At 50.2% G+C, this 126,110-nt stretch overlaps 1 protein-coding gene, 1 long non-coding RNA gene and 1 pseudogene across 9 annotated transcripts, besides 21 other annotated features; all 3 read left to right on the top strand.

The window, feature by feature from the left end:
• Positions 1–15,138: 15,138 nt before the first annotated feature.
• Positions 15,139–16,208, top strand: LOC729080 (glycine cleavage system protein H (aminomethyl carrier) pseudogene; annotated as a pseudogene). Its single transcript, NR_033244.1, has one exon. The product of NR_033244.1 is annotated as a glycine cleavage system protein H (aminomethyl carrier) pseudogene (transcript).
• Positions 28,514–29,396: an enhancer, noted in NCBI's record as "H3K27ac-H3K4me1 hESC enhancer chr5:141262003-141262885 (GRCh37/hg19 assembly coordinates)". NCBI's record gives its function as "activates a minimal SCP1, AML or CMV promoter by ChIP-STARR-seq in naive H9 embryonic stem cells {active_cell/tissue: H9 hESC(naive)}" and the evidence as "EXISTENCE:reporter gene assay evidence [ECO:0000049][PMID:30033119]".
• Positions 33,424–58,744, top strand: PCDH1 (protocadherin 1). 7 transcript variants are annotated; one of them, XM_005268454.6, is made up of 6 exons: positions 42,207–42,317; positions 42,403–43,265; positions 46,407–48,602; positions 54,363–54,582; positions 55,572–55,610; positions 57,398–58,744. In XM_005268454.6, the coding sequence occupies exons 1-5, from the start codon at positions 42,230–42,232 to the stop codon at positions 55,595–55,597; spliced, it is 3,393 nt and encodes a 1,130-aa protein (XP_005268511.2). In that variant the 5' UTR covers positions 42,207–42,229; the 3' UTR covers positions 55,598–55,610; positions 57,398–58,744. The 7 variants fall into 7 exon arrangements, with proteins under 7 accessions (NP_115796.2, NP_002578.2, XP_005268511.2 ...); NM_032420.5 differs by lacking the exons at positions 42,207–42,317; positions 55,572–55,610 and adding an exon at positions 33,424–33,611; XM_005268452.4 differs by lacking the exon at positions 55,572–55,610.
• Positions 33,426–34,175: an enhancer, noted in NCBI's record as "H3K27ac hESC enhancer chr5:141257224-141257973 (GRCh37/hg19 assembly coordinates)". NCBI's record gives its function as "activates a minimal SCP1, AML or CMV promoter by ChIP-STARR-seq in primed H9 embryonic stem cells {active_cell/tissue: H9 hESC(primed)}" and the evidence as "EXISTENCE:reporter gene assay evidence [ECO:0000049][PMID:30033119]".
• Positions 34,442–35,126: an enhancer, noted in NCBI's record as "H3K27ac hESC enhancer chr5:141256273-141256957 (GRCh37/hg19 assembly coordinates)". NCBI's record gives its function as "activates a minimal SCP1, AML or CMV promoter by ChIP-STARR-seq in primed H9 embryonic stem cells {active_cell/tissue: H9 hESC(primed)}" and the evidence as "EXISTENCE:reporter gene assay evidence [ECO:0000049][PMID:30033119]".
• Positions 38,229–38,951: an enhancer, noted in NCBI's record as "OCT4-NANOG-H3K27ac-H3K4me1 hESC enhancer chr5:141252448-141253170 (GRCh37/hg19 assembly coordinates)". NCBI's record gives its function as "activates a minimal SCP1, AML or CMV promoter by ChIP-STARR-seq in naive H9 embryonic stem cells {active_cell/tissue: H9 hESC(naive)}" and the evidence as "EXISTENCE:reporter gene assay evidence [ECO:0000049][PMID:30033119]".
• Positions 46,981–47,160: a silencer, noted in NCBI's record as "fragment chr5:141244239-141244418 (GRCh37/hg19 assembly coordinates)". NCBI's record gives its function as "represses an EF-1alpha promoter that drives an FKBP-Casp9 reporter gene in an ReSE screen in K562 erythroleukemia cells {active_cell/tissue: K562}" and the evidence as "EXISTENCE:reporter gene assay evidence [ECO:0000049][PMID:32094911]".
• Positions 47,612–48,112: an enhancer, noted in NCBI's record as "H3K4me1 hESC enhancer chr5:141243287-141243787 (GRCh37/hg19 assembly coordinates)". NCBI's record gives its function as "activates a minimal SCP1, AML or CMV promoter by ChIP-STARR-seq in naive H9 embryonic stem cells {active_cell/tissue: H9 hESC(naive)}" and the evidence as "EXISTENCE:reporter gene assay evidence [ECO:0000049][PMID:30033119]".
• Positions 61,809–62,365: an enhancer, noted in NCBI's record as "NANOG-H3K27ac-H3K4me1 hESC enhancer chr5:141229034-141229590 (GRCh37/hg19 assembly coordinates)". NCBI's record gives its function as "activates a minimal SCP1, AML or CMV promoter by ChIP-STARR-seq in primed H9 embryonic stem cells {active_cell/tissue: H9 hESC(primed)}" and the evidence as "EXISTENCE:reporter gene assay evidence [ECO:0000049][PMID:30033119]".
• Positions 61,909–62,158: a silencer, noted in NCBI's record as "silent region_16462". NCBI's record gives its function as "represses an Ori minimal core promoter by ATAC-STARR-seq in GM12878 lymphoblastoid cells {active_cell/tissue: GM12878}" and the evidence as "EXISTENCE:reporter gene assay evidence [ECO:0000049][PMID:35858748]".
• Positions 62,719–62,808: an enhancer, noted in NCBI's record as "active region_23313". NCBI's record gives its function as "activates an Ori minimal core promoter by ATAC-STARR-seq in GM12878 lymphoblastoid cells {active_cell/tissue: GM12878}" and the evidence as "EXISTENCE:reporter gene assay evidence [ECO:0000049][PMID:35858748]".
• Positions 62,924–63,480: an enhancer, noted in NCBI's record as "H3K27ac-H3K4me1 hESC enhancer chr5:141227919-141228475 (GRCh37/hg19 assembly coordinates)". NCBI's record gives its function as "activates a minimal SCP1, AML or CMV promoter by ChIP-STARR-seq in naive H9 embryonic stem cells {active_cell/tissue: H9 hESC(naive)}" and the evidence as "EXISTENCE:reporter gene assay evidence [ECO:0000049][PMID:30033119]".
• Positions 64,237–65,058: an enhancer, noted in NCBI's record as "H3K4me1 hESC enhancer chr5:141226341-141227162 (GRCh37/hg19 assembly coordinates)". NCBI's record gives its function as "activates a minimal SCP1, AML or CMV promoter by ChIP-STARR-seq in primed H9 embryonic stem cells {active_cell/tissue: H9 hESC(primed)}" and the evidence as "EXISTENCE:reporter gene assay evidence [ECO:0000049][PMID:30033119]".
• Positions 65,436–65,730: a silencer, noted in NCBI's record as "tiled region #8612; HepG2 Repressive non-DNase unmatched - State 22:ReprW, and K562 Repressive non-DNase unmatched - State 7:EnhWF". NCBI's record gives its function as "represses a minimal TATA promoter and a strong SV40 promoter by Sharpr-MPRA in HepG2 and K562 cells {active_cell/tissue: HepG2 | K562}" and the evidence as "EXISTENCE:reporter gene assay evidence [ECO:0000049][PMID:27701403]".
• Positions 72,358–73,096: an enhancer, noted in NCBI's record as "OCT4-NANOG-H3K27ac-H3K4me1 hESC enhancer chr5:141218303-141219041 (GRCh37/hg19 assembly coordinates)". NCBI's record gives its function as "activates a minimal SCP1, AML or CMV promoter by ChIP-STARR-seq in naive and primed H9 embryonic stem cells {active_cell/tissue: H9 hESC(naive and primed)}" and the evidence as "EXISTENCE:reporter gene assay evidence [ECO:0000049][PMID:30033119]".
• Positions 81,753–104,036, top strand: LOC107986454 (uncharacterized). The gene is made up of 3 exons (XR_001742906.2): positions 81,753–90,345; positions 101,762–102,302; positions 102,654–104,036. It is a non-coding gene; the product is annotated as an uncharacterized LOC107986454 (long non-coding RNA).
• Positions 85,803–86,491: an enhancer, noted in NCBI's record as "H3K27ac-H3K4me1 hESC enhancer chr5:141204908-141205596 (GRCh37/hg19 assembly coordinates)". NCBI's record gives its function as "activates a minimal SCP1, AML or CMV promoter by ChIP-STARR-seq in naive and primed H9 embryonic stem cells {active_cell/tissue: H9 hESC(naive and primed)}" and the evidence as "EXISTENCE:reporter gene assay evidence [ECO:0000049][PMID:30033119]".
• Positions 88,295–88,795: an enhancer, noted in NCBI's record as "H3K27ac hESC enhancer chr5:141202604-141203104 (GRCh37/hg19 assembly coordinates)". NCBI's record gives its function as "activates a minimal SCP1, AML or CMV promoter by ChIP-STARR-seq in naive H9 embryonic stem cells {active_cell/tissue: H9 hESC(naive)}" and the evidence as "EXISTENCE:reporter gene assay evidence [ECO:0000049][PMID:30033119]".
• Positions 94,202–95,192: an enhancer, noted in NCBI's record as "OCT4-NANOG-H3K27ac hESC enhancer chr5:141196207-141197197 (GRCh37/hg19 assembly coordinates)". NCBI's record gives its function as "activates a minimal SCP1, AML or CMV promoter by ChIP-STARR-seq in naive and primed H9 embryonic stem cells {active_cell/tissue: H9 hESC(naive and primed)}" and the evidence as "EXISTENCE:reporter gene assay evidence [ECO:0000049][PMID:30033119]".
• Positions 95,193–96,184: an enhancer, noted in NCBI's record as "OCT4-NANOG-H3K27ac-H3K4me1 hESC enhancer chr5:141195215-141196206 (GRCh37/hg19 assembly coordinates)". NCBI's record gives its function as "activates a minimal SCP1, AML or CMV promoter by ChIP-STARR-seq in naive H9 embryonic stem cells {active_cell/tissue: H9 hESC(naive)}" and the evidence as "EXISTENCE:reporter gene assay evidence [ECO:0000049][PMID:30033119]".
• Positions 99,236–99,884: an enhancer, noted in NCBI's record as "H3K27ac-H3K4me1 hESC enhancer chr5:141191515-141192163 (GRCh37/hg19 assembly coordinates)". NCBI's record gives its function as "activates a minimal SCP1, AML or CMV promoter by ChIP-STARR-seq in naive H9 embryonic stem cells {active_cell/tissue: H9 hESC(naive)}" and the evidence as "EXISTENCE:reporter gene assay evidence [ECO:0000049][PMID:30033119]".
• Positions 116,197–116,698: an enhancer, noted in NCBI's record as "H3K4me1 hESC enhancer chr5:141174703-141175204 (GRCh37/hg19 assembly coordinates)". NCBI's record gives its function as "activates a minimal SCP1, AML or CMV promoter by ChIP-STARR-seq in naive and primed H9 embryonic stem cells {active_cell/tissue: H9 hESC(naive and primed)}" and the evidence as "EXISTENCE:reporter gene assay evidence [ECO:0000049][PMID:30033119]".
• Positions 124,332–124,832: an enhancer, noted in NCBI's record as "H3K4me1 hESC enhancer chr5:141166569-141167069 (GRCh37/hg19 assembly coordinates)". NCBI's record gives its function as "activates a minimal SCP1, AML or CMV promoter by ChIP-STARR-seq in primed H9 embryonic stem cells {active_cell/tissue: H9 hESC(primed)}" and the evidence as "EXISTENCE:reporter gene assay evidence [ECO:0000049][PMID:30033119]".
• Positions 124,833–125,333: an enhancer, noted in NCBI's record as "H3K4me1 hESC enhancer chr5:141166068-141166568 (GRCh37/hg19 assembly coordinates)". NCBI's record gives its function as "activates a minimal SCP1, AML or CMV promoter by ChIP-STARR-seq in primed H9 embryonic stem cells {active_cell/tissue: H9 hESC(primed)}" and the evidence as "EXISTENCE:reporter gene assay evidence [ECO:0000049][PMID:30033119]".

Raw genomic sequence — 126,110 nt, 5'->3', positions numbered from 1 at the left:
ATAGCTTGAACCCGGGAGGCGGAGGTTGCAGTGAGCCAAGATCCACCGTTGCACTCCCTGCTGGGCGACAAAAGTGAAACTCTGTCTCAAAAAAAAAGAAAAGAAAAAAGAAAATGTTACTTACCTTATAGGGTTGTGTGGGAACTGAATGAGGTGATGCATTTTTGAGGCTCTAAGCTTAACTGCCTGGTGCATTGTAGGTACTCAATGGAAACAACTTTTTTCATTTATTATTTTTTATTTTTTGAATTATTTAATTATTTTACAGATGGAGGTCTCAGTTAGTTGCCCAGGCTGGAGTGCAGTGGCATGATGATAGCTTACTGCAGACTCGAACTCCAGGGCGCAAGAGATTCTCCCTCCTCAGCCTTTGCAGTAGCTGGGACTATAGGCACATGCCTCTGCCCCTGGCTGGCAGTAACTGTTCATGTTGAGGGAAGGATTTGAGGCCTTGAAGAAGGCCACATAATTAGCCAATGATAAGATTTTAAAAAGGTCCTACTTTTTTCTATGAAAGACATTGACTTCAAATATATATATACATATATATATACACACATATATATACATATATACACATACACACACACACACACACACACACACACACACACACACACACATATATATGGTTTTTTTGAGGAGTCTTGCTCTTTCGCCCAGGCTGGAGTGCAGTGGTGTGATCTCGGCTCACTGCAACCTCTGCCTCCCGGGTTCAAACGATTATCCTCCCTCAGCTTCCTGAGCAGCTGGGATTACAGGCATGTGCCACCACACCCAGCTAATTTTTTTTTTTCACTTTTAGTGGAGACGGATTTCACCATGTTGGCCAGGCTGGTCTCGAACTCCTGACCTCAGATGATCCACTCGCCTCAGCCTTCCAAAGTGCTGGGATTTTAGGCGTGAGCCACTGTGCCTGGCTGACTTCCTATATTTGTGTATATAAGTGTGTGTGTATAGGGGTGGTGATTATTGATTGATTTAGGGTTAATTGATGGTCACAAACTTAGTGAAGACTTGAAGAATTTCACCCTTCCCTTCAGAGAAGACACAGAGGAGAAAAGGAAAATTGCTTGACTAGAGGAAGCCTGCCCCTGGATGAGAAGAGGTAAGAGCAGTGAGGATACAATTATATTTGTGCTGGCTCCATATGAGAGGCCCAGGCAGGAGGCTCCATCCCCTGGATGTCCCACCTACATCCTCTTGGGTGCATCATGCTTCCTGCAGTGTTGATGAGGCCTCAGAAGTCAGCACAGGCGACAGTGGGATGGCCCAGACCCAGCTCAGGGATGCTGAGGGAAGCTATTCTGCTGACTGTGTGCCCTAAGGCACCGTGAAAGCAGCCAAGAGTGAGAGCAGTCACCAAGCCAAAAGGCACTGGGATCAGCCAGGGAGACCAGGAAAACCTGGCCAGAGTCTTCCAGCCAGGCCAGGCCAACAGAGCTGTGCACCTCTGGATGCCATGCCCCAGGGTCTCAAGCTTGCTCAGTCTTGGCCATGAGCTCCTAGAGGTGCCTCCCCAAGGGGAGCCCAGTCAGGCCTCCTTTCCCTACCATAGTTTCCTGGTTTCCACACTGTGGGCTGATACATTTTGTTGTGCAATGGAAGCCATGGGGATAAGGGGGGTTAAACGCTGGTCCCACTACTTACACTGTGGATTCTTGGGCTAGAGGCTCCTTAAGATTTTTCCCTTCTACTCTGATCCCTTCTAGTTAATCCAGTTCGGTCATTCAGTTCACTGTATATCAGGCCGGGCGTGGTGGCTCATGCCTGTAATCCCAGCACTTTGGGAGGCCGAGGCTGGTGCATCACCTAAGGTCAGGAGTTCAAGACCAGCCTGGCCAACATGGTGAAATCCCACCTCTACCAAAAAATATAAGAAATTAGCCAGGCGTGGTGAAGCGCGCCTGTAATCCCAGCTGCTCTGGAGGCTGAGTTAGGAGAATCGCTTAAACCTGGAGGTGAGGTTGTAGTGAGCCGAGATCACACCACTGCACTCCAGCCTGGGTGACAGAGCGAGATTCTGTCTCAAAAAAAAAAAAAAAAAAATTCACCCTGTATCTACTGGGCATGTGTAATGTCAAGGTGCTTTTTCTTTTCTTTTCTTTATTTTATTTTTTTTTTTGAGACAGAGTCTCGCTCTCATCCAGGCTGGAGTGCAGTGGCACAATCCCAGCTCACTGCAGCCTCAACCTCCCAGACTCAATCTATCCTCCTGCATCAGCCTCCCAGGTAGCGGAGACTACAGGCACATGCGCCACCACACCCAGCTAATTTTTTATTTTTTTGTAGAGATGGGTTTTTGACATGTTGCCCAGACCTCAGCCTCCCAAAGTGCTGAGATTACAGGCATGAGCCACCATGCCCAGCCTCAAGGCGCTTTTTCCAAATGCTAGCATCATGATGATGAAGAAGGAAGATATGGGCCCTGCCCTCATGGAGTTTACAGTCTATGGGAAAAGAGGTGCAGGATAAGCCATACAATTATGATGTATGTTACAAAAAGTAAAGGAGAATGGAAGAGAATCAATTCGAAGCTTAACATTGTTTAGCAATGTTTCTCAAAATATGGTCCCTGGACCACTTGCATCAGGGGTATCTGAGGTACTTGTTGAAAATTCAGGTCCTGGGCATCATGCCAGATATGCTGAATCCAAAGCTCTGAATGTGGAGCCTAAGGAACTTGCTTTTTAAAAAAATGTAGGTAAAATCTACGTAACAAAAAATTAGCCATTGAAAGTATACACTTCAGTGGCATTTAGTACATTCACAATGTTGTACAATCATCATCTCTATCTAGTTCCAAAACATTTGATCATCTCCCAAAGAAACTCCTGACTCATTAAGCAGTCACTCCCATTCTCCCTTCACCCCATCCCCTGGTAACCACTAGCCTTCTTTCTATCTGTATGAATTGACCTTTTCTAGATATTTCATAGAAATGAAATCATACACTACATGATCTTTTGCGTCTAGCTTCCTTCACTTAACAATGTTTTCAAGGTTCATCCATGTTGTAGCATACATCAGTACTTCATTTATTTTTATTGCTAAATAATATTCTATTGTGTGGGTATACCACATTTTGTTTATCCATTCATCCATTGATGGATATTTGGGTTGTTTCCATCTTTTGGCTATTGTGAATATTGCTACTGTGAATATTTATATACAAGTATTTGAGTACCTACTTTCAAGTCTCTTGGGTATACCCCTACGAATGAAACTGCTGGGTCATACGGCAATTCTATGTTTAACATTTTAAGGAACCACCAACTGTTTTCCACAGTGGCTGTACCATTTTATGTTCCCATCAGGAAGGCCCAAGGGTTTCAGTGTCCCCACATTCTTGCCAATACTTGTTCTTTTCCTTAATTATAGCCATCACAGTGGGTATAAAGTGGTATCTCATTGTAGTTTTGATTTGCATTTCCGTAATGACTAATGATGTTGAGCATCTTTTCATGTACTTTTTGGCCATTTATATGTCTTCTTTAGAGAAATGTCTATTCAAGTCCTTTGCTCATTTAAAAAATTGAGTTATCTAGGCCAGGCAGGGTGCTCACACCTGCAATCCCAGCACTTTGGGAGGCCAAAGAGTGTGGATCACTTGAGCCCAAGAGTTTGAGACCAGCTGGGGCAACATGGCAAAACCCCATCTCTACGAAAAAATACAAAAAATTAGCCTGGCATGGTGGCACCTGTAGTCCCAGCTACTCAGGAGGCTCAGGTGGGAGGATCACTTGAGCCCCAGGAAGGTTGAGGCTGCAATGAACTGTGATCTTTCCACTGTACTCTAGCCTGGGTGACAGAGTGAGACCTTGTCTCAGAAAAAAAGGATTGTCTTTTTGTTATCAAATTATGAGTCCTTTATATATTCTGGATACTAGAAGTTTATTGGATATGTGATTTGCAAATTGACAAATGAAATGAAAAGTGTCTTTTCACTTTCTTGAAGATGTTCTCTGATGCATGAAAGTTTTTAATTTTGCTGAAGTCCAGTGTATCCATACTTACTTTTTGTTGCATGTGGTTTTGATATCATGTTTAAGAAACCATTGCCAGGCCGAGCGTGGTGTCTCATGCCTGTAATCCCAGCACTTTGGGAGGCTGAGGCGGGCAGATCACCTAAGGTCAGGAGTTCGAGACCAGCCTGGCCAACATGGTGGAACCCTGTCTCTACTAAAAAATATAAAAATTAGCCGGGCGTGATGGCCGGCACTTTGCTCCCAGCTACTTGGGAGGCAGAGGCAGGAGAATCGTTTGAACCCGGGAGGCGGATGTTGCAGTGAGCCGAGATTGAGCCATTGCACTCAAGCCTGGGGGATGAAAGCAAGACCGCTCTCAAAAAAAAAAAAAAAAAAAAAAGAAACCATTGCCAAATCCAAAGTCATGAATATTTACCCTTATGTTTTCTCCTAAAGGTTTTACACTTTTTGCTCTTACATTTAGGTATTTGATACATAATGAGTTCAAAATTTTTGTTTGTTTTTTGTTTTTGTTTTAGGCCACTAAGTTTGTGGTAATTTGTTACATAGCAATAGAAAGCTAATACAGGACCAGAGCAAGAAAAGTTTCTGAAGCTATTGCAGGTATGATATAAGCTGCTTTCCTGCTTGGGCCTTATGACCCAGCAGATTCAACAGTGCTCCAAATGTCTATTGCAGATAGGAATGCTGGTGAACCATCTGGGAATCCCTGATAGAGGAATCATGACGTAGACTCCTAGAGTTTTGTATTGCAGCTATGTCTTTTTACACAAATAACTCATTCACACTTTGAAAAAATAAAATATACAGCTCCTGGGCTTGTTCCTGGGCTCTGGTGGAGACCAAATGCCTGACCTAGGATGCCAAGTGAACATGTAGCATTTACCCATTTATCATAAGGGGTATTTTAAAGATGAACAGCCAGATGGAGAGATGGATAGGTCAAGCCATGTGGGAAGGGGCATAGAGCTTTCATACATCTCTAGGCATGCCACCTTCCCTCCAAGTATCTTCATGTGTTCAGCTATCCAGAAGCTCCTTAGTGAGTTAATATTTGTATATGGTACGAGGTAAGGGGTCCAACTTTCTTCTTTGTTCTTCTTTCTTTCTCCTTCTTCTTCCTTCTTCTTCCTCCTTCTTTCTCTTCCTCCTCCTCCTCTTCCTTCCTCTTCTTCTTCTCCTCCTTCTCCTTCTTCTTCCTTTTTTGTATGTGGATATCCAGTTGTCCCAGCACTATTTGTTGAAGACACTATTTTTTGCCCATTGAATGCTCTTGGCACCCTTGTCAAAAATCAATTGACCCCATAGCTGTATTAGTATATTTTTGGACTCTCAATTCTATTTCGTTGATATATATCTCTCTATCCTTTATGCTACTATCACACTATTTTGATTACTGTAGCTTTGTAATACGTTTTGAAATCAGGAAGTGTAAGTCTTCCAGCTTTGTTCTTCTTTTTCAAGATTGCTTTGGCTATTTGGGGTCCGCTGCAATTCCATTTGAATTTAAGGATTGGCTTTTCCATTTCTGCATTGAGTCAAAAGCTCTGAAGGTAAAGCCAAGGAATCTGCTTTTTTTAAAAAAAATAAGTTTTGATTGTGAGTAAAATACACACAACATAAATTTTACCACTTTAACCATTTCTAAATGTACAGTTAAGTACATTCACATTTTTATGCAGTCAATACCCAGAACTTTTTCATCTTGCAAAACTGAAACTATACCCATTAAACAACCCCCCTTTTCCTCCTACCCCTGGAACCTGATAACCACCATTCTACTTTCTGTCTCTATGAGTTGGACTACTCTAGGTACTTCATATAAGTGGAATCATATAGTAGTTGTCTTTTTGCGACTGGCTTATTTCACTAATGTCCTCAAGTTTCATCCATGTTGTAGCATGTGTTTGAATTTCCTTTCTTTTTAGGGTTGAATAATATTCCATTGTAAGGATATACCACATTTTCTTTACGTATTCAGCTATCAGTGAACATTGGAGTTGCTTCCACTTTGGCTATTGTTGAATAATGCTGTTATAAACATGGGCATACAAATATCTCCTCAAGGCCCTGCTTTCAATTATTTTGAATTTATATCCAGAGGTAAAATTACTGGATCATATGGTAATTCAATTTTTAGCTTTTTGAGGAACCACCGTACTATTTTCCATAGCAGCTGTACCATTTTATCCTCCCACAAAAGCTTCCGTTTTTCACATCCTCACTTTTTTTTTTTTTTGAGATGGAGTCTCACTCAGCCACCCAGGCTGGAGTACAGTGGCGCAATCTCGGCTCACTACAACCACGGTCTCCCGGGTTCAAGTGATTCTCCCGTCTCAGCCTCCCGAGTAGCTGGGATTACAGGCACCCGCCATCATGCCTGGCTAATTTTTGTATTTTGGTAGAGACGGGGTTTCACCATGTTGGCCAGGCTGGTCTTGAACTCCTGACCTCAAGTGATCCACCTGCCTTGGCCTCCCAAAGTGCTAGGATTACAGGTGTGAGCCACAGTGCCCAGCTTCTTTCTTTCTCATTTTTAGGGGGGGATAGTGTGTGGTGATATTGCATTGTGGTTTTGATTTTCGCATAGGAATTTGCCTTTTTAAATGAACTTTTTATTTTGGAATGATTTTAGATTTACAGAAAAGTTACAAAGATAGTACAGAGGGTTCCTGCACATCTTTCATTTGGTTTCCATTTCCCCTAATGTTATCATCTTACATTACAATGGCACTTTGACAAAACTTGGAATCTGCTTTGTACTAAGCACGTGCGTGTGCACACACATGTGCACATCACTTATACTCATTATTTATTTATTTATTTGAGACAGGCTCTTATTCTGTCACCCAGGCTGGAGTGCAGGGTGTGATCTCAGCTCACTGCAACCCCCGCCTGCCAGGCTTAAGTGATCCTCCTGCCTCAGCCTCCTGAGTAGTTGGGACTACATGCACATGCTACCACATCCAGCTAGTTTTTTGTATTTTTCTGTAGAGACAGAGTTTTGCCATGTTGCCCAGGCTGGTCTCGAACTCCCGGGCTCTAGGGATCCACCCACCTTGGCCTCCCAAAGTGATGGGATTACCGGCATGAGCCACTGCGCCTGGCCGTGATTCTTACTTGCACTACAGTTTGAGAGCCACTAATCTAGGGGTCAGGAAAGTCCTTCCAGGGAAATACCTTTCAGCTGTTACTTGAAAGATGTGCATGAGTGAGTAAAAGGAACAGTGTGTGATCCAGGCAAAGGAAACAAACTGTGCCAAAGCCTGGGGGTAATAAAGAACTTGGAACATTTAAGGATAATCATAATAGCGGTAATAGTAATTTATTGACACTTACCATATGCCAAGCACTGGTAAGCACTTTAGAACATTATTTTACTTAATTTTCCACAACAATCCTATAAAGTGGAAAATATGATCATTTCTATCTTATAGAAGAGGTAACAGAATTGAAAGAAGTAACTTGCCCAAGGCTACACAACTGTAATGTGGCAAAAGCAAATTTGAACTTAGGTCTTTCTTTCCTGATTCCTTTTCTCCCACTAGGCCCCAGTAAATTTTATTCACCTGCTTGCAGCAAGAAGCAAAACCTTAAATATGTGGCTTTTCCTCCTTCTGGTCTACTCTTCCCACTCTCTTTTCCAGACTTCTCATCCTTCAGGGTTCAGAGAGTTCTTCCCATTCCAAAGCTATTCCTTAATGTTATTCTCTCTCATTGCATTGAAGGCTAAATTAATGAATAAATATAAATAAACAGTCTTAGCAACAATTTGCCTATCTTTCCTGCTGTACTGTCAACTTCATGAAGGCAAGGATCCAATCCGTCTGGTTCACCTAGTACCAGGAAGTGCTTACTAAATATGTGGGGTTTTTTTTGTTTTTTGTTTTTTGTTTGTGAGATGGAGTCTCGCTCTGTCACCCAGGCTGGAGTGCAGTGGCACCATCTCGGCTTACTGCAACTTCTGCCTCCTGGGTTCAAGCGATTCTCCTTGCTTCAGCCTCCCGAGCAGCTGAGATTACAGGCACCCACCACCATGCCTAGCTAATTTTTGTATTTTTTAGTGGAGATGGGGTTTCACCATGTTGGGCAGGCTGGTCTTGAACTCCTGACCTCAAGTTATCCGCCCACCTCCGCCTCCCAAAGTGCTGGGATTACAGGCATGAGCCACCGTGCCTGGCCTAAGTATTTGTTGAATAAATGAAGAAAGATAGGAACTCAAACATGTTTTGGATGTTGAATGAGTGACTTTTATTTTTGAGAAAGAAAAAAATCAAATGGGTTGCTGAATATCATTTAAGATATGAACCACAGGTTCCCTTTTTCTCTAGCAAAAACCTCAACATTGCTGTGCATGGTGGCTTATGCCTGTAATCCCAGCACTTTGGGAGGCCAAGGCAGGCGATTGGTTGAGCTCAGGAGTCTGAGACAGCCTGGGCAATGTGGCGAAACTCCTTCTTTAGAAAAACAAAACAAAACAGAAACAATTAGCGGGGTGTGATGGCACAGGCCTGTAGTCTCAGCTACTTTGGAGGCTGAGGTGGCAGGATCGCTTGAGCCAGGGAGGTGGAGGCTGCAGTCAGACGAGATCATGCCACTGCACTCCAGCCTGGGTGACACAGGGAGACCTTGTCTCAAAACAAACAAAAACCCTCAACCTTGATTTGATTCCCTGGAGAGACTGACCTGAGTCTGACTGACCTGAGAAACATCTCTTTGTTGAGAAGTTCAGATCTGAAGACAGGGGTGGGAAGTCTCTATTCCTGATGCAAAAGATCAAGAGTATCATCAAGAAGAAAATACCATCCTAACAACTTCAGAAAGTCAACTGGCTACAAGGAGGGAAGGGGGCAACTGACCTCCCCAGGTCTGGGGTTCTGCTTTGGGGTTCTGTTTGGGTTCTGTTTGGGGTTTGCTTCTACTCTGGGGTTCTGCTTTCCAGCATAGCACCAGAGTGCTAGCAGAGTGACCATGCTGTAAGCGAAGGCTAACTGCTCCCTACTTCCCCTGGCTCCCCCAGTGTTAAATTAGCTTTATGTCAATACCACACCAGCAGCTGGGATGAATTATTGAAGCTCATTCATCGCAGTGAGCCCAGGTTCCACTTGCTTTATGAAATGGAGGTGAATGTGACCATATTATTTCTATTTGTCTCGTTGCAGTCAGTACATCTTCAGTCTGTTGTTAATATGAAGGGACTCAGCCCTAGGCAGATAATCCCAGCCTCTGCTTCTGATGAGAGCTACAGAGATAAGCATAGTGGGAGTGTCAGAGCACATAAAGTGGGAGGGGAGGAGTGCAGGAACACATCTGCTGGCTCCAAACTCGCAGGGGCTCTTAGTTATCACAATTTACATGGTAGTCCCCAACACCTATTCATATACACATAAGCACAGTCAACACACACATACACACATATATGCACATATACATTCAGAGTCTTAAAGGCACACTCACCAGGGGCCCAGGAACAAAAATGTGGAGCGTGCCAACATTTTAAAGAATTATTTTCTCAAAGATTGTGCACATTTTAAAGGCTTCTCCTCCCCCAATCTTCAGCACCAGTCCTTCTCTAGAAGTGCTGGCTAGCTTGCCCCTGACTCTTGGCAGAGATGGCTGACCTGGAATGTCTAAGGCATGAACAGGGAACCCACTTGTAGGAGGCTCCTGTGTGCATGTGGGAGAGCAGTCTTTCTTCTCTGCTCCCTTCCAACTCCCTCCTGAACTGATGTATGCCTGACTTTCAAGATATATTTCTGTTGCTTGACCCAGATGCCAAAATTATCTGTTATAGCTCTGCATCTATCCATATACACCCGCATTGACATTCACAGTCACAAACATGCAGTCACACTCCTACACACTCATGCTCACACACACACACTACATACCCAGAGCCAGGCCTCCTAGCCATATGGCTTGGTTTGAAGGCTAATGAGAAAGCCTCCTGATCCTATCTGCTGGTCACAAGCCTCTCAAAGATTCCACCATTAAATATTTATCATTTTGGGAGTACTCAGCTAAGAATTAAGACCTCCAGTCAAGGCAACACACCATAAAGTTTTCATCCAACATTTTGGCAGAAGCCCACCTCTACCCAGAAACTTCTTTCTCCTTGACTAGCTGACTCTTACTCATTCTTCAGGTCTGACCCAACCTCCCCTGTTCAGCCCCGACCCCTTACTGTTGAGGGATGGTAAGTTCCCCCATTATCCATGCTCATTACTCTCTGTCATTTTCCTTCCTTGCACTGATTAAACCTGTAATTAAATGATTATTTATGTGATCACATTTATATGGTTTGTGGCCCCATTAGAAAGAGAACTCCAGTTGGTTAGGAGTTGCCTTTCTCTCTGTTCTTCACTATACACCAAGTGCTAGCACAATGCCTGGCACAGAATTGATGTTCAATAAAACTTAAATGGCTGGGCGTAGTGGCTCACGCCTGTAATCCCAGTACTTTGGGAGGCTGAGGCGGGTGGATCACCTGAGGTCAGGAGTTCAAGACCAGCCTGACAAACATGGAGAAACCCTGTCTCTACTAAAAATACAAAATTAGCCGGGCATGGTGGCACATGCCTGTAATCCCAGCTACTAGGGAGGCTGAGGCAGGAGAATCGCTTGAACCTGGGAGGCCTAGGTTGCGGTGAGCCGAGATCACACCATTGCACTCCAGCCTGGGCAACAAGAGCGAAACTCCATCTCAAAAAAAAAAAATTAATTAATTTAAAAAAAATGAAGTTGAATGCTTTGGGGAAAGGACATTAGAGAAGAAGGAAAACAGACAGAAAATGTCAGAACAGATAATTCCAAATCCTTCTGATCTTGGGCCTCTGACTATCACCAGTATGTTCCTTTCTCACCTGCCAGGGTGACACCATGTAACTCTCCTGGGGCATGTTAAGATGCCCAGCAGAGGCCGGGTGCAGTGGCTCAAGCCTGTAATCCCAGGACTTTGGAAGGCTGAGGCAGGTGGATCATTTGAGATCAGGAGTTCGAGACCAGCCTGGTCAACATGGCAAAACCGCCTCTACTAAAAATACAAAAATTAGCCAGGCATGGTGGCATGCACCTGTTGTCCCAGCTACTTGGGAGGCTGAGGCACAAGAATCGCTTGAACCCAGGAGGTGGAGGTTCCAGTGAGCCAACATCATGCCACTGCACTCCAGCCTGGGCAATACAATGAGATTCCATCTCAAAAAAAAAAAAACAAGATGCCCAGTAGAACTACACAGGGACAGCACTAGGATTGAAGCAGACAGAAACTTCTCAGCTGGAGGAAACAGGCCTGAGGGGCATCCTGGCCTGGTCTGGCTCTGCACTTATCCAGAATGTGACTAAGAGTTCATAGTTCTAGACCAAGCTTTGTGTGAGGAACCTTCTATTCCAGATGTTTTCTGGTAATTAAGATGGGAGATGTTTGTTGCCGAGAACATATGGTATTGATAATAATAACAAAAATACTATCAGCTACCATTTATAGAAAGCTTACTATATGCCAGGCACTGGGCTAAGTACTTTATATATAGTTACACATAATTAATTAATCCTCACAACCATCTTGAGAGAAAAATGTACCACTATTTCCATTTTGAGAATAAGTAATTTGCCCAACATCACACAACTGGGAAGCAACTGAGCCAGGACAGGACTCTGAGGCCAAGCTTTGAACCAGCAGGATAGGCTGCCTTCTATTTAAGCCCCGAGGAGATACCAGACCACCTCATACTCACTCAACAGATACAAAGTAGTGCCCTTTAATGGACTTGGGATTTATTTGCAATCTTAGAAGCTGCCACTATTCCCTTGTCTTAGAACCACCAGGATCTGGCTCCTGATTCCTGGAGTCACAGAAGAGAGGTGCCAAAACATCTGGAATTGCAGAAGGAAGCAAATACAGGCAGCTGGGAGGCACCTGATCCTTGGCCTTCTACAGCAAAATACTCCTGAGTCCCTGGCCCTCCTGCTTGGAAGATGGGACCACTTTGAATCTTTTCCCTCTGTATTTCTCTTCTCCCAGTGGTGATCCTGCGGGCTCATTTCTGAATGATGATGGTCTCGAGGCAGGTGACAAGTAAGCCACAAAGGGCCACATAAACCATAACCAGCCAGTGTGAGAGAGAAGCTGCCACTGAAGGTGGGCCCTATTTACTTGGGGCTGCACTCGCGGCCTTGTGTACAGCCACTTGCAGGAAGTGAGAGCTCCAAGCTTTTGACATCAGGTCATGGTGTCTTCTGTTCCCCTCTCTTCCCTGTGGCACTGACTTCAGCTTTGTCCCTTTAATGATTCTGAGTCTGACCTCCATGGCTTCAAATTAAGTCTGGAATCATTTTAAGACTACTATGGGGTGGATACGGTGGCTCATGCCTGTAATCCCAGTACTTTGGGAGGCCGAGGCTGGCAGATCACCTGAGGTTGGAAGTTCGAGACCAGGCTGACCAACATGGAGAAACCCCGTCTCTACTAAAAATACAAAATTGGCTGGTGTGGTGGCGCGTGCCTGTAATCCCAGCTACTCGGGAGGCAGAGGCAGGAGAATCACTTGAACCTGGGAGGCAGAGGTTGCAGTGAGCCGAAATCACGCCATTGCACTCCAGCCTGAGCAACGAGAGCAAAACTCCACCTCAAAAAGAAAAAAAAAAAATGGTCCCTGACTCGTGCCACTTAAACTCGGTCTGAAACAGATACTTCCTGGCTCATCCTTTCAACCTGCATTTATTGTGGTGTTATCTCTCTAATCTGTGGACTCCTAAAGGGCAGGTTTGTATTGAATATGGTCATTTGGCATGCATCCTCTATTCTTATTTTCTTCTAATGTGTTACAGGGACCGGGAAGCTAGAATACATTTCTATGACTCCCTTACAATTAGGCACACTTGTATGACTGTAAGACAGAAAGGAGGAAGATGACTTCTTTCTGCTATTTTGGGCTTTCTGTTGGCAAGCAGGATCCTGGAGACATGGGGTTCTCCTGCAACAGCCATTCAGCTTCCTGATCTCTGCTTTCTAGTTCCTGGATGGCAGATCTCTGACAATGTGTTCTTTAACTCAACAGTTACAGTGGTGGCCTTTTGATTCCCCATCTTACTAATCATGGCAAACATATTCGCTCTCCTGTTGCAGTTTTGGGAAGTCCATTCCACAACTCCTTTCAATGATTGTGTAAACACTAATTCTCTACACTAAGTTCTCCTCAGTTCAAAATACCTAGAGTAGTTTCTGTTTTCCTGCACTGAACTAGGCCCTCAAATAGTTGTGAAATGACTGACTCCTTGGAGAAACAAAGAAAAAAAAAGTCAGTGTTGTGTTGGAGAGAAAAGATTTATTTTCTCATCCACTTCTAGGTTCATGGCCAAGATTCCAATAATAAAAAACAGATTAAGAAGAGAAAAGTATGCAAATGTATTTAATATAAGGTTTACATGACACAGGAGCCTTCATAAGGAAATGAAGACCCCCCCAAAACAGGAAAACTTGTGTATTTATTTAGGCTTAGGTTTGAGGAAGAGTAGAAGTGGTCACTCATGCAGAAGTATGATAGGACAAAAGGGGTGTGATCTAATGGTAATAAACTGGTGGTAGGGGACTTAGCAAGTCCTGTTCAGATTCTTCTGCCTTCAAGAACAAGGAAGTCCCTTTTCTTCAGTATAGGGAGGGTATCTCTGGAATGAGGATTTCATGACCTACTTCAGGAAAGAAAGGAGGGAGAAGGTCAGAGAGTAACCTTCCCAGGTTTTTTTCTTTTCTTTTTTTTGAGATGGAGTTGCACTCTGTCGCCCAGGCTGGAGTGCAGTGGCGTGATCTCGGCTCACTGCAACCTCTGCCTCCTGGGTTCAAGTGATTCTCCTGCCTCAGCCTCCCAAGTAGCTGGGATTACGGGTGCCCACCACCATGCCCGGCTACTTTTTTTTTTTTTGTATTTTTAGTAGAGACGGGGTTTCACCATGTTGGCCAAGCTGGTCTTGAACTCCCGACCTCAGGTGATCCACCAGCTTCAGCCTCCCAAAGCGCTGGGATTACAGGCATGAGCCACTGCGCCCGGCCAACCTTCCCAGGTTTTATGGCCTGCTTCCGGGAAGAAGGGAGAGGGAAAGGTGAGAGTGGTTCTCCTCTGCTGTTTTTTCAAATGCCAAGTTGCCATATTTTGGAGTACGGTATCCTGAACCCCATCATTCTCCTGTCTGAAACTTTCCCAAGAGGCCTCACAGCCCAAAAACTGAGTTGGAAGATTATTGCATAACCCATTGAACCATCTCTCAGTTCCAGGAATAACTCAGTCCAGTTAAATAGTTAACAGTTGTATCTTATTCCAGTTGTTAGGGGGTATTGCAGTCAGGCTTCTACCAAAGTTAGGCCTCTATGTAGTGTAATCAATCAGGCATTTAATAAGAGGCATTTCCAGACAAACAATAGAAAAACAAACATTAACAATTAGAGCAATCCATAAACTCAGTTTTTGAGTCCGGAAGACAGCCAGTCAAAAAAATTTCTAGATTCGAGCTCAAAGCATCTTGAGATGGTAGAATGAGGACAAGTAGTGACAAGCTGATAGATTTTCCTGGTTTGCAGTTTGCATGAGGTGTTCTGGGGAACTTTCTGAGTAGCACATAGAGCAACACGTACAAAAATTGTTCATATATGGCTGTTGTGATTTCTCTAAAGTCTATATGAAGTTGTCCAGCTTTAGCTTGCAGGGCTTTGGAAAAAGGGCAGTTTTAATTTTTAGTGATTCTCAGTCATAAGGTGGGAGAAAAATTGGAAATTGTTTGGAGAGTGATAACCAGATATTGGAGGAAACTAGAAGAATTTAAGATCCAGTCCAGATTATAGGTAGATAACAAAACCTCAGGGCCGGGTGAGGTAGCTCACGCCTGTAATCCCAGCACTTTGGGAGGCCGAGGCGGCTGGATCACGAGGTCAGGAGATCAAGACCATCCTGGCTAACACGGTGAAACCCCGTCTCTACTAAAAAATACAAAAAATTAGCCAGGCATGGTGGCGGGCACCTGTAGTCCCAGCTACTCGGGAGGCTGAGGCAGAAGAATGGCGTAAACCCAGGAGGTGGAGCTTGCAGTGAGCTGAGATCGTGCCACTGCACTCCAGCCTGGGCGACAGAGCAAGACTCCGTCTCAAAAAACAACAACAGCAGCGAACATGGCGCTGTGAGTGGTGCGGAGCGTGCGGGCCCTGCTCTGCACCCTGCACGCCGTCCCGTCACCCGCCGCGCCCTGCCCGCCAAGGCCCTGGCAGCTGGGTGTGGACGCCGTCCGTACGCTGCGCACTGGACCCGCTCTGCTCTGGGTGCGTAAATTCACAGAGAAACATGAATGCGTAACAACAGAAAATGGCATTGGAACAGTGGGAATCAGCAATTTGGCACAGGAAGCTTTGGGAGATGTTGTTTACTATAGTCTGCCTGAAGTTGGGACAAAATTGAACAAACAAGATGAGTTTGGTGCTTTGGAAAGTGTGAAAGCTGCTAGTGAACTCTGTTCTCCTTTATCAGGAGAAGTAACTGAAATTAATGAAGCTCTTGCAGAAAATCCAGGACTTGTAAACAAATCTTGTTATGAAGATGGTTGGCAGATCAAGATGACACTGAGTAACCCTTCAGAACTAGATGAACTTATGAGTGAAGAAGCTTATGAGAAATACATAAAATCTATTGAGGAGTGAAAATGGAACTCCTAAATAAACTAGTATGAAATAACGCAACCCAGCAGAGTTGTCTTAAATTAGTGGTGGATAGACTTACAATAGCAACTTTTAGCATTACCGATGGGGAAGAAAAAACTACTGTTAACACTGCTAATGAAAGAAAATGCCCTTTAACTTTCTAATGATTATAGATAAATAGAATATGCGTCTTTTTCACAATATCCTATGATTTTTAGACTAGGCTCTAGTGTTCAGAATTCATGAAATTATCCATGGTAAAAACTAGTTATAAACATTACAAAATTCAAAGATAACATTGTTATTCTTAAGCTTTAATAATATTGTAACTTGCATGTATCCATACCTGGATTTGGGATGAAATACTTAATGATCTTTCCATTGGAAATAACTGGAAGTGAAGAGGTTTTTGTTGCTTGTACAGTGTCAGATGAGGAACACCACTATCTTAATTTTACAATACACTGAATTTTTTGGTGGTGCTATTTTTATACAGTGAAGCAACAGCTTTGCAGCAAAATAATAAAATACTTCTTCATTAAAACAACAACAACAACAAAACAAAACAAAACAAAACCTCAAAAACATGAACAGGACTAGAATTCAATAATAGATAAACTTTAGTTTTCTTCTGAAATGTAATTTTTAAACCTACAGTCACCTCTGTTTCTACCAAAGATGATCAAAATAAGATGAATTTGTTTGCAAAATAGGCCCAATCTCATTAAACTTAACCTGATTATTTGCATAAGTGCAGCAAAATAGTGATTGCCCTAAAGGCTCATTTAAGTTTGCTTTGCTGGAATTTTTCATAAGGAATCTCAAATTGGACTTTTAAAACCTGACTCAAGTCTAGGAAGCCAAACCAAGGATTTCTCATCATACTTTGCCTATAATACCTATAGATTTGGGTGAATTCCTCTCTTTTTTTTTTTTGAGAGGGAGTGTCGCTCTTGTTGCCCAGGCTGAAGTGCAACGGCTCACTGCAACCTCTGCCTCCCGGGTTCAAGCAATTCTCCTGCCTCAGCCTCCCCAGTAGCTGGGATTACAGGCACCCGCCACCATGCCTGGCTAATTTTTGTATTTTTAGTAGAGACGGGGTTTCACCATGTTTGCCAGGCTGGTCTCGAACTCCTGACCTCAGGTGATCTGCCCCCCTCGGCCTCCCAAAGTGCTAGGATTACAGGTGTGTGCGCCTGGCCGAATTCCTCTCTTCTTGAAGTCCCCAAATACCCTGAGTTTCCTGGGCCTGTCGAAAAGTGGCATTACTTACTTACCTGTAAGGCAACCACATAGGGGAACCATGTAAGGGAACCATGTATGCAGACTACCAAGCCAGTTTTTCCTAAGAGGCTTTACTAGATCAATAAAGTCAGCCTTAGTTCTTTAAAGTATTCTGGTTATATCTGAAAATAGGCATTCCAGTCAAAGCCTTGGTAATATAGCCAATAATTCCAATGTGTTCTGCTACAAGGGGAACAGATTCTTTTTGAACGTATGCAGATAACTATATTGCCATAAAAATAAGGATACTCACTAATAGTTTCTGAATTCTGGAGGAATCAGGTAAGGAGAAAAAGTGATGACTTCAATTCTTATTGAAATTGAATAAAGTATACTTATAAAAGTATACTTTACCAAGTGGCTGTAAGCTATAGATAGCTTAAAAGTGAAAAAAAAAAAAGTTTTCTTAAATATGGAAAACAAAACATTAAAGAACCAGCAATGTTTCAGCCAAAAAGTCATCCCCCAAAATCATCCTCATTAGTTTATTCAGTCCCATGTAATCAAATCTTGTTCTGTTTGATCTTGCTTAGCAGTTTCATGAATTTATCAGTTTCTTCATTAGAGTTTTGAAAATTCTTACCCAGTGCAGTGGTATGATTTTTAAGTTATCAGAAACCTGAACCTGCATTCTATTCCAGGGTACTTGTCAAAATCTTTTTCATGAATGTCCTTGAAGAAGAAGCAATTTTGGACAATAGTTGATTGCAAATACTTTCGGACAAGAATAATAGTAAAACAACTGTCTGTGAATAACAACAACAACAAAAAAAACTGGCCATGGTTAAAAATATGAGAGTTCATTGTAATAATAACAAAATTGATGAAGAAAATTTTTTTTTTTTTGAGACAGAGTCTTGCTCTGTCGCCCAGGCTGGAGTGCAGTGGTGCGATCTCCGCTCACTGCAAGCTCTGCCTTCCGGGTTCACACCATTTTCCTGCCTCAGCCTCCTGAGTAGCTGGGACTACAGGAGCCCGCCACCGCAAGTGGCTAATTTTTTGTATTTTTAGTAGAGACAGGGTTTCACCGTGTTAGCCAGGATGGTCTCGATCTCCTGACCTCGTGATCCACCCGCCACGGCCTCCCAAAGTGCTGGGATTACAGGCATGAGCCACCACGCCTGGCCTGATGAAGAAATTTGATTATTCCTGTGGGATAAAACATTTTAACATAACTAAAATTATGACCGAAAACATTATATGAGAACATATCAGATTTTTAAGAATTTTATACAGTTTTTGGAACACACATTAATAATATACCCATACAGATATAATTCAAAGAACGTTAAACATCATTTCTTAGTTGACAATGTTTCCCGTGTAAATTTAACATGTCAAATAAGCCAAATTATGGCTCACGCCTGTAATCCCAACACTTTGGGAGGCCGAGGTGGGCGGATCATGAGGTCAGGAGATCGAGACCATCCTGGCAAACAAGGTGAAACCCCATCTCTACTAAAAATACAAAAAATTAGCTGGGCGAGGTGGCGGGCGCCTGTAGTCCCAGCTACTCGGGAGGCTGAGGCAGGAGAATGGCGTGAACCCGGGAAGTGGAGCTTGCAGTGAGCCCAGATCGCGCCACTGCACTCCGGCCTGGGCGACAGAGTGAGACTCCATCTCAAAAAAACAAAAACAAACAAACAAAAAAACACAAATAAGCCAAATTAGTTTAATATCTCTCTTTCTATAAGGAGAGAAAATAAATTATTTTGAGATATTCCAGAGGCCCTCTAAAAGCTCCCAAATTTAGATTGAGGTCAAAAAGATTTAATTTAGAATTTGATTTGGGGAAGTTTGTCAACAATATCAAAAGGTGTAAAACTCTTGATTAAATCAGGTTATTTGTTATCTATTTAATCAAAGTGGCAACAAAATATTTTAAAGGCAAGTACAGAAGGTTACATAGTTTTAAAAACAAACCTTTAGTTCTTTTAATAGAGAGAACTCCATTTTCTTAAGTAATCAAAGACCTAGTGGAGACCATGTGAAGCACCAAAAATTATTTTGATAGCTCACAAAACCTTTGTTTTCTATGCCAATTACTTAAAAGGTAATGAAAAAACTTTTCATAATCTCTTATCAAAAGCAAACCAATATACCCCCCATCAAAAAAACTTTGTTTTTCTTTTCTTTTTTTTTTTTTTTAATGGAGATTTATTCTTGCTGCCCAGGCTGGAGTGCAACGGCGTGATCTCAGTTCGCCGCATCCTCCGCTTCCCAGGTTCAAGCGATTCTCCTGCCTCAGCCTCCCGAGTAGCTGGGATTACAGGCATGTGTCACCACACCCGGCTAATTTTTGTGTTTTTAGTAGAGATGGGGTTTCACTGTGTTGCAGGCTGATCTCGAACTCCTGACCTCAGGTAATCCGCCCGCCTCGGCCTCCCAAAGTGCTGGGATTACAGGCGTGAGCCACTGCACCCAGCCAAAACTTTGTCTTTGACAGAGGAGACCAAATTCTAGTTTTGCATCAGTGTACTATTAATGCTAAGGCTAATTTTAAAAATGTCTTCTGAATAAATCTATCCCGTCTCAGATAGCTTTGATCATACCAGATAAGACTCCTTTCCTAAGATTTCCTTCCTCAAACCCATTACAACCATTTAAAAATATCCATCAAGCCGGCCGTGGTGGCTCATGCCTGTAATCCCAGCACTTTGGGAGGCTGAGGCGGGTAGATCACAAGGTCAGGCGTTTGAGACCAACCTGGCCAACATGGTGAAACCCCATCTCTACTAAAAAAATACAAAATGAGCCGGGTGTGGTGGCACACACCTGTAGTCCCAGCTACTTGGGAGGCTGAGGCAGAAGAATCGCTTGTACCCGGGAGGCGGAGGTTGCAGTGAGCTGAGATCATGCCACTGCACTACAGCCTGGATGACGGAGTGAGACTCCATCTCAAAAACAAACAAAAAATATATATATATATCCATCAACATTTCTTTCCCTACATTTTTCTCTTTCTCATTCTGGGAAGATCAGTCATTCTACTTTATGGCAGAATTAATTACTCGTTTTTCCCCTAACAGAAAAACACATCCTCATGCCTTATAATTTTCCTTACCAACAATGTATCTTATTTTCCTTGCATTATTTGCATACAGAGTTGTTACACTTATAATTTCTAATAGTTTTAATTCCATATATTAATTTGAATTTTAAATTTTAGTATCCTTAATTTCTAGTGAAAACTAAGAAGTAAGCAATTGTGAACTGTCACATACCAACATTCTGTAGATTAACACCATTTCATAATTTCTAGAAATACATGCATCTCCATAATACAATTTTTCAATGTGGCACAGAACATTTTTACTGAGACCCAAATATATTTCGTTCTTCTGAAATAAGAAGCAAAAGTAGATAAACTCATGTTCAGTGATTAATGTTTCAGCATTATATCTTACATAGAAATGACCCATTTGATAAATGTTTGTTACTCATTTTAATTTAGTATAACTTTAAGCTTGAAGTTGCCAAAAAAATTTTGGAATTATTTTTAACTGGAAATGTTTTATAAAACGTAATTGTTGTTGGAAAAGATTATTTATAAGCTTTTATCCCACTTATATCTCATTTAATTCACTTGTTCTTAACAATTATGCTTGAATTAAATTACTCATGAAAATTTCATGAGACATTAAACAAAGCTAGCCACCATCTTAAGTTATTTTTCTTGTTGACAAATTAGGCAAGTATCAAAAATACCACAGAAGCAAAGAAACTAAAAGTTAAATATATAAGTGGAGATAATATAAGCTTGTTTGACTAGTAAACCCAAGTGGAAAAAAATGTATGCCTGCATTATATTTAATGCTAACAATTCTGAAGACGTTTCTGATTTTCTTTTACGAACAATTTAAAAACTAATCTTATTTCTTGAAAATTTACCCAAGTTGGCGAGGCGTGGTGGCTCACGCCTGTAATCCCAGCACTTTGGGAGGCTGAAGCGGGCAGATCGCGAGGTCAAGAGTTCAAGACCAGCCTGGCCAACATAGTGAAACCATGTCTCTACTACAAATACAAAAAATTAGCTGGGCTTGGTAGCAGGCACCTATAATTCCAGCTACTTGGGAGGCTGAGGCAGGAGAGTCGCTTGAACCCGGGAGGCAGAGGTTGCAGTGAGCTGAGATAGTGCCATTGCACTCCAGCCTAGGCAGCAAGAGTGAAACTCTGTCAAAAAAAAAAAAAAAGAAAGAAAGGAAAAAAGAAAGAAAGAAAGAAAGAGAAAGAGAGAGAGGAAGGAAGGAAGGAAGGAAGGAAGGAAGGAAGGAAGGAAGGAAGGAAGGAAGAAAATTTACCCAAGTCATCTAAACTCAAAAAAGCTTGGGGTTAGTTTCTGTTTCTTTCTTTTTTTTCAGAGACAGAGAGAGAGATGAGGCCACTATGTTGCCCAGGCTGGTCTTGAACTACTGGACTCAAGGAATTCTCCAAGAGATTCTCCTGCCTCAGCTTCTGAAGTAGTTGAGACTGCAGGATCATGCCACTACACCTGGCTTAGACTCTACATTTCTGAGAGTTTTAGGAATACTTTATACAAGCACTCATTTATTTCCAGACCAATTTGAGTAGAATTCCTTTAAGGAATTTTATAAATAAATGTGATAATACTATCCAGAGGTAGGAAAAATACCAGCTATGCATAACATACAAATACATATACATATGTAAACATATGGACAGATGGCAAAGATCTTACAGGTTTTTTTTTTTTTTTGAGACGAAGTCTCGCTCTGTCACAAGGCTGGAGTGCAGTGGCACAATCTCGGCTCACTGCAACCTCTACCTCCCTGGTTCAAGCGATTCTCCTGCCTCAGCCTCCCGAGTAGCTGGGACTACAGGCGCATGCCACCACACCCAGCTAATTTTTGTATTTTTAGTAGAGACAGGGTTTCACCATGTTGGCCAGGATGGTCTCGATCTCTTGACCTCGTGATCCGCCCACCTCGGCCTCCCAAAGTGCTGAGATTACAGGTGTGAGCCACTGTGCCCAGCCGATCTTACAGCTTTTAACATGTTAGCCATGTGCCAGGTACAATAATTCAAAACACACTAATTTATAAAATAAACGGCTAGATCTAAATTGTGTTTTTGGCAGGTATAACAAGTTAAGATTACCTTCTCAGTTGTCTAAAGTTTTTTACCAATATTTGTGGGAAAGACTTTTAAGATTTTTTACTTACCTGGTTTCAAATAGCTCTTTTTTTTTTTTTTTTCTGATGACAATTCCCTCCCTGAAGTTTGTATTTCCCAAAGGTAACTATTAGGTTCTAAAGAAGACAGGGTAGAAAATTTACAACTCAATGGCACAGAAAAAGAATGCAAGTTTTGGAGGCATATTTGTCTATTATCAGAGGTTAATCTTATGGAGGCTATGGACTAATTTTAGGTGAGTGACTGAGGAGACATCTAGTGGCTGTCGGCCTCCAAAGCCCATCTAAGTAGACAAACATCCATTTTTTGTTTCCAAATAGTATTTTTCTTTCTCTCTTTTAGCCTCAAGTGGTTACTTTCAGGAGTCTCTGAGTATCTTGAGAGCCGGAGACCTAAAGTTCCAGTAATTGAGGTTCTGGAGAGGGAAGGGAGAAAGGTGGCATATCAAGAATTCAAGGGAACTGAAAGAAGACCAAAGCAAAAGGAGGAAGGAAAAGCAGAAGTAAATGGAAAGAAGAGGTCTTAGAGGAACTAGTCTGGGGGGATCTTCGCTTCCCAAAGAGGCAATGAAGCTGAAGAAAGAGGGAGATGGAGAGAGTTGACAGAAAATATAGTCAGAAGGAGTTTGGGAAGGGGGCAAAGGGTCAGTCAACCGAGAAGTTCCCATGAGAAAAGCAGGGTTCAATAGACAGAACAGAAATGCCTTAAAATACATATATTCTGGGCCAGGCACAGTGGCTCACGCCTGTAATGCCTACACTTTGGGAGGCCGAGGTGGGAAGATCACGAGGTCAGCAGATCGAGACTATCCTGGCTAACACCGTGAAACCCCATCTCTACTAAAAATACAAAAAAAAAATTAGTTGTGCGTGGTGGCAGGCACTTGTAGTCCCAGCTACTCGGGAGGCTGAGGCAGGACACTGGCGTGAACCCGGGAGGTGGAACTTGCAGTGAGCCAAGATTGTGCCACTGCACTCCAGCCTGCGTGACAGAGCAAGACTCCGTCTCAAACAACAACAACAACAACAACAACAACAACAAATATATATATATATATTCTGGGCCAGGCATGGTGGCTCACACCTGTAATCCCAGCATTTTGAGAGGCCAAAGCGAGCAAATCACTTGAGGTCAGGAGTTCAAGACCAGCCTGGCCAACATGGTGAAACCCCGTCTCTATTAAAAATACAAAAATTAGCCAGGCGTGGTGGTGCACCCCTGTAGTCCTACCTACTCAGGAGGCTGAGGTATGAGAATCGCTTGAACCTGGGAAGTGGAGGTTGCAGTGAGCCAAGATCACACCACTGCACTGCAACCTGGGTGACAGATCGAGAACTTGTCTCAAAAAAAAAAAAAATATATATATATATATATATATTCCGAATATCAACTTTCTTTTTTTTTTTTTTTTTTTTGGTGAGACGGAGTCTTGCTCTGTCGCCCAGGCTGGAGTGCAGTGGTGCGATCTCGGCTCACTGCAAGCTCCGCCTCCCGGGTTCACACCATTCTCCCGCCTCAGCCTCCTGAGTAGCTGGGACTACAGGGGCCTGCCACCACCGTGCCCGGTTAATTTTTTTTTTTTTTTTTTTTTTGTATTTTTAGTAGACACGGGGTTTCACAGTGTTAGCCAGGATGGCCTCGATCTCCTGACCTCGTTACGCGCCCACATTAGCCTCCCAAAGTACTGGGATTACAGGTGTGAGCCACCACACCCAGCCTACCAACTTTCAATTAAACCAACTTTCCACCATAGAGCTATTTATTTATTTATTTATTTATTTTTATTTTGAGACGGAATCTCACTCTATCGCCCAGGCTGAAGTGCAGTGGCGTGATCTGGGCTCACTGCAAGCTCCACCTCCCGGGTTCATGCCATTCTCCTGCCTCAGCCTCCCAAGTAGCTGGGACTAGAGGCACCCGCCACCATGCCTGGCTAATTTTTTGTATTTTTAGTAGAGATGGGGTTTTAGGGTGTTAGCCAGGATGGTCTCGATCTCCTTACCTCGTGATCCGCCCGCCTCAGCCTCTCAAAGTGTTGGGATTACAGGTGTGAGCCACTGCGCCCGGCCAAGCTCTTTAAAAAACAAATTAAATCATGCCTGTAATCCCAGCACTTTGGGAGGCTGAGGCAGGCGGATCACGAGGTCAGGAGATGGAGACCATCCTGGCTAACATGGTGAAACCCCGTCTCTACTAAAAATACAAAAAATTAGCCGGGCATGGTGGCAGGCGCCTGTAGTCCCAGCTACTCCAGCCTGGGTGACAGAGCAACACTCCATCTCAAAAAAAAAAAAAAAAATTAAAATTAAAAAATAAACAAATTAAAAACTTTCAAATATCCTTTTTCTTATTTCAATCAAAGACAGCAATCAATTGACTCAGAACCAAAACCAATAAGTCTTTCTTTTTTTTTTTTTTTTTTTTTTTCTGAGACAGAGTCTTGCTCTGTTGCCCAGGCTGGAGTGCAGTGGCACCATCTCGGCTCACGGCAACCTCTGCCTCCTGGGTTCAAGCGATTCTCGTGCTGCAGCCTCCCAAGTAGCTGGTACTACAGATGCACGCTTCCATGCCTGGCTAATTTTTGTATTTTTAGTGGAGATGAGGTTTCACCATGTTGGCCAGGATGGTCTCGATCTCCTGACCGCAAGCAATCCACCTGTCTTGGCCCCGCAAAGTGCTGAGATTACAGGCATGAGCCACCGTGCCTGGCCCAAAACCAATAAATATTTTATGACTTAACCATGGATGAAAGAGATATCCTCAAAAGAGGGTACAAAAAGATTCAGTCCTCCCAAGATCCAGAACCACCCCCAAAGATAGCCTAAAGAAAACAAAGGCCTTCAGAGCCACAGGTGGTAAAGGATGCTGTTTATGAAAATGGTTTCTCCAATTTCCCATGAAATGTAGAAATGTAAGACACTTCCAGTCACATACCCACTAATCTGTGACACCAAACTGGTGCTACTGGGATGGAACTTTCCCAGCAGTAACCAAACAATGAAGATTAAAATGAGGAAAGCTGGGCCAGGTGTGGTGGCTCACACACCTGTAATCCCAGCATTTTGGGAGGCCAAGGCAGGTGGATCACCTGAGGTCAGGAGTTCAAGACCAGCCTGGTCAACATGGTGAAACCCTGCCTCTACCAAAAAAAAATACAAAAAATTAGCTAGGTGTGGGGATGCGCGCCTGTAATCCCAGCTACTTGGGATGTTGAGGCAGGAGAATCGCTTGAATCCAGGAGGTGGAGGTTGCGGTGAGCCAAGATCGTGCCACTGTACTCCAGCCTGGGCGACAGAGCAAGATTCTGTCTCAAAAAAAAAAAAAAAAAAGGAAAAAAATGAGGAAAGCCCCTAATGGATGGACTGGGATTTCTTTTCTTTTTCTTTTTTTTTTTTTTTTTTTTTTTTTTCTGAGACAGAGTCTCGCTCTGTTGCCCAGGCTGGAGTGCAGTGGCATGATCTTGGCTCACTGCAACCTCCGCCTCCCAGCTTCAAGCGATTCTCCTGCCTCAGCCTCCTGAGTAGCTGGGATTTCAGGGTGTGCAACACCACGCCCTGCTAATTTTTGTATTTTTAGTAGAGATGGGGTTTCACCATGTGGGTCAGGCTGGTCTTGAACTCCTGACCTTGTGATCCGCCCACCTCGGCCTCCCAAAGTGCTGGGATTACAGGAGTGAGCCACCAGGCCTGGCCAGACTGGGATTCTTATTAAGAGTGGACAGGCAAGCAGAAGTATGACTGGACAAAGGAGGTATAGTCTAGTGGTAGTGAACTGGAGAAAACTTAGCAAGGTCTCTTTGTTCAAATTCTACTTAGTAACTCTGTGTAACTTGAGGACAAGGATGCTCCTTTCCTCTGGGTATGGGGAGGATACCTCTGGAATTAGGGTTTTATGTTCTACCTCAGGAGAAAAGGAGGAAGACGGTCAGAGGTTTTTGGCCCACTTCCAGGAAGAAGGGAGAGGGACCTTCCTGCTTCTGCTGTTTTCTCAAATGTCAAGTTGCCACATTTTGGTGTAGTGTATCCTGAACCCATCACCAGTATGGTGATAGGTAGGAGGCCAGTTAAGCAAACACAAAAACACATTATCATAAATCAGCTTCTCATACTAACAACCAGTAAGCATTCCCATTTAGAATATAACAAAGACATCCAAATTCATCAAATCATACATATTAAATACATGTAGTTCTTTGTATATCAGTTGTATCTCAATAAAGATGTTTAAAACAACAAATTCCAAAAGAGAGAGAGGCAAGGACAGAGCAGACAGGTAGGCAGGCAAAGAAATAGACTTGTATTTTAAGAGCTTAAATAGAGGGGATAGAGAGGCAAACAAGCACACAGTTCAAACGTAGGAGTTCAGAAGTCAGCTATAGAGTTACTGTTGAATGTGAATTAATGTGTGTGTTCCTCAGACACACACACACACATATACACATACACACAGCATGACAGAATTCTCTTTCCTAGTTTGAAAATTCAGCCCTTTTTTTCACTATGATGGCCCCAAATGGGATGAAGAATAATGTAGAAGGTGAAAAAATGTATGTGTATTAGGAGGATAAGAATCAAAGTGAAGTGATAAGACATCAGTGAAAGAAGGAAAAATGGAGTAGGAACAATGCAGGAAGAACTGGAAGCCGGTGGGAGGGTAAAATGAGAGTAAACTTCAGTTGAAAGGAAGGAAGGAAGGAGGTAAAGGAAGGGGTGTTTGAGGAACAAATAGGTAAGAAAGCCAACTTCCTCACTCCTGGATAACTTACTCTCTATTGTACAGTACCTGGAAAACAGTAGGCATTAGATAAACATTGAACAGAAGAACAAAGTCAGGAAGGCTATGGGAAGCAGGATCAAACAGGGTAAGGTATGTGGGTAGTAATATCTACTAACATTCACTGAGTTTTACCATAAGCTGTACACCCGGCTAACCACTTTACATGATTTATCACTTTAAATCCTCACCAACACTCCATGAGGTAATTCACAGTATCCCCATTTAGTAGATGAAGAAACGGAGGCTCAGACAGTTCAAGTAACTCATCCAAGGTCACCTGAGTAGTAAGTGGCAGAGTCAGGATTTAAATGTTGACTTGTCCGACTTCCAAACCAGTGTTTCTCACCACTATATTAAATGTATTCCTAGCCAGGCACAGTGGCTCATGCCTGTAATCCCAGCACTTTGGGATGCTGAAGCGAGCAGACTATTTGAGGTCAGGAGTTCGAGACCAGCCTGGCCAACATGGTGAAACCTGTCTCTAGTGAAATATAAAAAAATAGCCAGGCGTGGAGGCGCGCAGCTCTAATCCCAGCTACTCGGGAGGCTAAGGCAGGAGAATCACTTGAACCCGGGAGGCAGAGGTTGCAGTGAGCTGAGATGGCGCCACTGCACTCCAATCTGGGCGACAGAGTGAGGCTCGGTCTCAAAAAAAACAAAAAAAAACAAAAACAAAAAAATTCCCCTTTGAGTAAAGGGTAGGTCTATACCCCTCTCGTTTACCACCCCATACACATAAAAGTTTGGCAAGGACCACAAAAGACATGGTACCAAACCTAGCCTATTAGTGAGGAGAGTACTAGGAGTGGAGGAATGGGGGCAGGCTCCCGGGCTGAGGAAGGACCATATTAAAGCCTCATCTTCAACAACACAAAGAAAAACAATTTGAAACTTAATCATCTCCCAGAATTATGATCCCTTCCCGCAGCGGGGAGCACATTAGCAGAGCTGAGAAATGATAATTCAGCAGCCCCCAACCCAGCAGGGAAGGAAAGAGAGGAGGAGGGAGGAGAGCCGGAGGAAAACAGAAACAGAGGCACAGAGAAAGATGGGGAACGCGGGGAGAGGCAAGGCCTGACCTCTCATGGCTCTTCTTCCTGCCCAAGTCTGAGACAGGGTTCCAGGAAAGTGGGCTGGTGGCACTTGGCCCTTCAATTGTGCCCAGATAGGGCAGGGGTCAAGGTGCTCCCTAGGTCAGTTCTCAGCACCGATGGATCCCCACGTTCGGAGCTGCATCCAAGCTCATCCGGGCCAGGCGTGGTTTAGTGGTCTTAGCCTGGTTGGGGGAAAGCTCCCGAGCCACCAGAGCTGGCTCTGAGCACCCGCTTGTCCGATGGCACCTAGGCGAATCAGCGGTCCGTCAGGACCCGAGGCGCTGGACAGCTCCCGGTCCCAGAAATGGTTCTCCGGAGTCCAGCAGTGAGGTGGGGTGAGGCTGCCCCCGCGCCGCGGCAGACCCCACCCTCCGGAGAAGCGCGAAGGTTGCTGGGAGCTCCTGGGGAAAGGGCTCGGGGTCGTGAAAGGGTCCCGATGGAGATCTGGTGGGGACCTTGAGACTGGAGCCCCGGGGGCAACTTCTCCAGACGCATTCCTTCCTTCTGAGTCCAGACCCCTTCACTCCCCACACCACCCCCCGCTGGGGACAATGGCGCCTTCAGCCCCCAGAGATGAATGGGGCCTTTGAGAGCCGCATGCCACGGGGTCAGCGGCGGCCACCGGGTCCCCGGGGGCTGCCCAGCCTCCAGATCAAGGAGACTCTGGTCAGGGAGAGTGGGGAGCTCTTCGGGGAAGAAAGGAATTCCATGGTCCCTTTCTTAGAGACTAGTGGGCCCCGGAGAAGAGATTCATCTGGATCAGGCAGTTCCTGGTAAAGAAGGATTTTAAGGGGGTGGGGAGGGAGGAACCCCCACTACCTGTGGCAGGGAAGGGGAGATTCTGTGCCCCTTCCTCAGGAGGCAGCAAAGCCAGCTACCAAGCTTTTGCTACCTCTTCCCCCCACTCCACGCTCCATCCCGCCTGGTTCCCCAAATCGGGGTCCCACCCTCAGTTTGCATGGGGCAGCTCCCCGTTTCTCTCGGTCCTTTCATCGGGGGCTGTCCCTAAGGCTTGGTCCCTCCTTCCTGCTCCTGTCTCCCCTCCGATTCTTGCACTGCACAGCCTACCCAGTTTCTATGGAAACAGGCTGGGAAGGCACTGCCAGGAGGCCAAGGCCACTACAGCTCTTGGGGGGAGGGGAAGATAGAAATGGAAAGAGAGACGCAGGAGGCGAGTTCTGGCCATTCCCGGAAGCGGGTGGAGATCTGTTGGGAGTGAGCCTTCACTGCCAGAGGGGTGGGGCAGAAGGAGAGGTGTGATTAAGTGATGTGACTGAGACAGAGTTGAGGGGCTCCTCCTCATTCCCCCAATTCCCAGTGCTCCAGACATCTAGACAAGCCTCCTCAGAGGGGAAAGTGGTGGATGAAGAAGGAAAAGAGACAGGTAGTACCAAGAGCTCTGCCCATTTCTAACTTATGTGAGGCTCTATCCTTTTACCCCTCCTGGGGACATGCCCACTTGAGAGGAGGTCTCCAGGGAACTAGAAGGCTCCCAAGAAGTGGGAGGGAAAATTGGAGTGCGGTGTGAGTGGTCAGGGATGTTCAGGAATCTCCCCTAGGAAGGTGAGCTAGAGGTGGGCAGAGGCCTCGGAATGTCAGCTACTTTTATGGTACCCCTCTCTGGCACCTCCACTGAGGAGTTGGTAGGGGGCTGGAGACTGTCAGCTTCCTCCCCTCTGTTCATCCCATCAGAACGTTGGGCTATGAGAAAACAAAAGTGGCCTAGTGGGGGTTGGGTGCACAGAAAGGGAGATAAGCCTAAGGCAAGAAGGGCCAGAAGAGGGGTGGGTGAATGAGTGAGTGCGGATGCTTGTGGCTAGGGCAGGGAGGGAGCTTCTTAGAAGCTTCATCTGCCAGCTCCTGGGAAGTGATCCCCAGCCCTCACCCTCTCCCGATGCTCCCACCTCAGGCAAAGCTGCCCCTTGGACAGGAACTATTGGAAATCTCAGAGTCCTGGGAGATTGTGCTGTGGGGGATTCCTTGGAAAGGGGCCTTCTAGGTTATCAGAACGTTCAGCAAAGCTTCCCTGGGGGAGAGGGGTAGTGAAACAGGTACCCTGGAGCCTAGGGTTTCCTGGATCTGAGCCATCGGCTCTCCCTGACCATAGTCCCCAGAACAGTCGTCTTGGTGTTTGCTTATTTTGGTTATTTTTTGATCAGATATTTTGGCACTGAGCACACTGCCTCCTGTTGCCATGGCAGCCGTGACAGGGGCTGAGGCACCGTGAGAAAAATACCAAAATTAATGAGTGAGCGAAAGTGCAGCCGAGAGAAAAACAAGGTTAAAAAAAGAGTTAAAACAGTAATGAAAACAGGCTTTCCAGCTCCACAGCAGAGCAGCTGCTGAGGCCTCCCCAGAGCAGCAGCCCCCACCCAGCCTAGAGCTCCTGGCATCTCCCAGACCTCAAGGCAGGACTCACTTGGCTTCCCCCACCCAGCTCGTCACTGACCCAGCAACAGCCACTTGGGGACCACCCTATGCACAACAGTAGATCAGCTCCAACAGTACATCAGCTTCCATCTCAGGTAGTATCCTGCCTCCCAGAACAGCTTGTCATCTCCTAAACAATAGAGTCTCAGCCACAGCCCCCACACAACAATGGTCCAGCAAAATTACCAGGAAATGGCCTCCTAGCTACACCCAAGCTTTAAAGTTATAGCTGCAGGCATCCCAGCTAGAGTCCAGCACACAGTAACAGCCCAACCACAATTCTGAGCAACAGCATCTTAGCTATAGCCAATCCCCAGTATGCTGTCATCACAGCTACAGCTCCAGGACCAATAGCAGCTCAGCTACAGTCCTATACACAACAGTAGCTCTGCTCCTATCCCAGGTAACAGCCTGTCTCCCAGGTACAGGCTCCTCGCAACAGCCTCTCATCTCCTAGGACCTAGGCAATGGATCCAGTTACAGTCCCATCTACATCATATTAACAGGGAACAGCTTCTCAGCTACAGCCAGTCTCAGGTGTGCCAGCCTCATATCTATAGCTTCAGGCCCAACAGCTTATCAGTTACAGTTCTCCCTCAACATGCACACACACACCCATATACACACAGCTTGGCGATAGTTTCTCAGGTAATCTTATTGGCTATAGCCTAGGCACACCAGCATCAGAGCACTGCAACAGTGTCCTAAGTACAATCAGAGGCAGCAGCCTTGGTGTTACAGTTCCAGGCCCTACAGCATCCTAGTTCACTTAGCCACAGCCCATCCCAGGTACACGGATATCACAGCAAGCACCCCAACCATTCCCATACCCAGCATCACCCTGGTTCCAATCCCTGGCCACAGTCTCAGCTGGAACTCAGGCACCATCAGTTTCAGGAGCCTCCCCCAGTGCTTCACTTGCCAAGCAGGTCCTCCTCCCACTTTGGTACAGGGCCAGAAGTCTGACTTCTCTCCTCTTCAAATGCCACCTCCCTTGCTCCCCAACCATCCTCCCAGTCCCTGCTTGCTCACCTGCCCTCTTTCCTGGGGAAAAAAGGCCCCAATTCTCATATCTACATTGTCCCTGACTCAGGGGCACAGAGCCCAGCCTGGCAGCTGGGGTAGGAGGGGCTGGGGAGCAGGGAGAAGAGTAGGCACACCCTGGTGCTGCTGCTGTGGCCCAGTTCTGCTCCTACCACTTGGTGCAGAATTTGAGTTTGATGGTGGTGGAGCAGGGAGGATGGAGGCGAACATCTGGGAGATTAGCATTTCCTGCCCAGCTCTGCGGCTGCTGATCCTGCTCAGCCCTGAGCAAGGGAGGAGAACAGAGGAGCCTTTGAATGGCTCCCAGCAAGCAGACTGGGGAGGGTTTGCTGCATTGGGCAGCGGGCACACGCTGGGGGCAGGGAGACCGGGGCAGCTCTTCTGTGGAAGATTTCTTCTCTCTGGGCCACTGATTCCCTCCTCGGAGCTGTGCTCAATGATGTGGAGAGTATGAGCTTTCTAGAGACAGAAAGAAGCTACTTACAGAACAGACCCACCCCCCTCTTTCACCAGATTACCCCATCTCCCATCTAGAGCCCTGCCCCTGGGCTCCTGGGGCTGAGGGATAGAGCAGAGCCCAGGTCAGAAAAGGAGTCCAGTTAAGCAGGGCTGCTCTGGGAGAGATCTTGGACAGACTTTGCTTGCCCTCTTAGCTAACCAGAGATTCCACTTTTACCCTGAAGAGCATCCCACCGAGAGAGGCCAGAGCTGAGAAGAGAAGGAAGTAGAAGAAAGAGGAAAGGCACAGAAGAGTGGTAGGAACAGGAAAATGGGGAAGGACAGAGATGGGGAGTCAGAGGCTATGGCAAAAAGAGGCCCAACAACTGGTCATCCCATAACAAGAGCCTTTCCTCACCCAGCACTAGGCCTGGCTAGGGATAACCTTCCTCATTCTTTTGACCTAGAACACTCTGCCTGGGCCTGCAGGCGAAGAAGGCAGGAGGTCCTGTTGAACTGGGACACTTGGTAGCCTGGGTTACCAAACCGCAAGCGCAGGAGAGGGAGTTCCCAAGCTACTCAGAGACCTCTAGATGGCGCCAGAGAGCCAGAGCTGAATGGGAGAAACCGAGTATTGGAGTGTGTGAGACACTGCGTGTGACACCGTGTGTGATTTGGTGTGAGTGTGATAGGGAGCGTGTGGCACTGCGAGGGCGTGTGACACAGGCCGTGACACTGCGCGGCCTCGCGGGGCAGGGACCCGGTGACTGTATAATGTAAGTCACTGGCAAATACGTGTGGCCGCAGCACTACGCCGTGCAGAGGGCAGGTGATCAGGGGACCCTCGAATAGCCTAAGCTCAGGAGCAGCACTTCGTCTTCACGCTTGTGTATCTTCCCCATCCTCACTCTAGAGCCCCCGGGTCCCATTAGCCTCCTCCTCCCACGGTCCCCTCCATAGCCCCACCCCCACGGCTTGCTGCGGCCACCGAGGCTGACCGCTCTGCGGCTTCGGCCGGAGGGGGAGGGGTGGACTTTCCCCGAGCGCAGCGGGAAGGGAGGGCCACACAGGGCGATCGGGGATCTGGGCGGGAAGAGGGTGGATATGGAGGAGCAGGTGCCCAGGGAAGAAGGCGCTGTGGGAGACACTTCCCTTGCCTCGACTTCCCAGGGGGCAGACAGAGCTGGGGACAGGTGTTTGAGTAGGGTAAGGAGGGGAATCCAGGAGCGGTCCTAGATGGAGGCTTGGGTGGGATAAGTGTAAGGTGAAGCTCAGAGGAGGGCACGGCCTGTGTACTGGGCCTCGGGCAGTGAAGAGATGGCAGAGGGAGGGGTCCAGGCTTTGGGGAGCGGTGCTCGGGGTCCCCTCCCAGCCGGACCGGAGCGGTCCCGAGCTCCACCTCCCGGCCGGAGGGGGGGCGGGGAGGCGGGCGGGCCGGGAGGGAGGGGGGAGGGAGGGGGCGGGCCGGGCTGTGCGCTCCGCTCTCTGCTGGCTCCGCCGCCGCCGCCGCCGCCGCCGCCGCCGCCGCCGCCGCCTCACACACTCGGGGAGCGGGAGCGCGGCGCGGACGCAAAGCCGCCGGGCTGCTGCGCCCAGAGCCAGCCGGAGCCGGAGCCGGAGCCCGAACTGCAGCTCCAGCCCCAGCCGTGCGGAGCCGCAGCCCAGGCCGGGGCCGGCGGCGGCTCATGGACAGCGGGGCGGGCGGCCGGCGCTGCCCGGAGGCGGGTAAGGATCCGGCGGCGGTGGAGGCAGCAGCGGCTTGGGGCCCGAAGCGGTCATGGCCGGCGGGAGCTGAGGGAGGGGCGCTCGGCGGAGCGAGGCCGCGGGGGCCCAACACGAGCTCGGCGCGAGGGGGCTGAGGTGGGGGCTGCTGGGAGCCCATAGCAGGGGATGCGGCTGAGGGATTCCGTCCTCCCAGGTCCGCGGCGAGAAGCCGAGGGAGGGGAGGGGGTGCTGAGCAGAACCCTAGTCCCCGCGTCCCAAACCTGGGCGCGCTCGGAGAGACGGGGATAAGGAGACTCCAGGAGCGCGCGGCGTGGAGGATGGGTTTGGGGAAGCGCGCGGCCCCCAGTTTGGTGGGGGTCTCCCGGAGGACGGAGCAAGCAAGGACCGTTGTCCACAACACATACATACACACTTGTTGGGCAACTACCTCGGCTCACTCAGCCGCTTCCAGCTTCTCGCGGGCACCCAGAGGGCCAGACCGTGGACATATATACACACATACATACATCCCTGCATATGTGCACACAGACATACCTCCCGCACACCAGCGCCCACTGGGGCACCGTCGCCAGCTCAGAATCCGCTTCAGTGTCTGCACGATCAGCAGCACCGACACACAACCCGTGGCTTTACAGAGCAATAACACAACCGGGTGTGACACCCCGCGACGTGGACACACAAACACAATCTCGTGCCCTCATGTACGAGTGTCACAGCCACAGTTCACTAGATGAACCCTCAAAACCTAGCCACCCCCCACATTCCTTTAAGGAACACACCCTAGCATATATCATCTTACCCACTTCTTGGCCAGAACATAGGTACACAGCACAGGTCTCCTTGCACCCCTCTACTGCACCCACACAAACACACAACCCAGTATCTCAGCACACGCTTGATGGCACACACTCTAACACAGGAATTGGCACCTACAGCAGCGCCTCACGGTCACAAACACAGAATCCACTGCTTCACCCATCTTAACACTGGGTGTCACACACACCTTAAACCAACAGTGTCACATTACATTACACCCTGCAGCGCATACACACAAACACACACACTCCGTTCCTCTCTCTCGGAGTCCAGATTCAGGCAGGAGAAGCCGCCGGGGTCGTTCGGCGAGCCCCAAGCGCCCCGCCACGTTAATCGCGACATTATTATTGTAAATATCGGCACAGCGGGAAGGCTGGGCCGGCCTGCCGGCTTCCCAGTCGGCGCCTCCCCAACCCCCACTCCCGGGCCGAACCGGCTGGTGTTCCGGGAACAAGCTGGACCTGGCTGGCCAAGCCATCCCGCCTCCCCGGAGCTCTGGGGCCCCAGGTTCCTTTGTAGAGGGTGCTAGCCTGGGACGGTGATTGCGACCCTCTTCCAGCCATTTAGCTGAGTTTTCTGAGCCACCTGGGTCTCCAGCACACCTGGGTCCCACACACCTTGGTGGGTCCCGCACACCTGGGTTCGTCTCACACCTGAGCGCCCCCTCCGCCTGGTCCCCGCTGTAGGCCAGTGTGTGCGCGGGCAGGCCCTGGAGCCAGAACGGAGATCGCGGCAGGCATAGGAGCAGAATTTGTAGGCGAGGTGGTCTCGCACCCCTTCCCCCCAGCTACCCTCTGTAAGTCAGAATTCTGGCCTCAGTTTCCCCAACAGTGGTCGGCTACTATTTCTTCTGCCAGGAAAGACTGGGGGCGGCACTGAGGCCTTGGAGGATTGAGCGTAGGGCAAAAAACCCCCTCTGCTCGCCACGAGAGGGTCGGTTTTATGAGAATGTCCCCGCCTAGCCGGGTTCGCGGCTTTGTGATTCCGGCGCCGGCTCCCTCCCCGCCCCCTCCTGGCGCCCGCTGCGCCGCTCGCGCCGGCTCCGGCTTGCGGGGGACCCTAGGCCGAGGCCGGAGATGCCGGGGAGGAGGGATTCCCCGCGGTGGCCTGGGTGCGGGGGGCGCAAGGGCTCCCCCCACTAGCCGAAGCGCGTTCTCACCACGCCGCGCCCTAGCCTTGCCTTGGGTTCCTGGAGGCTGGGCGCTGCCGGGGTGGGGGTGGGGCCGCCAGAGCCCAAGAAACTGCCGCCGTCCCCCCCGCCACCCCCTAATCTCCGCAACACACACACACACTCGGCGTCCTCTGGGAGGAGTCGCTCCGCGCGCTGGGTGTGTGCTGGGAGCGCCCGCTGACCAAGGCGGTGCGGACTGGGGCTGCTTGGGTCGCTTCGTGCAGGAAGACGCCGCGAGGCTTCTAGCACCTGCTCTGGGTCAACCCTCGGGAGCTGCCAGGGAAGGGGCCGCCCAGAAAGTTTTTATGACAAGCCGGAGGTCTAGCTGTGTTTGTAGGGGGTGGGGGGCGCGGGAGTAGGTGGGTGTTACTTTATTGACGTTAAGGTCTGGGGGAATTGGAACCTGTAATTACAACTAGACTAGGGCATGGGGTGGAATCGAGGGGAGAGGCAGACTGGCCCCCAGAGGTAGCCAGAGGCAGTGTGATAGGGAGGCAAGTCTGGATTCAGTTCTGGCCGCATTTAGTTTTTACCCCTTCTCCTACCCACCTCCAATTCCCAATTCCAAAAGGGACTTCAGCTGGAAGTGGGTGTCTTGCTGGTCTGCCATCTTCTTAGCAGAGGGGCTGCTGCTGTGGCTACTTCTGCAGGGGAGCTGGGCAAGCGATAGTAAGCTAATTGCTGAGAAGGGGGTTGAAGGGCCAGGAGGGGGCCGCGAGGGTGGGGGAGGAGCTAAGTGGGAATCAGGGTTCGGGGAGGGGTGTAGGGAAAGAAGAAGGTGAGGGCTGCCCCTGCCGTGAGCAAGGATAGTTGGTGCAGAGATTCTGTTCAACAATGTATTGAGCACCTTTTATCTGCCAGGGTCCATGGTGGGTGGTGAGGATGCAGTAGTAAGAGACATACCATCATTGCCTTCATAGGACTTACCAACCAGCGAGGGGATTGGCTTGTTTATTCATCGAACCAAGGAGCACCCACTGTGTGCCCGATGCTGGAAATAAAATGGTCTATTCAGCAATTAGAAGACTTAGAAAAAAAAATGATTTGTCCTTTACATGTAATGTAAATAGACCTTAATGTAATAGACCTTATAGGCATGAGATCTCATTTAATTCTCCCAAATAATTTCAAGAGGCAGGTTTCATTATTTCCATTTCACAGTATGGAAACAGGTTCAGAAAAGTAAATTCACTTGGTTAATGTCACACAGCTAGGAAGTGGTGGAGCGAGGGTTCTAACCCCAACGATCTGACATGCAGGTGCCCAGAAGCCCTGCAGAGGCTAATAGAGGGTTGTGGGAGAGAGGGGAGAGGAGCTGAGGTCTGCACACTTGCTCTCTGTGGGAGGCTTCTGTTCAGCTCCACCCCACGCAACCCCATTTTCTTCCCCTCTCCCCGCGACAGTCCGTTTGTCCCTTGGTGTTTTGTGCCCGCGGCAGTGACCGTTGTGTAACAGTGCTGGGGTGAGGGTGGGGAGTCAGAGCTGACCTGGCTACTGGGACAGTGGTGGCTGCCTCTGTGTGTTTTTTCTCTGGCCACAGCACTCAGCAAAATGGACCTTGGTCCCCGGGGTGGGCTGGAAGTGAAGTTTCCGGGTGAACTCTCACCTCTGTTCTCATCCCTTCCCAGATGTTGACACAGACAGTATTTCCTTCAGCTTTTCTGGGACTCCGTCCCCTCCTTATCCCTTACTCCTACACCCCTGACGGCACTTCTGCTCCTCTATCTGAGGGACATGGGTCCCTGCGCCTGTTCCCCCTCAGGCTCTGGCTTCTCAGGGTCCTGGGTGCCCATGTCACTGGGGGGAGGTAGGGCACCGTTGCCCAGGAAGGCAGCCAGGGCCCGGGGAAGGGCAGATAAGGCGCTGCATGTATCAAAGGCTGCTGTGTGGGATTAATGACTCCCAGTGCCCAACTGCTGGGGACAAAGTTCAGAGATGGTGGGAACACGGGTGAGGGAAGGCCTCCTTATTGCTGCTCCTGCCCTTCCAGGCCACCCTGGCTCTCTTCCTGCATTTCTACGGGCCCCTGGGTGAACAGCAGCAGCCTAGGAAGCCTGGGCTGGTTCATTCCTTGACCCTTAGGCCCACTGTTTCTTATTCCCTCCTTACGGGGCAAGGTTGGCAGTCCAGGAATGGTGGGGAGGCGGGTGTGACATAACAGGAATCAGATTCTAGCCTCAGATATTTCTGTTTCTTTCCCCCAGACTCTGGGATGTGAAGAGGCATTCTTGTTTCTCAAGTCCTGGTTCTTCCACATACTACTTCTGTGACTTAAGACAGTTTATTCTTTCTCAGCCCCCATTTGATCATCTGTAGTATGGGAAGGAGTGTAATAATAAATACTACCCATTTGAGAGGGTTGGGAGGAAAGAGATCATGTGTGTAAAATGCTTAGTACTGATAAAATCTTAGTGTTTGCTGAGATGATGATGATGATGAGTGATTATGATGGCAAAGGTGATGATAAAAGTTTGCAGGGGCTGGGCGCAGTGGCTCACGCCTGTAATCCCAGCACTTTGGGAGGCTGACGCAGGAGGATCACGAGGTCAGGAGATCAAGACCATCCTGGCTAACACGGTGAAACCCCGTCTCTACTAAAAATACAAAAAAAAAAAAAAAAAATTAGCTGGGCATGGTGGCGGGCGCCTGTAGTCCCAGCTACTCGGGAGGCTGAGGCAGGAGAATGGCGTGAACCTGGCAGGCGGAGCTTGCAGTGAGCCGGGATCGCGCCCCTGCACTCCAGCCTGGGCAACAGAGCAAGACTCCGTCTCAAGAAAAAAAAAACGTTTGCAGGACCGGGCCAGGCGCGGTGGCTCACGCCTGTAATCCTAGCACTTTGGGAGGCCGAGGCGGGCAGATCATGAGGTCAGGAGATCGAGACCATTGTGGCCAACACGGTGAAACCCCGTCTCTACTAAAATACAAAAAAAAAAAAAAAAAAATTTAGCCGGGCGTGGTGGCACGTGCCTGTAGTCCCAGCTACTTGGGAGGCTGAGGCAGGGGAATTGCTTGAACCCGAAAGGTGGAGGTTGCAGTGAGGCCAGATCGCACCACTGCACTCCAGCCTGGCAACGGAGTGAGACTCTGTCTCAAAAAAAAAAAAGAGTTTGCAGGACCTCAGGCTCTTTCTTAACTCCCTGGAATTATCTCAAAGTTGTACCCAGATGGTCCGACCATTGCATCACAATTGCTTGGGGGTTTCTCTAGGTCCCACCTCCTGAATAAAGATTCCTAAGGGTGGGGCCAGATAATCCTCATTTTGAAGAAACTCTCCAGATGCTTGAAAGGCCTAAGCCCTCTTCAACTCCTTTCCCCACTGTGAGCAACTCTCCCCCAACCCTGTTTTCCCCACATTCCTCCTACTTTCTGGGACCTTTCCCCAGCCCCGCCATCCCATACCTTCCTTGAGCTGGATATTATCCTGTGGTTCTCCTTCTCTTTCCAATTCAGAGGTTAGATACCACAGTCCTTAATTGGTTCTTTTGCTGGTTGAAGGTAAGACAACTCCTCAGGGTGAGAAAGAGCGTGTGGGGAGCGGAGGTAGTCTCACAAGCATGTGTGCCTGTTCTGCCTAGGAGGTTTGAAAGGTTATAGGGCCTCAGGTTGTGACTGTGAGATGGAGGAAGCCTGAGGCAGGGGCTTAATTCGTAGCTCTTGGAGTGGCCACACATCATTCGCCCTGACTGCCAGATCATGGCCCCCTGAATTAGCGGCTAAAATTTGTGAACAGTCATTTTTCCTGGAAAAATCTGTACCATGGTTTTATAAAATTCTTGAAGGAGGATGTGACCACAGAAGATTAACTATCTTAAGTATCCTCGATCTGGAGAGAACAGAGGCAAACAGTGACTGCCTTATTTATTCTCTTGGTCAGGTTTAGGGTAATTCCCGTGGGCTTCCCACATAACGCCTCACCTGCCAAGACTTTTGTAGAGAATTAGGGTGCACAGTGATACCACATTGTATATGCAGAGGAGGGTGGCAGCAGGATACAGTCCCATAAGAAAATGAGGTTCTCTGGTGATGGTCCTTTGACGATGTGTTTGGGTTGGGGTTGAAGTAGTCAGATGAGCCTTGTGCCAGGTCCATGCAGGTGGAGGGGGGGGGTGGGGGGTGGATCCAAATGGAGTACAGATAAATTCCTGCTTCCTTTAAAGAGATTAACATTCACACCAATCTGATAACGCCGCACACACTTTAGGGAGGGGCCTGTGCTTGGGGAAGGCCATACAGAGGAGGGGATGTGTTTGATTTATCTAAAGACTCTGTGCATTCAGTGAACATTTGCTGAGAGTCTACTATGTGCCCTAAACAGAGAAGACTTACATTTTACCCCAGGAAGTTCTTAGTGGTGTAGGGGAATCGGGTAAGTGAGCAAGTAAAAGAGCAGTGGTCACACAGCAAGTACCAGGAAAGGCTAAGCCTAGAGAGCAAAATAACAACAGTCATTCAAGAGCTGCCAAGTGCCCACTGTGTGCCAGGTCCAGGGCTAAGCCCTGAGGAGGTAGGAGCAAACAAAGTAGAAACTCTCCTGCTTTCTGCTCACCATCTTGGAGCAAAGACAGACAATTAACACATTTTCCAAACAGGTACACAACTACAATTGTGCTAAATGCTTTGAAGGAGTCCTTTGTTGAGTACCCACATTTAGCCCACAGTATCTCAAACACCCTAGGAAATAGGTAGTATTATCCCCATTTTACAGGTAAGGAAACTGAGGCACTAAATCTTTGCTTCAGGTCATGCAGCCAGGAAGTGAGCAGCTGGGTTTGCCTCAGACTGTCTAATGCCACAACCCTCGCTCTTCTCCACCCTGCTGCCTTACATTCGCCAAATGGTATACAGAAGCAACCAAACAAAATGGACAAATAGTCATTGAGTTAGAAGCACTGTCATGGCAGATTGGACCAGTCTTGTTTACTTCTGCATCCCAGTGCCCAGGACAGAGCCTGGCATATTGTAAATGCCCAATAAACATTTGTTGAATGCATGACTGAGTCCCTACAGTGTACCCAGATGTGCAAAGGTGCATTGTTAGGGGGCAGGGGATGAGTGAGTGTACAGAGTACTGTCCCTTCCTTCGTAGTGCTTTGTGTTTGCCTGGAAAGGCAGAGAACTCAGGAATAGGTGCACAATACTGAAGCTGAACAACACAGGCGGGCGGTGTCCCAGTCAGCCCCATGATTCATTGCCTTGGGATTGGAGCAGACAATAAGTGGCTGTGAGTTGGAGGAAGGAGAGGTCACCGTGGGCAGGAGAGGACTGTGAAGGTTTCCTGGAGGGCCAGAGCCTGCCCTCAGTGGGATTGATGTGGGGTGGGTGTTCCAGGTGTGGGGAAGGTATTCCAGGTAAAAGTGAGGAAGTGGGGAAAGGAGACTGAACCAGAAGCCTCCAAAGAAACTGCTGATCCAAAGATTTTGGATTTGAATAAAGGAGGGACTGGCCATGATTTTGTTGGAGAGGAGGGGGCATTCAAGACAGAGACAGTAGCTGGGTCTAGCTGGGATCTGCAAATGCACGACCTCAAAGCCAGGGGAGATGGGCAGAAGAAGGGGGTTATTGTTGTGATGGGGTACAGCTTGTGGTTGACTAGGGCAGAGGTTGGGAGAGGCAAGTGTGAAGTAGGGGCTGGATATACGGAGATGGATGTCAAATAAGAGCCAGATGTTCATCCAGAGACCAGAGGGTGTGGGGTGGGGGAGTGGCCAGGGAAAGGCTGCTGGTGTCATTATCATCGGCAGCTCTGTCCCAGTTAGACCTGCTGGGCTCCCTGTTGCTAAGGACAGGCCAGGGCAGCTCCCAATGCCAATTCCAGGGCTAGTCAGCCCTGACCACAGTTCTGACCCCAATCTTGACCTGTGTTCCCTTGTACGCACCTGCCCATGGCAGCAGGAGGGAGAGGAGAGGAGCCCTAGCAACTGTGCATGTTCCTGTGTGCATGCTCTGGGGCATGTGTGCATGCTCTGGGGCATGTGTGCACGCTCTGTGGCCTGTGTGCACGTTCTGGGGCATATGTGTTGGGGGAAAGTCGGGAAGGCTAACACCTACTCCTCAACCCTAACCATTTTCACAAGCCTTGCCCAATTCAAGCTGGCCTTTTATGGGGGTGGAGAATACTGGGCACCGTGGGTGATTGTCAGAAAAAGAGGATTTGAGATGTCATACCTCATGCATATGCACTGACTTGGCATCTCAGAACAAAGAGAAATGAGACATCATCCCCTCTCCCTCCAGCCAACCTTAATGGAGCCCAGTGTGACAAGTCAAGGTCCCAGGGTCTGGGGTGTGTAAGGACGTACTTGTGTCTCTTTCCTACCATGCATGTGGGGAGGGGTGCTCCAGTTGGGGATGCTCGAGGTCTCACCCTTCCACTGGCTCTCTCTCCCTATCTCAGTATCAAGGTAATTACCATCGGTGACTAAGGCAGGATGCTCGTGAGAAGGAGGTGTTGGGTGAAGCACAGAGCAGAGAGCAAGGAGGAAAAGAAGGAAAGAGGGCGGGCAGCCGGGCTTGGGCCCAGGGAGCGTCAGGTGGGTGAGGGTGTTCCATGGGCGGGAGCTGCTCTAGGCATGCCAGGCCTCTTACTGGCTCCTCCAGCTGGGGCAGACACTGCTGCTACACCCAGCTGTGGATGAGATTCAGGGATCTGAGTTTCTGGAATCGGGGTTCTGTGCTGGGACTGACTGCTCTTGTGGAGAATCGTGTGTCAGTGGGAGAGGGTGAGTATGGGGCCAGCTCTGGGCAGCTCAGGGCCAGGCTTTTCTTCCCAGCTCATGGCCTCTGTTTTGCCTCTTCCCCTTGCAGCCCTCCTGATTCTGGGGCCTCCCAGGATGGAGCACCTGAGGCACAGCCCAGGCCCTGGGGGGCAACGGCTACTGCTGCCCTCCATGCTGCTAGCACTGCTGCTCCTGCTGGCTCCATCCCCAGGCCACGCCACTCGGGTAGTGTACAAGGTGCCGGAGGAACAGCCACCCAACACCCTCATTGGGAGCCTCGCAGCCGACTATGGTTTTCCAGATGTGGGGCACCTGTACAAGCTAGAGGTGGGTGCCCCGTACCTTCGCGTGGATGGCAAGACAGGTGACATTTTCACCACCGAGACCTCCATCGACCGTGAGGGGCTCCGTGAATGCCAGAACCAGCTCCCTGGTGATCCCTGCATCCTGGAGTTTGAGGTATCTATCACAGACCTCGTGCAGAATGGCAGCCCCCGGCTGCTAGAGGGCCAGATAGAAGTACAAGACATCAATGACAACACACCCAACTTCGCCTCACCAGTCATCACTCTGGCCATCCCTGAGAACACCAACATCGGCTCACTCTTCCCCATCCCGCTGGCTTCAGACCGTGATGCTGGTCCCAACGGTGTGGCATCCTATGAGCTGCAGGCTGGGCCTGAGGCCCAGGAGCTATTTGGGCTGCAGGTGGCAGAGGACCAGGAGGAGAAGCAACCACAGCTCATTGTGATGGGCAACCTGGACCGTGAGCGCTGGGACTCCTATGACCTCACCATCAAGGTGCAGGATGGCGGCAGCCCCCCACGCGCCAGCAGTGCCCTGCTGCGTGTCACCGTGCTTGACACCAATGACAACGCCCCCAAGTTTGAGCGGCCCTCCTATGAGGCCGAACTATCTGAGAATAGCCCCATAGGCCACTCGGTCATCCAGGTGAGAGGCCCCCTCCGTATAACTGTCAGGGTGACCCACCACTAGAAATGGGAGCCCACCCAACCAGGTGAGAGTTCCCTTCACTTAGGGGAAAAACTGCCAGAATACTGTAGTGAGACCCCTTCTCCCCAAACTCAGCCAGGGGAGTCTTTCCCACCCCACCCCAGCAGGTGATATTACTTTCCTCTATCAGGCTACTTAGGTGACAGTGAAATAGCATATGAACAGTTTCCCGTGACCCCTAAGGCAGACTCAAGCTGGGGGAACCTCTGAGAAGTAAAACTCCCGCCCTAGTCAAGTAGATCCTTCTCTGCTAGCCAGGTGAGCTGAGTTGGAACAAAGGAATCACCGTTTATCCAGGTAGAATCTCTCCTGAGATGAGAGTATCTTCCCAACCAGGGATAGTTTCTCTTTAGCCAGATGAGGTTTTCCTGAAGCTGGAGGATATAGCCTCATTTTGCCTCTTCCTGACAAAGTCAGATGAGATCATTTTAGCCAGGTGGGACCCTCAGAGTTCTGAAAAAACATACTAGGGTGTCTGTATACATGCCTCCTCCCCTAGGCATGGGGTGCCCATAGATGTGGGGTGCTTGGTACAGTGGGGTTCAGTGGGGGGTCAATTTCCTCTGTTGAAGTTCTCAGCACCCCTCTCCATGGGAACTGCCCCAGGCGCTAGGCAGCTTGGTGGGGCTGGGGACTGGGAGGGAGCAAAGAAAGCGTCTCTGCAGACAGGTGGGTGTATCTCCCGCTGTCATCTCAGCTCTGGCCTCCTGCCAGCCCCAGCTCCTTTCCCCTTCCCCATGGGCTGAAGATGCCTCTCTCTTTGATGTGAGGGAGCTGAGGAGGCTCGGCCTGCCCTGGACACCATTACCCATCCTGGAAAACCCTTAGTCCTGGGTCCTCAAGCCAAAGTGGGAGATGGGTGGGAGTTTCAGCCTTTTTTTTTTTTTTTAGAGCCTGGTGGACTGGGACCTGGAAAAGAGACTGAGAAAGAAAAGGGAGACAGACAGTCGGGGATAGCAAATAATAATAGCCTAGGTGCCAGGCACCGTTCTAAACACATGATGTGTATTATATCATTTAATCCTTACAGTACAAGGTAAGTATTATCCCCATTTTGCAGATGAGAAACCGGGCCCAAACAGATTAGAAAACTCGCCTGATATCCTACAGCTAATGAGTTCAGAGTCCACCTTTGCCGCAGCCAAGAGTCTGGCTTCAGAGCCTAGGTGTGTAAGAGCTTTACCACCTCCCAGTGAGGTGAAGCGGGAGAGTAGGGCAGAGAGTAAGCAGAGAGGTCAGCAGGGCTGAAAAGAGAGGATGGAAGAAAACAGGCTGTGGGAAAGGGGAAGAATCAGAACTGAGCAAGGATAGAAAGGAGACAGAAGCCAAGAGTCACAGAGACAAAGAGAGGTAAGACAAGAGACAGATAAGCTGGAAGACCAATCTAGAGCCAAGGGAGACTGGGGATCCTCATCATAAAGTTGATGACAGGTAGACTGGGGTGAGGGGAGGAGAAACTGTTAGGGTTTGGCACTCAGAGATGTGAGCAGAGACCAGGGTACCTGGGGAACCATTGCCCAGGAGTCTTCACTGTAGGAAAAGCCCAGGCGGGGATAGCTGGAGTTCCCATTCCCAAGGAGGAGAGGACTGGCAGTGGCTTGAGGGCTCACTAGGTGCAGTGCCCACTACTGCATTAGCACTGATTTTTCAGAGGCAGGCGGGTAGGAGGGTAGATGGTTGGACAGACAAAAAGAAATACATGCTCTTTAGGGAGCACTTTCCCTGTGCCGGGCAATGTCAGGCATTTTTACCTGTATTATCCCATTTGATGCTCACCACAGTTCTGTGAAATAGGTTACATTATTATCCCCATTTCACACATTCATAGACTGAGGCTTAGGGAGGTTAAATAATTGGCCCAAGGTCACATAGTTACTTGGGAAGTGGTATAACTGGGATTTGAACCCAGGACTCTTCTGTTTTGTTACCCCAGAGACTCTGCCAAGTTATGCTTATTCTCCCCTCACTCCCCACAGCAGTCACATTCTGTCTGGCTGTGACCTAACTCCAGCCCTCATGTTTCTCCCTGCCCAGTAGTACCCCATGGCCATTCCCACCTGGGTCCTCTTCCCCATTACCAACCATGTTTGTATAGAGTTGAGTCGAGTGCGCGTTGGAGTTGGCGTGGGAGGGTGTGCCCGCTGACTGCAGAGGGACAGACAGTTCATTGTTTGATGCTGGGAGCCCAGCCCACTGCCAGCAGGCTCTGTGGCCTGCATCAACCCCTCCCTCCTGGCTGCAGGCTCAGGCCGGATTCCTCGCATTGGTGCCTCGCCAGCCGGTGCCAGTCGGGAGGAGAAGTTGCTGCTGAAACAGGTTTCCCCGGTTTGACAGAGCGGTGGCTGGGGCCCGGCCTGGAGGGCTTCTCTGACCCACAACCCTACCTGACTTCTTTCAAAAGAAATCCCCCAACCTGGGGCCTTCAGATGGGCATGTGAGTCTTTACTCATGTGTGCAAACACACATATGCACAAACACATATACCTTCTCACACAAAAATCACACATAATCACACATTCTGACACAATCATACACATACAAACACATATACCTTCTCACACAAACATATCACATTTAATCACACATTCTGACACAATCATACACATACATATGTGCATGCGTGCGTGCATGTAGTGCACATTCACACGGGCACACACACCGCCTCTACTACTCGCACCTCTCCATCTCTTCAGGAGGGTTCAGGCAGGGTTCATTGGTGAAATGGCTTCCCTAGTTCTATTGGATCCTCATCCTCTCCTGGTATTTTTGTGGACCCATACAGCAATGACAAGTGAGGTTTAATTCTGCCCTGTCCCATCTCCAATAGTTGCCTGTAGCACTGTTGAGGATTTGCAGGCTGCATCTGGGCTCTTCAGGAAAATAGGTTAGTAATGCCTGCCAGAATGTCCGAATTGGGAAAAGGCAGGACACACATGGCTTCTGGAAAGGGAGCGATGTTGGATTGGCTGTGTCTGCCATGCTTGTTGGAAAGGACATTGGCAGCATGTGTGCCCCTTTATTTGCTATCCCTGATCTAAACCATCTCTGTTCTCCTTGTTTTTCTCTCCTGCCCTATAGGTGAAGGCCAATGACTCAGACCAAGGTGCCAATGCAGAAATCGAATACACATTCCACCAGGCGCCCGAAGTTGTGAGGCGTCTTCTTCGACTGGACAGGAACACTGGACTTATCACTGTTCAGGGCCCGGTGGACCGTGAGGACCTAAGCACCCTGCGCTTCTCAGTGCTTGCTAAGGACCGAGGCACCAACCCCAAGAGTGCCCGTGCCCAGGTGGTTGTGACCGTGAAGGACATGAATGACAATGCCCCCACCATTGAGATCCGGGGCATAGGGCTAGTGACTCATCAAGATGGGATGGCTAACATCTCAGAGGATGTGGCAGAGGAGACAGCTGTGGCCCTGGTGCAGGTGTCTGACCGAGATGAGGGAGAGAATGCAGCTGTCACCTGTGTGGTGGCAGGTGATGTGCCCTTCCAGCTGCGCCAGGCCAGTGAGACAGGCAGTGACAGCAAGAAGAAGTATTTCCTGCAGACTACCACCCCGCTAGACTACGAGAAGGTCAAAGACTACACCATTGAGATTGTGGCTGTGGACTCTGGCAACCCCCCACTCTCCAGCACTAACTCCCTCAAGGTGCAGGTGGTGGACGTCAATGACAACGCACCTGTCTTCACTCAGAGTGTCACTGAGGTCGCCTTCCCGGAAAACAACAAGCCTGGTGAAGTGATTGCTGAGATCACTGCCAGTGATGCTGACTCTGGCTCTAATGCTGAGCTGGTTTACTCTCTGGAGCCTGAGCCGGCTGCTAAGGGCCTCTTCACCATCTCACCCGAGACTGGAGAGATCCAGGTGAAGACATCTCTGGATCGGGAACAGCGGGAGAGCTATGAGTTGAAGGTGGTGGCAGCTGACCGGGGCAGTCCTAGCCTCCAGGGCACAGCCACTGTCCTTGTCAATGTGCTGGACTGCAATGACAATGACCCCAAATTTATGCTGAGTGGCTACAACTTCTCAGTGATGGAGAACATGCCAGCACTGAGTCCAGTGGGCATGGTGACTGTCATTGATGGAGACAAGGGGGAGAATGCCCAGGTGCAGCTCTCAGTGGAGCAGGACAACGGTGACTTTGTTATCCAGAATGGCACAGGCACCATCCTATCCAGCCTGAGCTTTGATCGAGAGCAACAAAGCACCTACACCTTCCAGCTGAAGGCAGTGGATGGTGGCGTCCCACCTCGCTCAGCTTACGTTGGTGTCACCATCAATGTGCTGGACGAGAATGACAACGCACCCTATATCACTGCCCCTTCTAACACCTCTCACAAGCTGCTGACCCCCCAGACACGTCTTGGTGAGACGGTCAGCCAGGTGGCAGCCGAGGACTTTGACTCTGGTGTCAATGCTGAGCTGATCTACAGCATTGCAGGTGGCAACCCTTATGGACTCTTCCAGATTGGGTCACATTCAGGTGCCATCACCCTGGAGAAGGAGATTGAGCGGCGCCACCATGGGCTACACCGCCTGGTGGTGAAGGTCAGTGACCGCGGCAAGCCCCCACGCTATGGCACAGCCTTGGTCCATCTTTATGTCAATGAGACTCTGGCCAACCGCACGCTGCTGGAGACCCTCCTGGGCCACAGCCTGGACACGCCGCTGGATATTGACATTGCTGGGGATCCAGAATATGAGCGCTCCAAGCAGCGTGGCAACATTCTCTTTGGTGTGGTGGCTGGTGTGGTGGCCGTGGCCTTGCTCATCGCCCTGGCGGTTCTTGTGCGCTACTGCAGACAGCGGGAGGCCAAAAGTGGTTACCAGGCTGGTAAGAAGGAGACCAAGGACCTGTATGCCCCCAAGCCCAGTGGCAAGGCCTCCAAGGGAAACAAAAGCAAAGGCAAGAAGAGCAAGTCCCCAAAGCCCGTGAAGCCAGTGGAGGACGAGGATGAGGCCGGGCTGCAGAAGTCCCTCAAGTTCAACCTGATGAGCGATGCCCCTGGGGACAGTCCCCGCATCCACCTGCCCCTCAACTACCCACCAGGCAGCCCTGACCTGGGCCGCCACTATCGCTCTAACTCCCCACTGCCTTCCATCCAGCTGCAGCCCCAGTCACCCTCAGCCTCCAAGAAGCACCAGGTGGTACAGGACCTGCCACCTGCAAACACATTCGTGGGCACCGGGGACACCACGTCCACGGGCTCTGAGCAGTACTCCGACTACAGCTACCGCACCAACCCCCCCAAATACCCCAGCAAGCAGGTAGGCCAGCCCTTTCAGCTCAGCACACCCCAGCCCCTACCCCACCCCTACCACGGAGCCATCTGGACCGAGGTGTGGGAGTGATGGAGCAGGTTTACTGTGCCTGCCCGTGTTGGGGGCCAGCCTGAGCCAGCAGTGGGAGGTGGGGCCTTAGTGCCTCACCGGGCACACGGATTAGGCTGAGTGAAGATTAAGGGAGGGTGTGCTCTGTGGTCTCCTCCCTGCCCTCTCCCCACTGGGGAGAGACCTGTGATTTGCCAAGTCCCTGGACCCTGGACCAGCTACTGGGCCTTATGGGTTGGGGGTGGTAGGCAGGTGAGCGTAAGTGGGGAGGGAAATGGGTAAGAAGTCTACTCCAAACCTAGGTCTCTATGTCAGACCAGACCTAGGTGCTTCTCTAGGAGGGAAACAGGGAGACCTGGGGTCCTGTGGATAACTGAGTGGGGAGTCTGCCAGGGGAGGGCACCTTCCCATTGTGCCTTCTGTGTGTATTGTGCATTAACCTCTTCCTCACCACTAGGCTTCTGGGGCTGGGTCCCACATGCCCTTGACCCTGACAATAAAGTTCTCTATTTTTGGAGTTTTGGTTTCTTATTTTCTGGAACTGAGAGAAGCAGCGAGAGAGACTGGAAGCAGCCCTTTGTCCTCAGGTCCTACCTCAATTTCCCCTTCCCTTCTCTTTGCCTCTTGCCACATCCTAGACCTGCCCATTGTACCCCACACTATCTTAGCCTACCATCTTGCCATCCACCCCCATGTCCCTATCCACGTCTGGGAAAGTGGCCTTCTGACCAGCCTTCAAATGGAGGTGTCTGGCAATGTGTCCCCTTGCCCCATGTCTATAGGGCTTTCTTCCTAAGAATGACCCAGAAAGGGCAGGTGGAGCTATACCCAAGTCCTGCCCCATCTGAGGCTTGATTTTTCCAATCTGCTCAAACAGTTGCCTCTGACAGACCTCAGACTGGAGCACCTGGTAGGGAGTAGCATTCAGCCTTCCTTCCTGCCTTAGGTGAAGGCAGAGAACCTCTTGATTACACCAGCCACCTTCCCCCAGGGCAAGTCCTTCCCTCAAGTCCCTTCCCCAGCCTCTTCATCCCAACAACAGGCAACACCCAGCAATTCGCTGGCCCTCCCCTGTGTCTCCCCACCATGATCACCAGCCTGAGCTGCAGGGAGCGGGGCCCTGGGGGAGACATGGCGAATTCCTAAGTTCTTTGCATTGACCTGCCCTGCACCCCCACTCTTAGGGGGTTCCCTGCTCATGAGCAGAGGCTTCCTAGTTCTGCCTTCCGCCTGTGATGCTACCTCCCTCCCCACTTTCCACTCCTTGCTCTGGCCACCCTGGGTTGCTTGCTTGCACTCTCTCTCTCTCCATCTCTCACTTCTTGCTCTCCTGGGTCTGCCCTGTCTCTGGTTGTGCCTGAGTTGGAGGAAGGCTAAATCGTGGCTGAGGGGCCTCAGGCCCTGGGGGAGTCTCTGAGGCCAGAGGCAACCTATCTCCATGGTGACTAAAGAGGCTTGAGACACTCCCAAGAGGACCAAGGCTCCAGCTCTCTCCTCTGATTCCATCCACAAATTCCCCCAATGCCCTGGGGGGCCCCCAAAGTAAAAACTCCTTGGGTCCTTGGAGGAGTGGGGCCTGGGGAAGTGAGATCTAACCATATCGTGATCTCCAGCAACTCCTGACCTCCCATTCTTTCTCTTCCTTTTCTGTCCTTTCTGGCATTCCTTCCGTCTTTCTCCTATTCCTTTAGCGTCTTCATCTCTTTTTCTTTCCCATGATCTGAGGGATTGTCTCTTACTCAGCTCTAATCCAACCTAACCCATCCATGGAGCCACACTGAATGTCTTCTCCCAACATTCAGATACAACCAAACCACACCACCTGTTGTCATCATCAACACACACAGGCCAAGTTTCCACTGAGTACTCAGCATGGTACTAGACCCTGATGAAAAAATGGCCATACTTGTACAAGACAGACAAGTGAACGATGAGGCAATTGAGTGTCTTGAGTCGAATGAGAAGTGCCCTACTAAAGCTTTTCCCAACTTATTCCATGAAACTACTTCTACTGCTACTGCTCACTTCCTTTTTTTTTTTTTTTTTTTTTTTTGAGATGGAGTTTTGCTCTTGTTGCCCAGGCTGGAGTGCAATGGCACGATCTCAGCTCACTGCAACCTCTGCCTCCCAGGTTCAAGCAATTCTCCTGCCTCAGCCTCCTGAGTAGCTGGGATTACAGGCATGTGCCACCACACCCAGCTAATTTTGTATTTTTAGTAGAGACAGGGTTTCTCCATGTTGGTCAGGCTGGTCTTGAGCTCCTGACCTCAGGCGATCTGCCCGCCGTGGCCTCCCAAAGTGCTGGGATTACAGGCATGAGCCACCATGCCCGGCACTCACTTCCATTTTTTGAGTCCTTACTAGGTGTGAGGTACCATGCTAAGCACTTTGTGTGAATTAGTTCAATCAGTGCTCATAACTCTTTATGATATGGGTCATTTTAATATTAATTTTGCAGAAGTGAAAACTAAATAGTGATGCAGCCAAATTCAAACACAAAGCAGGCGGGTCTCCTATTACCTATTATGCTATAAAAAAGGCGTTCTGTGGTGAAGTTAGTTTTGGTAGTAAGAAATTCATGATCACATTAGCCTATTAAAGGCTCTGCAGAGTCCTCCAAAAAAGGGGGAACCTGTTAGACTTCGTTTAACCTTTTTTTTTTTTTTTTTTGAGACAGGGTCTTGCTCTGTCACCCAGGCTGGAGTGCAGGGGCGCAATCTTGGCTCATTGCAACCTCTGCCACCTGGGCTCAAGCGATCCTCCTGTGTAGCTGGGACTACAGTCGTGCACCACCACACCTGGCTAATTTTTGTAATTTCTGTAGAGACAGGGTTTTGCCATGTTGCCCAGGCTGGTCTCAACTCCTGGGCTCAAGCGATCTGCCCACCTCAGCCTCCCAAAGTGCTTGGATGACAGGTGTGAGCTGCCGTGCCTGGCCCCAATTTTGTTTACCTCTTGAGTTTTCTGAATTTATTTCACCATATTGCCCCTCCCTTCCTTTGACGAGCACAGTATGGGAAAACTTGTACAAGACATGGAAATGGGCTTCTGGAAGGAGAAAGTCAGCTTGTCAATGATGAGCAGGATTAGGGCAGGAGGGTCCCCTGCCTCCTCACAGGGTCACCGTGTAAGCAAACTCCTGCGGCAGAAGTGAACCAAGTTGGAGGCAGGGAAAGGGCAGAAAAAGGAATATTCTGGCAAGAAGAGGGGCATAAGAGAAAGCTGAAAGATGAGACTGGAAGAACTGTAGGTTGTAGAGGACATAGGTGCCTTACCAAAAGTTCTTCAGAAGGAACTAGTCCCTGAAAGCTCATGAGTGTTTTAGATGAACTGAGTTTTAGAAAGAGCACTGGAATATATGGTGGGCTTAAAAGGGCATAGAGATGAAGGTACAGGACTGAACCTCTAAGAGTTGGACTATGATGGTGGCAATGGGGGTGATGGATGGATGGATTTGGCAAAGGTTAGGGAGAAAGGACCCACAGGATTCAAGGGATAATTGGATATGAGGTAGGGATAGGGAATGAGGGGAGAGCTACCAGGATTCTCAGGTAGACATCAGCCTTCTGAGTCTGGGTGATAGGATAGTGATGAGATCATTGCCCATACAGAAGCTAATTGAAGAAGCATTTGGTTTCAGACATGTTGAATCTTAAGGGCCAGTAGGCAGAGCCAACTGGAAATAATCAGCAAGTGTCTAGAGCTTCAGGACTCAAAGAGTTTGAGAGAGATTTTTTGATCTGGGCTTTTATAATTTGATAGTCATAAAATTAGAGGGAACATTAAGTGTTGGGTATAACCCAACCCTCCATTTTATGGAAAAGAATCATGGGAAAAGAGACCAAGCGACTTGCTTAGTAGGCAGGACCAAAGCCTTCAATTACCAGATATGGGTTCTGCAGGGAGGTGGGACTGCTGGCCAGTATCTTGAAAGAAAACTGGAAAGAGAAGCACCAACAACCATGTTGCCCTGTGCCTCCCAGACCCCTCCTGGACCCTAATCACCCCTACACCAGGTGGACTACACTCCTTTATAGCCTCCCGGCCCCAAACATCCATGTTAGTTTTGGGGACCTTATCAGTCATCACCCAGACCCTTCAGTGTTTTAGATCAATACAAGGATTCCAAGAACGGTCGCTTATTCCTGAAGATGAGGTGGGAGCCATCTTCAGGAATGGGGATAGTGGGGAGGCAGTTCTGGGCTACCTTCACAGCAGCTCCAAAACTCCTGTCCTGACAGCCTCTTCCACCCTAGCTGCCTTGAATGGGGCTATTAGGAGGGTAAGTCTACAAAGCCAGGGCCACCTCCCCTGGCCATCTTCATAACCTCCTATCCAGAGTTATAGAGTAAGACAAAGCACTGCCAAAGTCTTGGAGGATGGGAAGGAGCTTAGAGACTCATCAGCAGGGCCCTGGGCTTAGCTGTTTTCACCCCTGGCCTCCAGGGACCCTGAGTCTGCACCCTCCACAACTCCTAATTTCTGGTTGGCAGGAAAATCTGTGGCAGTCCCAAGTGGGTATTTGGGTGGCTGGCTGGTTGTGCCAAGTGCCAAGTTGAGATTGCCAGGTTCCAGGGCTGATCGTTAACCTGTGGCAGGCATACAGGGCTGCTGGCTGGGAGCAGCCTGTCACGGTTCCACTCCCCCGACCCCCAGTCCCCAGTCCAAGCCTCCAAGTCTGGCTCCTCATGCCAGCAGCCCTCCCAGAAGCTCCTTCCTATTTCCTGGAAGGAGTCTCCCTTTGAGACCAGCTTTCCTAATCCCTAATGGGTGCCATGCCCTCTCCCCATGTCCAGGCTCCTGGCAGAGCCCTACCCTCTCCAGTGAATATTCTATTTCCTGATCGGGAGGACTGGGGAGTTTCCATTGTTCTGCTTTGTCCCCTTCCCCCAGGTGCCCTGGTTTGTTATCAGGCTCCTCCCTTTTTTTCCACTCCCAGGCCTCTCTGGAGGGGAGTGAAGTGGGGATGGGGGGCTGAGTGGGAGGGGCGACAGCAGGGAGTCTTCAGACTGCTGCAACATCACAAACCAGGGATGAGGAACACAGGATAAGAAAAGAAAGGTTGTTCCCTCATTTGGAAGGAGGCAGTGGCAAGAGCAGTGAGACAGGTGAGGAGCTGGAGTTTGGAGGGTGCTGTTTGGAAATGAGGGAACTAACTGTTGTGGTATTGGTGAGCTGTTTGGGAGTTAGGAGTCTGCTTCTTTTAGGAAGCTGTTCTAGAAACTGCAGGCTATGCTGGTGTTTAGAGGCTGAGCTGGAATTAGGGGAGTCGGGTGGTATTATGTTACTCTGGTATTGGGCTCTACACCGTATTACAGGTCATTCTGGGATTAAAGGGAGGCTGTGCCAATATTGGGAAGCTGGGTTAGAACTAGAAGGGTTGTGCTATAACAAGCGGTTGCACTGGATGAGGGTTATTGGGGTAGCATAGGGGCTATAATAACACTGGGGCCTGCGCTGTATTGGGACTTCCAGTATGTGGACTTGGCTGTACTAGGAGCGGTCCTAGAACTCAGGAGCTGTCTTTCACTGGGGCCTGTGCTTTCGGGAGGAATGTGCTGTGCTGGGGCCTGGGTCTCTTCTTGGTTGCTGTTGAAGCCTGAGTAGGATGGTGCTTGGCTTGTACTAGGGCCTGGTATGGTGGTGGGCCCTGTGGGCAAGCTGGCTGGTCAGTAGTGACAATCTGTCTCCCTGCAGTTACCTCACCGCCGCGTCACCTTCTCGGCCACCAGCCAGGCCCAGGAGCTGCAGGACCCATCCCAGCACAGTTACTATGACAGTGGCCTGGAGGAGTCTGAGACGCCGTCCAGCAAGTCATCCTCAGGGCCTCGACTCGGTCCCCTGGCCCTGCCTGAGGATCACTATGAGCGCACCACCCCTGATGGCAGCATAGGAGAGATGGAGCACCCCGAGAATGGTGAGGCGCAGCACCATGGTCAGGGCACCCCAGGAATGAGTGGAAGCCTGGGAATGGTGACAAGGCCTTAAACAAATCATCTATGTATTGAGTTATTATGTGCTCAGTCATCATCACCGTGCTGAGGGCTTTCAGGTATACACGCATTTAATCCCCAGAACCACTCTGTGATTTGAGAACTTTATGGCACCCACTTTACAGTGGAGGAAACTGAGGCTTAGAGAGGTTAAGTCACTTGCCCAAAGTCATACATCTAGAACGTGACAGACCTGGGAGGGATTCAAACCCAGGTTTCTCTGACTCCAAAGCTGTTGCATTCGGCACCATGTTTACACGGCCACCTGGGAACAGGGACCCTGAGTGTGGTGGCCAGAAAGCTCACGTAATGGTGAGGAAACCTTGAGAAGGTGGGTGGTGGTCCTCTAAGGTTGGGAAGGCCTTGAGAATAGAGATTGGGCCCTGGATGCTACAGGGGGCTCAGAGAATGGAGTGACGATATGCTGGGGTGAGGAGTGGGAGAAGGTTTGGCACCTCTTTGAGGAAGAGCGCGGTAGGAGGTCTGGTGAAGAGAAAGGCCTGTCTGGGAGGGATTTGGAGGGTGATGGCAAAAAGGAGGTGTGAGCCAGCGCAGAGGTCGGCATGGGAATGGATGGTGAGGTGTGCCGTCAGTGTGTGTGCAGTGCGTGTGCATGTGTGAAGTCGTCCATGGCAGCCTGTGGAGGGGGAGAGTGAACGAGCTAACCCCTGAGATGGAAAGACTCTCTAAGTTGGAGTTGTCCTCGGGTCCCACCCACTCCCTCAACTCAAAGCCTCCTCGCTCCACAAAAGATGGGAGGTTTCACTCCCCTGCCTCAGGCACAGGGCCCTTGTCTAACCTCCCGGGCCCTTGTCTAACCTCCCAGGCCCTAGGTCTCAGAGTGCCCTCCACCCCCACCCCGCCCCTCCATGCGCGATCTCATGCCCGTCTCATCCTTTTTGTGCCCGCGCAGAGCCGGCTGGCCGGAGCAGGCCCTGAGGCAGAGTGCCAGGTATGTGGGAACTGCTCTGGGGTCTGGGGTCTGTGGGACTCTGCCCAGCACCCAGCCTCACCCACCCAGTGCCCATGCTCTGCTCTGAGCCATGTTGCGTCCCCCAACTCTGCTCTGAGCTGTAGAGCCTTGGCACTTTGAGGGTTAACAACAGAGCTGTCCCCTCCTCACCTGGCACTGGCAGGAGGCCAAGCCATAGTGGGTGGTGCCAGGGGAGCCCCTGTCCCAGGCAGTGTTGCTTAGCCATGTCCCTTGGGGGTGGGGGGGGGTCACTGCCTGGTGCTGTCCCTGAGCAAGGGCAGGACAGGGACAGCTGTGACAGGAAGTACTCATGGCCCAGCCGTTCCCATGGAGACCCCCGCTGCCCAGCAACTACACCGGCTACTGCTGATGTCAGGCAGCCAACTCCTGTTCCCGTGGGTGTTCTGGGCAGGGAGCTGGGGCAAGGCCAGGGGTGGTGGCTGGTTTAGGGGCCAGAGTGAGGTGGGGAGGGGCTGCATGAGCGTGCTTGTGGATGTGAGTGTGTGCCTCTATGTGAATACCCCACACAGAAGCTCGTCCCTTCCCCCTGGCTTTAAAGCAAGGTCTTGCAGGAGGAGGGTGGGTTCAGGACCACCGGGAGCATGTGAAGCTTGAGGGGGTTCTGAAGGAAGCAATGTACCCAATTTCATCTGAGGATAGAGGTGCCCACTGTAGTAGATTTGTGTATCCATGCCTATCTGTGTGTGTGAGAGGGAGAGAGAGAGAGAGTTGATTGTGTCAATCAATTCAATGAGGATGGAGGTTTCCTCAACCCCACCTGAGGATAGATTTGCACATTTAAGTCTGTCTGGAGATAGATGAGGCAGTGTGTAGATGAGTGTGTGTTTGTGCACCTGTCTGAGGGCAGATTTGGTGGGTGTGTAAGAAGAGCACTGGGGGGTAGGTGACGCTGGAAGGAATGTGTCTATTTAGGGCTTGGTGGCTCATGCCTGTAATTCCAACACTCTGGGAGGCTGAGGCAGGCGGATTGCTTGAACTCAGGAGTTCAAGACCAGCCTGGGCAACATGGCTTAAACCCCATCTCTACAAAAAAATATAAAAAATTAGCCAGGCATGGTAGTGCATGCCTATAGTCACAGATATTTGGGAGTCTGAGGTGGGAGGATTGCCTGAGCCTGGGAAATTGAGGCTGCAGTGAGCCAAGATCACACCACTGCACTCCAGCCTGGGTGACAGGAGTGAGACCCTGTCTTGAAAAAAAAAAGGATAAGGCTGGGTGCGGTGGCTCATGCTTGTAATCCCAACACTTTGGGAGGTCAAGGTGGGTGGATCACCTGAGGTCAGGAGTTCAAGACCAGCCTGGTCAACCTGGTGAAACCCCATCTCTACTAAAAATCCAAAAATTAACCAGATATGGTGGTGGGCGCCTGTAATCCCAGCTACTCGGGAGGCTGAGGCAAAAGAATTGCTTGAACCCGGGAGGTGGAGGTTGCAGTAAGCCGAGATTGCGCCATTGCACTCCAGCCTGGGTGACAAGAGCAAGACTCCATCTCAAAACAAAGAAAAAGAAAAAGAAAAAAGATAGATTATGTGTGTGTGCGTGTGCGTGTGTACAGTAGGCCAGTAGGTCGATGGTGGGAGGGCATGTGTCTCTTTGAGGGTGTGTGTGCCTGTGAGTTCAGCGGTCAGGAAGGGGCGCATACTCCTGTCCTGAGGTGGGGTGTAGATGCCAGTGGGAGGCCATGAAGCAGAGCTTTGCAGAGGCTGTATGTCTGACAATTGTCCTTCCCCGCTCCCTCCTACAGACCTTCGCCCTTTGCCTGATGTCGCCATGACAGGCACATGTACCCGGGAGTGCAGTGAGTTTGGCCACTCTGACACATGCTGGATGCCTGGCCAGTCATCTCCCAGCCGCCGGACCAAGAGCAGCGCCCTCAAACTCTCCACCTTCGTGCCTTACCAGGACCGAGGAGGGCAGGAGCCTGCGGGCGCCGGCAGCCCCAGCCCCCCGGAAGACCGGAACACCAAAACGGCCCCCGTGCGCCTCCTGCCCTCCTACAGTGCCTTCTCCCACAGTAGCCATGATTCCTGCAAGGACTCGGCCACCTTGGAGGAAATCCCCCTGACCCAGACCTCGGACTTCCCACCCGCAGCCACACCGGCATCTGCCCAGACGGCCAAGCGCGAGATCTACCTGTGAGCCCCCTACTGGCCGGCCGGCCCCCCTCCCCCAGCCGCCGGCCAGCTCCCAAATGGCCCATTCCAGGGCCTCACTCTCCACCCCTTCAGCGTGGACTTCCTGGCCAGGGCCCCAAGTGGGGGTATCACTGACCTCATGACCACGCTGGCCCTTCTCCCATGCAGGGTCCAGGTCCTCTCCCCTCATTTCCATCTCCCAGCCCCCAGGGGCCCCTTCCCCTTTATGGGGCTTCCCCCATCTGATGCCCAAGAGGGCTCCTCTGCAATGACTGGGCTCCTTCCCTTGACTTCCAGGGAGCACCCCCTCGATTTGGGCAGATGGTGGAGTCAAGGGTGGGCAGCGTACTTCTAACTCATTGTTTCCCTCATGGCCGACCAGGGCGGGGATAGCATGCCCAATTTTAGCCCTGAAGCAGGGCTGAACTGGGGAGCCCCTTTCCCTGGGAGCTCCCAGAGGAAACTCTTGACCACCAGTGGCTCCCTGAAGGGCTTTTGTTACCAAAGGTGGGGTAGGGACGGGGGTGGGAGTGGAGCGGAGGCCTTGTTTTCCCGTGCTGCTCCTGGACTGGCCCACCTGCCTGCCACATGCCCACGCCTAGTCCCATCTGGGCCCCCATTCCCTGCTGGTCATGCAGTGTCTGTATATAAGGACCTTGGAATGACGTCCCCATTTCTGCCTGATTTGCAACTTTTCTTGTTGATGTCGTGTTGTCTTGGGGGACCCCTCTGGGGGGGGACCTGCCCTGTGCCCCCTCCTCCCTGCCGCAGTGCCCCCCAACCCAGGCCTCTATTGTTCCATGTTGTAAATACCCCTGGGGCCATGGTGGGATGGGGGTGCAGGCCAGGGAAACAACGGGTGGGTGGGGGTGGGGACGGGGGTAACATTTGCCTATCAGCAGAGCTGGGCTTTTATTTAATTTTTCTTAAAAATACAAATCTCTATTTTTTTGGAACTGTTGCGCTGTGCCCTGGGGGGATCCCCGCTCAGGCTGGCCTCCCACATCCAGATGAGCATCACAGAGGGGCCCTGAGGCTGTGGGGGGCAGCTGGACAGGGGTGGGATGACTGTGCCTCTGGCCTGGTTGGGTGAGTTGGGAGCAGGAAGGTTTGCTCAGGGGGTGGCTGGGTGCTGCTCCCGATATAGGGGGCCTGCATCCTGCCCCCTCCCTGCCCTCTCAACCCCCAGCCCCTGCCATGACTGACCCGTCAGCCTGTAAAACCACCATTGCCTTGATCTCAGGGGGTGGGAGGGCTGCCTCAGGGCACCCTGGGCTCCAGGCCCCCTTCTTCCAGTTGGGCTTCCCTTTGTCAGGGTCAGGGGTCCCATGGGGGAGGGGGTAGGGAGGTTGGGGGGCAGAGAAGCCCAGTCAGCCATGATGAGGTGAAGTTCTCTTCTTCACCTCAGGGGGCCAGGGTGTAAGGGGCGTCCTGCAGAGCCCCCGTCTCCCACTGTGGCCATCTCAAAGCCTCAGCCCCTCTTCCTTCCAGAAACCCCCACTGCCTTGGCCCATACCTCTCCAGCTCCCTAGGGGCCCAGGCTGGGAGGCTGGAGACTCAGGGTATGGCCCTTGCTTGACTTAGTCTAAGCTTGGGGAGGTGGTCCAAGATTGCGAGCGGTGGGTACAGGCTGCGGGGTCGTCTGGTGCCTTTGGGAGCTGTGCTGCTGGGGTCTTGACTCTTGTACCCCAGAGACCCCACCCCCACCCCGGAAAAGCCAGGGGCCTGAAGAATCACCCTATTTATCTGCCCCTTACCCCCAACTTGGCTTGGGGTGACAGTGCTAGGAAGGAGAGCATTGTTAGGCTGGTAGCCCTGGCATACGAAGCCCTTCTACAGAGGGGAAGGGGTAGAATGGGATGGGGTGGCAGCAGCCAGGTCTAGGGGTTGGCCAAAGGCTCCTTTCCCTTGGGGAGGCCCAGGAGATGGGCTTGGGGCTTGTTAAAGAGACAGCCCCTTTCCCCTGCACAAATGGGGCAGGTGCAATAGTCTTGGAGTTGGTAGTATTGGGTGCCCAGCTGGTGGAACAGTGGCCTCAAGGATTGTCCTGGGTCCTGGAGGTCAGGATTCGGGCAAGAAGATTGTATGAGGCCCATTTGCTTGGTGGAGAAGGTGGTCCAGACAGGCGGCATTCCTGGGGTCAGTGGACTCCCACTGGAAGCCCCTAGTGGCCTGGGTACCTTGCCCTGGTCTTAGAGACCCCTGAGCACTGAGCAGAAGAGCAGAGGAGCATTTTGCACAATGGAGAAGCCAGAAGAAAGAGGGTGGCCCAGATGGCTGGGAGAGCTGAGAAGCCCTTCCCACAGGCAAAGACAGAGCCCCCAGCCCCCTGGTTGGGGCCAGGGCACTGAGTCTGTCACCAACTGGGCACTGGAGAGATGAAACCAAAGGTGGGCAGGGGTTGGCGACAGCACTGGGGACTATCCCTGTGGGTCCTAGGTCTGTGAAGCCCCTCCCCAATGCCTGTGTCGCGTACAGTTTTATGTACCAATAGGCGACATTTGGCCAGAGGAGAGCCCCCCTCAAACCCAGCCTGACCCAGTCTGTGTCTTCCCAGAGGGGACCTAGTCGGTCCCCATCCCCCTACTTCAGGGCATGTCTCTCCGTAGGGGGAGGGTATATGGGGACATATTTCTCTCCTAGGGTCCTTGAAGCATGTTTCACATTCCGGGGTGGGGGGAAGTTCTCTGGGCATCCCTCACCTCTGGGGTCTCTCTAGGCCCTATCTCTCCCCTTGGGAGTCTCCGGGGGACATGTGTTCCCGCTGAGGACCACGGGAGCATGTCTCCCCCAATTACCCAGGCTCTCTGGGGAGCCTGTTTTCCTCCCAGGGTTCCTGGGAGTACTTAAGGCAAGTCAGTTTCGGGCCATCTCTCTTCCCAGGGAAGGGGGCTATCTCTGAAACACGTCTGGGAAGGGATGTTTCTGGCCCTACCCCCATCTCTCCTATGGGGGTTTCTCTGCCCTGCAGCACTTTAGGATGAGGCTGGGCATCTCTGAGTTGTCTTTTCTCCTAGGAGCCCTGGGATACCTCTCTCTCCCGAGGGTAGGGCCTCTGGAGCCATTTCTTCCCTGGGTCGGGGCTGTCTCCGGGTGTTGGGAGGGCTTGTGTTGGCCATGAGAAAGTCTCTTAAGGGGCGTCTCCACTGGGGACTTCTCTGGGAGGGGGGACTGTGTCCCGCCCATGGGGTTTCGGGCGGGTGTGTCTGCCCATGGGGAGGGGAGACTGTGTCTCCTCGGGTTATCTAGTGGGGAGGGGGGCCGTGTCTCTCTCGTGTGTAGGGGGGTGGGGGTCGGGGTGGGGGGTTTTGGGCGCGTCGGGTGCCCACATTGGGGTCGTGTTTCTCTTGGTTCGTGCCACTTCCCACTGCCTCGCTCCTCCCGGGAAGGGCCCCCGCCCCGCCCCACCCCACCCCATCCCTGGCGCTGCGAGCACAATCCCGTTGATTTGTAATGATTTCTGTCTCTTTCTGTCTTTCTCTTTCTCTGACCCCCCCACCCCCACCCCCACCCCCCCCCACCCCGCCGCGAGCATGCGCAGGCACCGCCCCTACCCCCTCCGGTTCGGTTCGTTTCCGGTTTGTTTGCTGAGCTGTCAATGAAAGACCCGTGTAATTATTCCCGAGCTTTACAATAAAAGTGTGAAAACCGGACCCCACTCAGCTTCTTCCGGGTCCTCGGGCCTGCGTCCCGTGGAGAGTGGGAGCTAAATCTGGAGGCCTTGGAGAGGGCTGGGGGACGCGAGGGACAAGAGACTGAGACCCGCACTGGTATTAATCGGGGATGGGGTCGAGCTGACGCGTTCTGAGGATAGACTCCTAGTCCGTACACCTCAAAGTGACCCCTGCCGGATCCTCTGGGCCCGACCTGCTGTGGGCACCCCCTCCCCGCAAGAACTCAGGTGCAGGATGGGGTGGGAGGTGACCGCAGGAGAGGTTTTGTGCTGCGCTGCCTTCTTCCCCGGGCGCCCGCAGGACGTGCAGTCGTTCCCGGGTGTATCCATTCCCGCTCCCCACTCTTTGGCAACGAGTGTGAATTGCGGAACTGGATAGGATAAGGGGCGGGAGACATCTGTCTGTCTGCCGCGTTCTCCCACGCTCAGGAACGAGGGTTGGAAGTCGATTTAGGGGAAAGGAACCGAAAAGGTCTCAGCCTCGGTCTCCGACTGCGCTCCCCTCCCCCCTTCCGGGCTCGACCGGCCCCGGCCTCCTCCGTCCGGCTCCCGGGTAAACACCCGCTCCGGAGAGGTCGGAAAACAGAGACCGGATCAGCCGGTTCCTGGCCCCGCCTCCCGGGGCGTTGCTCCCTCCTCCGCCCCTCCCCACCCCCACACCCGCCCAGCGTCGCGCGCTTTTGCTCGACCCGCGCCCTAGCTCCCTAGGCCGGTACTGTGTGGGCCTCGCTCCGGACCCCGGGGTCGGTCCAGCCGCTGGGATTAGCCGACCGCAGGGACTAATCCCGGATGAGCCTCGTGTAAACCCGGATCGACAGCGGGGACGGCGGGGGTTGCTGGCACCCCTTCATCCGTTCCCAGACGCGGAGCATCACGGGGCATAGAGCCCACCCCGAGGCTCCTTGCTGCTTTCGGAGAGACCCGAGTTGGATCTGCAGTTGGGGGCGTGGCGGGGCAGGAGATGAAGAACGCAGGGCCGGGATCTGACGCGCCGAGAGCCTGGCGCGGGGTGACTGGGGTGTGGGGCGGAAAGGCAGAGATCTCTCGGGCAGTACTTGAATCTACCGGCTTAGGTCAGCTCCCTACTCAGTCTACAACCGAAGCCCCCTACCTATCCTCCAGTTACAGAATCACAGACCCTCCCCCTACCAGTGGGTGTGGCAACCCTTCCTAAACCTGAGGCCTCACCTCATTAGGAGAGGCGCTGAATCAGCGGGGGAGGGGCCCGCATTGTCTCCACCCCTGACTTGACCCCACAGTGAAGGGTGAGGAGTTCCTTCTGTTAAGGCCTAGCCCAGGAAAAGATGTCTGGAGTTAAGGAAGTTGGAGGAGATGTGGTGGCCGACTGGGTACCAGAATCCTGTCACTGGTTGATTAACTCATTCTACAAACATTTCCTGAGCCCCTCCCATGTGCCAGACCGGCACAGGGTACTGGACCCCAAGAATGACACACAGTCTCTGTGGGAAAGGCAGACAGGTAAACAATGACCACATCTTGTGTTCGGCCCTGCCTTGAGCCGGAAATTCTGGCAGGAGACCTAAAGGCGCTGTCCTCTCCAAAGTCTAGAGGCTTTCTGGAAGGGGTGGTGCCAGAGCTGAGTTTCAAAGGGCAAATGAGGGATAGGCTACTGAGGAAGGGGTCAGCCTTGCAGGCTGAGGAGGAGTATGTGCCAGGGTCTGGAGGTGGAGGAGGAGGTGAGGTGGCTCAGGAGGGCAGGAGAAGTTGGAGAAGAAGGCAGGGGCCAGAACTAAGGACCTGCTGGTCAACTTAAAGTGCTTGGATTGAGGGGTTGGAGAGGAGCCATTTACAGATTTTAAGCCTGTAAAAGAAAAGGTCAGATTTACATTCTTCCAGATTCTGTGTTCCTCCCTTCCCTGCCCCAGGTTTCTCTGGGGATGCCTGGGTTGGGAGTGGAGATACACAGGCAGACAGGAAGAGGAACCAGGTGCAGTTTAGGCTGGTTAAGAATGGTCCCTGGCTGGTCGCGGTGGCTCACACCTGTAATCCCAGCACTTTGGGAGGCCGAGGTGGGCTGATCACGAGGTCAGGAGTTCGAAACCAGCCTGGCCAACATGGGGAAACCCCATCTCTACTAAAAATATCAAAATTAGCTGGGCACGGTGGTGCGCACCTGTAATCCCAGCTACTTGGGAGGCTGAGGCAGGAGAATCATTTGAACCCGGGAGGCAGAGGTTGCAGTGAGCCGAGATTGTGCCACTGCACTCTAGCCTGGACAGCAGAGCAAGACTCCATCTCGGAAAACAAACAAAAGAATGGTCCCCACTTTCCATCAAACTTGGAGTCAGAGAGACCTACGTTAGAAATTTGGCTGTACTTATTTCTAGTGGCATGACCTTGGGTAGGTGGCTGAGCCTCAGTTTCTTCCTCTGTAAGGTGGGGATAATAGTGCTTACCATCACCAAAGGTTATTGTGGGGCTTCAATGAGATAATTTGTCCACTTTTTTATTTATCACACGTCTAACACCTACTAAGTGGCAGGCACTGTCTCAGGTGCTAGCATTATGGTGCTGAATAAGACAGGCATGATGCCTACTCTCTCTCTCTGGGAACTTGCATTCTAGAGGAAAAGACAGACAATAAACAAATAAATGAGATAATTATAGATTGTGTTAAAGTGCTGTGAAGGAAACAAACAGTGGGACAAGAAGGAGGATAACTGGAGGTGGGGGAGGGGAGGGGGCTGCTTTACCCAGCCAGGGAAGCTTCCCTGAGGAAACCTGAAGGTTGGCCAGTGTACTCCAGCCTGGGCAACAAGGTGAGACCCTGTCTCAAAAAAGAGAAAAAAAAAAATAACCCTGAAGTTTTAGAGCTTGGCAAAGAACATTCCAGATACAAGGAAACTGCAGGGAAATTGCCTTCAAAGGCCCTGAAGTGGGAGAAAAGAGCATAGCCACAGTACTCTAAGATGCTAAGATTCCTCAGGGCAGTTACCTGGGTTTCTTTTCTTCTAACCTTCTGGGCAAAGTGAGTAGAAATGGAGGGGAGTTGGCCGGGTGTGGTGGCTCACGCCTGTAATCTCAGCACTTTCGGAGGCTGAGGCGGGCAGTTCGAGACCAGCCTGATCAACATGGAAAAACCTCGTCTCTACTAAAAAAAAAAATACAGCCGGGTGCGGTGGCTCACGCCTGTAATCCCAGCACTTTGGGAGGCCGATGCGGGCGGATCACGAGGTCAGGAGATCAAGACCATCCTGGCTAACATGGTGAAACCCCGTCTCTATTAAAAATACAAAAAAATTAGCCAGGCTTGGTGGCGGGCGCCTGTGGTCCCAGCTACTCGGGAGGCTGAGGCAGGAGAATGGCGTGAACCCGGAAGGCGGAGCTTGCAGTAAGCCGAGATTGCGCCACTGCACTCCAGCCTGGGTGACAGAGCGAGACTCCGTCTCAAAACAAACAAACAAACAAACAAAAAAATTAGCCGAGCATGGTGGCGCATGCCAGTAATCCCAGCTACTCGGGAGGCTGAGGCAGGAGAATCGCTTGAACCTGGGAGGCGGAAGTTGCGGTGAGCCGAGATCACACCATTGCACTCCTGTCTGGGCAACAAGATTGAATCTCGGTCTCAAGAAAAAAGAAAAAAATGGAGGGGAGTTTCCATCCTGCTGGGCCAAACCCCTTCCCCTCCAACCCCATCCCCTGGAGTAATATTGGGGAGATGTGGGCTTCATCAGTCAGCCCATCTGTCCAGCTTAATCTTCCACCTGTTCTATAGCTGCCCCCAACCCCCCTCCCAGTTTCAGGACAGGTCTCAGCCCGCTATTTTCCCAGTGGGTTCTGGGGTTCCTAGTCCTCTTGGGCAGGCGGGGCAGGTTAGGGCCCCTCCAGAATCTGCCATTACAGATCCTGGATGAAACAGAATTTAGTATCTGACCTGCAGGGGCCAAGGGGTGGATGTTTCCCAGATGAAGATGACCAAGGGGTTTAGGGGCTTAGGCCTTTTAGAGTTTCCCCCTTGGCCTGGGTCTCACTTCAAGGAGGCGGCCTGGATCCCTGTCTGATTCCCCCTCAAAGAATGCTTCCTGTAACATGGATACATTTCACACACAGCCGCCCGCCCCTGCTGCAGAGCGCACACAGCTCCTCTCACACACACTCACCATCCAGCTGCACCGTGCGTCTCCATGGCAACCAGTAGGCCTGGTCCACGGATGTTAGAAATAAGTGCCAGAGGAAGAGGAGAGAGAGAGGGAGAGGGAGAAGGGAGAAAGAGAAATAAAGAGACTTAGAAAGATAACCTCCCAAGGAGAGCCCTACCCTTTCCTTACAACCCTGCCAGGAAGACGTGAGTGGATTCGGGCCCTGAGGACGGAGGAGCTCAGGGTGGGGACTAAGCAGTAGATTAGGGGCTGTCTGGACACAGGTAACGGGGCACAGTGGGCAGTAAGGAGTGGGCAGAATCAAGGGAACTTTCTTGACAGTCTGTAGTCTTGGGATAGGAATACTTGGTCTAGGTGAAAAAGGCAGATGGGGGTGGGTGGGTAGGGGTGGAAGACTTGGGGAAGCTACTTTCTCTTCTTCCTGGCCTAATTGGCTGTTCGGGCCGAAACCACCTCTTAGTCACTTAGTCTAATCAGAATTGTTCCGGAGAAGACAGTCGGGGAGGGGAAGGAGAAGCAGGGGTGTGAAGGGGGAGGGTGGGTGGAGACAAAGCTGGGTGAAGGTGGGGGTGGGAGTTCCTTCTACCACCTGCCATCCATCCTATCGCCACCCAGTGGATGGGGTGGGCTGTGACTATACAGGCTGATGGGTCTCTCTAACAGCCTCCCAGCTGCCACTAGCACCCCTTCACGCCCACTTGCTTTTTACTCTGCCCCTTCTCGTCTGTCTCCATGTATCTCTGTCTCTAGCTCTAGCTCTCACTCTCACTCTCTCCTGGTCACCCTGTCTAGCTCCTCACCTTCCTTTCTCCCCTTCCTGGGAGTCTCCTGACCTCTGGCCACCAATATTTGTGTATGGAACAGATAAAGGATATAGGATTGCTAATCTAGGCCAATCCACTGGTGAGTGGAGGAGGAGCAGGGGGAGGGGATTATACTGAAAGGAGCCCTGTCTTTGGGGAGAAAGAGAGAGTAGGGTGGACGCTGGCCTGGCACGACTCCCCTCCACATACCCACACAGGTCAGGGTGTGTGTGTGTGTGTGAGTTTGGTCTGGAGCTGGACGGGCTGACTGTCTCAGACAAGTTACTTAACCTCTCTGTGCATCACTTTTTCTAACTATGAGATGAGGATAATACATTCCAAAAATGCAGTGTGGATTTAAGGTGAGAATGCACGTAAGTTGCTTAGCATGGTATATTGTAAGGGCTCAATAAATGGCAGCTTTTATCATCACTCCAGACTCTTGTCCTTTCTCCGGGGTCCTTCTGGAGCCAGGACAGCTGCATCTTCCAATCCCCTCCTCCTGCCACTGCTTCTCCATTCTTGGGGGCCCAAATTGCCTCTCAGTTCCTGGACCCATCCCCCTTGCCTGGCTCCCAGGGCTACTCACTATGGTGTCCCCGTGTAGGGGATGAGGCTGGGATCCTGCCCTCTGCCCACAAGGTCTGGAGGGACACACTTCTTCAGTTTAGGGTCTGTTTTTCCCTTCTCTGCAGGCCTCAGAGGGGAGGAAAGGGGACAGCCATAAATGATGTAGGGGAAGCGTACTTGCTGAGGGGGACAATAAGGGATGAGCAGCGTCCAGAAACCTAAATATTTCATGGGGCTGCAGCGCTGGGAAGGGCAAAGTCCCTGAGCTGTGTTTGTGCATATGCGCTTGACTCCATGTGGCTTGGAGCTGTTCCATATGCCCAATGCCCTCCTTACCCCCCAACCCTCAAAATGCTACACTCAGGAAAGCTGCTCTCGTGAACCCTTTCCTGGCCAAGATCCCTCCAAAACCTTCCCAGCACATGTATATTTCATTTCTTATAGCTGTAGTGGTTCCTACGGCTTTTAGGCTGTATGTTTACACAGTCATGTCTTTTTTTTGCCCCTGTGTTCAATGTCCCCCCCTCCGTAGGGACAAAAAAAGGCATGACTCCCAAGGACTGGTACCCTTAACCCTCATTCCCTCTGCCTTATCAGGAGACCCCAGTAGCTGGAAAAAGCTGGTGGGTTGGGAGCAGAGGCAGAGGTTGGGGTGGTAGGGAGGAGGTCGAGGTCTCCCGAATTTATGTCTCTGTCACGGTTGACTAAGGAGGAAGGTGTCCAGCAGAACAGGTGGGAATGAGGGGGACAGCATCCGAGTCTAGTGGCTTCCATGCCCCCTGCTTGCAGATGAGCTGGGGGACTGTCTCTGTCAAACCTCTGTCTTAGGGTAGTTCCTGTAGGGCTGCTGCCTATGACCCTTTCCTGACAACATATCTAAGTAAGGGAATAGAAGGTGTCCCTTTCAATCTTGGTCACAGGCCCCCCTTGTCCCTTTCCTTGACCGTATTCCAATCTATGATTATTTAATCTTTTTGAGCCTTCAATTTCTGCCTCTTCCCACTAGAATAAAAGTTTGCAGGAGGCCAGAACGTTGTTTAACTTATTTACCACCACCGAAAATATTTGTTGCATGAATGAGTGAATGGAAGGAATTCTGCTTAGAGATTCTGTAGCCAGAGCAAGATAAGGGAGGGAGAAGGAGGGCAGGCTCCAGATGAGTAGGGCTGTAGGTGAGAACTGTGGTGAAAAGGGGGAAAGAGGGTTAGATGGTGAAGAGAGTGGGTGGGATGGGTTGGGAGGGACAATGGGGAAGAGGAGAGACCTGGGATGGAAGCAGATGGAGCTAGAACCAGGAGGCATGGACTTTAGGGGAAGGGATTCAGGTGCCCAGAGGCACCAGAGGCAGGGGCTTTGGGTAGGAGGAGGGCAAACCTGGAATAGGGAGTCAAGGACAGAGTGTGTCCTTGGCAAGGGCAAGGGGAAACCTGAAATTCAGGTCCGGGGCCACAGTGAGTAGAGTGCAGGGACCCACCAAGAGCAGCTGAGTCATAAGGATTTCCCAGGGCCTGCTGGTACCACCAATGTCCCTACAACTCACTCTCATCCCCAGATCTCCTCCCCTTGTCCTTCTAAGCCCATAAACAGGAAATGCCCCAGGCTGGGCTGGCCAGGCCGCCCTTATAGAAAGAGCCAGGGATCCTCCTCTGGCTGGGAAGGAGGCAAAGCCACAGGGGCTCCTGACCCTTTGATTACCCATGCTCTACCCAGGGAGGCTCCTTCGGAAGCCTCCGTCTTCCCAAATCAAAGGTGATGGCAATATTAACTCATTAGCACTAAGCCCCTAGAGGAAGCTGGATTTGAGGGGTAATCTTTTCACAGGGCCTCACCTTGTTCCTTGGCCCTCTCCTCAGCCCAGGGGCTTCCTGAGAAGGCAGACAAGGGACAGGCGAGATAGCCTGGAGGCTGGGGGGTGGGGAGATTCCCCTGAGAAGCAGTGTCTCCCCGGAATTGGGCAGAGTGGCTATGTGTGTGGGGGTGGGGGTGAGGGAACAGAGGAGATTGGAGGTGTGCACCTGCAGTGGTTGTCATGGTAACCTGGCCCAAGGGGGTGGCCTCTCCCCCAAAGCCCTGTGAAGCTTGGAACACAAGAGTGGAGACACACACACACACACACACACACACACACACACACACACACACACACACACGGTTTTGCAGAACTCTACTTCTGGGTTCTCTCTACTCCTCGGCTGCCCCTCTTCTCTCTACTTCTCTGGGTGAGGCTGACACGAGGGAGGGGGCCGTGGGAAGAGGATGTGTCAGGGTGCCAGCAAGCGGGAGGCCCTCCACAAGGTGGGTAGGGGATGTGCTTCGCAAATGGGTGGTTTGGTGTGGGATTATGTGTGCAGCGTAGCTGGGTGGTGTCCCCGTATCCACGGAGGACATGTATATACCCAGGTGACCCAGCCCCAGTCCTGCAGTCAGACCACACAGGAGAGGGATTTGGGGGGGATGATTATTAACAAAGACAACAATAATCACAGTTATCTTTAATTGAGAGTTTATTAAATTCCAGCTATGTGGTTGTGGTAAACATTTTACAGGCAGTGTCTCATTTGATTTTCAGCAATAGTACAAGGTAGGAACTATTAGCCCCGTTTACAGATGAGAAAACTGAGGTTCTAAGAGTTTAAGTAACTTGTTTCAGGTCAAGGAGCTGGAAAGAGACAGGTCAAGACTCTGTAGGAGGGGAGGAGGCACAGGACAGGGGTGCCAGCTGCTGAGGCCACTAGTCCTGTCCCCAGGCCCCAGGGGTCACTTATGCCCATGTGTCCCCATGCTTCCTGGCAGGACTGGTCTGGTGCCATGCCAAGAGGCAGAGCTTGGGAACTTCAGATCCTTGTGCCTGCCTGGACTGGGCCAGGCTGGTCTGGGGCAGCTGAGGGCACCTGTGAGAGTGCAGGGGTACACCAAGCAGCGGGCATCGTGATTGGCACGAGCCAGGGGAGCGGCTGGCAGCCTTGTTCCTGGTAAACACGAGGAGAGGTTACTTCACAAGGAAACAGTAATTAACTTTAATTAGCACCTTGCATCTCAGAATATTATTAACATCTCAATTTCTCTAATCAAGACAGCAGGAGAGGGGCGGCATCTGCTTTGCTGACTCCTTCCTGGCCATGCTCCCTGGCTTGGCTTGGGTTCCTGCCCGGCCCCCACCCCTTGGAAGGCTCCCAGGAGTACCTCCTCAGAGGCGAGTTGCCAAGGGGAGCCGGGGCTGAAGGGCAGAGAGCAGGTACGGGCCAGGGACACGCCAGCCAGCCCCAGCAGATGCAGGGCAGCAGGGCAGGGGCAGGACTCTTTACCTGCCACCTTATCTTTCCAAATAGACTCTAAGCACCGAGGACAGCAAGGCTTCTGTTCCCGATCCCATGAATACACATAATATAGCCTTCTTCTCTTTCTCCCTTACCCCTTTCCTCCCTCCCTTCTTTACTTCCTTTGTTCCTTCTCTTCCCTCCTTCCCCCTTCCCTCCTCTCTCTCTCCCTTCTTCGAGCTAACCTCCTTTTCTTTTTCCCAGTCTCTCCCTCATGCTCCCTGTCCTCCCCACTGGAATTCTCCATTTTAACAAGCATTTATTAAGCAGACCTTACAGGACAGGGGCCCTGCTCCCACAACTGGGGATACAGTAATGGGCACAGGATAAATCCTGCCCTTGGGTAGTTTAGAATCTCACAGGGGAGATAAGGCTCGAGTATAAAGAACTCTCATCTGGGCTTCATACTGATAGGCATCATAATGGCTGGGCAGATAAGGGGCTGAGGGGTTGTAGGAGGGAGGGGGACATGGGAGGGACCAGGGCCCTAGTTGTGGGGCACCAAGGCACGCGGAGGGCAGCAGGATCCAGAGGCAGCGAGGGCACTTGGTGCTGTTCAGCCCTCTTTAGAAGGCCATCACAAGGGAAGTCCCTGAGGGTGCAGAAAGTGACTCTCTTCATTGTACCCACCCTCAGTGGCTGTTAACCCTGCCACGTGTCTGATATTAATAACTGACTGTCCTCCTTGGTCTAATTACAGCGGCCTGCTGCTTGCACAATTTGTTATTTATTTGGCAGTGTCCTCGGGGCTATCTCTCTAGTCCATCCAATTTGTATTTACTGAGCACCTACTATGCCTGGAGGGCTGGGTCTACCCTGGAGTAGGCTCCCAGTGCTGGAGCTCCTCTCTATAGAGACTGGAGGGATCAGGAGAAAGCTGCCTACAGGCCTGGGCATTTCAGGAAAAAAAAAAAAAAAACACAACACACACACACACACACACACACACAAACACACACACACAGAAACCTGGCAGTGTCAGCAGGAGGTTCCCCATAGGGAAGAGTCTGGTTCCACATTGGCCTCATCAGCACCCCTGCCCTGCTGCTGTACTTGTGCCTACAGTGTCGCCTTTGGGCACCTCCCCCAACTCCATCTCTATTTTTATACCATTTAGAGGATAGCGTCAGAAGACTAAAGTCCAGCTATAAATCTTGTCCAACATTAACCCAGAGGGCAGGTTAAATGTTCAGCGGAGACCCCAATCTCAAACCCACCTAGCTGGGAGGGCACACACCATTTGATTTTATTATTTGCCTTGGTTCAGAAAACTGATCCCACATCAAGTTGCCAGGTGCAAAGTGGGACAGGTTATATCTGACCGCCCAGCTAATGTGGGCCACAGAACAGGAATGGGAATTGCTTTTCCTTTGCTGTCACTCTATTCCCCAGTTATGATTGAATTTCCTGGAGGCCTACAAGATTTTACTTATTTAATTCTCATAGTAAACCGTAAAAAGTGGGAATTATTATACCCATCTTACAGTTGGGGAAACAAGACAAAGAGATGAAGTCACATAGCTGGTAAGAAAGTGAAAGCATGGTGGGACAAGAACTGCTGGGATCACTTCCTCAGTTTTGATCTCTACACTTTATTGGGGGACCTCTGTCCTCCTGGAGCTTGAGCGCTGGGGAGGGGCGATGCTGGGCATGGTCCCTGTCCTTAAGGAAAATTACTTGCCAGTTAGAAACTCTAGCTCTTGGCCAGGTGTGGTGGCTCATGCCTGTCATCCCAGCACTTTGGAAGGCCGAGGCAGGTGGATCACCTGAGGTCAGGGGTTCGAGACCAGCCTGGCCAACATGGCGAAACCCCATCTCTACTAAAAATACAAAAATTAGCTAGGCGTGGTGGCAGGCACCTATAGTCCCAGCTACTCAGGAGGCTGAGGCAGGAGAATCACTTGAACCCGGGAGGCACAGGTTGCAGTGAGCCAAGATCGCACCACTGCACTCCAGCCTGGGTGACAGAGAGAGACTCCGTCTCAGAAAAAAAAAAAAAAAAGAAAAGAAAAAAAGAAATTCTAGCTCTCCTTCTCCCTCTCCAGCTCCTCCCCACCTCCAGCCCCAGCTCCAGCTCCTCAGGGTTGGGGGCTGGGCCTCTATAATTGTAGAGTAATCCGCACAAGGCGGGGAAGAATCTGAAGTTTCCAAAGGCCTTTTTGATGTTGATGATTATGGTGATGACGAGGCTGCACGTCTCCTACCAAGACTGGGGCCTTTCATTGTTTCTCTCTCCATCGAGGTCTCTCTCTCTCTGCCCTGAGGACTGGTGTTGTCAGAGGACCAGCATTTGCTCCTCTTTTGGGGAGGAAGGCGAGGGACTTGGCCAAAGTGAAAGCTGGGGAGTCAGCCCCGCGTCACCTTCCTGGCGCTGGGCTCGGGGGAGCGCTGATGTGATCATTAGCATAACATTTGCATAAGGAACAATTGAGGAGATTGGAGTTGAGCCTCAGAGGAAACACCTGCAAAGAACAGTGAATGAAAGCTTCTCCTACCCCCCACCCTGAGATGTTTCCTACAAACCCCCCAGGATTGGGGAGGATGGCAGGAACCCAATGTGACTAAAGATGATGATGATTGGTTGTAATTCCCAGAGTGCCTACTAAGTGCCAGGCACTGAAGTGAATGTTCTGTTTCTCTTGATAAAATGTACCACCCTGGGTGGTACATTTTATAAGCCCCATTTTACAGAGGAGGAAGCTGAGGTTCAGCTTCCCACCCCAGTCATATAGACTATGTTTGTGGTATGGCTGCGCTTTGGAATCAGGTCGTGTGACTCAGTGCCTTCCACCTGTCACAGTGGGGCAGGGTGCTCTGGGCTCACCTTAGGGACCAAGATCCAGTCCAAAGACAGGCTCCAGCACACAGACACACATGCTCATGCACACATGCACAGCGGCTCTGCCTCTCTCCCACCCTGCTTCTGGAGGCAGGAGAGTTGGCTGACTTGGCCCATAACCAGGTTAGCCAAGATCCAATTAACTAGTTAGCGCAGGCAGAGCTGGGGGCAGGCAGGGTGCGCAGGAGAGCAGGACGGATGGGTCGGGTAATGTGCAGAGACAGCCAGAGACAGTGGCTCCGCTCTAACCTGATAAGCAGCTCCCAGCATCAATGTGCCCCGCCTGGCAGGCTGAGCAGCCTCGATCTGGGGTGGCTGGTGGGGGTGCTGGGTCAGCCTCTGATCCTCGTACCCCACCACACACACAGTCAATTCAAAGCCCCTCAGCCTCTGGCCTCCCCTGAGCAACCCTCACTCCTACTCTGTCTCCTTCCAGGGCTGGGAGGCAGGCAGCTTCTGGGAGATAAATTTTCATCCAAATCAGGCCAAAGTAGAAAGCTGGGAATATCTGTCTTTGTGCAAGAAAGGTATGGGTGCAACAACCACCTCGAGGTGGGAAGGTGGGGGCAAAGCTGCTGGAGGAGTTAATGGGGGAGGTGAGGATAACAATAGCCACTATTTATGGAGTTTGCTGCGCCAGGCATGGTGCAAACCATTTATATTTACTATCAGGTACTATTAGAATCCCCATTTTGTAGATGAGGTAACTGAGGCTTAGAGAGGTTTAGAAACTTGCTCAAGATCATACATCTGTCAAGCTGCTGCCTCAGGCTCAAAAGTGCCACACTTCAGACCACCCCTGAAATTAGGTCTAGGACTACCAGTATTACCGATAACAATCCTACGTGCTTTTGTATATCACCTTAGAGTTTTCAAAGGCTTTTTGGATTTATGCTGACAACAGGCCCATAAGGTAGATGCTTTCTTTCTAACGTCCTTTTGACAGATAAATGAAATTGAGGCTTGGAGAGGCAATGTGACTTGTCCCAAGCCTCACAAGTGGTAAGTAACAGTCAGAGCATGAACCCAAGGCTGGGTCTTTCTTTCTTTCTTTTTTTTTGAGATGGAGTTTCATTCTGTTGCCCAGGCTGGAGTGCAGTGCTGCGATCTCAGCTCACTGCAACCTCCGCCTCCCGGGTTCAAGCGATTCTCCTGCCTCAGCCTCCTGAGTAGCTGGGACTACAGGTGTGTGCCACCATGCCCAGCTAATTTTTATATTTTTAGTAGAGACGGGGTTTCACCATGTTGGCCAGGATTGTCTCGATCTCTTGACCTCGTGATCCACCCACCTCGGCCTCCCAAAGTGCTGGGATTACAGGCGTGAGCCACAGCGCCCAGCCTTGGGCCGGGTCTTTCTAACTTCTAGTCTAGTACTCTTGAGAAGACAATGGAAAAAGAAAAAAAAAAAATCCCATCCCAAAGTCAAGGTGGGTCATGTATCTATTTAGTTGCTTATCACAAGCTTATTGGAAGCCAACTGTGTGCAAGATACCATGCTGGGCATGGTCATTCAGGGGTGGAGACAGCAAATGGCTTCTTGCCTTTATGGAGCAGACGGAGAGGAAAGCCCTGAAATTCGGTGTTTGGAGACTTGGGGCTGCCTTGGTCAGGGGATTCCAGGGAATGAAAAGCCAAAGAAAGATATCCTTTCTTTGCCTCTTACGGCACCAGACCATCTCTGGTTTGATTTCCTCGTGTTTTTCAGAAGCTGCACCTAAAGTCAAGAAAGTTAAGTAACTTCTCAAGGTCATACACAGAGACAGAAATGCAAACCAGCTCTCTTGGCTTTAAGGCTCCTTTCCTGTCAGCCTGGAGCTCCCTATTAATGGCAGGATGGGGACTTCCTAACTCTACAAGCTCTAAGTTCTGTCTGATGTCTTCTCACTACCCAATAGTGAAGGAAGAGATGCTGTGCCACCCATGCCCAGGTGAAGGGTCTCCATTTTCCTCAGTCTGTGCTCTGGTAGGAGAATCCGCTGAATTCTTGCTGCTTTGAGTAATCTGGGGCTTTGGGGTCAGGAGCTGGGAGGTGCACGTTGAACACGGCAGAACAAGAGCAAGGCCTACACCTGTATGGGACGTAGCATTTGGGCCATTCTGCAAGAATGTATGTGCACATCTGTGTTGCTGTTTCTCTGATACCAGCACTAGAAGGGTTAAGACGTCCTAGCCCAGGGGATGGAGAAGTTGTCTGCACAGGAAGCTTCTCTCCCAGTCCCAAAGGCCTGGGGGAGGGGGAAGGGGAGCGATTTTCTCATCTCTTTCCCAGGCTCCTCAGCCTCTCAGGGGACCCAGCTACATGCCGGAGAGGTGGCCCTTGACCCGTTCCCCTCCAGAGGCCCTCCCCAGCCCGAGAAAAGTCTGATCCCGCACAGGGTGCTGGGGCACTGGGAGAGTGGGACCCCTCCCAACTTCCTCACCTCGTTTTTTCCCACCATCTCACTTATTCCTTCCTTATTAGTGCCTGCCCCACTCCTGTCCCATATGCACCGTATTCAGACCCTGAACTTCTTCCCCCACCCCAGCTCCGGGCCCTCAGTTCTCTCTTCCAGCCCCCGCATTTGTAATCTTCTAAAAATAAAAGCCTGTGATTCAAGTAGGCAACTCCGGAAATATACAATCCAGCCCAGGCATCCGTTGGGTGGGGGACAAGGAAGGGCCCACATACAGAGAAATACCCAGACCCAGCTCACCCCCCAGGTAAACACAGGAACACAGTCTGTTCCTGAGGAGAAATAAGGCAGGGGGAGGAGAATACTGCCAGGTGGTGCTCTTGAACTAAGGTCCCTAGCAAAAGAGTCTGGGGTCTCCTCGTGGCCTCTTGTCTGTCACCATAAGCCATTGTTCCCTCCTACTTTCTCAGCAATGGCTCAGAGAAGTGGGGGCTGCTTCCCCAAGCCACCAGCCCTGACCATCTAGAGTCTGGACCAAAATCTTTGGAAATCCAGGCAGCTTTGGGTCCTTTCCCTTGGAGGGCGTCCTGGTCCCAGGGATGTGGAAGCGGGCCACTTCAGGCACAGCTGTTCAGAGGCATATATTCCCCATCCCCATTGCCTCCTTCCGCACCCTGGCCAGGCCTGAGGGCAAAGGGAATCCAGGAGCTATATCATCTAAGATTCCCCATGGGTTTCCACGGAAAGGGAGGCTCTCCAGTGGTCTAAAGGGACTCCAGCCCTGACCTGCGCCACATCCTCAGTGTGACAGAAAGACTAGGATCAAATCACCCTGGACTTTGGAGACAGTCATTCCCATACTGGGCCATATGGACTTCTGGCTGGAATTTATGTAACTGCTCAATCATAGTACATTTGGAGACCTCACAAATTATAGTAATAATTAATTAGAAGAACTATGGCTAACATTTTTCAAGCACTTACTATGCGCCAGACCTGGGCCAAATACTTCACATGCATCATTCTCACTTGGTCCTGTAAGGAACTTCCTTTTATCATCCCTAACTTCTGGGTAAGGAAACTGAGGCCTGGATCGCTCACAGAGCTGGCCCTAGGTCACACCAGTAAATGGCAAAGCTGAGACTTGAACTCAGGTCTGCTTGACTCCACAGCCTAACCTCTGTGCCAGGTTCCCCTTAACCTCTGTGCTTGTGCCAGGGCATGACGATGTGGAACCCTGCTGAGAGACATCTGAAAAGCAACTGTGGTCTCAGGCTCAGGTGGGCACCACTCATGTCCTGGGGATAGAAGTCTACTGGGAAGCTGAGGTTTCTTTCTGTGCCACATGGAAGAGTCAGCGGGCATGACACATGGGGTCAGACGATCCCTGGCTCCTTCCACACCCCACTGCACAGCCTCAGGAAGGCAGCAGCGGCCAGCTGTAGGGTCTCTGGGAAGTTGCCCCGTCAGCCTCATCCCTAGCTCCTCATCCCCAGCTGACTGGCGTCCTGACTGCCAGCCTACAGGCCTGATTGGCCCTTGCCAACCCCAGCCATGCAGACTTCCAGACAGCAGAAGTCCTGTTTTCTTCCATTTCCTTCTCAGGGAGGAGGAAAGGAGTGCTGGGCAGGGCAGGCAGCCCGGACAGGGCCCCAACCACAGCATTGTCAAGGAGACAAAGAACTGACCAGAACCTGCCCCTCTTGTCAGCATCTTTGGGTCTCTTCCGAGCCTTTGTCAGCCCAGCACTTCTGCTGTTCCCCCACACCTGGCTTTTGCATCCTAGGGAAGAATCAGTTCTTCCTCTTAGGCCCACAGGAGCTGTCCAGCTCTTCCTATACATGAGCAATCCCACTCAAGAGCATATATTTTGAATTACAGCCTTTTTTGGTTTAGACAAAATTTATCACATGCAAATTAGGTGGTGTGCCTGGAGGATCCCACCATTAAAGTTTATGTATATATGTTGAGTGTAGTAGGGGTCACTCAAGGGACCCCTTAGACATGTTGCCCATGAGAATACTAATGCTAACATTACCGGCTACCATTTATTATCAGCCACAAGCCTGACACTGTGCCAAGCCCTTTACATGCATTCTTTTTTTTTTTTGAGATGGAGTCTCATTCTGTCACCCAGGCTGGAATGCAATGGCACAATCTCGGCTCACTGCAAGCTCCACCTTCAAGTGATTCTCTTGCCTTAGCCTCCCGAGTAGCTGGGATTACAGGCGTGTGCCACCACGCCCGGCTAATTTTGTATTTTTAGTAGAGATGGGGTTTCTCCATGTTGGTCAGGCTGGTCTCAAACTCCCAACCTCAGGTGATCCACCCGCCTTGGCCTCCCAAAGTGCTGGGATTACAGGCGTGAGCCACTGCGCCCAGCCTCATGCATTCTTATTTAATACTCAACAACCTTATGAGTTAGGTGCTGCTTGTCTTCACTTTACAGAGGAGAAAACTGAGACCAAAGTCTCAGTAAGTAGATGAGCCAGGATTTGAACCCAGACCTATAGCATGTAGGGCTTTGTTTTCCCTCCCTCCCTCCCTTCCTTCCTTCCTTTCTCCCTCCCTCCCTTCCTCCCTCCTTCACTCCTCCTTATTTTTCTTTCTTTCTTTTCTTTTTTCTTTCTTTCCTTTCTTTTTTCTTTCTTTCTTTCCTTCCTTCCTTTTCTTCCTTTTTTTTTTTTTTTTTTGAGACAGGGTCTTGCTCTGTTGCTCAGGCTGGAGTGCAGTGACATCACCATGATTCACTGTAGCCTTGAACGCCCCCACCCCCACAGGCTCAAGAGATCTTCCTGCCTCAGGCTCCCAAATAGCTGGGACCACAGGCATGCGCCACCACACCCAGCTAATTTTTAAAATTTTTGTAGCAAGACAGAATCTTGCTATGTTGCCCAGGCTGGTCTTGAACTCCTGGACTCAAGCAATCCTCCTGCCTCAGCCTCCCAAAGTGCTAGGATTACAGGCATGAGCCACTGTGCACAGCCACATGGGCTTTCTTCTGGTCATTCCGCTCTTGGCTGGTTGGCCCTTGTGCATGCCCCACCAGTGCACATGCCCATCTGATAAAGTTGGTAGCATTTCCTGAAACTCTAAAACTGCTCCAGGCAGTTCTGAGGAGATAAGACATGTCCTGCAACCTGGGTTGGGCTTTGCTTTAAGCCTCTAATTGGCTGCTAGCCAGCACCTGCCTGACTCTACCAAACTCTTCTGATCAATAACTAGTGGATGCTTTTACACTCGTGAAGCATGGTTAAGTCCATCTTATTATGGCAACTCCTGATAGTTTCCCCCACCAAAGAATCCCTTCACCTCTTTCACGTTTGTCAGTTGAGCTACTAATTTATATGCTCCCTTTGTCCTTTGCTTTTAGGTCCTCCCTGATCCTCCCTCCCACTGTGACCTTGGGGGTCCAGGATAAATTCCATTAAAACTCCTGCTCCCTGTTCTTACCAGGATGGCCTTGATACATAAATTTAACTCTAGCCCCACTGTCTGTCTATCCTGTTATCTCTTTCTTAATATTTCTTTGGTCTTATTCCTCCTGCTCCTCCTCTGACTGTCTCTGATGTCTCGATCACTGCCTCCCTCCCCTGAGCCAATGCCACGGAACCGCCCAACATGTGTAAGTGTGACTGCCTGGAAAATGTAACCTTCAAAGAGCCTGAAGTTGAGTGACAGTAAACAGAACCTTGGAGACCCAGACATCATCTAGGGTTTACATGGACTCAGCGGCAGAGACTTGGAAACAAGGCAAGATGAGAGAGAGGGAGGGATGGGGATGATCAAAAGAATGAGCTGGAGGGAAAAGTGGGAACTAGGGAGAAGTAATATTGATTCAACCAGGCCACACAATCCTTGCTGTCAATGAGAGAAGGGCCTTCAGAGATCAGCTAGTCCAGGAGTGGCAAAGATGTTTCATGTCATGAGCTAATGTTGAATGATGACTAGCAGCTTCCTGGAATGCATCCTGAAAAGAGAGTGCCGTAGTTGATTAGCAATGTCTGCCATGGGCATTGGATGAGAAATGGTGGCATGTGTGCTAGGATTTACCTCTTTGATCTAATTCAACCTCTTCACTGTAGTACAACCCAGGAGTCCGCAGGGAAGGGATTTGTCCAAGGTTTTCACAGCGAGTTGCAGGCAGATCTCAAAGCTTTTGCGATCTCCTGAAACCCAGGTGGAATTTGCAAAACTAGGTATTGACAAGGGACTCAGGGAAAGTGGTGAGTTTCAGAAGCCCTGAGTGTGGGATAACTAGAAAAGGAGCTTCCACTCTGAGCTGTGGAGAAGAATGTGGATGCATTGCAGACCAGACACAGGTGAGTGCTTGGTTCTCATGGAGTGATCAGTTATCTGGATCTGCCCAGCACCCTGGATACCTTTTTCACCTTTTTCCTCCCAGGGAGAAAAAAGAAACCCTTTAGAGCAGAGGCTTTGGCTCTCTCTAGACAAAGGGTGGAGAACTCAGTGAGGAAGAGAAGAGGAGGGAAAATGGTCCTGGGCTGGGATGGCACCCTTAGGGGCAGAGCCACTGACTATGTGGCAATGGAAAGGGCCCTGAAAGAAGGTGGCAGGTAGGAGGAGCTGAAAGCCAGGCAGGAGGCACCTGTGTGTTGGTGTGTGGGCCAGAGAAGAAGAAAGAGCCTCCAGGTGACAAGAGCTGCAGAATGGGGATAATGATACCCTGACAAAGCAGCAGAGCTTGGAGCCCAGCCCAGCCAGGGGGTCTGGAACAGCTAAGCCGCAATGCACCACTCACAGGTGGAGGATGTGGGCCAGTGGGTGGGATGGAGATGGGGGCTGAGGTGGCCCAGGACCAGTGCAGCCTTGGAGGTTTGCTCCAGAGCTTTTGTCTCTGTTGTTCTTCCCTTCTCTTTCTTTCCCATCCCATCTCTTACTTTCTCTTTTCTTCCTCCCTCACCCCTCTATACCACAGAGTCTCCACTGGGAGTTGAAATAGGGGAGTAGTGAGAGTGGTGGTGACAGAAAGATCTGGAAGCTGCTTTAATTCAGATCATCTGCCTAAGGCTATGAAAAGAAACTAGACTGCAAGTGTCCCAACAGCAGAGAATCAGATCTGGATGCCATACCCAGTTTTTCATAAGACCTAACTGAGATCTAGAAGGTGAAGAACTCCCTGATGTCAGTGTCATGGTCAGACAGTCAAGTCTCCCATCTTCCTTCCTTGTCTCTGTGACCTAAGCTGATCTTACCCCAGGATCCCAGGGTGGGCACGTAACTTGACCTGGTCAATCTGTGTCTTCCATCTCCAGGACACGGTGACTCATTAAAAGTTAATCTGGCTGGGTGCCGTGGCTCACGCCTGTAATTCCAACACTTTGGGAGGCCAAGGCGGGTGGATCACAAGGTCAGGATTTCGAGACCAGCCTAACCAATATAGTGAAACCCCATCTCTACTAAAAATAGAAAAATCAGCTGGGCGTGGTGGCGGGTGCCTGTAATCCCAGCTACTCGGGAGACCGAGGCAGGAGAATTGCTTGAACCCAGGAGGCGGAGGTTGTGGTGAGCGGAGATTGTGCCACTGCACTCCAGCCTGGGCAACAGAGCGAGACTCCTTCTCAAAAAAAAAAAGAAAAGAAAAAAAAGTTAATCCAATAATATTAGCAGTGGATCTTTTGCTGAACTATTCAAAGATGAGTGGGTTCTTTCTGTCGGGTTTGCCACACTGGTCAGTGTAAGACTGGAGCTTCTTAAACTGCTTGGAAAGTGGCTATCAGAGAGTAAAGCTAACACAATGGAGAGAGACCCAAAAGTTGGAGTGAGGCAGATGCCAGGTGACAATGTCTGTGCGCCTTGATTCAGCTATGCCTGAAGTCTATTCCTGTGCTTTTCAGTTATGTGAGCAAAAAAGCTTAAGCCAGTTTGAGTTGTATTTTTGTCATTTGCATCTAAGAGACTCTAAGTCCACTTAGAGAAACAGAGGGAGAGAGGCTGGGTGCGATGGCTCACGCCTATAATCCCAGCACTTTGGGAGGCCGAGGTGGGTGGATCACCTGAGGTCAGGAGTTCAAGACCAGGCTGGCCAATATGGTGAAACCCCATCTCTACTTTAAAAATATAAAAAAAATTAGCCGGGTGTTGTGGCACATGCCTGTAGTACCAGCTACTCAGGAGGCCAAGGCAGAAGAATTGCTTGAACCCAGGAGGCGGAGGTTGCAGTGAGCCGATAACTGCACCACAGCACTCCAGCCTGGGCAACAGAGTGAGACTCTGTCTCAAAAAAAAAAAAAAAAAAAAAAAAAGAGAGGAGAAACAGAGGCAGAGAAAGACAACCTAGAGAGAGACACAACTACAGGGATGAGGACTAAGTCTGATGGGAAAGCAGGTGTGCATGGGGGTGGGGTTGTCCTTTAGGATCACTGAACTGACATTCAGCAGTGAAGCAGGAATAACATAACTTATCGGAAAGAACACACAGCCAAAGATGATTTTCCAGATGGGCCAGTCTGAGGTTTCATGAAAGCTTTTTTGCTGCTACATAGGCTGTCTGTGTAATGACAGTAGTCCATCTGAGCTTCCAGTCTGCACAGGGTGTGGGTCTGCTTGGGGTGGGGAGGAAGACAAGGTCATTGGAGTTTATCTGAACAGTCAGCAATCAGTTGCAACCAATGTCCCTACTAACAACTCATCATGTAATCCTTGCTCCAAGACCAATCTTTATCTATCAATCAATCAATCAATCTATCTATCTATAGACAGGGTCTCGCTCTGTCACCCACGCTGGAGTGCAGTAGTGCGATCATGGTTCACTGAAGCCTCGAACTCCTGGACTCAAGCAATTCTCCCACTTCAGCCTCCAGAGTAGCTAGGACTGCAGTTGCCTGCCACCATGGCTTGCTAATTTCTTCCTTCCTTCTTTCCTTCCTTTTTTTTTTTTTGACGGAGTCTGGCTCTGTTGCCCAGGCTGGATGCAGTGGTGCCATTTTGGCTCACTGCAACCCCCGCCTCCCGGGTTCAAGCGATTATTCTGCCTCAACCTCCCAAGTAGCTGGGATTATAGGTGCACGCCACCACACTCTACTAATTTTTGTATTTTTAGTAGAGATGGGGTTTCACCATGTTGGCCAGGCTGGTCTGGAACTCCTGTCCTCAAGTGATCTGCCTGCCTTGGCCTCCCAAAGTGCTGGGATTACAGGCGTGAGTCACCACACGTGGCCACCTCTGGCTAATTTTTGTACTTTTAGTTGAGACAGGGTTTTGCCGTGTTGGCCAGGCTGGTCTCAAACTACTGGCCTCAAGTGATCCACCCGCCTTGGCATCCCAGAGTGCTGGGATTATAGGTATGAGGCACCACGCCCGGCCAATTTCTTTTTTAATTGTAGAGATGAGGTCTCCCTATGTTGCCCAGGCTGTTCTTGAACTCCTGGGCTCAAGCAATCCTCCTGGCTCAGCCTCCCGAGTAGCTGGGATTACAGGCATGTGCCACCATGCCCTGCTAATTTTGTGTTTTTAGTAGAGATGGGGTTTCTCCATGTTGGCCAGGATGGTCTCAAACTCCTGACCTCAGGTGATCCACCCGCCACAGCTTCCCAAACTTGGGATTACAGGCATGAGCCACCATACCCGGCGCTCCTCCTTTCTTACAGCTACATAGTCATTCAGTTTATTTATCCAGTCCCTTACTGATGGACATTTAGTTTGTTTCTGATATTTTGCTTCGCAAACAAGAACATCTAATACACTTAGTGCACATGTATGAGTGTTTCTTGAGGATTTATTCCTAGAAGAGAGATTGCTGGCTCAAAATATGTATGAATTTTTCATTTTGAAAAATACTGCCAAGTTGGAGTGGAGAACTTTTTTCTGTGAAGGAGCCCTCCATCCCTAGAGCTGAACCAGTGATGAAAGGCACTCCGGGTAGAAAGAGCATGGACTTTCCATTCAGATGTATTTGGGTTCAAATCCCAGTTCTGCCACCTTTTTCCTGTGTGACCTTGGTTAAGTCACTTAACCTCTCTGATTTTCTGTTTCCTTAACTGCCCAGTGGAAATAGTAAGAGCCGCCTCACAAAGCTGTTGCAAGGATCAAATGGCATCTTGTAGGTCAATCCTCTAGCGTGGGCCTGGTACGCAGTAGGCTCTTGGCCCATGTTAGTTTCCTTTCCCTGACTGAACCCTTTTCTGCATCCATCATGGAAGACAAGCTCTGGGGAGTGGCTGGGGAAGGTGATTTATTAATGAACGTCACACAGAAGTCAGGACTCCACAGTGGCTCCTTCTAAAGGTCACCTCTAAAGGCAACTCTTAGAGGTAAGGACCATTTCACGTAAAGTTGTAAGGATCTGCTTTTGAGAACATAGGCTAGGGTGCCGACAGAGATCAGACCTTACTGGAGGACCTCTTCCTAAATGATCCCTTCATCCCAGACACTGCCCTCCATGCCTCAGTCTCTGCAGAAGAGGAGAAAGAGAATCCTCCTCAACAAGAGGAGGGTGGCTGGCTTTTACACAGGGAGTGGCTAGACTGGTCTCTTCGCAGAGAATAGAACCAGAAAACAGACATCAGACAGACTGAGGTCGGGCAGCAGGGTGGCATTTCTGTCTTGGACACACAGCATGAGTGTGAGGGAAGCAGCAGGGTGCCCCACTGGAGGTCCCTACCCAGGATGGCCTATCCATCTCCGTGTCTTGGTTCAGCGGGAGAGGTCTGGAAATCCTTTGGAGGTGGTGGCCAGATTGCATCCATAGTCCCAGCCAGACCCTCAGCAATGCCAAGAGCCTCTTAGCTGCAGGTCACTGTGCTCCACTGTCTGTAGGCCACTGCCCCACCTTCAGGGCTATAGTTTCTTTCTTCTGGAAACCACACAGGACATGAGAATCCCAGACTGGGCTGCCCTTCCTGGAAGAGGATGTGTGTGTGAGCCCAGCAGCCGCTGTGATGGGGCCCGAGGTGGTGATACTGGCAAAAAAAAGGGGGAGCTAAGCAGCATGGTGGTAGCAGTGGTGACAAGGCCTCCAGTACATGTAGCCATGATGAGTGACACTCAGTAGGGTAGGCTGTGGTGCCTTTATCCAGAGTCTAAATGCTTGCTTTCAGTTCCACCTCCATATATTACATGCTGTGTGGCCTGGGGACAGTAGCTTTCCCTTTCTGACCTCGGTTTCTTCATCAGTAAAATGAAGATGCTAATACCACCTGTCCTGTCTTCCTCAATGTCTCCAACCAGCAGGTGCCTTTAACATGCCACGAGGCAAGAGTGAACTCAGGTGGAGGTACTTTGCTAAAAGCAGCCCAGGTAGGAGGAGATGACTGAGTAGAACTGGCCGTGTTATCCTCAGAATGATTTCTTGCTTCCCCAGGAGACTCCTGTTGCTGTGACGATTTTTCCTGGTTCTCAGTCCCTGGACTCTGGGATAGCTGAGATCTTCTGGCTCTCGCCTCACATAGCATCTCACAGTGATGTCCTGGCTTCCTGCCTAGGCCCCAATCACCAGTTCTGGTGCTGACCCTGCAGGTCCTAGCTCCCTCCCAGCCGGCCTAGAGACAGGGCCCAGGCTCATTGGAAGGAACAACAGGAGACTTGCCTGAAAGCCAAATGTTCTACCCAACAGGACCTGATTATGGTGGCCAAGGGGCTGTACCTGGGCAGTCTCACCCAAGGGACACTTCTCAGGGGTCAGGAGAATTTCAGCTCTGTGTTTACACATGATTCTAGGCTGAGGGAGAGAGAAAAAGCAGGGTAGGGGGTGGCAGATTAGGCGAGGGAATGTGTCCCCTAGATGGTCCCTTAGCTCATAGTGGAAGTGGGCTCTAGAGCGCCTTGCCCATGCCCTCTTCATGCTCTAGAGAGGTGGGCAAAGGACAAAGTATGCGACTACCCAGGAGAACCAGCCTCCAGATTGAGATTGGAGATGAAGGCCACTCAGTCCCCTCCATTGCAAAAAGAATAAAAGAAAGGAGTAGGATTGGCCATTGCTTGCAAATAAACAGGAGGGGGCAGTGTTGGGGTAATGACCTCCATCCGGGGAGGGTCAGGAAGGGAGCTGTCCTTTACTGGGCACCCAGGAGATGCACCTGTACAATTTCATTCATTCTCACGACCACCTCGTTAGGTAGGCACTATCTCTGTGGCTCCATTTGGCCAATGAAAAGGATGAAGATCTGAGAAGTCAAGTTACACTGCTAGGAAGAGGTTGACTTGGAGTGGAAACCCAGGACTGCCTGTCTGACTGCTGAATGGGTGCTTTGCGTTCCTTACCTGCCCTCCCAGGGCTCCAGACCGTCCCTCCTGCACATCTGCCTCTCCCAGGCCGTGCCTGCATGTCCCCAGCCCCCTCCAACAGCTCCATCTCCCGAGAGCTCCTTGAATCTCCTCACTCACTCCTCACTCTTGCTTCCTCTTTGGAATCCAGCCACAGGCTTTTTTCTTCCATCTGAGGGAGAGAAAATGGTCTCGTTCCCCACCCCCAGGTCTTTCCATCCTCTCATCCATCCAAACCTAAGCATCTCTCACTCCTCCCCTCCCCCTCTCTTATTTTTTTTTTCTTTCTGTTTATCCATCACTAGAATCTACCCCCCTTCCCTCTTGCCTGTAGGTTCTGTGGCTATAAACAAATCATAACTTTTATTAAATTTAAGATTACTTTTTAATGGAATCAATTTCTTGTGTGGTGCTTCTCTGCCTGCCCGCGGGCTCTGCCGGCTCTGCGCTCAGCATCCCCACCCGCACAGTTGTCTCTGCCGCTGGCGTTTCTGGCTAAGCTGCCTCTGAAGGAGGGGCAGGTCTGCCATCCCTAAACACACACAGAGAAACACACACACACATGCACACACTCCCACACACACACGAAGATGCACCTTCCTGCAAGGCCCAGACACAGAGCCGCCAAGCCCCAGGTGCCCACACTGAGCGGCAGGGAGTGGGAGAGGGGCAGGGGCAGGAGGAGAGAGCTGCAGAGAGAAAGACTGAGGGTGCAAAACAAATGCGGAGCCGAGCAGACATTTCTCAGCCTGTTAATTTCCTACAGTTCTGTTTTCCAGCCTCAGAAACAAGCTGGTTTCTGCCAGTCCACCCCCTTCCCTCTGACTGCATTGTGCAGCTGCTGAGCAGAGAGAAGTTGCAGGGAGGAGGGGGTTCCAGAGGAGAAGCGAAGAGACTCAGGTTTTCATACGATTTATCAAAGTACAGGCAAGATGCAGAGATGCTTCTGAAGCTGTGACCCCAAAAAGAAGCTCAACTGGGAGATTTGCAGCCTGGACCAGTCTAACCCTACAGGTCTGGGCTTCAGGAAGAAGGGAACCTGGGGGTGCTGCAGGGAATACTTTGGAGGTAGGAGAGAAAAGAAAGAGGGGTTGGAGGGTCACTTTGATGGAGGGAGCAGGGGCTGGGAGAGGTATTGGGGGAGTTCTCAAAACGAGCTCATGGGGGGCCTAGAGATGAGGATTTGCAGACTCAGCAAAGACTTGGCTGCCTCCTTGAGGCATCGGCATGGCTCTGGTCTCTGTTCCAGCTTTTCTGGGAGTATCCCTGGACACTCTTAGGTAGACAGGAGATCATGGGTGGGAAGGTGGATCTGAGGCCTGAGGGTGGCCCCCCTTGGCCCACTACACTGTCCTCAGCACACATTGTTAGTAAACTGAGTGTCAGGCGGGAGACCTCATGTTCATCCAGGTACATGTTGCAAAGCTCAGTGAATAAGAGCACAGCCTTTGGAATCAGAGAGGTCCACAAATCTAGACTCTGAAGCTTTCTAACTGTGTGACCTTGAATAAGTGACCTAACTTCTCTGAGCCTGTTTCTTACTCTGAAATAAGGATTCAGTAAAGTGATGCATGTGGAACATCTAGCGTAAAGCCTGACAGAGTAAGAGTTCAAGTGGATTGCTAATATTTGTATTATATCTTCTAAGCACCAACCAAATGCACACACATAGCCCATGATCCCCCGTGCCTAGGTTGATTGGGACCAGGCAGGCCTCCGCTCTTGGATTAAATTCAGGCTGGGACCAGAGACCATGTGAGTGACAGTTCCCAGGATTGGAATTCAGGACACAGCAGGGCTCTTCTCCCTCCTTCAGGTGGAAGAGTGGCTGAAGGGCTTGTCAGGAGAAGAGGTGAGGGACTGATGAAGCCCCCTGGGTACTGAAGGCCAAACTCCATTCCTTACCCCTGATTTTCAGGGAGCAATGAACCTGAAGCCGGGTTTCTTCTAGGGCAGAATAAAAGGAAAACATCCTGTGGCCAGTTCCTGCCCTGCAGCCTCTGATAGCCTCCTGTTGGCTTGGGGGACTTTAGAGGGCTCTGACATCCTTAGACAAGGCCTAGAGAAGGGGGTCTATAAAGATTTAATTTGGCACAGGGCATGAGTGCCCTTTCTATCCCTCCTGTCCTTTAACCCCAGGGGGTAGGAAAAAACTCAAGAATGCAAACAAGGGGCAGAACTGGAAAAGGCTGGTTCTGGTAGTGAAACCCCTCATGTGCCCAAACTTGGGAGCAGATGCCAACATGGCTGCAGTCACAGTACAACCAGGATCGGCGGCTCAGCCCCATCAGGCTGTACTTTGGAGCCCAGCCGCTTCCTTGGAGAGAGGGACAGCTGGAGCCTCCTCTCCCAGGCAAGAACTCACCTCTCATCTTTCTATTACCCCTAAAAGGAGGCTGTTTCAACGGGCTCAGCAACTCCCTCGGTTTGACCCCTGACACAAGCATGCCTGCTGAATCTACACCTGGACCTAAAGACTTGTAGAGTCCTTTCTGGGGCTGGATGTTCCCACAGGACAATTACCAGTCATGCATACAGAGCTTTGCTGCCCAAGGGGACTTTCTGAGGGCTGAATATTATTTACTTCAACTCTCCTTTGACAAGGCACCTGAGGCCCAGATGGGGAAAGTCACACAGGACTGTGATGGGGCCTGATCGAGATCTCCTGAATCTTCCCAGTGCTGCTTGCTGTGCTTTGTGGCCCTTCCTCTGGCTGTAACTGTAATCCCACCTATACCTTAGGTTGCACATGCTCATACAGCGCTTACCATGAGCCACCCTCTGAGGCAGGTACTGTTATGATTCCCATTTTACAGCTGGGGAGGCTGAGGCTCAGAGAGGTTAAATACTTCCCTAAGCTAGTATGTGGTCGAGCTAGAATTTGAAACCAGAATGTCCTGCCCCAGAATCTAGACTCCTAACCACTGGGCTGTGCTACCTCTCTTCTCTGGAAGCTTCACCTGTACCTGGACACATTTACCTTCACTTTCCTCTTCTCCTGTCCTTAGCTTTCACCACCACCTTCACAATTTCTCATTTCAGGCTAAGCCAGATAATCACCCCAGACACAAGGGCAGGCTCAGCACTGCTATCAAAATCCCTTTTCCTTTTATCTTCTCCATCACCATCTTAGCCTTATCGCGTTCACTATCATGATCAACTTCACCATTTATAAAGTCTCTAATTGCAAATGACTGTGTACCTATAGACCAATGCAGATCTAACCCCTGCCTTGGGATGGGAGGATGGGGCTTACAGTCAAACCAAACAGCAGTTTAAGCCACATATACTCCTCCCTTTGTAAGTAAAGGTACGAAACCAGAATGTGGAAGGCAGTCTTCTTCTTAAGAGATTTTTCTGCAATAAGATGGAGGTGGTGAAGGAGAAGTTTCGAACAGCCAAAGAGTGCCTGCTGAGGGAAATTAATCAATGGCCAAGAAGATTGCTTGTCATCTTTCAATATCTATAAGAAATAACGAGCCTCCAGAGAGGGAGCTAGAGCTCCAAGGGAAAAGAAGACCAGTGGGTACTCTGTCCAACTCATGCCTCTAAGGAGCTACAGGAGAAAGATGGAGCCATAGGCAGCTTCCACCCCTTTGGATGGTGGCCAACACCCATCTCCCCAGCCACAGTATCTCTCACAGCCCCTGGGGAAGCCAGAAGCAAGCAACACTGCCCAGGAGTTTTAAAACTGATTCTTCCCTTAAGCTCAAGTCCCACCCACCTCCCAACCCAGTGAGCTTGCTGGTTGGCTGTCCATGAGTGTTGGCTGCCAGATGTGCCATCATCCGGCACAGGATGTACAGGAAAGAGGGCAATGGCTTCCCGGACCAGAGTCTCCACCCAGAATTCCAGCCAAGGCCCCAGAGCTCCCAGGACCTGGAGAATTTGTTCCCCCTGGTTGTGTTTGGAATTGGCTGGTTTTCTGGGCACCAGGCCCAGCTCAGTTTAATTTTTGTTTATTTTTATGTACAGATTCTCTTCTGTTTGGGGATGAGCTTTGTGTAAATTATTATTATTTATATGATAAAGAATAAATCACACCAAATAAAAAAACCCACAATCTCTTTTTCTCAATAGAATTACTAAATTAGGGGCTGAAAGGAACAGCCGATATGCTGGGGTTTGGTTTCAGGAAGGCTTTGGACATGGATTCTCGCAAAACGTCTTAGTAAATGGGCTCTGTTATCCTGGATTTGATGCTACCCACAGTCCGCAGAGGCATAAGGGGCCTCCCAGAAAGATGGCAGTGGTTCAGGCCTAAGGGTGGCTTCCTGGCCCTCCAGACATCCCACCCCTGGAGAGATGAGTCGGGCATTTTGAAGTGATTCGCTAACTCAGAATGGGGAAAAAAAGGGAAAACAGGAGTTGGGGATTCTTGCCAGAACATGATCAAATGCCCTGAACTGGGGTGGGGGTAGGGTTCATAGGAGTTACTTGAATAGTGGCATTATTACATCAGGGAAAATGAGCCAATCATTTCTTTGCCTATTCATTAAATTTGCATGCTAAGACTCTATTGGTTGGAATGAAATGAGTCAGGAGGCAGGGATGCAGATGGGCAGAGGACCAGCTGGGCCTGGAAAGTGTCCCCAAGTGGCCCCCATCCCAGCCAGGGTAGGGAGAAGACCAATTCACCAAAAATACTGCACCCTCACCCCCTATCATCCACCTTTGGATAAAATTCTGTTTGGGAACTAGAGAAAGACACACCCAGGGCAAGAATCCATCCTGGGGCTAATATCCTAAAGACCAGATAGAGAAAAAAGTCAGCAATAGTTGTTTTTTGTTTGTTTTTGTTATTTTTGTTGTTGTTGTTTTAAATCTCCTAGGACCTCAGGCTACCAGAGATTTTTCTTTTTTTTTTTTTTTTGACGAAGTTTCGCTCTTGTTGCCCAGGCTGGAGTTCAATGGCGCAATCTCTGCTCACCGCAACCTCCGCCTCCCGGGTTCAAACGATTCTCCTGCCTCAGCCTCACGAGTAGCTGGGATTACAGGCATGCGCCACCACGCCTGGCTAATTTTGTATTTTTAGTAGAGACGGGGTTTCTCCATGTTGGCCAGGCTGGTCTCAAACTCCCGACCTCAGGTGATTCGCCTGCCTCAGCCTGCCAAAGTGCTGGGATTACAGGTGTGAGTCACCACACCTGACCAGCTACCAGAAAGTTTTAAAAAACATCTAGGCTGGGCGCGGTGGCTCATGCCTGTAATCCCAGCACGTTGGGAGGCCGAGGCGGACGGATCACTTGAGGTCAAGAGTTGGAGACCAGTCTGGCCAACATGGTGAAACCCTGACTCTATTAAACATACAAAAAATTAGCCGGGCATGGTGGCGCATGCCTGTAATCCCAGCTACGCAGGAGGCTGAGGCAGGAGAATCGTTTTAACCTGGGAGGCGGAGGTTACAGCGAGCTGAGATCGCACCACTGCACTCTAGCCTGGGCCACAGAGCGAAACTCAGTCTCAAACAAACAAACAAACAAAATCCATACACACACAGAAAAACTTCTGGCACCGTTGCCTATCAGCTTTTTCTCAAACTGTGTCCTCTTCCTAGAATGGACTTCTCCTATCTTCCCACCTAAGTAAGTCCTACCTTTGCGTCAAGGCACAGCTATAGCCATTGTCATGGTGGGGTCCCAGAGCAGGGACTCTGGCGTCTCCTCTTGAGCTTGAAAATCTACTCTGCCGCTTAATAGCTGTGGAAAATTTGGGCAACTCGCTTAATCCTCCCTGAGCCTTAGTCTCCCCATCTGTAAATGGGATAATAATAGCAATCACACATACCCAGAGGCTTAAGAGTGAGGATTAAATCAGAAAGGTCACATGTAAAATGTGCTTACACAGTAAGTGCTCTATTAAAGTGGTAGTTATTTAGAATGATACTCTAGTAAGCTATCCCAGAGCTCCCCAACTGGGAATTAACTGTGTCCCACTCTGACATGTACCTTGGGAACACAGGGATTCCACCTTTAGGGTTTCTGACTAAATCATTTTTCACAGTCTGCCCTGAATCAGCTATTATGTAATGAATCTGGCAGTCCCTAGCCAAGCTTTGCACTTAGTAGGTACTTGCTAAGACAATAAATGCTTGTTTAAAATATTGCCCACCTAGTCAAATTCCCAAACCCTGTAAAACCCCACTAAATTCTAATCTATTTGTCCTGAGTCCCACACAATGCCTGGTTCAGCCACTTCCAGTAGAGTGGGAAATGGGGAGCAGTGGAAGATGGGCTGGGGCCCCAGGAGGAGAGGGGAGATGAGAGGTGGGAAATAAATGGAGCCTGTAAGGGGTTTTACTGTGTCCAGGCCACATGGATCAATCTGTTTTCACTGCCCCTCCATAGGGCACTTTAAATTCCACCCTCGTCTTTGATTAACCAATGGCTGACCTGAGACAGGTCTGCTTGTGCAGGTCCTCATCCAGCCAGAGGAGGTGTATATTGATTAGCTAGACTAGGGCAATGAACTGTACAGGCTCTGGATTGCCTAAAAGGCCCCTTGAGAGGTGGTCCTTGTGGGCGAGGGAAATCTCTGAGTCACCGTGGGTACTCATGCACTTGCCCATGAATAACCATACATTTATATGTGTATGTTTGTGGGTAAATACTGGCCCTTTTATCTTGGTGTGTATTCAGTAATTCATTCATTTGTTCATTTATTATTTATTGAGGCCCTACTGTGGGCTAGCACAATGCCGACGCTAGAATGTGGTAGTCGCTAAGGCAAAATTCCTGCCCATACTGAGCTTTTTTTCTAGCGAGTGGAAAGAGTAACAGTAAAGCAAAGAAATTAACAATTTAGTTTTAGATCGTGAAAGTGCTGTAAAAATAATAAAACAAGATAAAGGGATAGAGAGCAACAGTGCATGTAGAGGGAGCTCCTTTAGGACGAGTGGTTTGGGTCAAGACCTAAATGATGAGAACAAATCAGCCTCAGAAAAAATCTGGAAACAGAGCATTCCAGGCAGAGGGCACAGCAAGTGCAAAAGCTCGGAAGAATTGCTTTGGGCCAGTGACTCTAGGAATCTGTGTCATTCTGAGGCAAATGTCAATCAGCTTTTATTGCACGTACACATTTGTATCTTTCCATTGCTGTTAGAATCATGCCAACCTCCTCACTGAGACCTACAGTCTTACAACCCCACCCACTGGCCTCCAATCCCATTGGCTTCTTCAGGTCCTTGAATAAGATGGATTCCCTCCTGCCACAGGATCTTTGCACAGTCTGATCCCATCACCCTGCATACTGTTTCCTCCCCTCTTTCCAGAATTAAATCCTTTTTTCTTTCTTTCTTTCTTTCTTTCTTTCTTTCTTTCTTTCTTTCTTTCTTTCTTTCTTTCTTTCTTTCTTTTTCTTTCTTTCTCTTTCTTTCTTTCCTTCCTTCCTTCTCTTTCTTTCTTTCTTTTTTTCTTTCTTTCTCTTTTTCCTTCCCTCTCCTCTCCCCTCCCCTCTCCTCCCCTCCCCTCCCCTCTCTCTTCTTTCCTCTCTCTTCTCTTCTTGCCCAGGCTGGAGTGCAATGGCACGATCTCGGCTCACCGCAACCTCTGCCTCCCGGGTTCAAGCAATTCTCCTGCCTCAGACTCCTGAGTAGCTGGGACTACAGGCATGTGCCATCACACTCGGCTAATTTTGCATTCTTAGTAGAGACGGGGTTTCTCCATGTTGGTCAGGCTGGTCTCAAACTCCCGACCTCAGGTGATCTGCCCACGTTGGCCTCCCAAAGTGCTGGGATTACAGGCGTGAGCCACCGTGCCTGGCCTTTTTTTTTTTTTGAGATGGAGTCTCACTCTGTCACCCAAGCTGGAGTCCAGTGGCACAATCTCTGTTCACTACAACCTCCACCTCCCAGGTTCAAGTGATTCTTCTGCCTCAGCCTCTTGAGTAGCTGGGACTACAGGCATGTGTCACCATGCCAGGCTAATTTTTGTATTTTAGTAGAGATGGGGTTTCACCATGTTGGCCAGGGTGGTCTTGAACCCATGACCTCAGGTGATCCACCCACCTCAGCCTCCCAAAGTGTTGGGATTACAGGCATGAGCCAGTGTGTCCGGCCAAATCCTACTTTCTTTAGCTCTCAGGAAGCCTACGGTGGGTCACCCTTCTACCTTCTACACTAGATCAGTTTCCTTTGTTAGATGCTTTCATATTACCAAGTTCCTATAGTCAACTTCTTATCTTACTTAGTAATTATGCATTATCTTATCTGATATTAGTATCTGACTTCCCACCAGAATTACAACCCTCTGGGAAAGCTGGTTATCTGAGATTTTTTTGTTTGTTTTTTGAGACATACTCGCTCTGTTGCCTGGGCTGAAGTAGAGTGGCCCGATCTTGGCTCACTGGAATTTCTGCCTCCCAGGTTCAAGCAATTCTCATGTTTCAGCCTCCAGAGTAGCTGGGACTAGAGGTGCCCGCCACCACGACAAAGCTAATTTTTGTATTTTTAGTAGAGACAGAGTCTCGCCATGTTGGACAGGCTGGCCTTGAACTCCTAGCCTCAAGTGATCCACCTGCCTTGGCCTCCCAAAGTGCTGCGGTTACAGGCATGAGTCACATTCCCAGCCTGAGGGCTTGTTATCTTACCTGTGTAACTTATCTGTATCCCCTTTATACAGGGGAATATATTGACAGCCTTCAAATGTGTTCTATGTTCAATATATTCAATATATTCAGTATATTCAAAATATATTGGCAGCCTTCAAATTCTGCGAGGCTGTCACATTGCAGAGGAAGACCATGTTAACATAGGAGCAGGGAGGTGAAGAAGTGGGTTGTTAAGGAGAAGTGGGTGGGGTTCCTTCTAAGGAAGGTCTTATAAGAATGAGAAGTTTCAGGGGTAGAACAGGTGCCTTAGGAGGTAGTGAGTTCCCTGTCCTTGGGGGTCTGTAAGCAGACAGGAGAATAGAGGGAGGTGCCCCAGGGAGTCTTCATGTCAGCATCAAGGTTCTGTGATTAGTAGTCCACCAGCTGACCAGGTCCTTCAACCCCAACGCAGCTGTAACAATGGGAGCCCCAGGTGCTGAGTGGTGCTGGGTCTGACCCAGTGAGATAAGCGTCTGACTTAAGGAACTTGGGGGTGGACAGGGTCGTTCCCAGCTTCAGACTCCATCAGGGACTCTAGGTGGCTGCTGCTCCCCCTCCTTTCTGCCTAGCTCTGAAAGGGCTAGGAAGGAGGGAAGGCAGCGGGTGGGGGTGGGAGGAGGAGCTTCCGCAAGTCTTAAGTGGCTCCCCAGCTGGAGCTATGGTGCATATTTTAAGTGGAGTTTACAGACAATGGATCTCTCTAGGGCTTGGAGGGGAAGGAAGCAGAAATTCAGGACCATTCTGTGAATTCCCAAGTTCTTTGTGTCCATTGTGTAGGGAACAATGCTGTTTGTTCGGCACATTCACTCAAGATGGGGGATGGGGGGAGATGGTTAGGCCCCAGTGTTCCGAGGTTCTTCGAGGGGCGGGGCTGCTCGGGGAAGGGGTGGATGGAAGCTGGAGGGGCTGGGGGTGAGCCTTAAGGGAGGTGAGGATTCCAAGTCTGGTTGTGTGGGTTTGAGCTCCAGGACAGCTCCCTTTAGTACAAATATTGCTTCCCCTCTACACCTCTCCACCCTTCTCCAGAGATTCTAATCCTCAGAGGCTTCTGACCTTGATGTGTTGTCCAAAGGGTTGGGTTGGGGGGCTGAGGAGGAGTGAAGCTGTCTGTTCACCAGGTAACCTTGGACAAGCCACTGCCTCCCGGAGGCCTCACCCTCTTGCTCTATTTCCACAGTTGAAGGGCCAGCTAGAGATGGTCTCTCACAGCCACAAAATTAGGTCCCTTCCATACCACATCCTCAATCTCACCAAGCCTGGGCTCCTTCCTGACTCTCACCCAGTAAGTTCACAATCTTGGTTGCCAGTGGAGGCTGTATATCCCCAGAGTGAGGGAAATGAGAGATGAGGCCAATGTAGGGCCTAGAACCTCACTAATAAGAAAATCTTCACTTACTGGTTAGTTAGCAGCTGCTGGACACTGTGCATACATTCTCTTATAGGGCCTGGGATTAAAAGCTCTGCTCCTAGCCAGGCACAGTGGTACTGCACACCTGTAGTCCCAGCTTCTTGGGAGGCTGAGGCGGGAGGATTGATTGAGCCCAGGAGTTCGAGAACAGCCTGGGCAACATAGCAAGACCCTGTCTGTTAAAGAAAAAGTCCCATAGCTGGGTCACCTTAACCACCTTAACATCTCTGAGCCTCAGTTTCCTCTCTGTAGGATAAACTAGATATAGTAATAATAATATCTACCTCACTGGGCTGTTATGAGGATTAAACGAGATTACATCTCAAGCACTGTCTCTGGAAGGGTGGTAGAGCTTATAAATATTGGTCATATACCTATATATAATTACTATCTCCATTTTTCATATATGGAAAGCAAGTCTTGGAGAAGGTAGGCATCACACAGTGAATAAATTAGGGCATGATAATTCAAATCCAGGCTGGTTGATTCTGAAGCTGAGTTGCTGACCATTGCTCAGCACCTCCTGCAGAGATGGGATTGATGCCTGTCCTGACTTTCCAACAGCACCTGCCAATGGTCCAAAAGCCAAGTTTCCTTCTCCCAGCAGGAGAAGTTGCATTGTTTAACCAGGGCTGGAGTCTGAGACTCCCCTCTAGCCCTTCCCACAATCCTACTGTAAATTAGAGTCCCCTCACTCCCCAGTGACCTCTGCAAGGTAGTGTCTTATGCTGGAGGGGCACCAGAGTTAGGGACAGGAGCAGCCTCAGTACTCCTAGGCTGAGTTCCAGAGCCCAGTTGTTGCACCTGGCCTCTGAGCTACAGTTTGGCTGGTGGCTGGAGACCTGGGCCTGGAGGCTGGGACCTGGCCCTGCTATGCTTGGAGCCATAAGGCCATCAGACAGCCTGGCTAGGTCTTGGATCTCCACAGAGATAGAGCTGGGAGAGGCACAGATCCATGAACTGAGACAGATCTGGGAATGAGAGTAGACACTGGAGCCTTGGAGTTGGGGGGTCCACAGGTTGGCAGAAGGCACTGAGCCATGGCTCCTTCCCATTCCTGTCCTACCCCTCATCCACCTTAGTCCTACTCTTGCCATCCATTTCTCTCTCTCTGGTTTTGGGTTCTCCATTGAATAAGAAGAGGAAGAAAAAAAGGGAGAGAACTGGGGGAAGGGGTGTCCACTTTGCCAATGTGAAGCAGCTCTTGTTCTATGAATGAAGGTGATGCGGGTTCAGGGTGGAGGAAGGGGGGTGGAAGGAAGTGCTGGGTAGGGCAGCCTGGGATGGGGTTGCCATGGGAACGGCAGCCTGTCAGGAGCCCTGCCTTCAAAGCTGAGGTGCCTCCTGGGGGAGGCGGGTGGTGTATGCGTGTCTGGGGTCGGGGAGCAGCTCTGATGTAAGCCCCCTGGGACTCTAGCTCCTGGATTCCAGATCAAAACCTTAACCTGGGTGGGAAGCAGCATCATGCGATGCTTCCTGTCAGACAACCCTCAGCCTCAAACCCTTTTCTGTGGAATGTAAGGCAGGGATGGGGGTGGAATCAACCCTGGTGGGAGGCGGGCTGTGATGGAAGTTGTCTGCCAACACTACCCCCTTCATTTCAAATGGGGCAGGAGGGAAAGGGGCTCTTACTGGGTGGAGGGGAGTAATGGGGAAAAAGGGGGTTTGCTTCATTCTCTAGGCCTCGGTTAGGGGCCAGGCTCCACAATGACAGTTTCCTGAGGCATCTGGCTCCAATTCCTCAGAGAGCTTGGAACCTAGGAATAGGGCTCAGAGGGAAGGAAGCCCACTGGGCTGTTTGTGAGATCTCCAGCTGCCCTCACTCCCATCCCACACCACCGCTACCATGACCCTCTGGCCACTAGGGGGGGCCATGGCCCAGCATCCATGGGGTTGAGGGACAGGTCAGTCCAGAGACCCAAGGTGGCCCAGTAAGGTAGTGTGGCTGAGATGTAGCCTCAGTGGCATTTGCCTTTCATGAGGTTGGCCCAGCTCATCCAGGCCCCAGCAAAACCTGAGGGCCTTTAGAGGGCACTCAACACCCTGGCACTGCCAATTCAGTCCCTCCTTCTCAGCTGCCCAGGCAGACCTTTCCAGAGACCACCAGCCAATTCAAAACAGCTCTCAAGTGCCTACTACTCGCCAGCACTGTGCTAGGCATTGCCAGCGATTTTGAATCTAATGGGGGAGATGGACACTAACAGAGGCTTAAAACACATGCACCGAAGTCAGGAAAACCTGGGCTTGAATCCTCACTTTACTATTTCTAACTGGGTGAGTGACCTTGTGCAAGTTACTTAATTTGTGTCTCAGTTTCCTTATCTGTAAAATGATAATAGTACTGGAGATGCAGGGAGCTGTGAGGAGGATTAAATGAGAAAGCATGCTTAAGGCCTTTGCTGCAGCATCTGGCACACAGGAAACCCTCACTAAAGGGAACTATTGTTAGTAGGTGAACCAAGGTGCTGAGTACTAGCATGGAGGTAGAAGCAAAGTGACGAGCAGTCCTGGAGAAAATAAAAATTCAATCTGGGCTGGGCATGGTGGCTCACACCTCCTAGAACTTTGGGAGGCCAAGGCAGGAGGATAGTTTGGGTCCAGGAATTCAAGACCAGCCTGGGTGACATAGAGAGATCCTGTCTCTACAAAAAAATTTAAAAATTAGCTGGACATGATGGCACGTGCCTGTGGTCCCAGCTGCTCGGGAGGCTGAGGTGGGAGGATTGCTTGAGCCCAGGAGGTCGAGGCTGCAGTAGGCCATGATCATGCCTCTGCACTCCAGCCAGGGTGATGGAGTGAGACCTTGTCAAAAAAAAAAAAGAAGGAGGGCTGGGCATGGTGGCTCACGCCTGTAATCCCAGCACTTTGGGAGGCCGAGGCAGGCGTTATCACCTGAGGTCAGGAGTTTGAGACCAGCCTGGCCAACATGGTGAAACCCTGCCTCAACTAAAAATACAAAAATTAGCCGGGCATGATGGTGGGTGCCTGTAATCCCAGCTACTTGGGGAGGCTGAGGTGGGAGAATCACTTGAACCCAGGAGGCAGAGGTTGCAGTGAGCTGAGACTGCACCACTGCACTCCAGCCTGGCGACAGGGTGAGACTCCATCTTAAAAAAAAAAAAAAATAGAAAACGAAAAAAAAAGAAAATTCAATGTGTTGAGATTATCAGGGAGGGCTTCTTGGATGTGGTGCCTGATATGGGCCTGAAGGAAAGACAATATTTCTATAGCAGGGTTGGTAAGGGCTGTAGCAGGTAGAAGGAACTCCAGGAGGAAAGGCATTTAGGAACCTTACTTTATTTCATTCTTGCAGCACAAAATGGCAGCCCTATGTCTCCCTCCTGGGGCGTCTCTCTCCTACATCCCTATTTCCAGAGGCTCTCCCACCCACCTGGAACCCTGCCTTGGGCTCCCTCCTCCTGCTCCTCCTCCTCTTCCTTTCTCTTTCACTCCCACTCCTATTCATCTTCTTCTTCCTCCTTCCTTCTTCCCTAGAGAAGCCAGCTCAGAGAGAGCACGTTTCATAAACAGTGACCACTGCCCTATGAGTGCCTGGACCAGTAGCTCTCACCCAGGGGTGGTTTTTTCCCCCCAAGGGACATTTGGCAATGTCTGGGGACATTGGTTGTCACAACTAGGGGTGGGGGGATGCTGCTAGCTTCTAGTGGGTAGAGGCCAGGGATGCAACTAAACAATCTACGGTGCACAGGACAGCCCGCACAACAAAGAAGCACCTGGTCCCAAATGTCAATAGTGCTGAGGCTGAGAAACCTTGGCTTAGGCAGAGAACTGCAGCTGGGGAGAAATGCAGCCCCCTGCCCCGGGCTCCTCCAAAACCCCACCCCAGGAGTCCCTGATCCCCTTCCCCAGTCTCTTCCCATCTTCTAGTCCAACCCTCAGTGTCCCCTGGCCTCATACTACCCACCACTCCTGCGCGTCTGCCCCCTCTCCTCGGGTCTTGTCCCCGCTCTTATCCTCTCCCACCGCAGGGGCTGTGGAAGGCCTGTCAGGCAGGAGTCAGCCTGCGGCTGCACGAGGCTTCGGAGACCAAGCTGCCTGCTGCACTCGGTGCTGCCTGTCCACTGATTGGCCGAGGCTGCCGTTTCCATGGTGATCTACGGCAAAGCCCAGGCCCCCCCACCCCCTTAGCCCCCGCGACAGGCCCTATTCAGTGGCGAGAGCCCCGACAGTCAGGTTAATAAAACAGGAGCCGCGTGAGGAGCCGGGCTGTGGGCCGAGGTCCCAGCGTGGTGGCCCGCCCGGAGGAGAGGGGGACGGATGGGGGCAGGGAGCGAGGAGCTTGCTTGCTGCCCAGTCGCCGCCCTCCCCGACTCTGCCAACTGCAGGTTATGGGGCTGCACCAGCTCTCGGGGACTTGGGGTTCGTCTCCTGGAATGCACCTTCCCATAGTGGCCTCTGGGGGCAGTGTCCCCTCCCCCATGGGTTCCACTGGGCCCCTCTAATCAGAAGGGTTGGAGTTCTGGGGCTGGGGCTGAGGAAAGGGAGAGATGGAGATGGGGTAAAGAAGAAAAATGGCAGGGAAAGACTAGAATGGGAATCGGGTGGGAGACTGGGGTGAGATGGGGATGGATGGGAGTGGAGTCCAGGTTGGGGATGGAGAAATGAAAAGGGGAATGAGGAAGGAGATGGGAATGAGGCCAGGGGGAGGAAGGGATGAGTTGGAGGAAATGGAAGGTAGAGACCTGCGCATGGAGAAGAGGCTGGGATGGGGAGAGGGAGGGAGCTGGTGGAAGGTGCAAGGTGGAGAGGAGCATGGGATGCAGGAAGAAGGTGGAGATGAGAAATTGGGATGGGAGCTAAGATGGAGTGAGATGAAGAAGGATGGCGTGGGAGAGAGGGTGGTTAAGAAGGGTACGATGAGGGATAGAGTGTCTGGGAAATAGGCACAGCCTCTGACTAGCTCACCTCTATGCCCAGCACAAGCGCTCAGGAGGTGTGTGCTTGTCACATAGTCCGTGCTCACACGTGTTTGTGGATTGAATGAATGAGGTGAGAAATGCTGGGCTGTAGCGGGAGAACTCTCCTGCTGGAATCAATGCCACACCTCTTCCTCAATATCAACACTGAGTGCTCACAGTGGAGTCTGTGCCAAACTCCTTCATGGATGACCCCATTTAGTACTTTCAATAATCCTTTGAGGCAGGCACTATTACTATTTGACAGAGGTCCAGAGAGGTTGAGTAACTTCCCCAAAGTCACACAGCTCTGATTCTTGCCTCAGATACGGTGGGCATATGGTCAGCTTCTGTGTCTGGACCTGAGTATTTCTGGCTGAAGACCCAAACCATGCAGATTGGTGACTGGGGAGGGCAGGGAGTTCTGTGTCACAAGAGCCCAAGAATGGAGCCCGGTTGTGGTGCTGAGTGGAGTGGCAGGCTCCTGGATTGCCATCCATGACTCTGTTTTCCTGGCTGGTGGAGATGCTAGGTCTGCTGTTGCTTGGTGCATCATTGTAGTTGCATTTCCATATGACAGATGCAGAGACCCTTAGGAATTCTCAAATGCTGTCTCTGAGGTCATTCATTTTGAGACAACGGGGAAGCCCAGAGTAGTTGCCCCAATGTGTGGAGTGAAAAGGGCTTTGAAATAAAATAGTATAGTCCAGTTCTGCCATCTGTATTGTGGCCTTATGCAGATGATTTAATTTCCCCAAGCCTCAGTTTTTCCATCTATAAAATGGAGACAATAGTACCACCTAGGGTGATGATACAGATTACAGTGAGATGATATCTATGGAACAACTGGCACAGAGAAAGTTCTCAGGAAATGTGGTTCCCTTCTCGCCAGGGTGCCTTTGCAGATGCTTCTGTTTCTCCTTCTGGGAAGTGTGTGATCCATCACTCCAGGACCCAGAGGGGAGAAGGAGAAAGAAGGGACTCCTGTCTCCCTGAATCTGTGTTGTCACCACCTCCAGAGGACTAAACATGAGAGGGGGAAACTAAACTTTATAGGCTTAGAAAAAGAAGCAGAATGGGTAGGTCCCATGCGGTGAGGATGCTTCTTCTTTTGTCTCCTCAGAAGGGGTTGATGGATCCAGGCTGAAGAAATGAGGTGGGGTTCACACCCCATAACTTCTCCCTCCACTCTAGCCCTTCCCACCCCCAGCCTGAGCAAGAGTGGACCACTGAGAGAGGCCAAGCCTCTGAACCAGAGCCAGAGCCTCTCCATCCCAGGCTGACCAGCTGGCTGCTACCCTTCCAGCCTGCTCGTGGCCGGTCAGTCCAGGCCAGTGGCTAGGAGCCCAGGCCTGGAAGGGCAGAGGCGGCTGCAGCAACCTGAGCACTCGATAAACCATTAATTCTTAATAAACGACAGGCTGTGCATTATTTAACAATAATGATACTTTCTGTTCCATTATAGATTAAAACACCGGCCTCTTCTTATTAATCCTGCGTTTCAAAAGCTTGTAAATCCTGCACAGCCGGAAGAGATAAAAGCCGGCTCATCCCCATCCCAGGGCTGACATTCTTGCACTGACAGTGGCTCAGCGGCTCGACTTCTGTATGCACACGCGTGTGCTCTGGGCCCACCCACCACCCAGCTGCACCAACAGCTGCAGGTGCAGGGCTACCGCCACTCTCCACCTTAGCTGTGCTCTCCTTCCCTCAATCGCCTGTCTCTCATTTTTGTTTTTCTTCCTCAGCATTTTTCTCTGATTTTTTCCCCTTTTTCTGTTCATCTGTTCTTCTCTATCTTGCTTCTTCCTCTCTTTGTATCTCCCTGTTTTCTCTGTTTCTTCTTCCTCCTTTTCCAATCTCCCCCCCTCTCTCTCTCTCACACACAGACACACACACATACATACATCACCTGCCTCTCCATCACCTGACTCTCCTTCATCTTCACACCATTCAACCAAACAAACCTGCAATATGCACAGACTCTATCTCCATATGGTCTTTGCTTTTTTCAGGGGTCCTCAGAGGGATGCGGTGGGGAGAAGGAAGATAATTCCATAGAGAAGGAAAAGAAGGAGGATCACAGAGAAGAAAGGCAGAAGCAGAAAACCCGAGACCAAACAGGCTGAGTAGTTTCAGAGCCCTCTTGGCAGACTCTGACAGCCACATGGAGAGCACCTATTGCAATCCTCAGTGGATGCTCAAAGCCCTTCTGTATTGCCCTCAGGCTCTATTTACATACTCCCAGGGACAGGGAGCTCACTGGCTATGGAGGCAGCCTTTTATATTACTGCAAAGAGAGCTTCTTCAGTAGGAGTTCATATTCACTTTCAGCCTTCCTTTGGCAAATGCCAGACCTTTGGAAATCTGAAGGCTGCCATTCCAGCTTCCTGATGACACCTTCGGTCTCAAGCTAACCTTCCCCATCCTTCCTCCAGGCCTCATGCGTCAGTGGGCTGAGCCCTTCCTTCATCCTAGTTCCCCTGCTCAGTGCCACCGGGGTGTGTCAGAGAACCAGTAAAGGTGGCTCCAATGCTGACCACAGTCCTTCCTGTGGTGCAGCCGGAACAGAGGCCAGCTAGGCCCTCCTCTCATCTGGGGATCAGAAACCATTACTGAAGGTTTGAGAAGAAAAATCACAGTGACCTTGAATGTCTCTCCCAAGGTCATTGCAAAAAATAATATCTGTTGTCATTTATTGAACTTTTACTATACAGTAGGTACCCTGTTTACATCCCTTATCTTGTTCAATCCCATAAGAGTTGTTCCATTATTATTCCATCTTGCAGATGAAGTAACACTTGGAGTGATTAAGCTAACTTGGCCATGGTCACACAGCTAAGTAAGTGGTGAAGTCAGAATTTGAACCTGGTACTGACTCTGAAGCCCTTGCTTTTAATCTGTGGATGTTCTCCCCAGCTATTTGGAAACAAAAGTGGTTTTTTTAGTCAAGTGGGCCCCCAAAGTCAGAGAGACTGCTGTCCGTGAAGCTAAAATATTTTCTCCAGGATTGGACTAATGGTTTCCCACCATGGGCTTTCCAGGTGGGGGTAGAGCTGGGGTAGAGATCTCTGGCATTTTGGTTTATACTTGCTGGATATTTCTTTAGGTCGAGGAGGAAGACAGTGTTCATAACACTTACTGAATATTCCATCTGCCAGGTTCTATTCATCTGTTTTAATCTTCACCATGACTCTGTGCAGTGGATGCTAGCCCCATTTTAAAGAGTAGCAAACTGAGGCTCCAAGAGGTTAAGTCACTGGCATTTATGCTTATAGCTTGTGAGTTTTGGAGCTTGTCCGTGATGTTTCCTAAGAGGAGATGAAACGGAACACTTACTTTTATGGAATGAGGTGTTGCCGGATTTTTTTTAGAAAGGGCAGGTGCGTGTGTGTGTGTGTGTGGGGGGGGGGTGGGGGCGGTGTAAATGGGAGAGGAATAATCTTCAAGAAACACAGAATTGGGGAGGGGAGCTGAGCGGCTTTCTTCTTTTTTTGAAATGCACAAATGGGAAATTTAACTTGATCCCCTGTGGCTTCTGGGCCAACCCCTGAGTGAAGTCGGATCACTTTTGCAAAGGAAAATTTTATCCGTTTTTTGGCTTTTATGGGGCTTCCTCAATGAGCAAAACCTCTCCTGTTGGTGCTTAGAGAGGATTTCTCTGCTTGGCCTACGGTGATGCCGTGTAATCTCCCAAAAAATATGGTGCTAATATTCGCCGGGTTAGGGTTAGTTATTTTTATGTCTTTGTCATTTTGTTTCTCGGCAGCTCTTTCTGCTGCCTGGAAAGGACGTGGCGGACACTTTACTTCCAGAGTCATATTTTTTAATTTGATCAAAGCAAATTTCACTCGTTCTCTGTATAAATTATTTAACTCATTTCTTTTAGGTTAAATGTCTCAATAGAAAGATAGAAAGTCTTTCCATCACATTTTCTTCCAGGATTTTAATCAGCTCCTGTAGATTGTATGAACTTCTTTCTCAGTCCTCCATCCTTCTCTGTCTTAAGTCTCTCTCCCTTCCTCCCTCTCTCTCCCTATCTGCTCTTCTCCGGCCTCTGCCCCCAACTCCTCCTGAGTCCTGGGGCTCAGCCCCAGCCTCCATTCCCTTATGGCTCTGGGTGGGGAGAATGGGGGCAACTTGAACATGCAGGGCTTTAGGAGCACACACCAACCCCCTTCAGTTGGATGAGTTACCAAAGGCACCCTTCCTCTGAGCTGACCCAGCCCACAGCCCTGACAGCAGCGTCAGGGCTCAATGGCAGGCCCTGCTTGTCCCCCTCAGCCAGATCTCTGTGCACAACCACAAGCTGCTGCTCCTGCCTCTGCCAAGACCTGTGCCTGCCCGCCCCCCGCCGCACCTGCCCAACTCCCATTTCCCCTCTAGGGCTGCAGTCTCAGGATGAATTTAAATGTAGCAGCCTCTCCCCAAATTCCAGCTGTTTCCTAATAAAAATTCCATCCTACTCAATCAATGCTCCTTGTCACAGGCCAGGTTTCCTTGTGTCTTATTTCACTCTGGTCTGGTTCCCTCGGTGCCAGGGCTCCTCAGGCAGACCCCTCCTCCTTAGAGGCTTGAAGCCTCCCTCTGACAATAGTGCAGGGCTGGGGATAGAAGACCCGGGCAGAGGTTTTGGGGTTAAGTGGGGTGCTACAGAGGACTCCCTCCAGGGATGGGCTTGGGCTCTGTGGGGGGCCCCTGCCTCCCACCTTGGCAGCCCCATCTCTGGCCCCAGGCACTGTCAAGGGAACAGAAAGCAGCAGGGCAAGCTCATTACCCGTGAACACTCTTCCTTCCCTCATATCACATTGTTTCAGCCAAGAACAAGTCTCCAGTGGGAATTCCCTTTCGTCTTACTTTTAAAATATACAGTAATTAACAAACTAATGCTATTAACTGCAACAACGAGGAAATTACAGTAAAATCACTGCAGAGTCCACAAGCAGTGGGTGTAGGGACCGGTGGGTCCTGGCTCTGTGTGGAGGGGAGGGACCCAGTCTGGGCCCAGGTGTCATCATCTCAGCCACAGCAGGGCCCTCTCAGGCTGGGAAACTTCTGCCAGAGCTGGTGAGTCCTCTGCAGGTCAAGCCAGGGCTTGGACACAGCTACTTCATTTCCTGTGCAGGAAGAGTCAGGATCCCGGTCATTCTTCCAGCCCCGGAGGTTTGCTCTTTTATGAAACACTTAAATAATAGAGCTGTGGCCCAGTGCTGACCTGGGCATGTCTGTGAGGACATGGCCCCTGCTTCAGGGTCACCGTAGGTTCCGACAAGGCCTCCAGAGGATGAATCTCAAAGAAAGCCTCGGGGAGGGACTGCTGTGCCTCCGCTGCCTCCTTCTCTGGTCCTGCGGAAGCATCTTCAGGGTCTCCCTGTCCATCCTTCTGCCTTCCTTCCAGCACAGTCAGGCTGTGCGTCCCTTCCTGGGGTTTTACTCAGGTACAGCCAAAGATATCAGGAAGGACTAGGCCTGTTGTTGCCTGATTGCCTGGAAGTCTGTTTCCAGTCTGACTTCAGTCTTTCATGCTGTAGTCCTCTGTAATTTCCTCTGGTGAGTTCCCAGCAAGCCTAGTTGATAAATTCCAGGATCCTCTCCCACTCTTGCCTCTTTCCCTCAGGTTTTACAATCTCCCTGTCAGTCCTTAAATCCTCTTCCCCCATCAGGGAGCCATGGTCACCAGAAAGAGCAACCTGTTCTCATTTTCCCTCTCTAAACTTTCTCCCAGAGGCCACTCATTGCCTTGCATACCAACAAATGTCTGCTCAGAACTTTTAGAAGTTCTGTTCAGATACCCACAGAGAAGTTGCATGCTTATCCCATTTTACAGATGAGGAAAACAAGGCTCAGAGAGGTTAAGTGGCTTGTTTGAGATCACATAGCCAGGCAGAAGCATCGTCAGGACTAGAACTGTGGTTATGTTTTCTGCAGGTTCCCACCTTCCTTGTCTCTTCTTGGCTCTTAAGGGAACAGATACTCCAGGGGAGAAGAGATAAACCTGGCTTTCCTTTATCTCCGTGGCCATGCTGGCCTGTGGAGGTGAACAAAAAATAAAAAGATAGCTCATCTCATGTTTCTCATTACGACAGCCAGCATTATGAATTGTGCTATCATAATGCAGATTGTGTACACAGGGAAACTGAGGCTTAGAGAAGCACAGAGCTTTGCCCAAGGTCACAGGGCTGGTGGTGACCAGAGTCAGAACTTAAACCCAGTCCTGTCTGCCTGCAGAGCCCACCCCTGCCCTTAGCCACTCACCTGAAGGGTAAGACCCAGCCCGACTTGAAGTCCAGCCGGGCTGAGTGTGGAGTCCGAGAACCTCATTAGGAGTGAAGCTGCCACATGTGTCAAAACCCCTGCCAGCCCCACTCCAACTTGCAGCACACAGTGTAAACATCCTTACTAATTCACCAAACTCAATCACGTTACCGGGATGGATTTTCCCATCATTACTCCTGAGTGAGTGACAACCTGCTCAGACACTTGCCTTCCCCGCTGCCTTGGGAGAGTCTCAGAAATCAGAATGCTTCACTCCCTAAGTTGATTTCAACTTGTCCTAAAGTCATTTTAATTGGTGAAGTGTCAGAGGCAATTTGGGTGACTTTCTGAGAGCCCCTTTGCACCAGCACTGGGCTGGCAGGGAGCAGGGCTCGAATGCTCCCTCCACACTTGGTGGGGACTTTCCCCTCTGCTGACTGGTCAGGAGGCCGTGCTCTGTGCTTTATTTTCATGTTTCTTGCTGAAGTTCCTCCGGCTGTTTCCTGAGAATAACAAGATTCATTTTCTCAATGGCTCTGACAGATAGGATTGTTATTGTTATTACACTCATATACCACCTTTCCTCCAAGGAGCTTAAGGCGCTTTACAAATTTGAAAATTATCTAATAATCTTTCAGCAACCCTGAGAGAGAGGGAGAAGCTGCAGTTAGAGGCACTGCAGTGCAGCCAAAGGGCGTCCACACTCCTTGCCCCGACCAGGGAGGGTGGGCATGTGGCCATGTTTGGGCTGCGGACACTTGGGGCTTGAGGCCTCCTGTGGCTCCTGCTGAATAAGGAAGAGGGAGATGCCTTGCTGGGAGGAGAGAGAGAGAGAAGAAGGGAGGAAGGAAGAGAGGAAGGGAGGGAGACAGACCCAGCTCCAAAGGACAAAATCCAATGGGAGGGAGCTCAGGCAAGGAGAGTTTTCTTTAAAGACACAAGAAATGAGAGGAAGCAGGAGGCTCCCAGGGGCTTGCGGGTAGGATAGCTGAAATTCAAAATGGAAATCTACCAAAGCAGCAACTAGGCTGGTTGCAAAGGACCCAGCTCAGGCATGAGAACATGGGCAGAAATATCAACAGAACTCAAATTGCAAATTTAGGTGGTTGCTCTGAGGTGGGTGTGGGAAGCCTCTGTGGACCTCCTTTTTTTTTTCACCTGTGAGCTGAGAGGTATGGCATTAGGTCTCTGCTAGCCTGACATCCTATGATTCTGTCTTCCTTAAAATTTCCTCTTACCAGAGGTGCCCATAGTAATTGCAGCACCTTTACTAAGCGTGAAGGGAAAGCTACTATCAAAGTGACAGAAGGGCTCAACTGCATTGCCATTATTTTCTTGAGAAGAAGGTGTGCAAGACACCGCCTTATTTGAAGCTGTCCTTTTGGGATTAGGGATTTTGATGGTTCCAGGCAGTAGCCTTTTGGGAACCAAGTATGGCATTATGGTTAAGAGCTGGTATCTGAGATCAGACAAACATGGTGACCTTGAGCAAATAACACAACCACTTGGACCCTCAGTTTCCTTGTCTGTTCAAGAATAATGATCATGATGACCTGAGGATGCTGTAAGGATGAACTGAGAGGATGTGTATAAAGTGCTTGGTGCAGTGCCTGGCACAGCCAGCCATGAAGCTGAAGATGAGAAGAAGAGAATATAGATGCTGGCAGTAGGGTTTCTTCTAAACACCTGTCCTCCCTGAAGGGCTGGGACAGCCCTGGTAAGATTCAGGGGAAATTAGCAGGCTGGGGATTCAGGTGGGAAGGGTGAGGCAGGGCTGAAGACCTGGCATGATGGCCTCTGAGGCATCTATTCTTTATCCTCTCCCTGCACCAGGACCACCAGATCATGGCTGTTATCCTAATTCTCTTCACTGCCTTTTCCACTGCCCTATCTTCCCCTGCAGCCATGCCTGGTGCTAGAGTTGCATCATGAGCCCAGCCTCTAGAAAAGGCCTGTGGTTCCCCCTCTGCTTTGGCTGGTGTCAGGGGCCTTGCTGAGGGGCCCAAGGGAGGACATTAGGAGGTGAAGGTAGTTCTATAGACTGGAGTCTGAAAGGCAGATTGCAGAGGAAGAACAGTGAGCTGGAGAGAAGACAGAGAAGCTGTGGAGGGTGGAGAGAGAATGCAAGACAAGGAGGCCCTTGTAGTTCTCTCATTCTATGGAAATGAGACGCAGTAAATACTCACTAGATGAGAACTATTATTAATACATATTTCTAAAAAATAATTAAGAAATTCCAAAACGTTCAGTTCTTCAAGATGCTATGGAGCTAGTATCATTCATTCATTATCACTTAGGCATTCATTCAACAAATATTTATTAAGCACTGACTCTGTGTCAGACCCTATGCTAGCCACTGGAGTACAACGATGAGCAAAAACAGACATGAACCCTGCCTCATAGAGCTTAGAGTCTAGTAAGGGAGAGAGACATTGAATAGGCAAATGTACAAATGAAGTAACTTTAAGGCCAGGTGTGGTGGCTCATGTTTGGAATCCCAGCACTTTGGGAGGCTGAGGCAGGTGGATCACCTGAGATCAGGAGTTTGAGTTTGAGACCAGCCTGGCCAACATGGCAAAACCCCGTCTCTACTAAAAATAAAAAAAAAATTAGCTAAGCATGGTGGTGCCCGCCTGTAGTCCCAGCTACTTGGGAGGCTGAGGCAGGAGAATCACTTGAACCTGGGAGGCAGAGGTTGCAGTGAGCTGAGATCGTGCCATTGCACTCCAGCCTAGGCGACAGAGCAAAACTCCATCTCAATAATAATAATAATAATAATAATAATAATAATATGAAAAAACATTAAATGTGCTTTGTTCATTTCATCATGTATTTAACAGTATGTGGGAGAGCAAAACTGAGGGGACCAACCCTAGAGGGCTGGCCAGAGAAAACCTCCCTGTGGAAGTGCTAGTTAAGATAAGATCTAAAGGCCAGATGGGGGCCCCCCCAGTGGCTCACGACTGTAATTCCAGCACTTTGGGAGGCTGAAGCAGGTGGATCACCTGAGGTCAGGAGTTTGAGACCAGCCTGGCTCACATGGGGAAACCTCGTCTCTACTAAAAATACAAAAATTAGCCAGGCGTGGTGTGCACCTGTAATCCCAGCCACTCAGGAGACTGAGTCAGAATTGCTTGAACCTGGGAGGCGGAGGTTGCAGTGAGCCAAGATTGAGCCACTACACTCCAGCCTGGGTGACAGAGCCAGACTCCATCTCAAAAATAAATAAATAAATAAAAAATAAAGGTCGGATGGGAACTGTCCAGCCACAGACTGAAGAGGGAGGGCAGAGGGGACAGTGATACAGAGACCAATGGGCAGGGTCAGCAGGGTGTGGGCCATGTAGGGCCTTGGAAAAAGGTAAAACTTTTTTTTTTTTTTTTTTTTTTTTTTTACTCTTAAGTACAATGGGAAGTTACTGAAGGGGAATGATTTGAGTTTTTCATGATCCCCCTGGTTTTTGAATGAAGAATGGAATGGGGAGGGGGATAGGAGTAGAAGTCACAAGACCAGTGAGCAGGCTATTTCAGGAGCTTACAGAGTGGCGAGCCTCACATAATGTCTACCCTCCACTCAGTCAGGGTCTAGAATACAGTGATTCTCAATGTTGGTTAAGCATTAGACTCACTCAGTGAGTTTTAAGAATGCTGATGCCTAGGCTGCACCCAGACCACTTAAATCAGGGTCTCTGAGGCTAGGACCCCGCATCAGTCCTTTCTGAAGCTCCCCAGATGATTCCAATGTACTGTCCCAACACAATCTCCATCTCCAAGAAGAGGGGGAAGGGAATTCCTTTGACTGAGCACCTACTATGTGTCTGTGGCTATGCCAGTTTAATTTGCTTACATTAGTTCAGTGAATCCCCACCACAACTGTGAGAGATGGGCATTATCGTACCTACTTTATGGATGGGGAAACTGAGACTCAAAGTATTTTGCTTCCCTTCCCCTTGGCCTTGAGAAAGTCACTTAAGCCTCTTTAAGACTCGGTTTCTTTGTGTAAATTGGAGATAATTTCTATTCCATAGAATTGTCAGGAGAATTAAACAAGGCAGGGCTGCCTACATCTGGAACATATTAAGAGTACAATAGATTGTAACTATTATTAGCAGAGCCCCAGGCCCCAGAGTTAGTAAGAGGCGGAGGCAGGCTATGAGCCACCATACTGCACTGTCCCCCATCGCACAGCTGCCAGCTCCACGGAAGGAGGCTGAATTCTGGCTTGTTCCTGTGGATTCCCGGTGAGTCCCAGCCCAGGCACAAGGATCAGAGCACCCTGACCATGCCTCCAAGTCAGCATCTACACCAGACACTCTGCCACACGGTTGCAGTTTCAGTAGGCCCTCTCCTCTTTTCTCTGAATTATGATTCCCCTTCACAAATAGGGGCAAGTGGCTTGCCCAAAGGCATAAACTAAGTTAAAGACAGCTAGGGATGAGGGCAGGTTTCCTGCCTAAGACATTTTCCTCTTCCACAAGGGAGTAGAGGGGAAGATGAGGCTTGTCGCATTGGGGGAGATATTATTAATATGTCTTTTAAGAAATTCCAAAACATCCAGCCCTCTAAGATACTGTGGACCTGATATCATTGATTCATTATCATTTATTCATTCATATCACTACAGTTAGTGCTGGGGCACCAAGAAGGGTGGGTGGTCTGAGGGCAAAGGCCGGGGCCAAGGCACTTCCCAGCGCTGGTGGTGGTTCCAGCAGACCCTGGGTGGACCCAGCACCATGAGAGTTCCCACTGCTATCCCTCATCCCAGAGAGGACGCCCAGCTGGAGCTCAGACGTTTTTGTCTAGGTCTACTCTGCCCATGCTGGGGACCCTGTGGGTCCCCCAGCCATGTCAGTAAAGCAGAGTGACTATGAACACAGGCTCTGAAGTCAGGAAGATGTAAACTTCAATCCCAGCCCTGACTCTTTTGAGCTGCAATACCTGGTATAGGTCTCTTAACTTCTCTAAGCCTCAGTTTCCTCATCTGTAAAATGGAAATAAGTGAAAAATAATGTAGATCAATTTGATTGATAAGGAAGGAGCTCCAATATATATTATTCTTTGAAAACAAAATGAAACCAAGATGCAGAACCGTTTTAATATAGTATGAAGCAAACCAAATGATTAAAAAGGGATATCTCTATGTGGCGGGGCGGGGGCGGGGCTTGCATATCATAGACTATATCAGAAAGTCCACAAAATAACGGAAACACTGCTTCTTTGTGGAGTAGGGCTGTGGTTGGAGTAGGAAGAAGAGTTACTCTTCATTGAGTACGGCTGGTACTATTTGAGTTGTTTACTTTGTGAAGATTTTATTTTTTCAATTAAACTACTTTTTAAAAATTGGGTTAATAATACTTAGAGGGTTGACTTGAGGATTAAATGAATTAGTGCATGTAAAGTGCTTAGTACAATGCCTAGCACAGAGCAAGTATTCAATTCCACACCACAGATATTTATTGGGCCTGTGATAGATTCAACTGGTCCTAATTCTTCACTGCTTCCACCACTTCCATGCCCTTGCCAGGGCATCAGCACCTTCTTTGGCCAAGGGGGAGCTGGCATAGTCGGGCATGCTCTTTTGCATTCCTGTCTTTTATAGAACATGCCTCAGGTAGCTGCTAGTTCAATAAGGATGAGAGATGGGGGCGCAGACCTGCACCCAGTTCACAGGTTGGAACCAAGCCCAGCTGAACCCAGTTTAGATCAACCAAAATCCAGTCAACCTGCAGGAAAAAATACTTATTGACTGCTGTATGACCCTGACTTTCTGGGTGGTTTGTTATACAGCATTACTGTGGCAAAAGCTAATTAATACAGAGCACCTACTATATGCCAGGCCCTATGCTAAGTCCTGTGGATACAGTGGTGAACAAAGCCAGATACAGTTCCTGCCCTCATGGATTTGATTCTCTAATGATAAGAGGGCCATGAGAGCATTTCATGGCAGGGAGTGTTGATCTAGGTAGGGGGTCAAAAAAAGCTTCCCTGAGGACGTGACACTCGAACTGAGGCCTGAAGGATGAGTACAGGTTAACTAGGTAAACTCTTCCAGACAGGAATAGAATGTGCAAGAGCCCTGAGGCTTGAAGGAAGCACGGCTCCTACCAGGGGCTGACAGTGGATGGATAAGAGGGGCAGGAGTGAGAGGAGGAGGTATGGGTGAGATGATTGGGGGTGGGGTGAAGATCAGGCAAGGATTTTTAATTTTTATTTATTTATTTTTGAGATGGAGCCTCATTCTGTGGCCCAGGCTGGAGTGCAGTGGTGTGATCTTGGCTCACTGCAACCTCTGCCTCCCAGGCTCAAGCGATTCTCCTACCTCAGCCTCCCGAGTACCTGGGATTACATGCACGCACCACCACGCCCAGCTCATTTTTGTATTTTTAGTAAAGATGGGGTTTCGCCATGTTGGCCAGGCTGGTCTCGAACTTCTGACCTTGGGTGATCTGCCCGCCTCGACCTCCCAAAGTGCTAGGATTACAGGTGTGAGCCACCGTGCCCGGCTGGATTTTTTTTTAAGTAACAGGAGACTACGGAAGTGTTTGAGAAAAGGGTTTGGTGGAAGGGAGAGGAAGACAAATCAATTTTGGAAGAGGTCCTTTGGACTGCAATTATAAACATACTGGCAGTTATGTTGGTTGAGGCAGTAGTAGAACTATTACAACATCTGTGCCCGACTCTACGTATCTCTGCCACATTGTGATCTTGCTTTTGTTTCCAAAGCAAGAGGCTCCAGGCCTCCAGCCCTTTCCCCAGATTACTGGTGTTCTTGAAAATTTCGGGTCTGGCCAGGCACGATGACTCACACCTGTAATCCCAGCACTTTGGGAGGCTGAGGCAGGGGGATCACTTGAGGTCAGGAGTTTGAGATCAGCCTGGCCAACATAGTGAAACCCCCATCTCTGCTAAAAATACAAAAATTAGCCGAGCATGGTGATGCGCACCTGTAGTCCCAGCTACTCGGGAGGCTGATGCAGGAGAATTTCTTGAGCCAGGAGGTAGAGGTTGCAGAGGTTGCAGTGAGCCGAGATCACGCCACTGCACTCCAGCCTGGGCCACAGAATGAGACTCCATGTCAAAGAAAGAAAGAAAACATAGGGTCTTCTTCATCCATAACATGTATGTTTCCAAAACTCTTGCCCATCTTCTGGGCATCTTGAGTCTCCCAATTGGGCTGGTGGTGCTGGCCTCTGGACTAGTAGAGGCTGAAGGCTGCCCCCAGAGCTCCTGCATCTGAGGCTGGGTGATGACTCCTCCCAGATGGGTGGGAGGGGCAGGAGGCACCAAAGGCCCTGCCATCTGCAAACCTCACATAAGTGCAAATCAATGCAAGATTAAAATTCATGATGGTTCTGGGGCACAACTGCAAACAATTTGTTCAGTAAACTTTGCTCTAATTGGCATTCGTAGAATTTCCTGTTAATCAGGACCCTTGGGCTCTTTGGGGCTGAGATGCTCTGTCTCCCCATGACAGGGCAGGGAGCATGTGTGGGTGGGTGTGAGAAGAAGCAGGAGGGAGGGTGTTCAAATGTGGGTATCTGTAATTATATGCCTGGTATGTCTTGATGTGCGGACACAAGTGACGGAATGGGTGGCCATCTGTAGCTTTGCCCAAGGGGTACCTCTGTGCCACTGTGTGTGGATATCTGTGTTGGGGGATGTGGGGTGAGCTGGTCTGCTGGGGAGTGTGTCCAAGTGTGTGCCTAGGTGTTGGGGTAATGGCTATTAGTTGGGGTATGTGTCCAGGCATTGAGGATGTGCATATCAGAGTGTGTGTGCTGGGGCCTGTGTGTATTTTTGTGTTGGTGCCTGCACACAGTGTTCAGGTGTGGTCTTTGGGTCAGTATCGTACAGGTAAAGTCTGCGTCTTAGTGTAGGGGCTGCTGGGCCCGCAGCTCACTTTGATTTCTCTCTGGCTCCAAGAGAGATGGTAACTGGTGGCAATCGAGTTAGGACCTCAGAGTGTGTCCTGCCCGTGAGTCCCCGGCTTATCCATGCTTGCTGTCACCAAAGCGGACTTGGGCTCCCAGTGGCAACATTCCCCCAACCACCCCTTTCACTAGGGTCCTGTTATCCATCACTCATCATAAACCCAAGACCCAAGCCCTAAAGGCTTTTGAGGGTTCTGCTGACAATTTTCAATGACCTCAAATACAACCAGAACTCACATGAAGAAATACAAGCCACAAATGCTTAATTAAATGCCTACAAAAACCTAACATTATGCCAACTGCAGAGCTGCTCACAGGGCTATATACAAGTCATAGGTAATGTGGGACCTGGTTGTGTTTTATTGTGTGTGATGTTATATAACGTGTATTTTCCAGGAATAAGGAGACGCCAGCAGGTCTAAAGGCAGCCAGCTCCCAACTCTCACTTTCACAGGGAGGGGTCCTCTGCCCTTGTACAGTGATGGGGGTCACCTTGGCGTGCTGAACAGAGACTGATATCCTGATACAGAGACTGGAAAAAGGTGTAGCTATATGTGTGTGTGTTTTCGGGCTTCTGAGTTCCAGGGCTTCCTGCAGCTCTCATCTCTGAAATCTCCAAAGAGTTTTATCCTCAGGCCGGGTGCAGTGGCTCACGCCTGTAATCCCAGCTCTTTGAGAGGCTGAGGCGGGTGGATCATCTGAGGTCAGGAGTTTGAGACCAGCCTGGCCAACATGGCGAAACCCCGTCTCTACTGAGTACAAAAATTAGCCGGGCATGGTGGCAGGCACCTGTAATCCCAGCTACTCAGGAGGCTGAGGCAGGAGAATCGCTTGAACCCGGGAGGCAGAAGTTGCAGTGAGCTGAGATTGCGCCACTGCACTCCAGCCTGAGCCACAAGAGTGAGACTCTGTCTCAAAAAAAAAAAAAAAAAGTTTTATCCTCAAACACAGGGAGGGACTGCAGCGCTTGTGTAATTGTGTGGAAGGGACTGCGTCTTATGCCCAGATGATTATGATGCTTCTTTATGTGTGTGTGTGGGGGGGTGTCCAAGCAGATAACTTGCCTGGGGGTGAGTGCGTTTGGGGGGCTTGTGGGTGGCCCCAGCTCTAGCATCCCTCACAATCATTACCTCAGCAGGAGCAGCTCTTGCCTTGGGCCTACCCTCTCTGTTTCAAGCAGCTGCTGCTTTTCCCCAAATTAACCCCTCTGCTCCAACTTCTTATTTTCCTGCTAGGGGGCCATGGGCTGGCTGGGGAGGGGTCTCTAGGGGACAGTGCCCCCAGGAGGCAAGCTGATCTTCCAAAGCCTTCTGCCCCTGCCCCTGCCCCTTGTCCACAGGGGGTCCTCTTCTTTCTTGCCTTTGGCTGTGGAGAACAGAGATCCTGTGACTGCGGATCTGAGGGCGACTCTGTGTGCATACGCACGAGGCTGGGGCTGGACTGCGAATGGTTCAGAAGCACTATGGCAGGGTCCTGGCTGCCCAGGAGGAGCAGAAAAGGTCCTGAGCCCCTTCTGGCAGTGGGGAAGGGCAAAAAGAGCCTGAATTGCAGGTAACAGGAATGTGGCTAGGGAAGTTGTGGGCCCACCTTAGGCTTATCCAGCAGCACCCAGGAGAGTCAGCCCAGGCAATAGGCATGCAGTACCCCTCTACCTGCCCACAGGGCCAAACCCAGGTGAGGGAGACTGAGGATGTCAGCAGAAGTTGCTGTGGAGAGGGGGAAGCTGGAAGTCAGATGAGAGAAGGGGGAAAGAAAGGAAGAGTTAATCCCAGAGGACCTTATCTGAATGCTCTGTCTGCCACCTCTCTGAGCCTAGGGAGGAAGGAATGGGCATAACAGAATCAAGGTGAGACCTAGGGAAGGTGCAGACAAGGGACCTGAGGTCTGCGGAAGGTGGATGGATAGCTGTTGCCAAGCTGGGCATTTGGAGCTCTTATGGCTGCATGGAAGGACCCTAGGTCACAACCATGCCAGGTGGGGATAGGATATCACCCAGAGCACCTTGGCTCTGACTCCAAGACATTTAAATTCTGCCATGTGTTGCTGGGACATGATTATGAGCAAGACCCAGGCCGGCCTTCATGGAATAAGCAGGCTGCTGGAAGAGGCAGGGAAGTCACCAGCCTGGGATGGGAGAAGCTCAGGGCTATGGTCACCCAGAGGCAGCACATGACCCAGCCTAGGGGTCAGAAAAACTTCTTTTCTCTGCTTAGGCCTCAATGATTATAGTAACAACATGAGTTATCATTTGTAATAATGGTAACAAATGATTACAATACTGAGCACCTGACACATGCAAGCTATATGATCTCATTTACTTTTCTTAACTGCTTTGTGAGCGAGGCACTCATATCCTCATTTTACAGATGAGAAAACCAAGGCCCAGAGAGGTGCAGTACTTTAGGAACATATAGCTAACAAGTGAGAGAACCGAGATTTCAAGTCCACCAAACCTACAGTATTTACCCACATTGGGGCACAGCCTCCTGGGGTCCTGAGTCACCTTTCCTTTTTTACATTTTATTTTAAAATTTGTATTTATTTATTTGAGACGGAGTCATGCTCTGTCACCCAGGCTGGAGTGCGGTGGCACAATCTCGGCTCACTACAACCTCTACCTCCCAGGTTCAAGCGATTCTCCTGCCTCAGCCTCCTGAGTAGCTGGGATTACAGGCACCTGCCACCAGGCCCAGCTTTTTTTTTTTTTGTATTTTTAGTAGAGACAGGGTTTCACCATGTTGGTCAGGCTGGTCTCGAACTCCTGACCTCAGATAATCCACCTGCCTCAGGCTCCCAAAGTGTTGGGATTACAGACGTGAGCCACTGCACCCAGCTCTGAGGCAACTTTCCTAACTTCAGCAGCAGCAGTAGCAGCACAGGCTTCTGGGAACCCCTGCTGAATCTAGGCAGCCGGCCTGGCAGCCTGGACCAGGCCCCAGTGAGCAAGATACAGAGGAGATTGGGAGGAGCAGGTGAGTCCTCAGCCCCATGTTTGCAGAGACTGACATCAACCTGGCCCTGTTTTCATTTGCTTTTTGGTGGAGAAGGGAAAAGGCCCACGTTTTATGACACTAGCTTGTGATTCTATTTTCTGTTTAAATTCTGGGTGAGGGAAAAATAAGAGACATCAGAGAAACCTTCAGAATCTCATTTTGAGAGTCTGAGCTGCAGATAAATGAGCCTCCTGCAGAAACGCTACATCAAAGCGAATTTTCTCAGCTGTATTTTCTTTCTTTTAATAGGGCCATTTACTACATTAATATTCCAGGAAGTCATTTTAATTTCATGTTTATCATCCATTGGGAAAGTTAAACAGGATCAATATGTAACCAGTGGCGCATTGGGGGATCTTGGGGGAGAAGGGGAACGTTCAGAGGCTTTGGTGATTCCACATCTGGGAGTCCTTAGGAGGGGAAGGGTGGGGAGGGGAGGAGGCTGGAGAATGGAAGGAGGGATGAGAGGGAGTGGGGGAGGGGAGGGGAAGCACAGGGGAGTTGTAAGGTGGTAATTGTCTGAACATGCATTGGAACAATTATTGAGCATCTACTAGTGTGAGGCATTGCTCATGCCGTAGGTTTTTTAATTCTCACAATGACTCATGAGATAGGTATTCTTATTCCCATCCTTACATATGGGGAAACTGAGGCTCAGGAAGTTTGTCACATGCCCAAGATCTTAGAGAACTCTGATTCATTCCTTCAATAAATATATGTGAAGTACCTGCTATGTGCCAGACATTTACCTAGCAGCTGGAGGCTTTAGGTCAATGAAAGTTAATTTACCAAAAGCCTAAGGATCCAAGTCAGATCCACTGAATGTCTCTTTTGGTGAATTGTCTGCTTCTAGCGATACAGGTGGGCCCTGCCTTTATGGAGGTTATAGTCACGTGGGGAGACAGGCTTTCATCAAATAATCACACAAGGAAAGAGACACGCAACCCTGTGGTAGAGGCTCAGGGCTTGAGAGCCTGGAATCAGGGGCTTCCTCCAGAATAGCAGGTCAGGGAAGGTTTCCCAGGGGTGGTGATGCTCCCACTGAGACCTGAGGGCAGCATGGTGGGCAGCTGTGTGAGATAGAAGAGCAGAGGCAGTTCCAGGGAGCGAGAAAAGGGGTACTGCAGTCAGGAGGAGCAAGGGACCTTGAGGGGCTGCTGAGGTGGACGGCAGACTGTGATGGGACCTTCTGAGCCAGGGTAAGGACTGGGGGAGCCCCAGAAGGCCATGAGGCAGATTTATACCCTGGGTCAAGTTGTTTGACCAGGGTCCTCTGCCCTGGGCTCTGTAAGGCAAATGCCTGGACAATGGAAAGAGAGAGGGATGAAAGCAGTGGATCTCCAATAGAGCCCCGAGAGAGGGGGCTGGAATTTTTTTTTTTTTTTTTTTTGAGACGGAGCCTTGCTCTGTCGCCAGGCTGGAATGCAATGGCTCAACCTCGGCTACTGCAACCTCTGCCTCCCAGCTTCTAGTGATTCTCCTGCCCCAGCCTCCTGAGTAGCTGGGACTACAGGTGTGCACCACCGCGCCCGGCTAATTTTTGTATTTTTGGTAAAGATGGGGTTTCACCACATTGGCCAGGATGGTCTCGATCTCTTGACCTCGTGATCTGCCCGTCTTGGCCTTCCAAAGTGCTGGGATTACAGGCGTGAGCCAGCATGCCCGGCCAGAGTTGGATTTTAAAAGGAAGGGATGGGTCTTCAGGAATTGAGAGGTGGAAGGGGTAAAATCCTCAGAATCATCCGCGGTGATTGCTTCTTTCTCCCATTCCTCACTTTTGATGATCAGCTCATCCTGGGGGCTTTCCCTTTCGCAATACATCCAGAATCAGACTTCAGCATCATCTGTGTCACTACCTCCCTGAACTAAGCTGCCACCTACTCTCACCTGGGTTTTTGCAATAGCTTCCTAACTCTCCTCTCTGCTTCTGCCCTTGGCCCCCTATAGTCTAGTCTCAATACCGCTGTCCCAGCTATACCTTTAAAACATCAATCAGATCATGCCTAAAACCCTCTGATAGATTCTTGTCTCATTCAGATAAAAGCTAAAAGTCCTTACAAAGACCATCAAGACCCTACACTAGCTGCACTTCCTCTGGAATTTGTGACTCCAATTCCTACTATGCTACCTTTGCTAACACAGCTACTCTGGCCTCCTTACTGTTCCTGTAACACGAACAGTGCAGTCCCACCTCAGAGCCTTTGCACTGCTGTTTCCTCTTCCTGAGCAGTGCTGTTATCCTGAATATTTGCTCACTCTTTTGCTTCCTTCAAGTCACTTTCTTGGTGAGACCAACTCAGACTGCCCTGTTTGAACTGCAGCCCTTCCCAATCAGTGCTCCAACCCCTCCTCTGTTGCCTCGTTTTGTTCTATTGTATTTACCTTCTCTAATATAGGTTATAATGTACTTATTTGTCTTGTTTATGGTCTGTCTCCCACTAATTGTAAGTTCCACAAGGGCAGGGATTTTTGTTCATTTTGTTCACTGTTCTATTCCCAGTGCCTAGAACAGCACCTCTGTGTCATAGGTCCTCAACCAGCCGGATAAGAAGGGACACTTCCCATTTTGGAAGGCAGAGAGCAAGGCTTCAAAGGGAATGCTATTTCTGTACTAAGTTGTTTTAAATTTATTTTTATTTCATTGGCTCCTAACAACAGCTCTTCATGTTGACAACGATTACTGGCCCCATGTTACAGATGACGCAGTTGAGGCTCAGGGAGGTAGTGAAGAAAGTGGGAGAGCCCGGGCCTAGTGCCTCATGCCTGTAATCCCAGCACTTTGGGAGGCTGAGGTGGGAGGATCGCTTGAGGCCAGGAGTTTGAGGTCAGCCTGGGCAACATGGCAAGACCCTGACTTATTAAAAATAAAAAAATTAGCCAGGTATGGTAGCACACACCTGTAGTCCCTGCTACTCTGGAAGATGAGTGGGAAGATTGCTTGAGCCCAGGAGTTTGAGGCTGCAGTGAGCCACAATCACATCACTGCATTCCAGCCCGGGTAACAGAGCAAGAGAAATACTGTCTTAAAAAAAAAAGAAAGAAAAGAAAGTAGGAGAGCTGGAGCGTCTTTCAAATCTCAAAGGATAGGTGCTGGTGCAGGCTGCCTGGGCTGAAAGACTGGCACCTCCACTTTCCAGCTGTGGGAGCTTGGACAAGCTTCAGTCCTCTCTGTGCCTCAGTGTTGTCATCTGCAGAATGGGAACGATCATACTACCTACCTGCAAGAGTTGTTGGGAGGATTAAATGAGATAATACATGCACATTCATTTGCTCTGGCTACATGGAAGGTACTCAGTAATGTCAGCTATTATTATTGGAGCTGCACTCTGCTGCCTGAGTCAAGCCTCTTGGCCACTCCCTACCCAGCCAGGGGTCTCCATCCCATTTCCACAGGGGACTTCAGGTCAGCCTAGGGCTCTGCCTTCACATGGTGGTGGTCAGACTTGTCCAGTTCCATTTGTTTAGGAGGAATTTAATTTCTCCCTAAGCCGAGAGTCTTCTGCCCCCTCCTGCCCTCTCTCTTGCTCTCATCAGCTGCAAAATGAGCTCTGGGAGCTTTCCCCCTGGTCCAGAAACCCAAGGTGAAGAATTTCATTAACAATCAAGAGGACATAATCAACATTCTAATAATTCCAGATCCACACTCCCCTTTTGCAGCCCCTCCAAAGTGCCCCCATCCCCCAACTCCACCCTGTTCCTGGCTCTCCCAGACACACTCACCTTGACAAAGAAATCTCATTTCTTCTCCAGCAAAATTTGCTTTGCTATTAAATTCAGCACGTTACCTCCTGCCCTGATGATGAGGGGACGTACTCCGGACTTGTCAGAATCCTGCTTCGGAAAGAGACACTAGTGGGAACAAGGACGTCACGAGGGACTTGCTTCTCTTACTCCTCCTGGAAGCTTCCAGGGTGGGGTCATACACTTTCCCCCTAGGTCCTCAGGAACCTCATACCAGGTAGCCAGAGAAGCAGAACTTCTCCTGGTGTGAGGGGAAGATGGGGTACTCTAGTGATTTCTTCTCCAGGCCTGCTGAGAATCTAGAGGTGATACATGGCCTTTTCAGTGGGCTGCATTTTACCCACCTTAAAGCCCCTACCCCAGCCTTTAGGAAGATCTAGCCTGGACCTCCTTCTGGCTGTATAACCTTGGGTAAATTAATCCTTCCGAGCCTCAGTTTCCTTATCTATAAAATGGGAATGATAGCAATCATGCCTCTCTCTCAAGGTTGCTGGGGGAATGAAATGAGATCATGCTTAGCAGAGTGGCTGGTGTGGACTTGGCACACAATCAATAATAGCTGCAACTATTATAAATGCAGTAGTGTCTTTGGCACTTGAAGTCTGCAGCACGGTACTGCCACCCCGCCTCTCTCCTGCCTCATTCCTTTCTTCATACACTTGGAATACATGATTGAGTTTTTATTGATATAGTGGTGTCGAGGCTGAATATGTTCAGCAGGCATTTATTTACAGTACAGTGTGGTCAGTGCTATGGCAGGCTAAGTCCTGGGGGCCATGACAACCCACACCCATAAAGGGTGTGCCTCAGTGGTAGTCAGAGGCTTCCAACAGGAGCTGACTTCTGAATTGAGACCTGAGGAACAGAGAGAGATTTGCCTGGAGATAATGAGTGACGGAGACTCTGAGAGTAGAGACCATCAGCGCCCAGGCCTGGAGGGGAGAGCAAGCAGGGACCCCAGGACCTTGTGCAATGGGAGCTGAGGCCAGAGTGGAGGAGTTTGGCTTTTATCCTGAGGGCAGTGTGGAGCCACTGTAGGACACTGAGGAGAGCAGTGACATGGGTGTTCTTATAGAAACATCTGCCTGGTTTCAGTGCAGGGACTGGAAGGGAGAGGGGTGAGGGTGGGGAGTGAGGAGGTCAATGGGCCTGGGCTGCAGAGATGGAGAAAAATGGACATGTGCCTTCCAGGAGTGATTGTGGCCAGGGCTGGAATTCTGATGATTGCTGGCTGAAGAGTCTGGCTTGCGCACTCCACCCCTGGAGGGTGCCTGGAAGAGGCACATGGGTTGAGGGGAGGTTTGCACATCTGGACCCTGGGGTGGAGGCGTCTTGTGGCCCAGGTCCCTGTCTGGGAAGGGGCTTGAGGGAGCCTTGGGGAGCAGGAGGCAGGGTAAAGAGAAGGAGCCCAGGAATCCCCTGCAACTCTGGCTTGGCCCAGCTGAGCTCTCTATGCAGCTGGAGCCACAAGGATTCCAGGCTCAAGGGAGGCTGTAGCAGGATGTTTAATTCTCTAATCTCTGAATCCTCCTGAAATCCCTTTCAGCCTTGCACAGCCCTCTGGCGCATCTCCCGATGGTGGCTGGTGGGCACCTCCTTGTGCTTCTTGCACACATACCATGCCCCCTAACGCATACATCCATACACAGATGCACACACAGCATGTTTCAGGCTCTGATGAGCCCTGGTAGAAGGGAGGCAGGGAGTTAGAGCGCACCTAGGAGAAAAAGGAGGAGGTGGGAGAAGTAGGAGAGAGAAGGAGGGGAAGGAGGATCTTGGAGGCTCTCTGGTGGTGATAAGGTGGTGAAACTCCCAGCTCCAGTTTCCGTGGCTCAGGATGGGATTAACCTGTTAGGGTAGAGGGGAGAAGGGAAAGGTGTCACTGCACCAAGTGGCAGGGAGTGTGCTCTCCCTAGTGGAGCTTCAGTTGGGTATCAAACCTCCAGACCCCTTCTCTTCTAGCTCCCTTGGGGCAGATGGCTCTGTGTCGCCTCCCCAAAGCCACCTCTGCCCTTTCCCCTCCAGAGGATCTGCAGCAGGTCATGTGTGTATGCACGCACATGTGTATGAGAGTGTGTGTGTGTGTAAGCTTTAGGAGAGGGAAGTGTGGGGGTGTAGAGGGAAAGGAGAGGAAGCAAAGCCTAGCCTCCCCTTCTAACACAGACAGACAGGAGGGACTGTTCCCACACTTGGGGGAGGTAAGACAGATGGTTGGTAGCCTCCCTGAAGGTCTCTCTCTCTCTCCTCTCTGGGCCCCAATCCTCCCTCCAAACGGCAGCCCTATCACCCTCCTACCTAAAATCTTTCTGTAGTTCTTCAATGCCCTCAGAATAAAGTCCAAGCTCTCAAGCCAGCCTCTGTCAACCCTCCAGCCTCTGCTCTCGACACCAAAGCCTCCAGGCTTCTTCTCAGTCCTGTTCCTTCTGCTTAGAACATTCTCCATGTCCAGCCCCACACCTTATCCTTGTTTATATGGCTAATTCTTCCTCATCCTTTAGGTCTCAGAAACTAGAAAGCTTTCTCAGACTATACCTGCAAGCTAGATAACGTTTCTCCTTTGGGTAGGTACCCCAGGGCCACTGCTGGCACCCCCAACCCCTACTGTCATTGCCTGTGCTTCCTCCATCCTAGCCCTGATCACTTTGTGTTGTAACTCTCAGGGCAGGAACTTGCCTTGCTAGAATCCTTAATGCCTGGCATGGTGCCTAGGACTCATTAGATATTGGTGGAAGAAAACCCCAGGAATTACCCAATGGTAATCTTTCTTTTCTGCTAGTAGAAGCATAGAGAAAACTGAAACGAATCCCAATCCCCCTCACTTTTTTTTTTTTTTTTTTTTTAAAGAGAGAGTCTCACTATGTTGCCCAGGCTTGCCTTGAACTCCTAGACTCAAGCGACCCTCCTGCCTCTGCCTCCCAAATAGCTAGGACTACAGGCATGTGCCCCCACGCCTGGAAGAATTCTCTATTTTTGAGGCCCAGACAGTGGAAGGGACTTGGCCAAGGTCATACAGAGGGAGTATCTGAACCAGGAAAAGAACCCAGGAGTCCTAACCCCAGACCCTTGTCCTCCCATGGTGGAGGGGAGGCAGATGGCAGGAGGTGTAGAGGGGTTGCAGTGGGGAGAGGTTCAGTGGGAGGATCCCGCAACAGCAGGGCCAGTGATGTGTGTGCAGACATGCGTGTGCTGTGATTCATGGCTGGGCACCCTCCTCAGGCCCATGTTCTTGGCTGGCCCACAGTGAAAAGGCCCAGCTCCCTGGAGGAGCCCACCTAGAACTGGATGGTGGGGGTGTTGGGGAGCAGAGCTGGCCAGGCCCTGGGATTGGGGGTTGTTGACGTCATCTCAAACCCCTGTGGAAGCTGACAGTGAAGACCCGGGGGGCAAGGCAGGCACTGGGGATGCAATCACAGGCTAATAGCCTCCCAGCCTGAGATGCAATTAGGGGCAGATTCCCAGTGGGCCTGGAGGCAGTGGGAAGGGCAGTTTGTTGTTTGGAGGTGGGAGTGGGGCCTACATCTGCAATCCTGCACTCAGGTTCAGAGGAGCCAGAATGGGAGCATGGGTGGGGTAAGGAGACCCCCCCAAAAGAAGTAACGGTTGCAGACATGGGTGAGGCAGAGGGGTACTTGGAGGTAAAGCATCATCATGGAAGATTAATAATTGGGAAAGTTACTTCCCCCAGACCCCGGATGTAATAGTGAAAGAGCCAAGCTAAGTTACTTTAGGTCCTTAGCCTTTCTGCCTGGTGATTTCCCTCCCTGTAAGATGGGAACAATAATAATAGTATCTATCTTAGAGAGCGACTGTGGAGGTTAAAAGAGAAAAAACATATAGAGTGCTTAGCTCACAACCCGGCCCTCACCAAGTGCTCAACGATCATGATGATGCTTTAGGGAGGTGGTGTCACATACTGGGCACTACAGGAACCTTGGAATCATGCAGATCTGGGTTCAGATCTCAGCTTTTCCACTTACCAGCTCAATGACTTTAGGCACAAGACGGAGCCTTGGGTTTGTTATCGGTAGACAGAACCAATAACAGTATTTACCCCAGCCAGGGGTGTGATAGGGGATGTAAGCTGCCTGGGACTCGGGTTCTCCCTAAATGGTAGCTGCCCCAGCAGCCATGCCACTTCTCAGGTCTCAGATCACAAGCCTGGCCCAAGATCTTCTGTCCCCGAGACCACGAGGCAGCCCTCTCTGACCCCTACGTCTGACCTTGGGTCCAGCAAGGGCCATACCACTCCATTCTATCCAAGATAAAGGTCTGGAGAGCTGGCTTTCAGCTGGAGCCTTGAGAGAGACCAACAGGTACACCTGACTGTGGTTGGAGGGCAAGCTGCCTGCTGCAGCTCTGAAAGCCAAGAACCTGCTGGACAAGTTCAGTATTCCCAGAACTGCAGCCCCAGGCCCAGGTCATCAGCTTGGAAGGGAATGGAATGAGTGGGGAGGGATGATGGTAATTTGAACTGGCCTTTATCTATAGTGTCTTCAGCCCTTTATCTACATTGTCCAGCACGATCCTCATAACAACGCTGTGAGGAGGGTACA

The sequence above is a fragment of the Homo sapiens genome, chromosome 5 (genome assembly GCF_000001405.40).
Source record: "Homo sapiens chromosome 5, GRCh38.p14 Primary Assembly".
Lineage (NCBI taxonomy): Eukaryota > Metazoa > Chordata > Mammalia > Primates > Hominidae > Homo > Homo sapiens.
This window is presented reverse-complemented; position numbering and strand designations above follow the sequence as displayed.

Bases quoted from the DNA above. Each gene is read 5' to 3' on its own strand.
- PCDH1 (XM_005268452.4), top strand. From the start codon at position 42,230: ATGAGATTCAGGGATCTGAGTTTCTGGAATCGGGGTTCTGTGCTGGGA. The intron at 42,318-42,402 runs GTGAGTATGGGG...TTCCCCTTGCAG, and splicing joins TCGTGTGTCAGTGGGAGAGG to CCCTCCTGATTCTGGGGCCT. The intron at 54,583-57,397 runs GTGAGGCGCAGC...TCCCTCCTACAG, and splicing joins GATGGAGCACCCCGAGAATG to ACCTTCGCCCTTTGCCTGAT.